Source organism: Xenopus laevis, chromosome 9_10S (genome assembly GCF_017654675.1).
Source record: "Xenopus laevis strain J_2021 chromosome 9_10S, Xenopus_laevis_v10.1, whole genome shotgun sequence".
NCBI lineage: Eukaryota > Metazoa > Chordata > Amphibia > Anura > Pipidae > Xenopus > Xenopus laevis.
The window spans coordinates 33604824-33749002 of record NC_054388.1 but is presented as its reverse complement, the minus strand read 5'-3'; the positions used below and the strand labels follow the sequence as shown (position 1 = coordinate 33749002).

General features: G+C 41.8%; 1 protein-coding gene across 1 annotated transcript; it reads left to right on the top strand.

Moving 5' to 3' along the window:
* The first annotated feature begins 35768 nt into the window (after positions 1-35768).
* LOC108702751 (disks large-associated protein 4) lies at positions 35769-133606 on the top strand. The gene is made up of 13 exons (XM_018238399.2): positions 35769-36114; positions 61637-61676; positions 62279-62338; positions 66818-67877; positions 68042-68253; positions 69910-70024; positions 72253-72862; positions 117994-118346; positions 122946-123034; positions 125319-125692; positions 126741-126832; positions 129286-129438; positions 132087-133606. The coding sequence occupies exons 4-13, from the start codon at positions 66876-66878 to the stop codon at positions 132309-132311; spliced, it is 3225 nt and encodes a 1074-aa protein (XP_018093888.1). The 5' UTR covers positions 35769-36114; positions 61637-61676; positions 62279-62338; positions 66818-66875; the 3' UTR covers positions 132312-133606.
* The last annotated feature ends 10573 nt before the right edge of the window (positions 133607-144179 follow it).

Here is a 144179-nt window from a genome sequence, read left to right as displayed (position 1 = left end):
TGAATCCAGTCACCATACTACAAGTATAAAAAGAATATATATATATATATACACACATACAGGTATGGGATCTGTTATGCGGTAACCCATTATCCAGAGAGCTCCAAATTATGGAAAGGCGTAATAGTCCCATAGAATTCATTGTAATCAAATAATCCAAATTTTGAAATATTATTTCTTTTTTCTCTGTAATAATGAAACAGTAGCTTGTACTTTTTCCAAACTAAGATATAATTAGTCCTTATTGGAAACAAAACAAGCCTATTGGGTTTATTTAATGTTTACATGATTTTCTAGCGGACTAGAACATCCAAATTAAGGAAAGATCCGTTATCTGGAAAACCCCAGGTCCCAAGCATTCAGGATAATAGGTCCCATACCTATATATATATATATATATATATATATATATATATATATAGTGATAACTTTGTAGGAGTGATCTAGGGTTGGTTGGAGCTGTATAGAGGCAAATCTTCTAAAAAAGCTCAATTCATCTTAAAAATCACCAGAAAACAAAAACTATTCCTCACTAACTATATTATTGCTTTATTGCTCTGTAAGTCAGACCAAAGTACATCTAGATGGAGAACAGACAGACTACCGTACATTCCACAGCATTCGCTTTCCTGTTCACAGCTAGGGTGATAGGATGGAATCCAGAGGCTCTCATGCTTCTATGGGTCTTCTGTGTTCCACCTCCAGAGCAAGTGCAATTTGAGGGGAAGTCCCTTTATATAACTCTCATTTTTACGGGCTTCATAGGAGATATATATATATATACATACATATACAATGATCATTAGCCTCATAGCTAGGCAGTGTCCCTTTTCCCCTGAGGTTCAGCCAAAGCTTTTCCCAGGGTTTCCTTGAGCAGTGGTCAGGGAGAGAAGGAGCCTGATAGCTTTGTGTCTTTGTGTCTGGGCACCAATGGGTTAACCGAAACCCAAAAATCCAAGTAAAAATACGCACAAAAAAGTGCAAAATGATATACAGGAGATGCAGTAATAAATATAAGAAATGTTGTACTAAGTATAAAATTGTGAGTGTGTAGAGCAGATAAAGCAAGTGGATTGGGATTGGTGGAGCCCTATCACTTTGTTTATTACAAAGATCTACAGACTCACACACAGAATTTTGAGTTATCTGTAAATAAGACTTTACAAGACACGTCGCCTGCAATAACCCTGTTCCCTTCACTGCCTCCCACCCCCGGTTGTCCAGCTGAGAGCTGCATTTAGATGATTAATGTCCTGGTTACCTCCCCCAGACTTGTTCACTCTCCATTAATTGCCTTCCGTGTCAGCTGCAGCTCAGCATAGAAAATGTACGGCAGCTCTCTGACATCACCTGAAGCCTCACTGTGACATCAAAGGTCACTATGGCTTTATATCTGGTGACATCACTGAGAGTTACTGCTGGAAATAGCAGGGATAAGAGGAGATTTGGTGCAGTGGTTGGCCTGGTAAAATGATATTAAAGAATTATTCTAAAATATGTCATATTTATACATGAAAAGGTTCCTTGATGAATTTGTGTTTATATAGAAATCATATAGTAGTCCTGGGGTCCCTAAAAGGCCACAGATACCCTGCTTGCAACCACTTATAAGTTTGTGTACACAATATGAGAGTTTGGCCCTTAATTTAATTGTGCACTGTCCTCTTAAAGGATTCTGTCATGATTTTTATGGTGTAGTTACTCCAGTCACTCCACCATATAGCTCACGGGCATATTCGGGGAATTTTAGTCGCCTGGCGACTAATCGCCTCTTCTTCTGGGCGACAATCTCCCCGAACTGCCTTCCCCCTGCCACCCGCCTGCTAAAATGAAAAATGCACTTGCGGCACTTCGATTTCTGAGGTCGCCCGAAGTTTCCTCGTGAGGCAACTTCGGACGACTTCGGAAATCGAAGTGCCGCGAATGCATTGCCGCAAGAGATTTTTCATTTAAGCAGGCAGAAGGCAGTTAGGGGAGATTGTCGCCCAGAAGAAGAGGTGATTAGTCGCAGGTGACTAAATCTCCCCGAATCTGCCCGTGTGCTTAAGCCCTAAAATGTTATTCCTGAACCAACAAGTGTATTTTTTAAGCTGCAATATTGGTGTGTCGGCAGCCATCTCAGGATATTGTCCCTGACCCTGTGCTTTTAGAAAGAGCCAGCACTTCACAATGGAATTGCTTTTAGATAACTGGAACCGGAGGAGGATTTTTACTACTAAGTGTGTTCTCATATCTACCAGGGGTTATCTTGTGTCAGGAAGCTGTTATTTGTTTTCCTTCCCATTGTTTTGCTTATAGGTTACTTGGGCTAAAGGGAGAAGAATGACATCTCTCTAATTTTGCAGTACAGCAGTAAAGAGTGACTAAAGTTTATCAGAGCAAAAGTCACATGACTGAAGGCACCTGGAAAACAAACATGTCTAGCCCAATGTTAGATTTAAAATTTTTCAGTGCAGGATTCTGCTGGAGAAGCCTTTGGAAAAAAACATGTTTTCCTGCAACAGAATCCCTTTAAGTTGAAAGCAGGTCCTGAACTAGATATAGGCAACATAGGCACATGCGTGACTAACTACAAATTCAGAAATGGGATGGTATCAAGAAGATTGCTGCCACTGCACTTTGGAAGTGAGGTATTTGCCTTGGGTGCATGGCAAGTGTAGTGTTTATCCACCAGCATATTTTAGCTAAATGAGAAACTCTCAATGACCCATGAATGGATGGAAATTCCAAAGGGTAATTGCACTCTCTGCACTAGAAGAGACAAAATTCTGTTCTAAAACATTGCCAGGAGTGGCTTTTTGTTACCTCTAACAACTTGCAGAGTGCTCATATCTAGGGTTGCCTTTGGATTGTATTATACTGGCCCAGACATAGGAGGCTATGTGAGGGGCTGGTCCATTATGTAAGGGGAAAGTTCATGATGCAAATGGAGGGGTTATGACATCATCAAGGGTGCTTAGTGAGTATGCAGGATGTTTGGGGGATAGCAGGGGATAACGGGGGATAGAGGGGGAGCTGGGAGACTGGATCAGAGTCAATTTGTAATACTGGCCCCAGCTGTGGCTCCTTAGATGGTATTTTACCACCTAGGCCAGTAACAATTCATCCATTTTACCCTTGCAATACCGTGATTCACTTTATTTTCTCTTTATAAGCAGATCCAAAATCACATCAGAGCCCTGGTGCACAAGCTTTTCCCCTCACACAGCCCTGATGCAGAAATGCCATGTTTAAGAGGGCACTCTTACACGGGACCCTTCCAAGAACCAGCTTGTTATAGAATATACATAAGGCCTGGATCATCCCCATTTCAACCAGCAGATGGAGCTACTCCATTTGCTACACATAGTTACTGAGGAACATTTGAAGGTTGGACACGAATTACAGATCAGAAATACTTGTTCTAATACAGGTGCGGTGTGACAGATCAGTGCTACATCTGTGCCTGTAGATTGCCCATATATTACATGGGGGTTACGCTGTCATGGAGCTTGCCAAAAAGTGGAAGTGCAATCCCCCTCTCTGAGCAAATCTTGTGTTTGCTCCTTGCCCACAGTACACACTCAACGCTTCTTATTGCTGCAGCTTTAATTATAACTGGTACAAGCAAAGGGTATAAGTTAATTAGCAGCTAATTATTAAGCAATGCCTTACTGATTGGAAGGAAAATTATTCCACCTGCCGAGCATCAAAATACAGAGAGAAGTGATAGATCATGAAGTCCATGGGGAGACCCGCACTCTCAGTGTATACACAGTGTTTGTATAGGAGAGTGCATATGTCACTGTGTGTGTGACAATCATAAAGGTGCCCAAACACAGGCTGATTAGGGATTATACAGAATCAAAGCCTTTTTCAGCAGGATTCGGCCTAATGGCTGCCATACCTCCCAACTGTCCCGTTTTTTGAAGGACAGTCCCTCTTTTGACAGCTCAACCCGCAGCCCCTCGTTTGTACTGGAAAGGTCCATTTTTCTCTGCACTGAACAGCCAGAAAAACAAACAAAGTTTCTAACTTAATTGGCTTTTGGCAGAGAGCCCAGAACAGCCAGAGCAGCAGATAAGATACTTTTGTAACAATTTCGAGATAAGCAAATACGTAATTGTAACAATATAAGATAACAGGTCCCTTGGGAAAAATTAGACTCACAGCTTAAAGGGCAATTCACCTTCATTAGCAAAACTGTAATTTTACGAATTTTGTAAAAAAAAACATGGTAATTAGGGGGTGTGGCCACAAAATGGGCATGGTCAATACAATTCCGATACTTTTAGTATGTTATAGAATAGCCTATTCTTAGCAACTTTTCAACTGATCCTCATTTTGTGTTTATAGTTTAAATTATTTTTCCACTTAATCTGGTATACCCTGATACTTTCCAGTATATATGGCAAATAAAATATAAAACATTTTCCCTTTAACTGAAGGTGGGGAAGTCGGATGTAGGTTAGATGCAATGTGAAACAGGTGAAATGGGATTGTTTTATGCTAAAGCTGGACTAAAATGGAACCACTGGATTCCAGGAATTATATCTTACATAATAAATCCATCTAGGCAGCTTAGTATTCTTTAGGATGTTAGTTTGAGCAGTAATTTGCATTTCTGGCCAGGAATGAAACTGCACACTATGTCGAAAAGTTCATTCATTAATAATAGCTGTGATATTAGAATAGCTCTGAACAAATCCACTTCCACTGGGAGCCCTTTTCCACACTTCAAGGCTGCGACTTTCAGGTCAGGGGATGCTGGGAGCTGTAGTTTCAAACCAGTCATATGTTGATGAACTCTTTTCAAGCCACTCAGTCCTCGGCAGGGAAGTGCTCTTTTTGCATATTTGCAGGAAAATGAAATATTGCATTATGCCTGACTTTAACCTATATGCAAAAGGTTCATGCAAATGTGCTGTGTTTCATCTTTATGCCTATATTTTAATATCTGTTTGTCCTGCAGTAGGGACAGATCTAATTTGTCCAATCCATGGTAAGGGTAATGATTAGTGAAAACCTTTAAATGCGATAGTTTGCAGACACACGTCCTCTTTCTGCACATTAACTGGTTTGTTTGCATATGTAGGGCAGTGATATTTGTACCTTCCTGGCATCCTTTGGGAACCTCTGCCAGTTTATTCTAGAATGTGCAGGTATACAGCAAAGCAGGGCAGAGAGGAACTGGGCTTTTTTCAAGCCTGCAGGGGATTCTGGGATGTTGTGTGTATCTTACAGAAGTATAAAGATTCCAAAATCATAACTTTGTTTTAGGAAAGGGGTATATCTGTTATAAATGTCCTCCGAGATATCCAGTTTGAAGGGTAGAATCACTAGGGTTTTTTTAGCACCCACCATCATTTAAATCACTTATCGCAGACCCTAGGTACTTTCCTTGTAAGTCCAGTGCTTCTATTCTGTTGCCTTAGCATCCTCTGTGCTACCCAAAGCAAGTGTATACACTGAACAGAAATGATTTGACAATTAATGTACTTGCATGTGAAAGCACAGGGGAGAAGAATAGAGCAGAAGAGTATGGCTACACGTAGCAGAAAAGTATGGAAAGAGAGGAATGCCAGCCACTACCGGGTGAGAACCCAGGCCGTCACCCCCTTGGGGCCCACCAGTGGTTTGTGCACATGCGAATCCACCATGGAAATCGTGTCAGGAGGGGGGGGGGCTTGGCTGCCCAGCCTGCACCGGGGCCCAGAAATGGATAGTTAAGTTACTGGCCCCATGTCTTAAAGTACAACTAAACCCTAAAAATTAAGATGTCTAAAAATGCCATATTTTAAATACTGAACTTATTGCATGAGCCTAAAGTTTCAGCTTCTCAATAGCCTTAAAACTTGTTACAGGGGGTCACCATCTTGGAAAGTCTCTGCGACACGCACATGCTCAGGGTTCCCACCTGGCCAGTATTTTACCGCCCTGGCCGGTAAAAATGATGCTTGATGCCAATGTTATTAATAGGAAAAAATTACAAGAATAAAGGAAGGCCGGTATTTGTTTTCCAAAAAAGGTGGCAAGCCTATTCTCAGTGGGCTCTGAGCAGCTGTTAAGAAGCTAAGCTCAGTGTCGGGCTGGGATGCCAGGGGCCCACCAGAAAACCTTAACCCATGGTCCATAAAACCTTAGACCGTGTGCCCACTTTCCAAATTATTATTCCTCCTCTCCTCCCCTCACTCAACCTTTTTATTTTTCTAGTCTTTTTTATCTACTTGCTATATTCTTCTATTATTCTTTCCCATAAAGAAATAGGGAATGACCATGAAATAGGCCAAATGATTAGAAGCAAGAGGGCCACTGACACCTGGGCAAACCGGGAGTTTTCCTGGTATCCTGGTGGGCCAGTCCGACACTGGCTAAGCTTAGGGGTCTTGAATAATAGGATATGAAGCACACTATCCTCAGGCTTTGCCTTTAAAACATTTTATTCCTGCGGAATTCACACACAGTAAGTGGTGTGCTGAAGAAAACTTTGTTTTTAAGCTTAGGGGTCGTCCCAAATTATCAAGCAGAAAATTAAGTTGGCCTGTAATATAAGTTGATGCTACAGGGCTGATTATTGCACTGGTTTCTGTACTGCCATGTAGTAATTATGTATCAAATACTAATCAGCCTTATATTTTGACATTTCTATTCGATGTGTACTATATATTGTGAGTCAGTCACTAAGCTCAGTAAGTGACAGCAGCACAGAGCATGTGCAGTGAATCAGCACAATAGAACATGGGGAGCTACTGGGGCATCTTTGTAGACACAAGCCCAAAACATAATGTATAACAATTCTAGCTACTTCTTTAGTTTAGCTTTAGGGCTTTTCCTTGTCCTTTAAAAACTATTGGCCTAAAATGTATGGTAAGATAACCTATACAGAGCCATATTTATAGGGAGTTGCGTATATGAGAAATTAAATTTTTTTCAACTAAAAATAAAAATCTTTCCAACCACCTCCAGAGACTTGCTGTGTAAATCCAGTTATGGAACTGGGGCATAAGGGGAACCTAGGTCATAGTTACACAGCCTTGGTGAAAGTGATGTCACATGCAACCAGGCATGACATCATGCACAGATCACATGCTCAGGGCACAATTAATGTGGCATGGGACCTAAATAAAACACTGAATTAAAGCATACTGAATTGAAATTAATTGTTTTGCCTTTGTTACAGACTGACCCCCCGTGTGTTACTAAGAGAGACTGATCCCTCTCTGTTACTGACTGGCTCCTCTTGTGTTAGGCTAATGTCATGCAAGAAGAAGTGGCGAAAATGCCAGCCTGCTCCAGTCCACCAAAAACATTAGCCTTACTGGACTTATCCCCCTGTGTATACACTTATTGAAGGGGCCCAATGACCCAGCTGGGAGCCATATCATTAAGGGGTTATTATAATGTTGCTCGGATCCTCAGGGAGCTCTTACTTTTACTTACCCAGGTCCAGTCGGACACAGATTTAAATGAGAGACTGGACAATGAATAGGAGAATGTTGTAATTGACAGATAATGCAGTTTTTCTGCATCTAAGGGTTTTGACTTCAGTAATCAAATAGCATTTCAGGTTAGAGGAAGAAGAAAAAGCAAAATCCAAGATAAAATAAGATTTTCTGTAAACTGTCTAAGACTATCATTGTCTGAATTAAAAAAATAATTCTAAGACTTTAAAGTGTGAATTAGTCACACAGCATAAGCATCACTGTGAGATCTGACATTTGGGCCACTAAAAACTGCTGGTTCTAACTCCTGTAACAATGAGCAGGAGTCAGCTGAGAACTGACTCCTGCTACAATGTTTCAAGAGTCATAATGAGAGGGTTCATAGACTGGTTTATCCTAGAATGGGATTAAAGGGGTGGTTCACCTTCAAACAAATAGTTGTTTTTAGATAGAGCACCAGAAATAATGACTTTTTCCGATGACATTCTATTTTTTATGTGTGACCATTTTTCTAATATTGAAGTGTCAAGTGTCCTTTTTCACCTTCTGAAGCATCTCTGGGAGGGGGGTCATCGACCCTGTAAACTGTTCTAAATGGATACATTTAGTTGATACATTTCTTATTTTTGTCGCTGCTAAACAGAATCTCTGGGTTACATTACAGGCAGCTGTTGAATAGAATTGATACAATAGTTGCTAATATTCCAGAGATGCTGCTGAGAAATGTATCAACTAATGTAGTAAAATTGTAACAGAATCTGCACCTGAATTACTGAGCTGCCAGACTAGAACACCAGAGACAGGGACATTCAACTTTAAACTTAGATTTTGGAAAAACAGTAAAAAAAATAAATAATGGAATGTAATTGGAAAAAGTCTTTATTTCTGGGGAACAATCTAAAAACAACTGAATTGAAAAAAAAAGTGTTTGGAAGGTGAACAACCCCTTTAACAAATACAGATTTTTCTTTCCAATAACTGAATTTCCCCTTAAACCCTGCACACAGCGGTATAAGAATCAATGTGCAAACCAATTTTAGTGCCTTTAAGGGTTTTTACTTTTTCCACCAGCTGATTAAGCTTCTCGGGCTTTTTTCAGATGGTGTGATTGATGTATTGATCCGCTAAAAATTTATCAAAGCCTCCACAATAGGATTGGGTTGATGAGGAATGTCACCGCTTCTTCAGGGAGAAAACAAAAATAGATTATAAAGGCAAAGTAATGCTGTGTAGGATTACTGCTCCTTAATTAACTTCCCCTTTGAACAGTAATGTCCTCCTGTCTATAGCAAACAGCCTGCAGCCTTTCATTCATAGTAAGAATAGAAAAGGAGGAAGTGCCAGATCAGTTTTATATTGGAGATTTCTTTATCCCTTCTATAGTCAATGACAATATAAAGTTTGAGTGCAATGCAGAATGATTCCTTTTGGGCCATATCTGTCTGGGAGATATATGATATATTTAGTCATGCAGGGAAATTCCGCTTTATTTCTTAGGGAAGGGATGAGTTACATGCTGTGGAGTCTTAAAGGGCCAATATACATTTTTTTTTATTGGAAGGATAAAGAGAGAGAGATAGACAGAAGATAGATAGATAGATAGATAGATAGTGTTTACAGAAACTGCAAACTGTGGCACAGAAAAGTAGAACTGTTTCTAAGTGACAACAGGATAAAATGTAATGTACAAGCAGATTTATAACAAGCGACAAGTTAATTATGAGAAAGTGAATGCAGCTGCAAAATGATATTACCAGGGGAAGGAGTGGTATTCAAATTAAGGCCAAGGGACACATGCGTCAAAAGAAAATGGGTTTAGCTGAGCTTAAAACAATTTATAATCTCCTACTCTTTTTCACTGTTACATGATTAATTTGGGTTGAAAAAGACCAAAGTCCATCCCCTCCAAACGAACCCCAGTGTACATATGTACACATACTTGTACTATTTATACACTCACATATAGAAACTATATATACCAATAGCTATACTAATCAAAAAAACGTAATGCCCTCGACAAGTCGACATCAAGAACCACCTACGCTGCTTCTGTTCTTCAAGTAATCTGGGAAAACTGATTACTGCCTTGCATTTCTGTCTACTTGTCTAAAAAATATTGGGTTGATGTTTTCCAGCTCCATAAAGCATTTTCCATTTGGGTGCCTTGCCCTCATTCTTTCTCCCTGCCATTCTCCCTGCCATTCTCCCTGCTCAACTGCTTTTTCAAGAGATGATTCTATGCATTTCAAGGGAGAAGGTGCTTTAGGTTTGGGTTCATATTACGGAAAGCAGGTGAATGACCAGTTAACTACAGGTGAGTAGGACTCACATCAGGGTGATATGTCTGATAAAGTTGTACTGCAAATTCTCTATAGCACAGACTGTTGCCTGTTACTCTTCTACTTTGTACCACAATACCTAGGAGACCTGTGGTTTCATAGCCAAGGAAAGTTGCTCCAGGGACAACGATATGGATAAGATGGCAGAGACCTTAGCCGCTATATTCAGGTTTAGGATCTATTATCCAGAATGTGTGGGACCTGGGGTGTTCTGGATAAGGGATAATTCTGTAATTTGGGCCATCATACTTTAAATTTGCTTTAAAAAACTTATTTAAATAGATTAAATCCCCAATAGGATTGTTTTGCCTCCAATATGGATTCATTCAGTTTAGTCACCACTAAGTACAAGGTACTGTTTTAATATTACAGAGAAAAAGGAAATCATTTTTAAAAAGAGGAGAATTATTTGCTTTAGATGGGCCCTATGGGAGATGGCCTTCCTGCAATTTGGAGCTTTCTGAATAATGGAAACCGATAAAAAATGTACCTGCTTGTTAGAGAAAGGTTTTTAGTTGATACAGTTATTGTCACTGGCCAGTCCTTTGGGGTGGGGGTTAAGTGATCATAGGAGCTAATATAAATGAGCCTAGACATCAAATCCACCCTGTCTTTTAATATAGCCATAGAATCTTGTCACTGGAGAAATACCAAAATCCTAATCAGCCAAATCTTGCAGTCCTGCAGCTACAGGGATGATCACTGGATTATCTGGAAGTTAATCTGCTATAAAAAAAAATTGTAAATTCTTTGCAACATCGATGATGTGTGTTTTGAATGTGAAAATCCCCCCCAGGAACTCAAGCTTCCCAACCCAGCATGAAGGTTGATTGAAATTTTGATTTTATTTTCTTAGTGCTCGGTCCTACTGATACAGTGTATTTTAGCTCCTGGATATTGGATCTTCTTCTATTGTTTATCAGTGTTTATTGGTTTGCTTTTGCCTGTGTCTCGGTCGCATGAATTCATTCATAATAGAAACAATTCAAGCCCATTGTCTTTTAATATAACCCCACTGAATAAATCGGAAGAACAAAGTGTGCTCTTATACAAGGCAGAAGAGGCAGCAGCTACATGGAAAGTGATAAGGAAAAGCACCAAACCATCAGAATAGATTAAATAAAAGGTAAAGAAAACATTTTAAAAAGCAACAAAACAAAAGTTTTTTTACATATCAGATATTTATATATGTACCAGTTCAGTGCATCAGTTTTGCCTCACCTAAGGGCCTTATATGTTAATGAGCCTTTTTAGTTAAGGGGTATTTGATCCTGTGTAGCTCTTAGGCTAATGGCAAACTGGTTGTTTTTTGGCACTGGCACAGGATCAGTGGTAAGCACATACATAAAGCAGATTTTGGTGCAGAAGCAATAAAACATGCATTCTCCCCAGGCCTGGATTTCTGCTGAGGGTGCCTGTAGGGTGGTGTCCTCCATTACCCCCCTTCCTTTCACGTGTTTGCATGCATACCCATTCTTTACTCGTACATCTGGAGCACATAGGACAGGGCGCACGTAGATTCAAATAATGGACAAAATTGGCTGCATGTCTTGTCCCTAGTGCTTTGGATGTAATCAAGCTATAGGTGTGGCTGGGCAGCATGCTGCCAATGAATTTGTGCCACCCTAGGCTGGGGCGTTTGTTGCAAATCCAGGCCTGATTCTCTCCCCTAGAGACTAGCAGGCTGATCCCTTGTCTCTCAATACACAGACATACAGTGACAGTGGCAGTGGCGTGACTAAGGGGGTCTGGGCTGACAGCAAACTTTTTTTTGCCTGGGCCCCCAGCAGAAAATTATAGGTGACCCACGACTAACAAAAAAAGAATCCCATACATTGTGTGTTGCCCAACGTAAAAGTCTATTCTATAGTTCCTGGGTGTGTTTTCAAAGTCTGATATTTCGTTCTTGACCCTTGCCTGTCCCTGACTTTGCCAATCTGTTGTCTGTACTGACTACTGCCTCTCCACTCTTTGGATCCTGATTTTGGTACCATGTTACTGTTTGGTGTTGGCCCCAGCCTGTGACCTCGATTCGCTTCTGCTCTCTGATTTGGTACTGCTTTCCCCATTTGGTTTTACCTGGCCTGTTCCACGTCTACGCTGCCTGCTCCCCCCGTCCTTTTTTTTTATATGTTGGGTTCCTTAGCCTGCCCAGAACTCTCTCCTCAGTCCTCTCACACTAAGTCCTGGCAGCATCTGAGCAGCGGAGGGCTCCACACAAAGCCAAAGGAAGTTAGGCAAAAGAGTGAGCTGTTACTGGGTCCTTGGAGTTAGTTCTGGGTTTGGGATACCCTACATTACACCAGGTTAAATAATTGAGTTAGGGCCGCTTCAGCCTGTTGATGTGTACCTCTATAGACAGGTCTTTATTGGCCTGCATTAAGGTTTGATCATTGGCCATGGAGCCAAACAAATGGACCAGCCTGAGAGGGTTTAACTAAAAATATTCGTTATTTTTCTATTGGGTAAAACAAACATTATAAAAGACTCTCTCTCTCTCTCTCTCTGCCCATACATCAGGCATTTGGAAAAGTTCACCCAAAGTTGTTATCGAAATGATTTCCAGTCGTTCTGATGAGTGTTCTTTTCTCTCCAATGGGGCAGTTGAGCAACAGCTGAGGAAGCTGCGGAAGCTGCGGAAGCTGCAGAAGCTGCGTGTTTGTAGGAAGCACACTTTATATTATTTGCCTGAAGATGGAATCTGCTGTCTTGAGAGCCAGTCTAATGTCAATACATCAATAAAGGTTTCACATAAACTGCAATCCTCTTAGTAAGAAAAGCTTAAGAATAAAAGGCATGTATTTGGAACATTTCCAGTTGAGGTTTATTGCGTGTGGAGTTCCTCAGGGTTCCGCTCTTCGTACAATTGCTTATAATTTATTCATCGCCTTAAAATTGGTGTGAAAGGCCGTTTTTCAGTGTTTGCAGACACAGCACAACTATGCACGGTAATAAAGCAACTTTAATCGATTATGGCATTTGTCTCTGTAGAGGTGTTTTAAGGAAATGGGGGGAATAGACAAGGAAATGTCAGATGAGGTGGAGTATAGATAACTCTGGCACATTCTGGGGAAAAATATATCCTTCAGTGTACAGAGTGAATGTTAGCCAAGTATATTATAGAAAAATGTTGAAGGTTGTAGACCCCAGCCATACCCAAACTTCTCCCTTGTTGAGCCTACCCCTGCCCATACTGGTAACTGTAATGCAATCAAAGCCAGGCCAAGTAGAATTAGCAGGCAAGGCAGCACTGCTTGGCTTGGTGCCCTGATTGCCACCCCCACAATCATTCATTCCACACCATCACCCTGCTCTGCATGCCACACCACCACTTGCTGCAACACTCCCTACCACAGATCACTCGCTCTCCAATTAAATCCCATACCAATTATGTCCGATGCATGTGCCTCTTCCCCTAATTCCCCTACCAGCAGGAGAGCCACAGGTTAAAATTCCCTGGTGAAGATAGCAGGCTCAGTAAAGAAGACAAATAGCAATCCTGGTTACAAAAAACACAATCTATTGCTGTGAGTATAAAGAACTTCTTATTGACCAAATGTCTTATCAAAGCATTTCAAAGAATAATAAAACAAGATCCCATATGTTTCTCATGTTCTGTGTTAAAATAAATCCTTGAAAGTATATAAGTGTCCTATTTCATAAAGGAACCAAGTATTATTTACCTTTTCAGGACCCCAAGGGCAATCAAGCCCACCACCCTTTAGCACAGGAGAGCCCATACTTTACTAATGTGAGGTCTACTTTTAGTGATGTTGTCCCATTATGATCTACATCCATAAAACATTGTTAGCATTCTGTTCCATGGAAAATATTACTTAAATGTTGCTTTATAAAAAACTATGCCCTTTCCTTCTCCATCCATGCATATTTATACACTTTGAAAAATAAAGTAAAATAATGTAAAAAGAGCAAAAAAGGCAGATGTAAGTTATCAAAACAGAGATAGTAGATAGGTGGGGGGAAGAGAGGTAGGTAGGGTGGGACGTAGGTAGGGTGGGACTCTCACCCAACATTATTATGCTACCATATTCCCAAACCATCTCAGCATCACATATTATAGATAGGCAACAAACAATAAGATCAACAGATAGATTTTATGTGTAATGATACATAGGGTGACCTGGGAGATAGCTGCGCAGGTGGACTCTAAACTGTTTAGGGTGGTTTTTACTCCATAAAGTCCATGGGGCCCAGATCTCATCATATTTATCAAATTTGTGATGTATTAATGCAGAGAGTTTGTCCATGGATGAAATACACCATATTTCCCCTTTAATTTCTGGAAGCTGTGACAGGCTCATTTTCCATTTTTTTGCAATGGCGCATCTGGAGGCAAGGCATATTTGAGAGACTTGCTTGAATTCCTTTTTGGAGAGGGTCCTCTCTAATAATAATAGTGATAATAGTGCTAGCCAGGGGCAAGACTTCCTACTTAAGCCTACTTATAAAGCCAACTATCTCCTTCCACAATGTGGATATCAGTGGACATGTCCAAACATATAATTCATCTCTTAATTCTCCACAGCTGCTAAAGAACATAGAGTAACAGCCCTAGATTTTGTTTATTTTTAGATTGGGTTAAGTACCAGCCATGTAGTAGCAGCTTATAGGTGTTTTCTTTAATAATGGTGTTTATAGATGCATTTTGATGTTGTCTACAATTAGCTGCTACTGATCAATGTCCAGTACTGTTTGTAGTCTCTGTCCCCATGTCTTTGCTTTTTAAATGACTGAAACTCTGGTGTATTCTGTACATGTGCTTCTTGACCCCTTGCAATTAGGGTTCTGCAAGAAATTCGCCACAAACAGCACTATTAGCAAAGTCCAAGGAACACTTTATTTTCATCCTTTATGTCCCTTCTGCTGTGTTTCACCGAATGTGCCATGTGCCTCTATAGGAAACACTATGTCCTTTCCTTCTCCATCCAACAGTCCTTTCTTGGTGGCTAATTCAATGCTAATATGACCTTGTGCAGAGGACTACCATCCCCAAAGGAAATCCATACTGGAACAATTATATTTTCTTATTATGTTGCTTTTGCTTGATAGCAGACCATTAAGCCTGGTATTATGAAGGACTTGCTCTGATTCATTATTAAAGGATAATTTTAATTTATGCAAATAAAGCTGGCCAAATTGGGTTTGCTTGTTTCTAAAAGTGATTATGGGAGGTATGATCATTATGTATAATTATAAGAAAGGGTCCCACAATAAATCTTCTTGTTCCTCATTCACCTGTATTCAAAGAACTCAGGTCCATCAGTGTATTAAAAGAATACTATTACAACATAATATCCCAATTTGCTCACCAGTTTTATAATTGTTTCACATTATAGATTTAGGTTCCATGTATTAAGATTTAAATGGGGTTATGTAATAAAAGGCACTAAGAATGCCCAGGTACAGTAACCCATGGCATGGTTGAGTAAGGAGAGGAAGAATAATAGCACTAAGAGTGGGCCCCTGGTCTAAATTTTCTTGGTGGGCCCCTGGTCTAAGGTTTTTGGGTGGGCCCCTGGTGTCCCAGTCCAACACTGTACAGTGCTCTAGAGGGATTAAACCAGTGCTACCTCAAGCTCAACTTGGCCAAAACTGAGCTCATGGTCTTTCCACCCAAACCTAGCCCATCTCTTCCTTTCACCATTACTATTGATGGCATGACAATTAACCCTGTTAACTGAGCACCCTGCTTGTCAAAACCTGTTGCTTCTTCCATCGCAATATAGCCAAGATACACCCCTTTCTTTCACAACCAACCACCAAAACACTAATCCATGCCCTTATCCTATCCCATTTAGACTAGTGAAATCTCCTACCAACTGGTCTTCCTGACTCCCATCTGTCTCCCCTCCAATCACTCTTAAACTCGACTACCAATTAAATAAATAAGTAAAAATTGCCCTTTTACATCTCTTGCCTTGAACCACCATTTCCTGATGGTCTGTGTGCTGCCTCAGAGATCACCTGACCAGAAATACTACAGCTCTAACTGTAACAGGAAGAAGTGTGGAAGCAAAAGACACAACTCCGTCTCTTAATTGGCTCATGTGACATAATATGTATGCTTTGTTTGGTTTGTTTGTGTGTACCGTGAATCCGAAGTTCTCAGGGGGCAGCCCTTATTTTTTAAAATGGCAATTTTACCCAATGGCACATACTACTAAAAAAGTATATTATTATGATAATGTTTTATGTACATGAAGCAGGGTTTTACACATGAGCTGTTTTATGCAATTTAATTTTATAGAGACTTACATTGTTTGGGGGGTATAGTTTTCCTTTAACCAAACGATAGAATATAAAATCCTTCTGCTAACATTCAAAGCCCTTCACTCCTCTGCTCCCCACTACATTTCTTCACTGACCTCACAGTACGTTTCTGGCTGTCTTCTCCGCTTCTCTCAGAGCTTCTTCTCACACCATCCACTGACACCTCTCACCTCAAACCCTTCTATCTTGCTGTTCCTTACCTCTGGAATTCAATCCCTGAATTCCTCAGTAAGAAGTGCTCTCTCAATATCTTCAAAAAAAAAAAACTACAAGTCTACCTTTTGGAGCACTAGAACATTAGCATACCTCCCAACATTCTAAAAAATAGAAAGAGGGACAAAAAGTTGTGCACGGCGGAAATGTTTTGTCTGTTTTATGACCACACCCCCTAATAACCATGTCTATTTCACAAAATTTGGCAGGTTAGGACATTTTTAACACATTTCTGGGAGTTTTGGTGCAATGTTTTGTGTATTATAATGAAAGTGAATTAGCCTTTACAGGGGTGGTTCACCTTTAGGTGAACTATTAGTATGTTATTGAATGGACAATTCTAAGCAAAATTTCAAATGTTCTTCATTATTTATTTTTTCAATAGTTTTTAAATATTTGCCTTCTTTTTTCTGACTTTCCAGTTTTCAAATGGGAGTCAGTGACTTTATCTAAAAACAAATGCTCTGTAAGGCTACACATGTATTGTTATTGTTTCTTTTAATTGGTTTTTCTAATCAGGTTCTCTCCTATTGATATTCCAGTCTCTAATTCAAATCAGTGCATAGTTGTTAGAGTCATTTTAACTCTAGCAACCAGATGACTGAAACTGCAAACTGGAGAGCTGCTGAATAAAAAGCTAAATAACTGAAAAACACAAGTAATAAAAATGAAAACCAATTGCAAATTGACTCAGAATATCACTCTCTACAACATACTAAGAGTTAGCTCAAAGTTGAACCCCTTTGAGCTGTGAGTAGTGAAGAGCAAACCCGTTTCGCGTTGTCATTGCTTTGCTATGGGTGACAATTTTTTTTTCACTGATGGTGTCTTTTTCGCAGAGAAACCTGGAGATATCCATTAGTCTAGTCCTGGTACCTACTGGGCAGTGTCTTTACCTTGTCACTTTTTCCACTCCAATTTGTACCTGTATATTAGCCACCCACCCAATTAGACTGTAAGCTCTCCAGGGAAGGGACTCCTTCCCAATGTGTCTCTTACCAAATAGCACTTAAGCTCTGTGTCCTTATATGAGCTCTTTGTACTGGGTATATTTATTTTATTTATTGTGTGACTTATCCTCCCTGTATGTACTTTTATATATTGTACTTTTATTTATATTGTATTTTTATGCATTGTATGGCACTGCAGCTCCTTAACAGCTCTTTACAAATAAAGTTATACATACATTGATCACCAGCCACATCTGTCCATGCCCAAGCGGAGTTTACAGTCTAAGACCCCTATCACTTTCACACACATTATGGCTCCATATGTGACAATCAGATTAACTGTAACGGGTCTTTTATATATATTAATCACTTTATTAGAAGCTACATTTTGCATGTCTGTTTATGGCTTTCTCAGCACACGAGTTTGCAAACAGCACCATTTGATAATAAACACTTTATCTATTTCCTAGGAAATATAGAGCTGTCTACTAGAAGACAATAAAATATATAAATATACTGTTTATATACATAAAATATTTCCATCCAGAAAACACTTACTTTCTAGTGCCTTTGATATATATATATATATCCATATATATATATATATCCATAGGAAGAAACCAGCAACTGCAGGGTATTCTTGAAAAATCTCAAGGCAACCACACCTTTCAATTAGTGTGCTATATATAGCCAATCAGACAATTACCATAAACAAGTGTTCACACATTCATGAAATAGCAACAAAGTGATTGGTGCACCATAGGCGTCATCAAATAATGGTGCAATTATGTAGATTAAAAGGTAAGTTAAGAATGTTTTTAAATATACAATATTAAAGTGACATGCTAATATCATAAGTACATATTAGGCGAGTGACTATAGAAATAGTAAAAATACTTTAAAATCAACAGATATATGTAACCATGTTAGCCATAACAATAATCTTTGGTGCTAATTCCGTTTCAGGGATCCCCCATACTAAATACATCTACCCCTTTATTAAGAATAATGGAAACGCATCTAGCAAAACCTAAAATTACCCCACATGCAATTAAGGGGCGAGCACAACTTCCAACAAGCAAATAACTTAACATCTATATATATATATATATATATATATATATATATATATATATATATATATATATATCTCCAAGATATGATATATCCAACACTCTCTACTGTATTTTCTTATGGGATACAAGCATGTGTGTATATATATTTAGGGTTGTATGGAAATAAAGTAGGGAGTTGTGGTTAGTGAGGAAGCTCCATAGGCATCCCGTCTGGTTAAATATAAGGCAACAGACCAGTATACTTAATTAGTTCAAGACTTATCAGTCCAAACCAGTTGTTGGTTAAAGGTGATGGGACTTGTAGTTTGCAGGCTTCCAGACTCCATGTTGGTTGGAGATTAATATATCACTGTACTGCGCTGCAACTGGCTGTGCTTAAGGATCAAAGGAAACCCATGGGCAATGAATAAATAATGAACAGATTCAATAAGAGGGAATTACAGGGTTGATGAATGGAATGGCTGAATGAGTGAGAGGCAGTGAGATGGGGGAATATAAGATGGGCTGGTGGGTGGCAGATTCATCTTGTTCATGAAGTAGGCACAGCTCTGTGTAAGGGAAGACTGTGTTTAGTTACCATGTCATACTAATTGCTTTACCTCCCTTTTGCACCAAAGTTCTATAGGGTGGTAATGGTTTAGTGTTAGTCTGGTACATAGAAATACACAGGAAGTGGAAGCCAATATATAACACATAGATACTTCAGTATATGAGTATGTGTGGGAGTATCTATTGCCTAACCCAATGCCCCATGCTCCTTATCTGGGGCTGTGGCACCCATTCCAAGGGATTCCATATTTTCATGGCAAAGCAAACCTGTTAGTCCTGTTTTCTGCACAAATTTCTGTACTCCCCTCAACAGTCAATTTGTTTTCTTAGCAGTAAGAAATATATATATATTATAAATGTGGAAGGTTGGCCAACTCTGATATAAAGTGTTAATGTTACCATCTTAGCCTACTATAGCAGCCACACATTTTATTTACAACTGCAATTCTACTATACTCATATTTTTCATATACTCACTGTGCATAGCGTGCCAGCTTTAGGGGGGCCTAAACAAAGAAAACAAAGCAGAAAACAAAGAGCTTGAAAAAAAATCTGGGGGTGAAGTTGAAGAGGCCACTCATCTCTTCTTACTGGAGCATGCACAAACTCTGCAGTGAGAGGATTGGGCATTGGTAGGTCTGGTGCCTCGGGCATCACTGGACCCAAATATACAGCTGAATAACCCGCTTTAGCAACAATATCCATGAAACTTCCTTGCTCCTACCTTGATCCCCAACCCTGTCTGACAGTGCAGCCTTGCTCATTTTTAAGTGTATTAATAATACACAAGGTCCATCAAACCCTTAATCTACTCCTGGTCCAAACTTGTAAATTACTTTGGCTACTAGGGGGGGGGGGTTGTTGGGAGATGTAGTTTACAAAAGCTGGAAAACCTCTGGTTCGATATTAGTGACCTACTTTATATATTTCTCAAGCCTGAAAGAATCCCCAGAGGCAAGCTGGGAAATTGAAAGCCCATTAGTTGAATGAATTGGTAAAAAAACCCAGAAATTCTCCATGTCCTATTTTTGCATATTTTGTATAAAAGAAGGGAGAGGGAAGGGGCTTCTCTGCACTGGAGGGCAATGGGGATCAGAGCTGGAAGCTGCTGAATGGATTTAATGAACTCGATCATTGCCTGCTGGAAGAATGGGAAAAATCCACTTAGCAGAAAATGCTAGAGACCTGAAAATAAAGGAATAAGTGGCTAAATACACACCCTGGAGCTTTATGGTTTTAAAGCCAGTTTAAGGGATTGCAAGAAGACTGGAATGAATGTTGTGAGTTGAGACATATATGATATTATATGCAGCCAGTGAGTAAGGAAAGAGATGGAAGGTCCGAGTGCCGAGGATCTTTAATGTTTCTTAAGGGCAACTAAACCTCAATATTTTCCTGTTGAACTCTCCTATGCATCTTTCATTCTGAGGTCCAAACAGCTTTCTGGTTGCTAGGACAATTAAGCCCAGCAACCAGAAAGCTGTTGGCATTCCAAGCATGAGAGCTACAGAACAAGCACTGTAAATATCTGGAGCAAGCACAGAAAATAAAAATGTAGACTAAATACACATTGTCCTGGAATACTGGTATATACTAAAGGTTTGTTTAAAGGCAAGATTACCAATATGTCAAGGTCTTCCCACAAGGATGACACATGAATGGATTCAAGCATCATTTTGCGTTATTACATTGTCTTTGAGCTATATATATACCGGTTAGATATATGTGATCCCAACCCATCCCAACCCATTGACGAGTCTCTCTCTCATTAGAGTCTCTCTGTCATTAGAAGTAAAGCATCCCTAAGGTAAAATATAAATCCCAGTGGAGTAGCTGCTGTAGGAGGCACCTGGGATCTCCCCATGGGGCCAAGTGGCAATGTACAATATCAGTAAGGAGATGGCGAGTGGTGAGCACTTGGCTAGGATGGGCTTGGATTTTGCATCCCTGCCTGTGGGCATTTAGCTTCACCACTGATAAAACGCAACACTTCACAGTTTTTGGGGCACCAGTGGTTCTTAATTATGGGCAATAACTTTACTGCTGAATAAAGTATTTAAAAGGCAATCAGGTACTATAATTGTTATACTTTTCATGTCAATGTTGATTAGTATTCACACCATAGGTGTCAAGCCCCAAGCAAACCAGAGTTATCTCAAAGTCATTCCACACTGCCCTGTAGGTTCCTACTCCCTGGAGGTGTCTGCTGGAGAACTACACCACACTACAACTCCTCATTGAAGCACAGGAGGGCTCTTACTAACCATAACCTTGAACATGCTAGTGCTAGTCTCCCACTAACTAAAAACCCTCTCCTGGACCACTGAGGTGTTCTCCATACCTTAGGGTCCAGTCTCCTTTTCTGATGCAACCTGCCTCAGGATTCCTAATACTAACCACCCTCCTCCACATGTGGAGGCTAAAGAGACAGAACTAAGGAAGCACTTGTATTTCATATGATAGATAATATCCTTACACCCCTAGGCCAACTTTGTACAACCTCCCACAGATACTCTCTTGGGGAATTCCCCAAATAGGGGAACATAAACAAGTACATTAGTTTAAAAAAATTACTACTGATTCTGTAGCCATCACCTTGAACATCATCTCTTGAGAGACCATCATAGAACTTCTCCACCCAAGGGATCATAAAACTGTGATCTGAGATCCTATCTGAATATATTTCATTAAACGAAAATATATTGAGATGACAGTATGCATTTAAATACATATTCTCTTGCCTCTGATTATGTCTTCCACGACTTCATTTTATTCATTTTCTGTCCCAGTTAATTCTAAGATTCTCAAGCAGGATCCTCTGTCCTATATAATCACGTTCCTCGCATTCTTCTTTATCTCGTGTTCCTCCTTTCAACTTACACCAATGTGTGCATATTGGGTATATAAATAGTGCTTGATATAAACCTCTAATCTTGTTTATGTTGCCTTATTACTATACAAACAGCAGATAATATTGCTCTTTGTATATAGGGTGATGCTTACACAGGAGCATTACAAATCAGGGTTAAGCTATAGGGGAGGGAGAAATGATTAAAGGATTTGCGTGTGAGAATTAGAATTTCTGAGTTTGATTTTGAAAGGGACGGGAAAAGCCAATGAAGGAATCTGCATTCTGTTTCTACAGTACTGACAGTTAGGTGCTGCCAGCTGCATTTCTATAAATTAGGCTAGCATGATGCACAATATTCCCACACCAGAGAAAACAATTGCGGTCTCATGGTAGGGCCCTTACTCTGAGGTTTCTCAGAATGCAGCAGTTTCCCCCACAATTCCAGCTCATTGCAGAAAATTGATCCCTAACATTTACTATATGTAATGATGCATGGAAACTTGTGTTTATAGTAAATATTAGCTACACCCAGTGTCAGAGTGGGGTATCTGAGCCCACCACAAGGACCTCACCACAAGGGACCCTCACCCTATCACCAAGAGACCCCCACTCCATCACAAGCCACCACTCACACACAAACTGCTCTCCGTGTCAGCAAGAAGTGGGTCAGGTGTGGTGGGGTCCATCGGGATTTCTCCCAGTTTCCCAGTGGGCCAATCTGACCCTTATTCTCCTTACTGGAATTAAACCAAGGACTCCAGTGCTGCAATGGCATTATGCTGTACTGTGTTGTGCTAAAACTACCTATACCTGCAGCACTGAATATATTGGTATATGGGATACTTTAGCACCATTCTCCAGTGCAACACTAGTGCTCCATTCTTAATTGAGCCCATCTGGTTCTGTCTTTCGTTTCCCTTATCAATCAGACAGTAGAACTTCAGGTTTGCCATATTGTACTGTCCCCACTGCCCAGTTCTTTCTTTGCAAGGTTCTTTGCATCTGATGACCAGTGCAATAACCACATTATCAGGAACCTTGTTCAGTGACTGTACCTGGCGGACCCACCCTGTGGGTTCTGGTGTTCACCGACGCCATTTTGGGGCTTTCTGCTGCGGATTCCAACAAGGAACTGCACAGCAAAACTGTTAGCGAGGTACTGGTAGGGTTGAAGAGAAGACATGGTCGAATTCAGACAAAATGTTCAAGGCAGGTGGCAAAAAATCGTAGTCAAGTGTCAGGCAAAAAAGTCAAAAACCAGGAATTCAATAACAAACAACGCTTCTGCAGGATCAGTAAAACTGGAACCAGCTTGGGCATCAATAAAATGGTGGACTGGCCTTATAAGCAGTCTTCAGCGACAAAATTTTATGCACACTGATGACATCATGACGCAGCGTAACGATGCAGGCATCAAGATGCTTGGCGTTGGATGCCAGCGTCACTTGGAAGAGGAACCTGGAAGTGCGCGCATGCCCTCCCCCATTTGGGGAGACACGTGCTGGGAGGATAATCTCCTGGCGGTCTTACAACCAGACTGCACTACATGTCCCTCTGATATTATTTGTGGGCAGGCCACAAAGGCCCGGGCCTAGGGTGGTAGAATTTTGGGGTTGGTGCGAGCAGACGGGGGTAGGGCAGGGGTGGGAGCAGCCAGATGGCCTAGGGGCACCATATTTTTAAATCCTGCCCTGTCTGTGGTTGACTAAACTGATGCTAGTTGGGAAGGGCCCCAAGGCTGCTCTGCAAAAAATCTAGTTAAACCACTGCAATTTTCTTTTAGATGTGTGTGCATACACACCTTGTCCTCTGCTAATACTAAAACCAGCTCTATTCTACATATGGTATGCATCTGTGCAAGGAGCAGGAATCATAGTACTAAAATACAAACAGATTACCGTCTTATTTCCTTATCCAAATCGTAATTATTTTTATTTTATATTGGTAGATGATGTTAAAATTAATTCAACAATAAGAGGCACACAGAAGGTTCTCTATTCCTTAGCATTAATAACTGTCACCTAACAGGTATGATCCTCAGCCAGGGAAATTAACATTTAGTGCCAATGCCAGCTCTGCACAATATGTTGGCGCTCTAAAAATAAATGTTAATAAGAATAATAATAATGCTAATAATAAGGGGGAAAAGATAACAGAGAAAAAGATTCCAGAAAAAGTGGTAACCCTACTGTGCATGCATGCTTTACCCTCTGTGTATGTTGGAATGGTGAGTGGAAAAGTTAATGATCTTCACAAAAACCTGAATTAATGCGGCCAGTGCTAAATTCCTGCCAGAGGTGAGAACTGGTGATATATTATATTGTCAGTGGAGAAATCTATAGAAAAGTGTCCAACCCTTAGCATGATTCCTAATGTCTTTTTATGGCTAAATGGTTTTTTAACCTAAATATATTTTAATGTGCAGAAAAAAAACGTTCTCCATATAATATTTTTTATTTTGCCTCCTGTAGGCCTATGGCACACTTAGGGGCAGATTAACTATTTTCCGGGGTGCTGGGTGGAGGGAGGGAAAGTGAGTGCCAACTAAAAAATGTGTCAGCTCACCAAACTTTTTTTTTCTCAAACACTAGCTAATTTAAGAAAAAAATGCAACAAAATATTCTTGTGCCTGGTTTTCAGCAGGGAAAAAATGTCACACACTGTTGATAATCAAATGTTTCCATTCATTTTCAATGGGGCTGAAAAATATCCCATGCTGTGTCGCTGGTCCATCCATTAGCAAAGTCTGTAAAGAGCAGTTTGACTTATAATAACACTTTTCCCCTTATTTCTGTTTCTTTATTCCAATTGACTTCTATACAAACTCGGCAGCTATTGCTTGGCAATTTTTTATTTTGGTGACTGTTGGCGGTATTTGCGTGTATTTTTCGCATGCGTGATTTTTTGCATCGAGAAAAAAATAAAAAATGGAATTTCGATAAATCAGTCTCTATTATGAAAGGTTGAATTTCGAATTGATGTGAATTTTTTTTTTACTCATATAAATTCGAATGTACTCAAAACTCGAATGGGAGGTTATTTATGAAAAAATTAGAACATTTAAAATACGATCGAATAGGAACGACCCAAAAATTCGATTCGAGCGAAGCACTAATTGTAAATGAATTCAGCAGGTTTTAGGTGGCGAATATTCAAAGTAGAACTGTTAACCATAGTCGAGGTGTGATAAATCTCACATTTGAACGTACATTCGAGTCGGTGCTCTTAAATTCGAATTTGTGAGTTTTGACACAAAACAAATTTTGAAAACTTGAATTTACTTTTGGAAACTTGCCCCTTAATGTTTCTCTTAATGTAGAAATGTATAAAATCTCTCTGTGCTACCTGTCACTCAGCTGAATGAAATCGGGAGTACCTATTTAGAGTTCAATATTCCTAAATTATCCAATCAGAATAAATAACTGGATTTTTTTGAAACAGCAGGAGTGTCCATTGTATTGAGCAAACAGCATATCTAGAAGGTAGTCAATGAGCCTTACCTTAGCTTTGGTTACTGTTTGCCAGACCCACACATTTATGTATAGTATATTATGTAAGAGCCAAGAATTTCCTGTAAATGATATCCTTAAAAATGGCTCTTAGTGAAGTCCCACAAAGTCAAAGGAGGGGATGCAGGTAGTTGGCACTGGCCTAGCCACACGCCAGTAATGTATCCAATATATGAAAAGACAGCCAATACCTGTTAATGCGGCAAACGGGGTGATCCCAAATTTATTGCCTGTTGCTATTAACATTTTACATTGATCAATCTTAGTGAAGTCATCAGTTATAATCAGTACTTAGTGATGTCCCTTCTGTTGCATGACTCACTTATGTATTATAATAAATAATGTACCCCCTGTTGTAAAATATAGGGATATTATAAGTCAACTCTAAGTTCCATGACCTGTATATAAGAACACGGCCTCCAGCTTTGTGCTTTTATATAGTCATAGAATTCCTAGGTGAGTTATAATATAATATTATAATACATAAAAGCCATGAATATTCTGTAAATTATATAGCGAATAAAGTACCCCCTCTTGTAAAATATAAGGATATTATAAATTACCGAGGAGTTTCATGACCATATAAAAATACGAGGCTGGAACTCCGAGAATATCCTCATATTTTGCAACTGGGGGTACATTATTTATTATAATACACAAGTTTCAGTGAGTCATGTGACAGAAATGGCATCAGAACTCACCGTTTATAACTGATGACATCAGAACTCACTGTTTATAAGGATATCATTTACAAGATATTCATGGCTTTTGTGTATTATATCCTTATAAAAGTATTTTTGTCACATGACTCACTAAAACTTGTGTATTATAATAAATAAAGTACCCCCAGTTGCAAAGTATGAGAATATTAGAAGTTACCTCAGAGTTCCATGACCTGTATAAAAACACTCGGCCTTTGGCCTTGTGCTTTTATATGGTCATGGAATTCCTCAGTAATTTATAATCTCCTCATATTTTACAAAATGGGTACTTTATTCACTATATATTATAATATAACTACTGTATATTTTACATAATTATTCACTATAGGTGTATATATATATATATAATACACAAAAGCCATGAATATCTTGTAAAATATATCCTTATAAACGGTGAGTAGTGATGTCATCAGTTATAAACGGTGAGTAGTGATGTAATTTCTGTCACATGACTCACTAAAATTTGTGTATTATAATAAATAAAGTACCCCCAGTTGTAAAATATGAGGATATTATAAGTTACCTCGGAGTTCCATGACCTGTATAAAAACACTCGGCCTTCGGCCTCGTGTTTTTATATGGTCATGAAACTCCTCGGTAACTTATAATATCCTTATATTTTACAAGAGGGGGTACTTTATTCATTATATTGTTAAAGGTTCTAGAAGGGAACTGAAACGTCGATCTGTTCTTTTAATTTATAACAATAAAAGTAATGTTTTTAAGTCTGTCACGATCGCCGCCCGGAGCAGGTCCAAGAGCTCCGGGCGGCGCGTCCCTCCTTGCCGGCGTCGCTTCCAAAATGGCGGCGCCCATGGCCGCCACGTGGGTAGCAGCGCCGGCGCGATGACGTCAGCGCGCCGACGTCGGCGCAAGGGCGTCAATGACGTCACAATGGCGCCAAATTCAAAATAAAAACGCAAACTAGACGCCAGAATGGCGCCCAAGTATAGGACTACTTTCCCTATAGTATCCTGGGTTTCCTGTGAAGCTTTATTGGTATATCTTGTTCCTGATTTATATTCTGACCCTTTGCCTGGACTTTGGACTTTGCTGATATCTGCCTGCCTGTGAACTTTTGCCTGGATCTCGACTACTCTTTTGATTAACCCTTTGGACACCGCGAACTTGCTCCCTCAAGAGGGCTTCCTCCTCGATCCTGTCAACCTCCCTGGTGGGAGCATCCCGGCTCCCTGACATTATACTTGGGCCATGGATCCTACTGAGGAAGCTACGCCTGATGTCGGACGAGCGCTCCGCGGACTGGCGTCCCGCATGCAGGAATATGAAGCCCAGCAGTACCACATAGGACAGGCACTCGATACCCTTCTCTCCCGAGTGCCTCCAGCGCCTCCTGCTTCCCAAGCGGCTGCAAATCCTCCCATGGCGGACGTCTCGTCTAGCACAGGTTTCTCGTCTGGTGAGCCTCGTATTCCGCCTCCTCCTCGCTTCAGTGGGGACCCACAGGCCTGCAGAGGTTTCGCTACACAGTGCCAGATCCAGTTCGAGTTTCAACCCTCGCACTTCCCCAATGAACGTTCCAAGGTGGGGTATGTGATGTCTCATTTGGTGGGCAAACCGCTTGAGTGGGCAACATCTCTTTGGGAGAAGAATTCTCCACTGACTTTTGATGCCAAGGCGTTTCTTCAAGCGTTTCGTACGGTGTTTGATGCCCCGGGTCGGGTCACAAATGCTCCTTCTCGCCTTCTGCAACTCCGTCAGGGAAACCGCAGTGTCAGTGACTATGCTATTGACTTTAGAACTTTGATGGCTGAGACTTCCTGGAATGACGATGCCTATAAGGCCGTATTCTATCAAGGTCTGTCTATTCGCATTAAAGATGATCTTGTCTCCAGGGAGTTCCCTGATCTGCTGGAAGACCTGATTGCACTATCCATTAAGGTGGACACTCGTCTTAGAGAGCATCAAGTAGAGAGGGAGCGTTGTAAACGATTTCAACCCGTGTTGGCAACTCGCTTCCAGAGACCTCTCTTGCAAACTCCAGCTGCTCAAGCCTCTCCTTCTCCTCCGGAGGAACCGATGCCAGTTGGAAGGGCTCGTCTCTCCGAACAAGAAAGACTCCGTAGACGAATGGCTGGCTTATGTCTGTATTGTGGCGGACAGTCTCATTTTGCAAACTCTTGTCCGGTGAAGCCCACGAGTTCTGTTCCCGAGGTATTTCCAGGGTAACTCATGTAGGCACTACTCCGAAGTCTCAAGAGAACTCTCACAGGTTTCTCCTTCCTTTACAGATTCGCCTAGCCACTAAGACCATTGTCAGCTCCGCTTTCATTGACTCTGGAGCTGCTGGGAACTTCATGGATGCTCTTTTCGCCAAACACATGGAAGTTCCCTTATTCCCATTGTCCACTCCGCTTCGTGTCACTGCCATTGACGACAGACCCCTGGTGGCTAAATTTATCTCCATGACGACTGGTGAATTGCCTGTGCAGGTTGGGACGCTGCATAAAGAAAGACTTTCGTTCCTAATTATTTCCTGTCCATCAGTTCCAGTCGTTTTGGGTCTCCCTTGGCTACGCCTGCATAATCCCACCATTGATTGGTCCGCAGGACAGAATTCCCGTTGGAGCCCATTTTGCCAGAAGCATTGTCTTCCTGCTGAACCCCTCCAGAGGGTGAATATCTCTATGTCTGATCTGAAGACTCTACCCTCCTTTTACAGGGAGTTCTCTGATGTATTCTGTAAGAAGTCTGCAGAATTCCTTCCTCCACATCGACAATACGATTGTCCTGTCGATCTTCTGCCTGGAACCATGCCCCCTAGAGGTCGTACTTATCCTCTCTCTCCAGCGGAAACCACTGCCATGAAGCAATATATCCAAGAGAATCTCCAGCGGGGGTTTATTCGCCCTTCTACTTCTCCTGCCGGTGCTGGATTCTTCTTCGTGGAAAAGAAGGATGGAGGTCTATGTCCCTGCATTGACTACCGGGGTCTTAATAAAATCACCGTTAAGAACCGGTATCCCTTGCCCCTGATTGCTGAACTCTTTGACCAACTGAAGGGGGCTAAAATCTTCACTAAGTTGGATCTCCGTGGGGCGTATAACCTTATCCGCATCCGGGAAGGTGACGAATGGAAGACAGCATTCAACACTCGGGATGGGCACTACGAGTACCTCGTAATGCCCTTTGGTCTCTACAATGCCCCCGCTGTCTTTCAAGAATTCGTGAACGACATTTTCCGGGATCTCTTGGGAAAATTTGTGGTCGTGTACCTAGATGACATCTTGATTTTCTCCAAGGACCTTGCAAGCCATCGCTCTCAGGTGAAGGAAGTACTCTCTCGTTTGAGGAAGAACTCTCTCTTTGCCAAACTGGAGAAATGTGTGTTTGAAGTGTCCAAGATCCCTTTTCTGGGCTATATCATCTCCCCAGAGGGTTTCGAGATGGATCCTGTGAAAGTGTCTGCAATCCAAGAGTGGCCTCTACCCCTAAGTACTAAGGCAATCCAGAGATTCATTGGTTTTGCTAACTACTATCGGCAATTCATTAAGGGATTCTCTTCTCGTATTGCTCCAATCCTTGGTCTCATCCGAAAAGGGGGTAAACCCAGCTCTTGGCCCCCACCTGCTGTTGAAGCTTTTCAATCCTTGAAGGATGCCTTCACTTCTGCTTCGGTTCTCCGCCATCCTGATCCAGAGTTACCTTTCTTCATCGAGGTGGATGCTTCTGAAGTTGGAGCCGGAGCTATCTTGTCCCAAAGACATCCCTCTGATGGGAAGCTGCATCCATGTGGGTATTTCTCTAAGAAGTTCTCTCCTGCGGAGCAAAATTATGATGTAGGAAATCGAGAACTCCTGGCGGTTAAGCTTGCCTTAGAAGAGTGGCGTCACCTCCTTGAAGGTTCCTTGATCCCAGTCACGATCTACACAGATCATAAGAATCTTGAATTCATCCAATCTCTCAAGAGGCTGAATCCCAGACAAGCAAGGTGGTCTCTCTTCTTCTCTCGATTTAACTTCGTCTTGACTTTTCGCCCTGGCTCCAAGAATCGGAAGGCCGATGCTCTGTCTCGAAGTTTCACTCCGGTGGATCGTACTCCTGAAAGACTAGAGCCTATTATTCCTCCTGTCAAGATCATCGCTTCCTTGTACCCTCAATTCGCTGATCAAATCCTGGCTGGTCAATCTTCTGCTCCTCCTGATACCCCCATTGGGATGGCGTTCGTCCCCTCCGAGTTACGTCTGCCCATTCTTCAACAGACTCACTGTTCCAAGCAAGCTGGACATCCCGGTCCAGAAAAGACTCTTGAACTCCTTCGACGTTTAGTCTGGTGGCCGACTATCCGAAAAGATGTCAAAGACTTTGTTTCTGCCTGTACTGTTTGTGCCACTTCCAAGTCCAGCCATTCTCGCCCCAGTGGGTTACTACAGCCGTTGCCTGTTCCCTCTCGTCCTTGGACGCATTTGGCAATGGACTTCATTGTTGAACTTCCTCCCTCCTGTGGGAACACCGTGATTTGGGTTGTCATTGACCGCTTCAGCAAGATGGCCCACTTCATCCCTCTACGGAAGCTTCCATCTGCAGTGGAGTTGTCACAGTTGTTCATCCAGTTCATTTTTCGCCTGCATGGCTTCCCAACTGAGATCGTTTCTGACAGAGGGTCTCAATTCACGGCTAAATTCTGGCGTTCCCTGTGCAAAGATCTAGGTATTAATCTTCAGTTCTCCTCAGCTTATCATCCCCAGACTAATGGAGCGGCTGAGCGAGTGAACCAAGCCTTGGAACAGTTCTTGAGGAACCACGTTTCCCTTTGTCAAGATGATTGGTCTGAGCTCCTCCCGTGGGCGGAATTTGCTCATAACAATGCCTGCCACGCTTCCACTGGAAGGTCCCCATTTATGTCTGTGTATGGTCTACATCCTCTAGCCTTCCCACAAGACTTTGTGTTGTCTGATGTTCCGGCCGCTGATGACCATGCAGCCCACGTCTGCTATTTGGGCTGCAACCAAGTCAAACCTGGAGAAGAGTGCTCTGGTTCACAAGTCGTTTGCAGATCGTAGACGTAGACCCTCTCCTCCCTACAAGGTCGGTGATAAAGTCTGGTTGTCTTCCAGGAACATTCGGTTGAAGGTACCATCTCCTAAGTTGGGTCCGAGGTTCGTAGATCCATTTCCCATTTTGGAGGTGATCAATCCTGTGGCTGTCAGACTTCAGCTTCCCCCTGAGATGCGAATTCCCAACGTGTTTCATGTCTCCTTGGTGAAACCCGCCACCTCCAACCGCTTTTCCGTGGTCCAGCCTTCCCCTCCTACTATCTCTGTGGATGGCCAACAAGAATATGAGGTGGAGAAGATCCTTGACTCCAGGATCTCCAGGGGCTCTCTTCAGTACCTCATCAAGTGGAAAGGCTTCGGCCCTGAAGAATGCTCCTGGGAAGGATGCTCTGATGTCCATGCTCCTCATCTGGTGAGGGAGTTCCACTCCAAATTTCCCCAGAAGCCAAGTCCTGGTGGTCCGGAGGCCCCCCGTGAGGGGGGGGGGTACTGTCACGATCGCCGCCCGGAGCAGGTCCAAGAGCTCCGGGCGGCGCGTCCCTCCTTGCCGGCGTCGCTTCCAAATTGGCGGCGCCCATGGCCGCCACGTGGGTAGCGGCGCCGGCGCGATGTCGTCAGCGCGCCGACGTCGGCGCAAGGGCGTCAATGACGTCACAATGGCGCCAAATTCAAAATAAAAACGCCAACTAGACGCCAGAATGGCGCCCAAGTATAGGACTACTTTCCCTATAGTATCCTGGGTTTCCTGTGAAGCTTTATTGCTATATCTTGTTCCTGATTTATATTCTGACCCTTTGCCTGGACTTTGGACTTTGCTGATATCTGCCTGCCTGTGAAATTTTGCCTGGATCTCGACTACTCTTTTGATTAACCCTTTGGACACCGCGAACTTGCTCCCTCAAGAGGGCTTCCTCCTCGATCCTGACAACCTCCCTGGTGGGAGCATCCCGGCTCCCTGACAAAGTCCCAGTGTGCATCTATGTTATATACAATTTTTTTATATATATATATTTAATACACAAAAGCCATGAATATCCTGTAAATTATATCCTTATAAACGGTGAGTTCTGATGTCATTTCTGTCACATGACTCACTGAAACTTGTGTATTATAATAAATAAAGTACCCCCAGTTGTAAAATATGAGGATATTAGAAGTTACCTCGGAGTTCCATGACCTGTATAAAAACACTCGGCCTTCGGCCTCGTGTTTTTATATGGTCATGAAACTCCTCGGTAACTTATAATATCCTTATATTTTACAAGAGGGGGTACTTTATTCACTATATAATAGACACAGATTAACCGCAATGGTCAGGATCAGACTGGGGTGTGCGAGGCTGACCCAGGATACTACCCCAGGGGCCCCTTCCATCGCCCGCTCACCTACCGCCAGCCTCTCCCTCCGTACCATTCTTAAACTTAAGTTTGTGGTAGGGAGGGCAGTGGGGGCTGGTCTGGATCAGGTGAGGGAATGCAATGGTGGAGAGTAGGATCGGGTCTGGATTGAGGTAGGGAGGGCAGCTGGAGAGACACGGGGGAAGGCAGGATCAGGCATGGAACAAGTGAGGGAGGGTAGCAAGGGAGCGACGGCAGAGGCAAGGATCGGGTCTGGATCAAAGGAGGGAGGGCAGAATCGGGTCAGTCTGACCATGAAAATGCCAGATTTCTCACATAATGAATTGGCCTATCAACCTGAAATAAATTCACAATTTATTTTTGCAAATTAATCCAAGGAAATGTATTTCCTGCAACAAATCATGACATTGTGAATTCATGGCAACCAATGATGAATCCATTTGTAATTCACAGTACACAGATCAATGCACGGCAATGAATCACAAAGTAGTTAGTTATTCATAGCAAACAAAGTGATTAATAGTGTTTTAACATGAATATTCAGAACTGCCAAAATCATTGCTACTGTTGAACATTTACCCATCTCAATGGCCTAAGCTGTGAAAATGACTTGTACATTGGCCTATAACAAAACTCATGCTAAAAAAAACCTTACATGAAGTTACTAACTCTTAAATACACATAAAAGAAAATGCTAAACACACACACAAGTTATTCTTACCCAGTACTCTCGGTTTCTTTATTAGTAGCCCTGGGGCAGATTTTTGTCCTTTTTGTCATATTGGCATAAACTCTCACCCAATACCAAAAATTGTTTTATGGAAGCATTAGATAATACAATTTTATAAACCAACCCAAAGTGACAAAAATAAAATCAATTGAAACCAAGGCATTTAGATTTTCATTAAACCCTAAATATATACCTGTCCACCCAGGAGTAAGTAAGTACAAGCCCCTCCAGTGATACCCAAGGCTTTTTATCTTATTACCTTCTGCTCATTTTTCTCCCAAGTGAGGGTGAGGGATTTGGACATGACCAGTAGGGCTGATCAGTGGTTTCACATTGCACTAATAACTATGAGTGTGCTTAGATTAGCCCTGTTGATAGGCAAGATTGACTACCACCATTATGCTTTACAAAGGTAAGGAGAAGGAGGGATCAGATGTTTGGGTTCCCAGAAGAGCTTGAAGACCAGCTTTTACTGTATCCATACCTTGTTAATAGGGAATGGAAGAGCCAAGGGTTTTAAAATTTATTAGGGGAGTTATAAGGAGGTGTGTATTGAGCAATATGAAGAGTGATGGTGGTTATATGAAGCAATAGATGGAGTTATTGTAAAGAGTAGTGTTATTGGACACAATAATTGGAGTTATAGGGAGGGTTATTTGAAACAATAGGAGGCGTTATACTGAATGTTATGTGAAGCAATAGGAGGAGTTATTGGGAGGGTTATATGGAGCAATATGAGGAGTTATAGGGAGGGTTATATGGAGCAATAGGAGGAGTTATAGGGAGGGTTATATGGAAGAATAGGACGAGTTATAGGAGGATTATATGGAGTAATAGAAGTTAGACGAAGGGTTATATGGAGCAATATGAGTTATAAGGAGGGTTATATGGAGCAATGGGAGGAGTTATAGGGAGGGTTATATGGAGCAATAGGAGGAGTTATAGGGAGGGTTATTTGTAGCAGTAGGAGGATATATAGTGAGGGTTAGATGAAGCAATAGGATGAGTTATTGGGAGGGTGATTTGGAGCAGTAGGAGGAGTTATAGGGAGGGTTATATGGAGCAATAGGATGAGTTATTGGGAGGGTGATTTGGAGCAGTAGGAGGAGGCATAGGGAGGGTTATATGGAGTATTTATTTATGCTGAGGTGCACTTCCAGGAGTTATTGTGACTGCATCTGGAGGCCCACCACAAAAGAAAATGACTGCGTTGCCTAATCCTACATGTAGAGGATGAGATAAATGGGATATTAATGATTTAGTATTAGAAGTCTGAAGGCTACTATGGTCTGAGTATATTAAGGCAAGAAGTAAACTGGCCATGAGTGAAATTTTGATTGGGGGCCCACAGGCCTCTAGTTACGCCACTGGGTATATGGAGCACTTAGAATAATTATGCAGTGGGATTATATGGAGCAATAGGAGGAGTTTCGAGACCAGTTATATGAGCAAAGTGCTGTTCAATAAGGAGAGTTGAATGACTCAATTGCATAGCGCAGATAATTATACGTTGTTGGGGACGTAATTGGGAAGTCGTTGTTTGTACCCGCTGACGTGTTGGAATCTCTCTTAGTCAAGCTTCCGAGGGGGCCCAGATGGGTGTTTTTTTCTCTTTTTTGTCCCTTTGGTGACTTTGGCATGGCAGAATTCTCATGCACACACACACACAGGCAATTATTTAAAGCAGTGAATGAAAAGAAAGGAATATGTGGAACGCGCAAAACAACTTCTATTCACCCATTCATCTGTTCTCTCATTCAGATTTAACTACAGGGGGAAATCTATGTGTATATATAAATATTTACCAAAACGTGTGATTGATGGTGCTTCATGCAAATTCCTTTTGTATACCTTTATTCATGTGTGCAATAATAAAAAAAATACTTATATTCACAGACGTTTAGGGAGTAACGTACTAAATAGTGTTAATAGCAAATAACGGAGCTATGTCTATTCAATGATCACATCTAGTATATCTCCCCTGCTCTTATTCTCTTACTGTATTAGATTAAACTTAAAACAGGGAGGCAGGGTATTTGCCTGGGGCTCTTACCAGGATAGGGGCCCCTTGGGGAAATTTTTATTTAATGCCTGATGAATGTAATTGAATGTGTAACATTTTTTAACCTGTAGGCAGCCTGTAAACCTCCAACTGTTTCTGTACTTCATTTCCCAGCATCACCTGGCAGCCAGAGCTGTGCTGCAAATATAGGAGGAGGTCAGCAGGTTGTTTATCCTTAAATGTGATCCAGCTCCTACAAGTGGAGTTCATCATAATTTGGCAACAGCTGGTGGGCTGCCACCCCAAAACTGGAATCTAATGCTACATTATCTGTTTGGGGATGCAGAAGATAACAGGCAGAATGGGGTTGTTATTCAAAGGATAGGCAACCTAAGGCCATACAGTTGTTGTTGAACTACACAGTTCTATCTGGTAGGGGATGCTGGGAGTTATAGTTCCTCCTAGATAAGTTGGCCATACCTGTGTGGGGAATGCAATCTCTATGTGGGTTTGTCCAATCTCCTACTTACATTCTCTCCTATAATCTTAATGATGACTAAACATTTGGTTGTAGGAATAAATGCATATGCATGATATATATATATATATATATTGTTGTGTATGTTTGTGCAGAGACAGCTCCAGATCCTCTGTCCTAGATCCCTCATCCCTGCAGGATTCCAGCCCTGCTATTGCACACCTCCCCCCCCCACACATCCCCCCTCTCCTCTGTGGGGAGGCAGAACACAGAGAGCCTGCATCAGCACCAGCTCCTAGCAGCTCCTAGCATCTCCGCTCTCATCATCTATCAGAGTGGGATACAGGGGGTGGGGGATTGAACGAAAGAGGACACCCTAATAGAACATATTGGAATGGGCTAAAGCAGGTGAAAGGGGGGGAAGACAGCCAGAGAAGAGAGGGACCTTTGTAACGCTGCAGAAGGAGGAGTTGGGGGGAGAGGAGGTGGTAGTGGCAACGGCTGGGGGGCTTAGGAGTGCAGCCGGTTTGCACCTAAAGGTTCAACAGAAAGAGGAACTGTAAATGGAGGAGAAGAACCTTGTTGCATCATCTCTATTGGAGTAGAGGTAAGATGTTTTTACCTGTCTATGTGGGGGTGTTCCATATTTATGATATTTTTTAGTTTGGGAGGCAGTGATTTCTAGTTGACTGTGGGGGGGGGGAATGGTACCTCTCACCTCCCATATTGGCTAAGGATGCGGCAAGTGTAATGGCAAAGGGATATTTGTCATTCATTACAGGTAGGGCAGTGTTTACCCATACCCGGCAGAGGCAGATCTGCGATTAAGGTTGGATTCAAAGCCTGAGTGTAAACCCTTTGCAGTCAGGCCAGCCTTGGCATAGATGAAGTCTCAGCAGTGGTCTCACTCTGCTATTCCTGTCATACATAAACATAAGTCTGTGACAGCAACGTGCTGGATCCCCTATCTCCCTGATATTCCAGACCACCCTCTGCTATTCCTGACCCCTTCTGTTCATGCATTAGTCTCCAAACCCCCTCTGCCCAGTCCTGTTTGAATGCAAAGTAGCAGACAGAGCTTTTCTCTGTATCACTGGATTGTAGAGTAGCAGAGACGTGTCCTGTCTAGGCCTGTTTACTTGCTCAGTCCTGTCAATTATCTGCCTGTCTATAAATAGCTGTCTACCTGTTGTCTACATACCTAGTCATCCACTAGTCTAATCTGTCAATCCATATACATTAAATGGCCTGTCTATGGCTCTTTATGTATATGACTGTATTTACCTTCTTTGTCACATGTCTCCATGACATCACTGCCTGTGTCACCGATGATGCCACAAAGGATTTCCTATATCAGGATGCACAGGCAGGTTTCATGTAAGATCTGAATATGACCTTATGTGAAGTTGGCACAATGAATACTGATCATGATTTTTCCCATATTATCACTTTCACATAGCGTATCTGTGTCACTAAGTTGACTCTGGGGCGAGGCACGCTAGACATCTAGTTCTGTAACCTATTATCCTTTATTCTGGCGTCATTATCTGCCCCATCATTCAATATCCTGCCAATGAGTTCCTGCTTTCTTCCCTACTCTCACCATGCTTCTCTATCATCATTTTGGTCCTGCACCGCAGAATCCATATTCCAATATTCTGACCTACCAAATTATCTCCTATGTTTGCTTCATCTTTATATTAGGCCTCTATTTTTATTCCCATTCCCTCACCTTTCCTAGACTATACCTTTTCTATCCATTTTCTGCAAGACCTCTTCCTACCCCTGCTTCTCCTTTCCTTTCTCCCAGGCTATTTCCATTGTTGTTTGCTTGCTTTTATTTTATCTACCCTTTTCTCTTTCAATATGCAATCTTCCTACACAAACTTTCTTAACCTTCCCCTCTAAGCTCTCCTGTTATGCCCCCTTTTTCTGTGTGCTCCCTTACCCCATCCCCTTTAAGATTGTAAGCTCTAAGGCACAGGGACCTGCTGTATCTCTAGGTATTTCTATGTAATATGTATGTTTGGCAGGAGGATGGACGTCATTAAAGGGGGCTACTGATCTGTGCCCTAAACACAGTAGGAAGGGCTGGAAAGTAAGATGGCAACAGTAGGCCAAGATTCTATTATATCAGAGGTTCTTTAATAAAGGGCAAAGTCTGTGGTGCTTTAAATCCAACCACCACCCTAAGGGAAAGGGGAGGTCAGGAACTGTAGTTTAACTGCTGGATGAATCTCTTACTGTTCATATAAAATTAATTATATTCTCAAAGATTTCTCACGCATTTAAAATGTAGAAACTATAATGTTCTGGAAGATTTTACCAAGTATCTATGACTTTATGTAATGCTTTGTAAAAAGTTGCAGATGTGTAGGCCATTCTTGGCCAATGACCAAGAACTAAGATGACCTACTGTATTTTTGAAACCTCACTGGTCCACATGTACTTTAGTCCTCCTTCATGCTGTGTCCTGTAGGTTACCCAGAAGCCCATAGGCCTTGGTATAGTCACTAGTTCCCTCCCTAGCTTCCATGCCCCCAATCAACAAGTGTCTCTTTATGCCCCCTGCCCGACCTTACTCCTTTCACTTTTGGTGTTTCATGACTCATCACAATGAATATTTGTTGTTTTCTGCTCAAGTCAGCACCTAGGCCTAGGAAATAGTCTCATTCTCTGCCATCTCTAGTGATTGTGTCCTTTCCTTGCCCTAACCTGATTTATGGTTAGAATCCTTAGGCCATTAATAGACGTCACATGGTACCTGACATTGCCAACGTTTACCCATCTTTTTCACTCTGGTGCTGCCACTCATGGCTGTATAATGAAACCTCCTTGTTTTTCTATATTTGTTCAAATAGGTCAGCAATCTCACTTCCCTGCCCTTCACCTCACTTGTCTCTTATACACCAGCTTCCCCCACCCTCTGATTCCTCATTTTCTTTCTCTGCTCCCCTGTGTAATCTTCACTGTGCTGTTCCCTCAGGTTAATCCTGCTCGCTATCATCTGCTGCTGTCCTGCCCCCTGCATCTGTCTCATTGCTGGCTTCAACCCAGGCTTACCCATCATCTCTTCAACTTTCCCTCTCTCAGCCACTCTTCTGGGACAGCAGGCTTTTTTTCCCTTCCAAATATAAAATGTTTTAATTCTCCAAAACAATTAAAAAAAATCTGTCGTATAAACAATGGACTTACTTATTTACTCACTTAGAGGTTAGCTGACCTTTAAAATACCCTTTATCCCCAGTAAAGAGCCATATATTAAAGTGTTTTAAATATTGAGCTGCAGAATAAAATAATACAGAAACTACAAAAATAAAATAAGATAAATTGCATTTAGAATGTTAGTCTCAAAGTCAGGGATCCCCCCAGTTGTAAAAAGATTTGGGGAGCAACACAAGTACGAAAAAGCCACTGGGGATGCCAAATAAGGGCTGTGATTGGCTATTTGGTAGCCCCTTTGTGGACTGGCTACGGTCTACGGGAGGCTCTGTTTGGCAATACACCTTTTTTTATGCAACCGAAACTTGCCTCCAAGCCTGAAATTCAAAAATAAGCATCTGCTTTGAGGCCACTGATAGCAACATCCAGGGGGTTGGTGAGCAGCAACATGTTGATCACCGCTCTAAGCTATACTAATAATTAAATGCAAAGTTCTTCTAAAAAGAGTACAAACAGCCTGATTCCATATGCAGAGATGTATTTAGGTTTGATGCCCTTGCAAAAGTGATGTCATGTGCTGACAACGTACCTGGTATCCAGATTTAAATAGAAAGACTCCACGGACATTTTTAATTTTTCTTATAACAAAAAATAATCTATTGTATAGGCATCCAAGGGCTGTCCCCTTAAAGCTGCTTCCCTAGGTACAAGCTTCTGTGTTCATATGTCACAAATGTATTGATTGGCTCTAGCCATCTGCTGTCAATGCACTTTAAAAGGGGGTGTGAAAAATTAGCATCCATATGGCTAGCGATCGCCAGCAATTTGACACCATTCAGAATGGAGTCCACCTACTAGTCGGATGGACACATGATCAGACATACATAATTGCCTTCAAACAGCAATAGCTGTATAACAAAAATGTAAAAAATTGTGAGATTTGGCTTACATTCTGCATATTTCTTAATAGACTTCCGATCATGGGATTTGGGGAGTTTTAGTTTAGCCATAGCTGTAGAGCCACAGGTTTGGCACTGCTGATCTTTGTCCTGTAATTTTGGGGTCCCATTTTGGTATCCCATGCCCCGTAGGGTTAGGTTAGATATTCAGACAGATCCCTCAAGGAGTATTCTGTAGCTGTTCAACTCCTAAAATGACAGATTTGGTGCATAGCCAATTGAAGGTCCCTAATGAACCTGCCTAATTATGCTTATTCACAGCTATGCTCACTGCTCTCCAATCACAGTGCCATGGTCATGTGAGAGAGGGAACAATGAGCATGCCTTAGCTGCAAATAGCATTTGAAATTCGAACTTATCACCTTTTCTGATTGCCTATATATAACATTACAGTGGCTTTCAAAGCTAAGGTCCTGTGTCTGATTCCAGCCAGGCCATTGTCTGTAAAGAATTTGTATGTTGTACCTGTGTTTATTTCCCCCACTTTCCAAAAATATACAGGAAACATAAATGAACAATAAAAAAATGAGTGTGTTTTAAAGGAACAATAATGTAGTGCACTGTACTGTACATAATGTTGATAATGTAGTTTCCGTGCACTGTAAATACTTGTGTTTGCTTCAGAAACAAGACTACAGTTTATATAAACAAGCTTCTGTATAGACACGGGGCAGCCATTCAAAAATGAAAAAGGAGAAAAGGCACAGGCTGCACAGCAGATAACGCATAACAGTTCTGATGAATCCTGTTTTATGCTACAGTGCTTATCTGTTATCTGCTCTGTATCCTGTGCCTTTTCTTCTTTTTTCAGCTTTGAATGGCTGCCCCCAGGGCTATACATCAGCTTGTTTATATAAACTATAGTAGAGTTTATGAAGCAAACACACCAGTTGTACCATTGCAGAGCAACTGTATATTATATTTTCATTACTTTAAAACATTTTCATTTTTTGGTGTTACTTTCCTTTAACGGAACCCTGAATGTGAATGTGATAGCGACCTTAGACTGTGGGCTCCACTGGGGTAGGGGCTGATATAAATGATGTTTACTCTCTGTAAAGTGCTACAGAATATGTCAGGGCTCTGTAAAGTATAATACTATCATACATATAATAACATACATATACCCAGATACAGGATGCCTTATCTAGAAATCTCCACATTACAGGAAGGCCATGGAGTCCATTTTAAGCAAATACAGGTATGGGATCCATTATCCAGGAAAATCCAAATTACAGGAAAACAATCTCCCATACACTCCATTTTAATCAAATTACTTAGATTTTTAAAAATCCTTTCTGGTATCTCTGTAATAATAAAACTGTACCTTCTACTTGAGCCAAACTAAGATATAATTAATCCTTATAAGGGGCAAACCAATCATATTGGGTTTATTAAGGGTTATAAAAACTATGGAAATAGGATAATAGCTCCTATACTTGTATAATATTTGTTATTGTCATGACGTTTGTACGTGCCAGTGGTCTAGACTTGTGTATATAAACATTGGTAGAGGACAAGTACAGTAGGTCAGGATGAATGACTGCATCTGACACTGCCTACTGTCCCATATATTACAGAGCTATGATACTCATCTAGTAGTTTATTGTAGTTCTGTGCCAGCCAGTGGGTGGCATGTTGGACCCCTGTGCAGAATAAGGCCCAAAGAAAAGCATTTCTCTCTCTTGCAATTCCCTGGCTTTGCCTCTCCAAATCTGTGCCTGACATCGGGTTCCTGTTCACTGAGATTTCTCCCCAGTCCACACCTATCATGCAGACTTTCCTGTACTCTGTGACTGTGTCAGCAGATTTCCCAAGTGCAGTTGCCTTCTCCTCATTTAGAAAGTGCCTCTCCATCCTGGCCTAGTAAAGCCGTTCCCCTCCCTTCCCTGTTCTGACTCCCTATACTCTCCTGGGAAGGTTTAACATTTCCATTTATTATTTTCACTGCTCTTACTTTAGATTTGTGAGGGAACTTTCTTTGCTGTGATGGTGCCATAACCTATACAGTCTTTTTATATCTGCCAGCCTAATGCTGACATAGGGTGTAAGGAAGTAAATGTTCCAGAATCAAATGTCCTCTCACTGTCTTGAACTGGATCTTTATGTTCATGTGCTGTATGGATTTCATATCCAGGGTCATTGTGAAGGGGAGCATTGGAGAACTGCTGTCCCGGGATTCTTCAGCACACTTATGGGGTTCTTTAAAGCAGTGTATTTAGGGAGAAGAAATATCCTTTTCTTTAACTCTAATTTACACCTTTTAATTTCAGATGGCTTGGTTTGATACTCTGTAGTGACTCTTGTATGCATTTGCCCTGCAACTGAGGGCCTTATGATCATTTATTCTCTCTGTGCCTTCAGAATCAGTGGAGTTATCTTTTGTTGGGTACAAAAGTCATGACCGCTGTGGGTCCCTTATAGCAGCAGTAGGAAAATAGTCTCTGGGAAGGGATTGTGGCTGTTGAATAGCAGGTATAGTAGGGAGAGATGGTGCCTATAGTAGTAGTGGGATAATAGTCTCTGGGAAGGGGCTGTGGGATAGCAGGTATAGTAGGGAGAGATGGTGCCTATAGTAACAGTGGATAATAGTCTCTAGGAAGGGAGTGTGACTGTGGGATAGCAGGTATAGTAGGGAGAGATGGTGCCTATAGTAACAGTGGGATAATAGTCTCTGGGAAGGGACTGTGTCTGTGGGATAGCAGGTATAGTAGGGAGAGATGGTGCCTATAGTAACAGAGGGATAATAGTCTCTGGGAAGGGACTGTGGGATAGCAGGTATAGCAGGGAGAGATGGTGCCTATAGTAGCAGTGGGATAATAGTATCTGGGAAGGGACTGTGTCTGTAGGATAGCAGGTATAGTAGGGAGAGATGGTGCCTATAGTAACAGTGGGATAATAGTCTCTGGGAAGGGACTGTGTCTGTGGGATAGCAGGTATAGTAGGGAGAGATGGTACCTATAGTAGCAGTGGGATAATAGTCTCTTGGAAGGGACTGTGGGATAGCAGGTATAGCAGGGAGAGATGGTGCCTATAGTAGCAGTGGGATAATAGTCTCTGGGAAGGGACTGTGTCTGTAGGATAGCAGGTATAGTAGGGAGAGATGGTGCCTATAGTAACAGTGGGATAATAGTCTCTGGGAAGGGACTGTGTCTGTGGGATAGCAGGTATAGTAGGGAGAGATGGTACCTATAGTAGCAGTGGGATAATAGTCTCTTGGAAGGGGCTGTGGCTGTGGGATAGCTGGTATCGTAGGGAGAGATGGTGCCTATAGTAACAGTGGGATAATAGTCTCTTGGAAGGGACTGTAGCTGTGAGATACTGGCACCTGAGGAAGGATCAGATAGATCCGAAACATGTAGTGCTACCAAATAAACGATCACTTGTTTGATGATATTGGTTCTCCAGAGTGGTGATTTGTCTGTGAGATAGCAGGTATAGTAGGGAGAGATGGTGCCTATAGTAACAGTAGGTTAATAGTCTCTGGGAAGGGAGTGTGACTGTGAGATAGCAGGTATAGTAGGGAGAGATGGTGCCTATAGTAACAGTGGGGATAACCAGGCCTCATTGCCTAAATAACTGTGTATAATTCAGAAGAAATCTCTCTATAAAAATGAAGATATTAATCATGAAATACACAGTTATATTAATTTTGTTTAGCAGTTATCAAGTGGACCCCAGTCCTGGTGGGTTTTCCAACTTCTCTACCTAACTAAAAGCCCCCTGTAGAGTTCACAGGGAAACATATTTAACTTGAGCCCTTTTAAATAAATTAGTTTGACAGTTTTTTTGTGCTTTCTAGGAAGTTTTTAGTCAGGGCCAGACATTAAACCTAGGAAGGAGAGTTGCCTGGTCTTTTTTTTTTTTGCTAAACAACATTAGGAAATATCAGAATACAGCTTTGCTTGGTTGCAGTTAAATAGAAACATGCAGGTTATTGGCACAAACATTTGGCAACTTTATGCTTTTTTTTAGCCAAGGCGAAAAAATGTAATTTTTTCTTTATTTGTATACTTTTATACCCTAATTTTTAAATATAATAATTAGTCCTCTTATGTGGACAGCTCTGCTGTACATCATTTGGATTCTGGATGCCCTAGGATTTTTAGGTGGCTGGCCCCTGTCCAGTAAGAGACTTTCAATCTCATACTAATACCATGCACACAAATATGCCGTGATTGTTACGCTCTAAATAGAGCTGGCCCTTTGACCCTTGCTACCTATTTTATTGCTACTAGTGCACTATGGATACTTTCTTGGGGCACAAAGAGTTAAGTGGCATATGGTAAGGTAATGGACATGCTGTGCTCTATGCGAAGGGCAAAAAGGCTCATGCCTTTTCAGTATGGCAAGGACATCACAAGGTCATCTGGATGCTTGCAGAATTTAAGACACTCTGGGAATTTTACAAAGAGAGAGCAAGGATTAAAGTGGAGCAGCATGTGCAGTTCTCTAGCTCTCAAGGGGTTAAGGAATCTTGACTTTCTGCCTTTCCAGGGGAGAGACAGGGAAGGAATGGGACTGCAGAGCAAAGGATAAAGAAGAGAGATTCATATAGAAAGGGGTGGGGGAAAACAGTGACAGATTGTGGGGAGATGTACTCTGTTTCAGAGAAATCAAACTGAAGCCCCTCAGCTGCTGGGGACTACAATGTCTACCATTAGCAAAGGCTGTTGGGAGATTCTGGGAGCTGCAGTTTATCCCATATATAATGTCTCTGTTCCTCTCTTGAACAGAGGGACGCCCCAACTTTCTCTCTCTGCCTATAGCTAAATCAGTTCTGGCCACGCACAATGCATGCTGGGTACTTCTCTTCTTGTTAAACCACCCACTCGGCCCTGAAGCCTGCCTCCAGCCTGTCTTTAGTAAACCACTGAGGGACTGGCCTAGACTGGTCTCTTAGTGTTGATCTGTCCTTGGTACTGAAATATCACTGATGCCCTTTCATGTTATTTTTTTCATTCCCCCAAAAAATAATCAGAGGGGAAAAAAAGAATAATACAAATCCTCACATCTTCCCCTTTTTAAATATTTTAAACCCTGGTATCTGGGGCAGCAAGATTTTGGGACAACGTAATTACTGTCAAAACACTGTTGGATGGACAGTTCTAGAATTCAAGAAGCTGCTATAGAACAAAGGAAAGTGAAATTTAGAACAGGAATGATTGTTAGCATTTGTTTCATAGCGCCAATGTATTCCACAGCAATTTACAGATCATTCCCTGTCCCAGTAGAGCTTACAATCTAAGGTCCCTACAAAATTTCTATGGTTGAATGTATCAGGAGCTAATTAACCTGCCTGGTTGGGATTTGACAGTATTCAAATATGAACTGGCAATGGCTGTATTTAGATCAGATGCCGCCCTAGGTATCGTACCTAATCACACCCCTATGTTTTGCACACTGATGTCACGCAACATATTCAGAGAAAGTGACGTCAGCGCCCGTGCATGTGACGTCACTTCCGCATTCTTCCTCGGCCCCCCTACCCCTCACCCCCTTAGCTCCGTCACCAGATTTCCTATGGAAATCCGTGGCAGGGAGGGTTTAAAAAAACAAAACAAATAGGCCCCCATAACCGTGCTGCCATAGACACAGACCCTCTGGGGCCTATATTTAAATACGGTTCTGGCAATGGCATGATGAGAGTTTTCATTCTCTACCATTTGGATTATTGAAATACAATTGAAAAATATATTAGGCATGCACTGAATCCTAGATTCGGCTTTTTACGGCAGGATTCAAATTTGGCCGAATCCAAGTGCATGACGGAACCAAATTTGAATCCAACAACAAAAATTGTCATCACACAAACAAGTAAAAAAAATGTTTGTTCTTTAGGATCTTCTGCACAGTGCAGATAAATAGAATCTATTATCCAGGGACTTGGGGTTTTCCGGACAACAGATCTTTCTGTAATTTGGATCTTCATACCTGAAGTCTACTAGAAAACCATGTAAACATTAAATAAACCCAATAGGCTGATTTTGCTTCCAATAAGGATTAATTATATCATAGTTTGGATCAAGTACAAGTTACTGTTTTATGTACAGAGAAAAAGAAAATAATTGAAAGAATTTAGATTATTTGGATATAATGGAGTCTATGGGAGATGGCCATTCCGTATTTTGGAGATTTCTGGATAATGGGTTTCCAGATACCAGATCCTATACCTGTACTGCCATGTAAAAGCTCACCTATTTATATATAAAAACCGATGTCATTCTGGTGATGTCATAATTACCAGTTAAGTAGACACGAGCCCCATGCTTACTTTAGATTAGCCTATTATTGAAGCGTCAAAACAGGCGTTGCATGATTATCATAGTAGCAGTAGAATGTTTGCAAAGGCATATCAGAAAGACTTCATGCAGTGTTGTAATAGTTTACTGAAGCCCACCTGAAGTCTTAAGTCAAGGGCAGACTGCCACACTATACATTACACTATACACCTACATTTCTCCCCCTGCCACCACTGATGATTACTTCCCAACTGCAATCCGGCCTCACCAAAGACCCAACAAGCCTGGGGACCATTTGATTTTCTCCCAGTGCCCTGGTGGGCCAGTTCAATAAATGCTCAAGCCATGGACATGCTTGGCAATCTACTCAGTAGCAAAGTGGCCTTGATTACTTGTAACAAGTACTGTAACTGGCTCTGGGAACAAAAAAAAAATGAACAAGTGACTTTTCAAATTAGTGTGCAAATTTTGACTTAGAAGTAGCTCTACCTATAAAAATAAATGAAGCCCAGTGCACCCCAGTAAAAGCTTTTAGGTTATTAGAACTGACACTACAGCTCCACAGCCTGCAGCCCCACTTCAGGGATATTAATGCAGTGGATAAATGTGCAGTCTAAAAGTAAATTTGGGCAAGCTTATGGGCAATTACTTGCTTACGACCTTGAATATCTGTAAATCTAAACAGAAGCGGATATTAAGCCCATGTTATGTCTTAAAGCAGTGATCCCCAACCAGTAACTCGTGAGCAACATCCATGTTGCTCTCCAACACCTTGGATGTTGCTCCCAGTGGCCTCAAAGCAGATGCCTAGTTTGGAATTCCTGTTTTGGAGGCAAGTTTTGGGAGCATAAACAGGTGTACTGCTATATAGAGCCTCCTGTAGTCTGCCAGTCCACAAAGGGGCCACCAAATAGGCAATCACAGCCCTTATTTGGCACCCAAGGAACTTTTTGCATGCCTGTGATGCTCCCCAACTGTTTTTAGTTTTGAATGTCGCTCACGGGTAAAAAAGGTTGGGGACCCCTGTCTTAAAGGGTCACAACTTCATAATTATGTATATGAGAATACCTTAAATGATAAGTGATAATTATTGTTATGATCAGTGGTGTACATTTGGGTAAAAGAATGTACCAAACAGGGTGATCGGTGACCTGTATGAAAACCAATTAAAAAGCATTGCCTGGAGAATAACAATATCAGCAGCAGACCCAGCAGTTCAGTGGCGGAACTACAGGGGGTATGGTGGGTGTCCGCACCCCTCAGGGGCCTGCCGGAAGCTGGCGCCAGCACAAGAGTTGCGTCAGGAGGGGGAGGGGGGCAGGTGCAAGGCCTGCGCCTGGGCCCAGGAACTATTAGTAGCTGCTAGGAAACCCTAAGAATATCAAGAGAACTGTGGGGGTTCTGACCTCCAATTTTTGGAGAGACCTATAAAGATTTTGCTGCAAGGTGCAGAAAGTGGGCATCACAGTTTGGCATTCTTGTACTGACCTCATTTTCAAAAACATGCCACGTTCAGGCTGAGAGCGCAGGCACAAGGCAGTACTGAAGAGAATCGTATCTAAAAAGATATACTGTACATACCATTTATACAGTGCAGTGCAGGCATAAATACTGCATCACTGTGCAGCTCTTGATGTTCAGAGTGTATACACCCTGCACATATACGCAGTATGCTTAGTCACTATTGGTCATTGCTCTACGGAGGATTGTATGTAATACAAAATTATCGTGAAAGCTTATTCTCGATATCATTGTGATGCCGGCATCACTATCCAGCTCTTGCATTATCAGTACACATCAACTGTTATAATATAGATTGCTGTATTGTACATGTAATGATGTCATGTAACCTTCTCATAAGAAGTATATGACAACCAATAATGTCCGGAGTGGGTCCATCAAGTTGTTATTATGCCTCTAAGCATTGGCTTTTTGGGATGATGGGATCTGTAGTTCAGCCACAGCATGGTAACTGCAGTTTGGATATTCCTTATAAAGAGAACCCATTTGCATGTGAGAATATTTATGTAATGCTATTTAGATGATGGGGTATTCGCTGGTACCTTGGACCTATCTTGCTACTAATACCTGCAAACTCCTGGTAGAACACATGGTACTCAGGTACAGGCACACAGAACTGTTCTCTCAATAATGAGGGCACCGTCGGTTCTTGCAACAAACAGTTAATAATGAATCTTACACAATCTCTGTGGGGGGCTGCTCAGATGGTACCATAAACATGCACTTCATAGATACTTTCCGCCACTTGATGATACAAAAGCATAGGGCAACAACCCAGAAGTAGTCAGGCCCAGATTTCTGGAAAGGCCATCAAGGCCCGGGCCTAGGGTGGCAGGATTTTAGGGGGTGGCATGCTGCCAACCACGTCCACATTGGTTCAAAAACATTGGGGATGCTCTGGAGATACAAACATTTTTTTAAATTTTCCATGCTCCAATTCACATTGCTCCGGTCCTGATGATGAAAAGTGCCGCGAATAAAGGGGAGGGGAAAGGGGCAATGAACAGCCTAGGGGCGCCTGCTATGTAAATCCGGCCCTGGAAGTAGTATTCACTTATATGCAAATTACTCCCTAGTACTAGAATGCAGGGTCTGACTGATAGGTGCAGGGCCTCCTACCCAGAGCACATGTAAGTTAAACATACCTTCAGCGCGTCGGGGGAGGGAGATCAGCGACCTGGGGAAGCACCGGTGGGGTTCGGGTCAGGGCTGGCCGGGCCCACTGGGTTTTTCCTGGTGTCCCACTTTCCAGTCCAACCCTGATAGAGAATGCTCATAGTAGGGCTTACTCCAGGAATCTCCTATTTCTGAGCCTAAACATTTAGGCCAGTATAGGTCCCTATACTGATGGGTGACACAGTTGGGTTTCTTACCCCTTCTGGTTTCCTCACTGGAGCATCAGGTTGCTCTAACTACCTACATTCATCCCACTGCTAGAGTGAACTACTGTATAATAGATCTTTCCTCTCACTACCTTCTCCAGCTGAGGCCTACCTCCACCAAAGGCACTCCAGCATTGACCACCCCAAAACTACAAGGAATAACCTGGAACCAGCAAAGGCAAACAGCTTCCCTGGGCAACCGCAAAACAGGGCAGATCTTTGGCAGGATTAACCCTTATAGGGACTAATTAAAATAAAGGTGAGCAAAACATTATAAGGGTTTACTATTCTATGTAGATGTTTGCAAGGGTGTTGCAAACATCTACATCTGGTTGCTGTTGGAAGCAGATTGTGGAGGAGGATACGTCATCAGAGCAATCATGGTTGTTCCGCTGATATGTCTAAACACTTATAGGCATATAAAAAAGGCTTTCTGTCAGAAATGTAGTAACTGCTACACAATTGCTGCCCTCTTACGCCATTTTATATTCCAAGCTTACGGGAGTCTTTTAGAAATAAATGCTATATCTGTTGGAATCTGTCCTTTGGGATAGTTGTGCTAGGGTTACCAGTGGTATGGCCTAAAGATGTGGATCATTTATAGAATCTCGCTCTTGTACCATTTTAAAAGCTGCGACAAACATCAAAAATGAATTGGGCATCACCTGGGGTGGAAGTGCCACAGAGATTTGTTGTGCTGTGAACAATCAAAGTTATTTGAAGATCTTTATTGAATGGGTTGGCTCAACCCCATTAAGGAGCACTCCTGTATGCAAGACAATGAGCAAATACAGGCAGCATTAGGTTCATAGAATTTCTGATGGAACTTAAGTATAGACAGCAAAGGCCTTGTGTATTTTACCGAGAACTAGAATATGTGCTAAAGAATGTGGAAAATATTGAAGAAATATGTTTAGTGGAGCTGGAAGATGTATAAGACAGGGATATGAAAGCCATCAGAACACATAAGAGTCATGTCTCACAAGTAAGGAGACTGTGTGGGTATGAGGGGCGGGAACCAGGGGTATACAGTAGAAGAGATACTCCCCCCCCCCACACTGTCATACCCTAGACACCTGCCTCTTCTGCCTTGTCCTAGTTCTGACCCTGGCACATACTAAGTAAAGAAAAAATTGTGTTCGTTAAGAAATGGCAAGCATTTGCTACATCATGGGAGGCACAAAGGTGGGTAATATGAAGGAACTCACCCTTCTTAGACCATGTAATTTTAATGGTTTAAAAAAAAGAACATGCTTGGCCACAGTGTGTAAATAAAGCCCCATGCTTAGAGAAAATGAAACCCTAACAATGAATATGGATAAAAATTCCATATTTTATATACTGAACTGATTGCAACAGCTTCTCAATATCGGCAAAGATTCAAACTTGTCACAGGGGGTCACCATCTTGGAAATTGTCTGTGACACTCGCATGCTCAGTGGGCTCTGAGCAGCTGTTGAGAAGCTTAGCTTAGGGGTTGTCACTAACTATCAACAGAAAATGAGTTTGGCCTGTAATATAAGCTGATGCTACAGGACTGATAAATTCTGATGCTAATTGCACTGATTTCTGTGCTGCCATGTAGTCATTTTCTGTAATAATTACTAATCAGCCTTATATTGTGACATTTATATTCTATGTGTACTGTATATTGTGAGTGGGTCCCTAAGCTCAGTGACAGCAGCACAGAGCATGTGTAGTGAATCAGCAGAAAAGAAGATGGGGAGCTACTGGGGCATCTTTGGAGGCACAGATCTTTACTGCTAAAGGGCTGTGGTTGCCTTGGGCTGGTACAGAAGCCCAAAACATAATTGACAACATTTCTAGCTATTTCTTTATTTAGGCTTTAGTTCTCCTTTGAAGCAGGTGTTTGTTGCAGGCCTCCCCTGGGCCTTGGAGCACTGTACACAAACACCATATTTATGGAGTTTTCTAACACTGCATGGTTAAATAATAAATGGGCACCATTATTTTGGTTACAATTTAAGAGTAAGTGGAAATTCAATCATGCCCAAGACTCGATTTCGGATTTACATGATGTAATTTTGGCTTTGGTTTTAGAATAGCAGAGGGATAATATAATTTGCAGGTTTGCACTAGTGTATATGTCATATTACTGCATGAACAACAAAAAAAAAAAAAAAAGCTCTGAAACACTTTCCTGAGCTGTCCTTGGTGGGCATACAAATAGGGAAGAATAGCCGGACACCACATGTAAAGGGGGACCCTCGAAGCAGCAGTAGAAGATAAGAAGGCAAAATAAGTATAGCAGGGCAAGAAGATTGGAGGTATTGGGCAAGAGAGAACATTTTTATATCAATGTTAAACAACAGCACTTCTGCTGGGGAATGAAAGCATTGCAGGAAACCAATCTGTAGATTCAGGCAACAGGGGGCTGTTATTAGATACCTTAGACAGTAATTAATGGACATGTGTGTGTGTGTGTGGGGGGGGCTGTTTGGCTCTACATCGCTAGCATTCTGTTAACTCCAATGTAGAATTTCCAGTTTATGAGGCACTGATTGGCTTGCAAAGTGCATAAAGATGGCTGCATTGGCTCAGAGTTATGAGTGTGGAGATGTTATGCTGCATGGCTTTCAGAAGCAGCAGATTTTAATGTGGCACATAGGTACCCTTCACCCCTAACTATTGGGTTTCAAACAAAACCATAGGTGCTCTTTACATCACTGTCAAAAATAAAGCAGCAATGTATAGAATTCAGCACAGCCTTTATTATGCCTGTTTTGGAAATATTCATTTTGAAAAAAGGGAGGTTGGTAATCTCCACTTTATTTTTCCTAAACTCCAATCCCAACCCCCTCTCCCCCTGACAATTTATTACATAATTTAATTTGCACAGCGTTTCTTTTTGCCATTACGCTATTTAAACCACTCTCTTTCAAGTGTATTAAAGCTCCCAGTCTCTTTCTTGCCCCAACTATAGTCATGACTTTCCCACCCCTCACCTCTCCTTCCCTTTTTTACACATTATACGTAGCTGTTTCCTCCTCCACTAGTCATAGCTATAAAAATCACATCAGCTGGATTAAAAGTAAAACTATACCTCAAAATGAATACTTAAGCAACAGGTAGTTTAGATCTTATCAAGTGGTATATTAAAGAATCTTACCAAACTGGAACATGTATTTAAAGGGACACTGTCATGGGAAAACATGTTTTTTTCAAAACGCATCAGTTAATAGTGCTGCCCTAGCAGAAATCTCCACTAAAATCCATTTCTCAAAAGAGAAAACAATTTTTTTATATTTATTTTTGAAATCTGACATGGGGCTAGACTTATTGTCAGTTTCCCAGCTGACCCAGTCATGTGACTTGTGCCTGCACTTTAGGATGGAACTACTTTCTGGCAGGCTATTTCTCCTACTTAATGTAACTAAATCAGTCTCAGAGGGACTTGGCTTTTACTATAAAGTGCTGTTCTACCAGGCAGCTGTTATCTTGTGTTAGGGAGCTGCTATCTGGTTACCTTCCCATTGTTCTTTTGTTAGGCTGCTGGGGGTGGAAAGGGAGGGGGTGATATCACTCCAATTTGCACAAGAGCACAAGTCACATGGCTGGGGGCAGCTGGGAAACTGACAATATGTCTAGCCCCATGTCAGATTTCAAAATTAAATATAACAAAATCTGTTTGCTCTATTGAAAAATGGATTTCAGTGCATAATTCTACTGGAGCAGCACTATTAATTGATGCGTTTTGAAAAAAACATGTTTTCCCATGACATTATACCTTTTTAAGTAAATATTGCCCTTTTGCATCTTTTTCACTTGAGCCCCCATTTTATGATAGTCTCTGTTCTGCCTCAGAGATCACCTGACCAGAAATACTGCAGCTCTACATGTAACAGGAAGAAGTGTGGAATCAAATGACAAAACTTGGTCCATTTCTTGACTCATGTGACCTAACATGTATAGTTTATTTTTTTTGTTTGGGTGATCCCTGGGGATTACCCAATCAGAGCCGTAACTAGAGGGGGGCGGGCCCTGGTGCGGGACGTGCAGCCGGGCCCCGCCCCCCTCCGTACGGCCAGAAACGGCCACATTAGAACAGTGGCGCGAGCTGCCGGGGGGGACCTGAGGGGGTGCGGGCCCTGGCCCAATCGCACCCCCTGCCCCACGGTAGTTACGCCACTGTACCCAATGGCACATACTGCTAAAAAGAATATTATTATGAAAATGGTGTATTTACATGAAGCAGGGTTTTACATACGAGCGGTTTCATGTGATATTATTTATAATAATTATAATATTTCCTTGTAACTAATGAAAGCCATTGACCTGTGTGCTCTTTCTCTGTTTCACAAAGAAGCATTACACTTGTCATGTATAGCTTTACAAATAAGCATGGCTTTATTTTGAAAGCTACAAAAACAGTCAAGCATTTAGCCACTTTTTTGGACGGCTAATTTGTCCACTTGAGAATGAATTTACCTTTTTAGAGCGATCCCACTGATATAAATAAACACAAATGCCTAAACAGATGAACTGTATGCACAAATGCATATCTGTATGAAAACATGTATGGGACCTAATATGCAGAATGCTTGGGATCTGGGACTTCCCAGATAAGGGGTATTTTTGTAATTTGGATCACCATACATTACATCTACTAAAAAATAGTTTAATTATTAAATAAACCAATGGGTTTGTTTTCTCTAATTATATCTCTCCAATAAGGGTTAATTATATCTTAGCAGAAGGTGCTGTCTTATACTTACAGAGAAAAATAAACCATTTTTAAAAATTATAATTATTTAATTAAAATGGAGTCTACGAGAGATGGCCTTCCCATAATTCAGAGCTTTCTGGATAACAGGTTTCCGGTTAATGGATCCCATACCTGTACATATAATCTTAGTAAACAGGCTATATCTCCCCTTTAGCTTTGGCTTGTGAAAGGAGTTTAATCTGAAGAACCATTACAGTATATTTCCCGACAGGGCTGAGGAACCATGGAGTAAGGTTACAGCATTAAAGCACCAATTTAGCACTGGAACGGAATTGATATGTGTTTGGGTTGCACAAAAGGCAGATATTACATTGTTATATATTGTGTTCAGGTTCTTTTTAGCGATGACAGGATTATTTGGTGTCAGCCTGTGTTTCGCCTTGGGGACGATTGTGTTAAATTGAGCGATTTACCTTGTTTTCATCTTAGACGCCACAGCAGTGCTTTTATGAATGAGAGATCAGCCAGCCAATAATAGGCTTCCATCTGTTCACAGGCATTCAGCTGCAGCCAATGAGACGGTGATTTACATTTCACTGTATCCTAGGCAAGAAATAATGCACAGTGACATCTTATTGTCTCGGAATTGTGACTTCTTATGGGGGGGGAGTCAGTGTCAACAGATACAGCCCCCAAATATGACAAATGACCAGTATAGGTGGAGAGGGTAGTGTAATGATATAAAATGCCTGTTAATGCAATGGACATAAATTCCTTTACTACATCAAAATCCAGCAGCAGTGAAGATGCATTTCAGATAATAAGAGGTGAGAGTAGTAGGAGAATGAATGCAGAAGGGAGTCCGGACCATAATAAGATACATTAAATAGTATACTTATGTCAAATGGCAATTGTCATTAGGCCTAGTAGCTTATTGGTGACCCAGGAAATTAAGAGTTACTTTGAGTCTTGTATTTTAATATGTGCAAAAGAAGCTTTTTAAATGGGGGGCAACAAATTTCCTGACACCATAGGGGCATTGATACTATAGCTTGACGCCATCCACCAAAATGAAATTATTTATCATTGGGTAAAAGTAGTCTGCTTAAAAAAATCCACAGACATGAATAGAGAGTGGCAGAATGTATTAAGTGTGAACATCCCCAATTTGGCCAGTTTTCCTCATAGCTAAGATTTTCCATACCTTTTAGCAGCTTAAGGTGGCCATACACGGGCAGATAAAGCTGACGATATCGGTGATTTAGACCAGTTTGACAGCTTATCTGCCTGTGTATGGGGCTTCCAACAGGTCTTCCCGATCGATATCGGCCACAATATCAATCGGGAAGGTTTGATTTTTAACCGATTTTTATTCAAAGTTCGAATTACCCCCGATATAGCCATGCCGTTAGTGGCATATCGGGAAAGATCTGCTCGTTTGGTGATGTCGCCAAACGAGCGGATCTTTGAGTCTATGGCCAGCTTTAGTTGCCCTTCTCTGCAACCTCTCTAATACAATAATGTCCTGTTTGAGTGATGGAGACCAAAACTGTACGGCATATTCTAGATGGGGCCTTACCAGTGCTCTATACAGTGGAAGAATGACAGCTTCCTGTCGTGAATCAATGCCCCTTTTAATACAGCTCAAGACCTTATTTGCCCTTGATGCTGCTGACTAGCATTGCTTGCTACAGCCAAGTTTATCATCTACAAGGACTCCAAGGTCCCTTTCCATAATGGATTTGCCAAGTGCAGTCCCATTAAGGGGATAAGTGGCTTGGATATTTTTACATCCCAGGTGCAGTGTCGGACTGGGACACCAGGGGCCCACCCAAAAACCTTGGACCAGGGGCCCACCAAAGACCAGGGGCCCACTCTCAGTACTATTATTATTATTCTCCTCACTCAACCTCTATTCTCCTTGTCTCTATTCTTTACATACTATAATCTATTATTCCATCTATTTGGCCTCTTTGTTCTCAAAGAAATAGAAATGGCCATGAAATATGCCAAATCTTTAGCAGCACAAGGGCCCCCTGACACCTGGGCCCACCGGGAGTTTTCTTGGATACCCCGGTGGGCCAGTCCGACACTGCCCAGGTGAATGACTTTTCATGTATCAACATAGAATCTCGTTTGCTGCCCAGATTGTCAGTTTGTCAAGATCTTGTTGCAAGGATGCTGCATCCTGAATGGAATTAATTGGGCTGGATAGTTTTGTGTCATCTGCAAACACTGATACATTACTTACAACACCCTCCCCTAAGTCATTAATGAACAAGTTAAATAAAAGTGGACCCAATACCAAGCCCTGAGGGACCCCCCTAGGAACCTAACTCCAAGTAGAGATTGTACCATTAACAACCACCCACTGTACCCGATCCTGTAGCCAGTTTCCTATCCATGTGCAAATGGTCAGGACCCTACAGGGACTACAGTGGGTGAGTTGAGGACCAGATAGGGTGCCAAGATAAAAGACACCAGGCTGAGGATCCCAACAGCACAGTCCTCTACTCCCAGGGAGGAGTTGCCCCAGGAGTATTATAACTTATACTTGTTTATTTTATATCTGGATCCTTGCTGCCTAGAGGAGCACACAAGGTACCGGGAGTTTCTGGGAATTACCCGAACACAAGGGGGTCAGTGGTGTAACACAAGCAGCTGAGTCCTATCCACACACACACTGATTCACACAGCCAAGGCCCAACCACGGGTGTGTGCTACATATTATTGTATAACTGAAGTGATTTTACCTTTAAATGTACTGTTGTGCCTGCCCATATTTCTCTATACACAGTGCTGTGTTATTCTTTATAGAGAAGATTGCTAGTTGTGTTTTTATAAACAGTAAGGAAATAAATCCAGTAACATGATTCCCGGAAAAGGAATAGAATAAAGGTCAAATTGAAATGTATGATATGACAACACAAGAGTTTTGGGTGATACTTGAAATCTGATTTGCTGTCAGAGGGGCAGATATACTATAAGTGCTACTCATCAATGGAGCTGGAAGGACAGACATGAATGTAGTTGCTTCCATCAAACATTAGTATAGAGCAATATTATAGAATGTTATGTTTTATTATTGATTATATCAGGGGTTGGACAACCATTTTGAATAATTATAGATAGAAAGTGATTAGAATGTACCAGTTTTTCAACAAAATGATTTGACAAGGCATTATAAATAGCTGCCATAAAACACCAATGACATAGAAAAGGTACAAATAGTAATGTAATACAGTGTACTAAATTACAGTAGCGCACTGCTGAAGGTGACTCACAGAATCACAGTCACTTTTTATGACGGCAAGACTGGCCAAAAATCTTAAATTTGACATGTAATTTTGCTTCTAGGTGACAAGATATTCTAAATAGGCTATGTATTGTTTTATTTGTCAGATTCAGGTCAAGTAGTACTGGCACCCAAGGCAATACTATTTGTCCCAGCACCCTATACACGTCACCCCCAGCTCAGCTGCCACAGACCCTTTTCCTGCTGCTTATTCACCACTGTCACTCTCAGCTCTTACCCCCTACAATAGTGACCCTTTCCAATTGCACCCAAAGCATGTGTCTCTGCTTCTTACTCTTAAATGCAGCCCTGTTATTTCTTCCTGCCACTTGTTTCCAAAGCATGTGTGACATAGACCTTTTTAAACAAGCAGAGGAAACACATATATATATGCTCATGTTGTACAGGTATGGGATCCGTTATCTGGAAACCTGTTATACAGAAAGCTCCAAATTACAAAAAGTCTGCCTCCCATAGACTCCATAATAATTAAATATTCCAAATTTTAAAATACGATTTCCTTTTTTTCTGTAATAATAAAACAGTACCTTGGACTTGATCCCAACTAAGGTATAATTAATCCTTATTGGAAGCAAAACCAGTCTATTGGGTTTATTTAATGTTTACATGATTTTGTAGTAGACTTAAGGTATGCAGATCCAAATTATGGAAAGATCCGTTACCTGGAAAACCCCAGGTCCTGAGCATTCAGGATAACAGGTCCCATACCTGTAGCAGAATTCACAGGCATAACATCTTCCAGTCTGCACATCAGGGTGGATATTGTGCAAATGTCTGCATTTTTACACTGACATCTGCCCCTTCAAGTGCACTGAGAGGCAGGTGTTATGTTTGTCAGTGCTTAAGTATATGGTGTGTTCTCCACTGGTGAATAATGTGTGCCATTATGCTTATACACTTGGATATGCTTTGTCTTGTAAGAGGGTCATCCACTACCTGTATTTAGTTTAATTGCCAGGACAATCAGAGTGTAGAATCTACAGTATGTCAGTGGGGATACCAGGCTGCACTGTATACAACACTTTCCATAAGCAGAATGGAGAACAGGTGTGGAAGCCAGGAATAGCCAACCATGCTGGAGTATAAGAAGATTTTTTTGGGGTGAAGACACAAAGAGCTACTAGTAGCAGTTACAAAATAGACAATAATGATAATTGGCTTTGCTAAGACAAAAAATGTTTGCAGAGGCCATTCGTATTTTACGACTAAATATTTAACAAAACTCCACTAATCTTTCTTTAGCAATCCAATATTTTCCAGCAAAGGACTTTACATTACATTCTAATTACATTTCCCCTTAAGTGTTTTTTTTTAGCAGAGGCAATTCTCGGTATTGTCTATGGCAGGGTATTTTTCTGCCGTTTTTAGCCACAACAAGTAGCTGCTACTAATAGCTCTGTGTGTCTTAATTATGGTTGCCACCTTTTCTGGAAAAAAATACCTATATTTTTATGGTTTTTCCCTATAAATAACATTTTTACCGTTCAGGCAGGTAAAATACCGACCTGGTGGCAACCCTAGTCTTCACCCTTAGGTGGAAGAATGAGCTCCAAACCTCTGATAGGTCTAGGGATAATAAATTAGGTAATGCAGGGTAGATTGTTTCACTATTCTGTCATTCCTGATTATGTAATGATCCACAGTCCTTTATGGAATCTCACTGACAAACCAAACTCACTTTAATTCTTTCGGGCCTTATGGTCTTGCAGTCATAATTTCCCACTTCTGCTGGTAGAGTTTTCAGTGCATCAGTCATACTGTGCATCAGCCATTAATATTTTTTTCTTATACCCTGGCTTCATCTCACATGGAGAAAAGTAGCAGTTATCAGGAAAGGGTACTGTAGTTCAGACAGGAATTAATCAAGTGTAGTAGGCACAGAATTAAAGAATTAGAATGCAGTAACTAAATAAAGCAAAAGGTGGGCGCAAAAGCATAACACTGTGATATGAGTAATGCTCTTTATCAGATCTGGGGTGCAGATTGTGGGAGGAGACAGAAGCACAATGGCGGGGGGGATGGGTGTATACAGTATAGGTAAAAGGGTAATGAATAGCGATAACACCAACAGGAATGTAGAGAGGAGAGGACAAGGTCACTATTAGAAAGTAATGGAGCATTAGTGCTAGTTAGAGTGTATATAGTAGGTGACAGGGCTCGTGGTGGTGGCAGAAGGTGCCAGTGCAAATATAAATGTATATGGGTAACAGGGCCGGCATTGATGGAAGGAGGGGCACTGCTGGTATAGATAACAGTGTTTGGTGGAGAAATAGTTTATAATATAGATATCACATAAATAGTTATTCCAGTCACTAGATGGTAGAGAGGGAAGCTACTTGAGTATGTTCTAGAGCAGGTTTTCCCTTGTGATACTTGACAAAGTCCTCCAGTTTATTTTCCTCTAAGTGTTTAAGTTCCCTCTGTTCTGCGAGCATGGTACACACCATAAACTTGCCCATACGGGGGCTGCTGTATGATAGTGAAATCACAGCACAGATCTGTATATTAAGTAACAGGGCCATCAGGAACTATAGAGGAAGCAGACCCCATGTCTAGATTGAGATTAAAAATAATTGCTGGCATTCCAAGTACACTGAGGCCCAAACAGTCCTCCACAAGTCCAATAGATAGTGGCTGCCCATAGCATTTTACAGAAATCCCTCTGGCTTTAGAGTGAATCTACAGATTGCCAATCTAGGCCAGACAGACCCTGTGGCTGAAGGGCTGCCCAGGAGTATAGAGGGTCCAATAATAACTAATTATAAAGAAATTGCAATGTACATTGGTAAAACAGGTCACTTTCTGGAAGCTTAGGAGGCCCTAAAATGTGTTTGCTGTGGGCCAATAACATCTAGTAATGTCACTGAATACCATGATTGAGCAAAGAAGGGTGGTGCTGGGGACACAGGACCAGAAGGTAGGGATAGAGAGAGCCGGGGCAGTGAATATATGTTAGAAGACAGGTATTTGGGGGTGGGTTGGAGTAGATATAGTGCCTGTGTATATCAGGGGCAGGATTTGAAGGTAGAAAGGCAAACTGTAGTTGACAGTGTTTAAGGTCACAGAGGCAATATATGTAGGATATGGGCTAATGGGTTGGGAGGTTGCTGAGAGCAGTGTGTATAGATAACATGTGGCCAGTACTGGAGTAAAGGAAAGGGTATTTCTGGTGGCAGTGTGCAATGAGTGCTAATATTAGAGTAGTGAGAGTGGTTGCTAGGAGCAGTATAACAGAATAAATATTAGAAGGTACGAAATTGTGTTTTGCTGGAGGCTATAAATATATAGGAAGCATAAGAAAATAAGAAGGTAGGATATTATACTACTAGTTTAATATACAGTAAAGTCAGTAAATGAATTGTCAGTTGTTGAGGGTGGACAGGACAGAAAGACAAGGCAAAAGCACCAGATACAGACACATTTAATCTGGTTACTGATGCTAATTAGGGTTCTGATTTCTGGAAAAAGCTGAGAAGACTGAATGAAGGAGGGAGATGGAGAGAGAAATGAAAGAGAGAGTATGGAAAGAAGAGCAGTAGAGCAGAAGGCAACTGCAGAGGAAGATCTTGAGCTAGCGATAAGGAAAAGCTGAGAATGATATGTGAGTGGGAGATACATAGCAGAGCTGGAGCTACGCAAGAGCAGGCAGATTAGCACTGTCACCATGTAGTGTACATATTTATTGGGTGAATCGAAAATGTCTTTAGGGTGTCCAAGGATAGGAAATTGTCACATAGCTAGAATACACAGTAATGCACTATTCATGCAGTGCAGTGCTGCCATTATTATTATGCCTATAATAGCAGTGGGGATAGTTTCTGGGATAGGTATAGTAGAGAGACATGGTGCCTGTTGTAGCAGTTAGATAATAGTCTCTGGGAAGGGATTGTAACTGTGGGATAGCAGGTATAGTAGAGAGACACCGTGTCTATAGTAACAGTGGGATAATAGTCTCTGGGAAAGGTGGCTATGGGATAGCAGCATGCCTGGACTGAGAGTCAAAATAGGCCCTGGCATTTCAGGTACACAGAGGCCCAATCAGCCCACACTGAGGCCCAAACAGCCCCCACCAGCCCATTAAATACTGACTTTCTATAGCAGCCCCCCTGGCATTTGCCAGAATCCACAGATTGCCAGTCCAGGCCTGGATAGCAGGTATAGTAGGGAGAGATGGTGCCTATAGTAGCAGTGGGGATAATAGCTTCTGGGAAGGGACTGTGGGATAGCAGGTATTGTAGGGAGAGATGGTGCCTATAGTAACAGTGGGATAATAGTCTCTTAGAAGGGGCTGTGGCTGTGGGATAGCTGGTATCATAGCGAGAGATGGTGCCTTTAGTAACAGTGGGATAATAGTCTCTGGGAAGGGAGTGTGACTGTGGGATAGCAGGTATAATAGGGAGAGATGGTGCCTATAGTAACAGTGGGATAATAACCTCTGGGAAGGGACTGTGGCAGTGAGATAGCAGGTATAGTAGGGAGAGATGGTGTCTATAGTAACAGTGGGATAATAGTCTCTGGGAAGGGAGTGTGACTGTGGGATAGCAGGTATAGTAGGGAGAGATGGTGCCTATAGTAACAGTGGGATAATAGTCTCTGGGAAGGGAGTGTGACTGTGGGATAGCAGGTATAGTAGGGAGAGATGGTGCCTATAGTAACAGTGGATAATAGTCTCTGGGAAGGGACTGTGACTGTGGGATAGCAGGTATAGTAGGGAGAGATGGTGCCTATAGTAACAGTGGGATAATAGTCTCTGGGAAGGGACTGTGACTGTGGGATAGCAGGTACAGTAGGGAGAGATGGTACCTATCTATCCATCCATCTAACATTTCTCTCCTTTGTTTTTCCCGCTCCAATGGTCAGTACTCCTCGAATGTCCCGTATCATGGTTCAAGTTACAAAGGTACTGAATAAGTGTTTTCACTATAATTCATTTCATTACTTGCTTTCCCCTCACTCATTGTATGTTACCCATGAAGATTAGACAATGTTGTTCCTTAGTGGTCTTACCCATGTCAGTCTAGTGAGATTTCATCTTTGGGCATGTAAGATTGAATGTAGAGTTGTTTAATCTGGGACCCTCCAGCAGCCTGGAATTTTAGTTTCTTACCCAGAAGTTGTCTACATCTGATTAAAAGGCTACACGCCACCCAAACAGACCGTCAAATGAGATTATCTAGTATATACATGGAAATGTATCTCTTTCCTCTTTATGTTAAGAAAAGATTGAGTAAAAGTTGGACTCCAACCCTCCTACATGAGGATAACAGGGGTAGCTGTTCTGTCTGCCAAAATAAACTACAAAGAGCACTGCACTGCTAAGGGGAGGCTTTTTCTGTAGGGATTCCATTGAACCACATACCACACTTTAAGTCCAAATTAAGAATTGGGTGAATGAAGGTGAGACTTTTTGATATTATTATATAGGCATCTTGCATTCCTTTTCTCTCTAATTATTTTTCCATTTGCCCCTACATGCATTTTTATTGCTTCCTCTTTTTTTAGGGTAATATATAAAGGTGGAGTCATTGTAAAGACCAGGATGGGACAATCCATCAGACAAAGGTAACAAAGCTTACATTTGATGGTTAACCATTCTTTTGCTTTTCGAGAACAATGCATATTTAATTTGTTATACATAAGGCAATATATAACAATTTGTGATATATATAATTTGTTATATAATAAGTTTTATATTTATATATATATATATATATATATATATATATATATATATATATATATATATATAATTTGTTATATATATATAAGGCAAATGTCCATCAAGTCCAATACAGAACTCCTGCTATCTCACTGCACCACCAATAGATTTTCCACTTGTATACATGATAATTGTTGAAAAAGTACACAAAATAAACTCAATCTTCTCTTTAAAAATACACTGGTGGGAAAAAAATCAAGAAATTTGCAAGCAAGGGATTACTACAAACCCTCTGCATGTTACTTGCTCCATCTTTATAGTTTTGCCCTGTGCCCCCGTCACAACCAAATATGCCCTGGGAGGGGAATAAAGTATTCTTTGCAGAACAAACACCACCAATATGTTTTACTGAACGTAATGATTCTATAAAAGTGCTTGCATACCCTAATTCACACATCTGATATTGCGCCCTTTATAGTAGTGGAACAAGGAGTAATGGTAAACAGGAACGGTTTCAGACTTGAAGGTGGATAGTGGATTCAGCAGATACTTCATGTCATACATTCAGTTTTAGCTACAGATTCTGAGACGGAAGTAGAGGTACACAAGGTGCTAATTAGGACAAGGTTCTATCCCCTGACACGCTCATCTAGAGCATAATCCAAAATTAAATGTTAGCAGTGATTTTATGTTTTTCATTAATAACTAATAATTATTTTAATTTGCAGAAGCCAGTCTACAACCAAGGCCATCCTTGGTTGAGAGGGGGGATAGTGAGAGACAGCTGGGTATCATACAGTGAGAGGGGAGAGAGAGATAGCTGTGTATCTTATCGAGAGAGGGGGAGTGTGAGAGACAGTTGTGTATCTTATAGAGAGAGAGGGAAGAGTGAGAGACAGCAGTGTATCTTATATAGGGAGGGGGGAGTGAGAGACAGTTGTGTATCTTATATAGAGAGGGGAGGGAGACAGTTGTGTATTTTATATAGAGAGGGGGAGAGTGAGAGACAGTTGTGTTATGTATCTTACAAAGAGAGAGCGAGAGAGGGGAGGGAGACAGATGTGTATCTTATATATATTGAGAGAGGGGAGTGGGAGACAGATGTGTATCTTATAGAGAGATAGGGGAGCATGTGAGACAGATGTGTATCTTATAGCAAGAGAGAGAGGAGAGATAGGAAGATGTTTATCATATAGAGAGATAGAATGGAGAGTGGGAGACAGATGTGTATCTTATAGAGAGAGAGAGAATGGAGAGTGGGAGATAGATATGTATTTTATAGAGAGAGGGGAGAGTGAGAGACAGATGTATAACTTATAGAGAGAGAGAGGGAAGAGTGGGAGACAGATGTGTATCTTATAGAGAGAGAGAATGGAGAGTGTCAGATGTGTATCTTATAGAGAGAGAAGAGGGAGAGTGGGAGACAGATGTGTATCTTATAGAGAGAGGGAAGAGTGGGAGACAGATGTGTATCTTATAGAGAGAGAGAATGAAGAGTGTCAGATGTGTATCTTATAGAGAGAGAAGAGGGAGAGTGGGAGACAGATGTGTATCTTATAGAGAGAGGGAAGAGTGGGATATAGGGAGATACGTTTGTCATGCATTAGGCACAGCAGGATTAAGGTTTGATATAGCTAAGATTTCTTAGCTTTCTTCTTTATCTTTAATCCTGGGATGGAGGAAAGATATGGTGACAAGTTATTAGGGCTCACGGCAAATGTGGCATTTGTTTTTCTATTTTGTCATGCAGCCTCTCATTGACTGTAATGGAAATCAGCCTGTCAGTGGTGGTACTGCAGACTTTGGGAACATAAGCCTTCTGTACCAGGATTTGCATTATAAATCAATGACAAGCAGCATATTTGGTTTTGGGCGTTTTGCACCAGCAGGGAAATATTGGAGAAATGACTACATGAGCCTTCAGCTTAAGAGGAAGACTTTTGCCCCAGTCTGCACACGGCCATTCTCTCTCTCCATGCTGAGGGGAATCAGAGCAACTCCTTCTCAGACTTTTATACAATAGGGTTTAATCTGACCTGCTGGTCCCAAATCCTCACCCTCCAACAGATTCATTCCTGAATACCTGGTAGAGCAGTCCAAAGCTATCCTAAGATTGACAAAGGTCCGGGGCCAGATGGTATTCATCCCATGGTACTTAGGGAGCTCAGCTCTGTGATTGCCAAACCTCTTTACTACATTTTTCAGGATTCATTGAGGTCTGGCATAGTGCTGACAGACTGGCGAATTGCTAATGTGGTGCCTCTATTCAAAAAAGGATCCCGTTCTCAACCTCAAAACTATAGGCCAGTTATTCTGGCGTCAGTGGTAAGAAAGCTTTCGAAGGGTTAATAAAGGATGATACTGGACTTTATAGCAAATCATACTATGAGTGTGTGCCAGCATTGTTTTATGCAAAATAGATCTTGCCAGACTTACTTAATTTTTTTTGTATGAGAAGGTAAGCAGGGCCTTGATTCTGGGATGGCAGCGGATGTGATTTACTTAGACTTTGCTAAAGCATTTGATACAATGCCACACAAAAGGTTACTGGTTAAATTAAGGAATGTTGGCCTGGAACATAGTATTTGTACCTGGATAGAGAACTGGCTAAAAGATAGACTACAAAGAGTGGTGGTAAATGGAACATTTTCTAATTGGACCAGTGTTGTTAGTGGAGTACCGCAGGGCTCTGTACTAGGTCCCTTGCTTTTCAACTTGTTTATTAATGACCTGGAGGTGGGCATTGAAAGTACTGTTTCTATTTTTGTAGATGATACTAAATTGTGCAGAACTATAGGTTCCATGCAGGATGCTGCCACTTTGCAGAGTGATTTGTCTAAACTGGAAAACTGGGCAACAAACTGGAAAATGAGGTTCAATGTTGATAAATGCAGGTTATGCACTTTGGCAAAAATAATATAAATGCAAGTTATACACTAAATGGCAGTGTGTTGGGAGTTTCCTTAAAGGGATCCTGTCATTGGAAAACATGTTTTTTTCAAATGCATCAGTTAATAGTGCTGCTCCAGCAGAATTCTGCACTGAAATCCATTTCTCAAAAGAGCAAACAGTTTTTTTTATATTCAATTTTGAAATCTGACATGGGGCTAGACATTTTGTCAATTTCCCAGCTGCCCCTGGTCATGTGACTTGTGCCTGCACTTTAGGAGAGAAATGCTTTCTGACAGGCTGCTGTTTTTCCTTCTCAATGTAACTGAATGTTTCTCAGTGAGACATGGGTTTTTACTATTGAGTGTTGTTCTTAGATCTACCAGGCAGCTGTTATCTTGTGTTAGGGAGCTGTTATCTGGTAACCTTCCCATTGTTCTTTTGTTTGGCTGCTGGGGGGGAAAAGGGAGGGGGGTGATATCACTCCAACTTGCAGTACCGCTGTAAAGAGTGATTGAAGTTTATCAGAGCACAAGAGGGATATAAATGAGCGGTAGAGAGTGCAGAGATGTGCAACTAAACTGGTTAGAGGGATGGAAGACTTAAATTATGAGGGTAGACTGTCAAGGTTGGGGTTGTTTTCTCTGGAAAAAAACTGCTTGCGAGGGGACATGATTACACCTTACATTTTACTTTACAGTACATTAGAGGACATTATAGACAAATAGCAGGGGACCTTTTTACCCATAAAGTGTATCACTGTACCAGAGGCCACCCCTTTAGACTAGAAGAAAAGAACGTTCATTTGAAGCAATGTCACAGACAGGCAGGGTCGGACTGGGGGGCCCGGGGCCCACCAGGACTGCTGTCGGCCCAGCAACACCGCCGCTTGGCGCGCATGCGCAACAGCGCCGTTCTGTGCGCATGTGCGACAGCGTCGTTCGGCGCGCATGCGCAACAGCGTCGTTCTAAATATCTAGAGAAGGGTTCTGGCCCGGCGGGGGCCCACGAGGGTCGGGGCCCACCGGGTTTTTTCCCGGTTTCCCGCCGGGCCAGTCCGACACTGCAGACAGGACAGTGAGGTTGTGGAATGCACTGCCGGGTGATGTTGTGATGGCTGATTCAGTTAATGCCTTTAAGAATGGCTTGGATGATTTTTTGGACAGACATAATATCAAAGGCTATTGTGATACTAAACTCTATAGTTAGTATAGGTATGGGTATATAGAATTTATGTGAAGGTAGGGAGGGGTGTGTGTGTATGGATGCTGGGTTTTTATTTGATGGGGTTGAACTTGATGGACTTTTGTCTTATTTCAACCCAATTTAGCTATGTAACTATATTTATAAATAGGCCCCTAAATGTTAAAGGTGAACTTCCCTTTAAAGCTTGGGACACATCTATCCATCTTTCCTACTTCTTGCTTAATATGGCATAATGTATAACCTATTTTCTATATGAACGGTAATGTTTATTTTTGCCTTTCTATCAGGGCTTATGAAAACCATATCCCAAAGCTGTGACGAGATGCTTAACAGGTGCCGACTGCAATGAAGGGTTTGGGGGACGCCCGTGTACGGCACCTCTCAGGAACCCTGGATTCCCATCCAGACTCCCTGTACATCCCACAGGAAAGGACACCATATCTAATCAGCTCCTCAGAGTCCTACCCCCCAGAGCCTCGGTATACACCTGACAATTCCTTGCATCCAGACTGCCTATATCCACTCAACAATCAGCTCTCCAACAGCAGCACCTTTCCACGGATCCACTTTAATTCTCAATATGAATCACCAGAGGACACCCCACCCTACCCAGCACCCCATATTCCACCTGCTAAAATCAATAGGCTTCCTGCTAGCCTCCTGGACCAGTTTGAGAAACAACTGCCTAGCCACAAGGATGGTTTCAGCACCTTGCAGTTCCAGCGAGGAGCACCAGAGGGCAAGGACCGAAGTGAGAGCCCTGGACGTATACGCCATCTGGTCAACTCTGTGCAGAAGCTATTCAACAAGTCTCAGTCCCTGGAAGGTGGAGGCAGAGCCAGCGTGAATGGCAAAAAGGGATCATCAGAGGACTCTAAGGGGACAAGAAGAAGCAAAAGTAAAGAGCGTGGCAAAGGGGATGGAAAGGGGCAAACAAGGGGGAGTGGGGTATCTGGGTGGTGGAGTTCAGATGACAATTTAGACAGTGACACAGGGGGTTACCGCAACCCAGCAGGGATGATGACTTTGGGAAGAAGACCAGAGCATGCAGCTCGACATTTCATTAGTGGATACAACACGATCAGTGAGAGCATGCTGAAGGCATCCAAAAGCAATAATGACCTCAAGTTCACACCCTTCCAGCCTCCATCACTTACATTGTCTCCTCTGCCAACCACACAAGAGGTGCTCCCTGCCAGCTCAACGTCAACGTTAAAGAGAGGGTCTTGGTCCACGCTGACACTGAGCCATGCCCGTGAGGTGTGCCAAAAGGCTTCAGCTACTATAGACAAAGCTTTTCTGAAGTCTAAGTCCTGTCATCAGGACCTCAGCTGTCAGTATTTGCAGGTAGGTGGTTTAATAAAAACCATGACAGATTACAAATGCTTCCCTTACGTCCTTATGTCTTATTCAAGTTAGACGATGAGTTCTGACTGTTATGTAGTGCTTTCGTTTCTTGAGTTGTCCACCGTTTTGGTCAAAGAAATTTATATTGTTTGTTTGTTTTGCAGGTTCCAAGCGGGGACTGGAGCGGACCCCAAGTTAAGGATGATGATATCCCGTGCAGGAGGATGCGGAGCGGCAGCTATATCAAGGCCATGGGGGATGTAGATAGTGATGAGTCAGAGGGCAGCCCTCAACCTTCCCCCAAAACTGCAGCGAGGAGGCAGAGCTACCTCAAGGCCACACAGCTGTCGCTCAGTGAGCAGAGCACCACCCAGAGGTAAAACTAAATAAATATTAGGTACAACACAAACATATCAAATTAAGCAGTGTGATGGCAACTGATAAAGCCCTTAGCTTTACCAAATACTTCTTTGGTGCCAGAGGTTTACAAGCAATAACGAAATTCTACTGAAATGACTGTGCAATTAATACCATAGAAGAAATTAACTGCCCAGTCAGTTCATGTCAGAGTACTGAGAGAAATCTATTATTATTGCCTCTGTTCTCACAGACACTCCATCTATGAGTTTAGGCACACAGGGAGATTTGTCATCCACTGGAAATCTGCACTAGGAACAAATTACCTTAAAAACCAAGGCAACTTTGTGTGATGAATCGAGTGATGTGATTTACTGTATCAACAAAGGAAACACATTTCTGTGTGTGCCATCACCCTTACAGTGTTATTATAATCAGCTACTTTTTTATCATGTTGGAGGAGAAGAAAAGTCTTTTTTTGGCTTGGGGTGGCAAAAATTAGGCACCCCAAAGTGATTGTATTTACTTACCTGACAACCCAGGCCAGTGCTCCTATTAGGAGAAAACTGCACCGGCCCGGGATTCTTCTAGGGAGCACCATGAAGCAATCCTCTTCCTGTTTCTTCTTTCTGACCATGCGAACGTTAGCTAAAAAGATGCATATTTAATTTTACTGCACATGCATCTGCCCAGGGAAATTAGAAGAAGACTTTCCTTCTCATTTAAAGGGTTTTAAACCTCTATTTCTTATTCACTCTAGCAACTGTGCAGGTGGGTATCCACAGGTACAGACACTGAGAAAGCAAAAACCATAAATAATGTGCAGCAGCTAAATTGTAGAAGATTCATTGAATTAATTGCAGTCATTCCTAATACTTCATATTGTTCCCCATAACCCACCCTATATCTCCTCCTACTGATCCATATAAACCTCCCTATAACCCCTCCCATTGCTCCATGTAACCCTCCCTTAACTCCTCCTATTGCTCCATAGAACCCTCCCTATAACTCCTCTTATTGCTCCATATAACCCTCCCTATAACCTCTTCTATTGCTCCATATAACCCTCCCTATTACTCCTTCTATTGGTCCATATAACCCTCCCTTTAACTCCTGCTATTGCTTCATATAACCCTCCCTATAACTCCTCCTATTGCTTCATGTAACCCTTCCCATAACTCCTCCTATTGCTCCATATAACTCTCCCTATAACTCCTCCTATTGCTCCATATAACCCTCCCTATAACTCCTCCTATAGCTTCATGTAACCCTTCCCATAACTCCTCCTATTGCGCTATATAACCCTCCCTATAAATCCTCTTGTTGCTTAATATAACCCCTATAAGTCATGATATTGCTCAGTATAATTTCTTCCTGTAAACCGTGGCATACGTTTCTGGGCCAACTGTAGAAATACATTTGGGGCCTCTTTCATATCACATTATTGTGATCCCAGTTCCTCCCATGCCACTGAGCAATGGTTCTGACAGCATGGTTGCAGGCAGGAGGGGTTTCAGGTGGCAGTGCAGGTCGTTCTAGCCCCCTTGTGGTGACTATTGGTCTACTGACCATTGCTTATATCCTGCTTTCACTCTTTACCTTTGTCTACAACTACGTCATGTTTCTCTGTGAAAGGATTTTAACTTTTTCTCTTTGTTTTGGGGTATGTTCCTAGAAGCCTGGACCGTATGGATTCTCTGGATATTCTCCCCCCTCCAAAGTTTCAAAGCTGGGAAGAGGACTATAATCAGATGACTGAGACTGTGGTAGAAGAGAACAGTATGTGCCAGGTGAGCAGAGCAGGGACACAAATGTTCATCACTTAGTTTGGGCAATCCTCCCAATGTGCAAGTCTGAGCTTTTTGGAGATTCTTGATCCAGGCCTGTCGTTCAGAAATAATTACCATTATTAAGTCTGAATTAGTGGTATAGCAAGAGAAAAGCCTCTGAAAAGAACAAGGTATTACAGAGATGACCTAGTGGGAATAAAGCAGCATCTTTTTCACAAAAAAACCTCACATGATCCCTGTAGACATGCCCCATAGTGGCCTACAAACCTAGCAGTTCTACGCTGCTAATACCAGGCTCTTGCCTTTCCGAAAGTCAGAGTATAAGTAGTTAACTGAATATACAGGAATGTGCATAGAAAGCTTAGTATTACAAGTCTAAAACTGTATATAGCTGTGTATCTCAGAAAACACTAGAAATATAAAAATTGTATATAAAATATAAAGTGCTCAGAGAACCACTTTGTGTAGGTTGGCATCAATTGCATTTTTGGGTTTAGATCCTGTTCCAGATCCTGTTGGAAACCAACACAGTGGGATATATGGACTTTATAGATGGTACTTTGATGCAAAGGATTAAGGCATTTAGAAATTTGAGTTCAAGAGTAATGGAAGGGACCCTTAAAACACTATAGTAGTCTGGTTTTCCTGTACCAGGGGTATTATGCAAAAATACTAATTGCAATTAGTTTTAGTCTATTACACGTTAGAAAATGGAAGCAAATGTTTTGCCAAGGGCACCGGTGAGATGCTGCTTAAGAAATAGCCCTAAAAATGGAAAGCTAAGCCCTTGGCTTTACAAGTTACAGGTTGCAGATCTAGCTCAGTTCCAGCACAGCTGTACACTCTCTTACATTTTACAATTATACAATGACAGGTGGGTAGAATATCCCGATGTTTCACAACTACTCACCCAGTTATTGACCCACATGTGCTCCTGGAGGATATCAGTAGAACAGGCTGTATTGAGGGGAAAGATGGGGAAAGGGCTGCTGCACAGCACCTGCTGGCCCTGGCAGAAGATTCTGCCTGTTTTCTCTATCACCATATGGTTACAGGAAAGTGCACTCAACTGCACTCATTCACTAAGTTGCCTCCTTCACTGTGATTCCTGGGGGCATATCAATCACAGCAGATGGAGCAAATACACTGCAAGGTAACTGTGCCATATGCATTAATAAATACTTTCTAAGGTTTAAAGGGAAATATATCCTAGTTATCTCCTGCTTGTCCACAGCTGTCATCTGTTTGCTTGTAGTGGCTGAATAATTATGGGGCATTGTCCTTTTCAGTGAAGCAGCAGTTGATACAGTTCTATTGAGATTTAATGAATTAGTCAAGGCGAGCAGTCTGCGCACACATCTCTGAAAAGTGTATTCTCATAATAATATGAACGAAAAAAACCATACAGGTATGGGATCCATTATTTGGAACACAACGATTCCCATAGGGAGGAAGCACACCAAACATATAATTTTGCCTTTAAGGACATTTATTCAGCAGTGTTGGCACAAGCTTTCGGGGTCAACCCCTTCCTCAGGTGCAGGGGTTGACCCCGAAAGCTTGTGCCAACACTGCTGAATAAATGTCCTAAAAGGCAAAATTATATGTTTGGTGTGCTTCCTCCCTATGGGAATCGTTGTATGAAAACCAGGCTTGGAAGTAGCTGGATGAGTTGAATGCACCCTAAAGAAAAAAGGAAAAGTAAGTGGTGTGCCGAAGAATATGTATGCTGGTATCCATTATTTGGAAACCTTTCATCCAGAAAGCTCAGACTTACGGAAAGGATGTCTCCCATATAACCTATCATAATCAAATAATCCCAATTAATTAAAAACGATTTCCTTTTTCTCTGTAAAAATAAAAAAGTATCTTAGACTTGATCCAAACTAAGATAGAATTAATCTTTTTTTGGAAGCAAAACCAGCTTATTGGGCTTATTCACTATTTCCATGATTTTCTAGTAATTTTAAGGTATGAAGATTCAAATTACTGAAAGATCTGTTATCTGGAAAACCCCTGGTTCTGAGCATTTTAGATAACAGGTTTCATACCTATACCTATAATAGGAAAAATATATTTTGCCTCATAATTTTTGCTGGTGTTTATGATCTTTTTGGCAACAGTTCAAAGACCAGATTGGTGCATTATTATTAGCCCACAGATAGTTGTATGTGACCATCGTAAGTTTTCCTCCATACCAAAGTAATTTCTCTTCCATTGCTGCACAGGATAGTGTACCTCGCTGCCTGATACAGTACCAGATTCCAGAAGTAGACGATCAAAGGGATAGGTACCACCTAAACCAGGCAATGGAGGAACACAGAGAGAGGTACCAACTGAGCCAGACAATAGAGGAACAGAGGGATCGTTTTCAGTTGTGCCAAGTTCAAGAGGAGCAGATAGAGAGGTTCACCCTTTGCCAAGTCCCCGAAGAGCAGAACAGGTTCCAACTGTGCCAGGTGGTGGAGGAACAGATAGAACGATACTCGCCTGAAGATCCCAGGGAAAGATTTCCTTTAAATCAGGTCCCCGAAGAACAGAGAGAACGATACCCACTGTGTACAGTGCCGGAGGAGCAGAGAGAGCTCTATCCAATGTGCCAGGAAGAAGAAGACGAGGAAAGCGACAGGTTCCCAATGGTTACAGCAGTTTTTGAAGAATCTAGTACCGTCCAAAATGAGGTATTTGACCTCAATCTGCCCAACTACTTCCGCTCACGCAGCCACAGCTACCTCCGTGCCATCCAGGCTGGCTGCTCAGAGGACGACGACACTACATCCCTGCAGTCCATGTCCCCCCCACTGCCAGTCATCAGCCGAACCCTACCCAGGCATATTGGTGAGTGTGAACACAGTCATTGCTTAGAGAAGAGACTGGCTCAGAGATAATGTTGAACCATCTGGCCCTTCCAGTGTTTATGGAATCCCTTAAAGGGATGCTGTCATGGGAAAAAAAAAAATTCAAAATGAATCAGTTAATAGTGTTGCTCCAGCAGAATTCTGCACTGAAATCCATTTCTCAAAATACAAACAGATTTTGTTATATTCAGTTTTGAAATCTGACATGGGGCTAGACATATTGTCAATTTCCCAGCTGCCCCAAGTCATGTGACTTGTGCTCTGATAAACCTCAATCACTCTTTACTGCTGTACTGCAAGTTGGAGTGATATCACCCCCCTCCCCTTTTCCCCCAGCAGCCAAACAAAAGAACAATAGGAAGTTAACCAGATAACAGCTCCCTAACACAAGATAACAGCTGTCTGGTAGATCTAAGAACAACACTCAATAGTAAAAACCTATGTCCCACTGACGCACATTCAGTTACATTGAGAAGGAAAAACAGCAGCCTGCCAGAAAGCATTTCTATCCTAAAATGCAGGCACAAGTCACATGACTGGGGGCAGCTGGGAAATTGACAAAATGTCTAGCCCCATGTCAGATTTCAAAATTGAATATAAAAAAATCTGTTTGCTCTTTTGAGAAATGGATTTCAGTGCAGAATTCTGCTGGAGCAGCACTATTAACAGATGCATTTTGAAAAAAACATGTTTTCCGATGACAGTATCCCTTTAAAGCCAGTGTCAGACCAGTGCAGCTTGAAGTACAGCTGGGGCAAGCTATGAATCAGACTCCATCTGCAGATTAATTCTGCCCTTGTTGCTTCTTCATTGGCTGATCAGGCATCATACTCTGCAATCATAGAGATGCTAGATAGATAGATAGATAGATAGATAGATAGATAGATAGATAGATAGATAGATAGATAGATAGATAGATAGTACATACATAATGTGGGGCTGTGAATAAATGCAAAGTCCATGGTTTGCAGGCGTACAAACGGCTGCATCGTGTATTTTTCTTTAAAGCAGATACATACAAAGGTGGTCACTTTTTGTGTTCTCAATATATACCAGCGGGTATACACATTAAATATATCTTTTGAATGGGTTAAGGTACATCACTTGTGGAGTTTCATGATAAATGCACTTTATTACAGGATTGAAGCTTTAGTCCAGTGAGAGCTAAAACCATTGATCTTTTAATAAAGTCCATTTATCTTGCCTTCCTAAAAGAGCACTGAGCATCTGCTTTACTAATTTTACATTCACTTTTGGATAGCTGCAAGGCCTAAACCCTTAACACCAAACCACAGTTCCATCACAGTTTTCAAAATGCAAAATTGTGGTTACAATTAGCAGTAGCATTGCTGGCTCCCCCCCCCAAATGTCTCTGATAATTAGGGATGCAGGTCTGGACTGGGAATGAAAGAGGCCCTGGCATTCCAATTAGAGAGAGGCCCAAACAGCCCCCCACCAGCCCACTAAATAGAGACTTTCAATGGCATCTTACAGCAGCCCCTCTGGCATTTGCCAGAACCCACAGATTGCCAGTCCAGGCCTGTAGGGATGCACCGAATCCAGGATTCTGTTCGGTATTCTGCATTTTTCGGGTTCGGCTGAATCCTTCTGCCCGGCCAAACCAAATCCGAAAACCTATTTTGCATATGCAAATTAGAGACAGGGAGGGAAATCGCTTGACTTTGTCACAAAACAAGGAAGTAAAAATGTTTCCTCCCTTTGCATATGCAAATTAGAATGCGGTTCGGTATTCGGCCGAATCTTTTAATAAGGATTCGGGTGTTTGGCCGAATCCAAAATAATGAATTCGGTGCAGCCCTAGTCACAATATATGCCTTGTCTGCAAAGTTAGCCATGCAATGCATGAACTCTGATCAGGCAACATGTGGTGTGGCCATCTTGTTATTGTTCAGAACAGCAGGACGTTAAGTTAAGCCACTTGCACATCTAACAATGCACTGGCCAATATGGTGCATCAGCAGGCCCTATCTCTGGACTGACCAGGACCCATTGTACATAGATATTAATACATACAGCATACAGATTATATCAGTCTATGACTATCTTAAATACACTTATTTCACTAGACACCAAATTCTAAAAGACAAACACAAGATAAAGTATCACCACCCACAGGCACGATGTTGACCCCTCTGTTGCCCTGAGTCAGCTTACTTGCTCCCCCCCATGCACCCTGTTTCAACTCTAGAAGGGGTCCAGGGGGACCATGTTGCAAGTGCTGAGATTACATTAGAATAGCTGAATTTCTAGATTGATAACTGTAAATATGTCTCTTAAAGGAGAATTCAACCTGTAATAAAAAAAAGCCCTCTTCCTACCCTGGGTAGACCCCCCTCCCGCTTCCCCCCAGCCTACCAGAGGTTTGCTAAAGGCAATGGCATTTGGGTTTACAGTTTTTGTTTTCTTCAATGGAGCTTTCTCAGATTCCATATATTCTTCACTCTTTGTAGTTATAACCTAAAAACCAACTGCCATACTAGAGAGCATATTTTATATGCACCTGCTGTTACACCTTCAAACCAACTATATACAGAATAGCATCTTCTTCATCCCCTATAGTCACATCCTAAAACAAACTAGAGGTTGGTGGTTTGTAAATAGCCAACCAAATCTTTGTAATATTTTCGTCCATAGACTACAGATTTTTAAACAACCGTTCTAAATTCCATTCATTCCGCTGTACTGTAAGGTTCACTGCATATAGCTGTATGTTATCACTGCAGTCATTTCAAGGTCAGCTGTCACGGTTCATGAGGGGAAGACCACAGTGATCAAAAAAGCACATGTTCCATAAGCCCAAAGGATATACACAGTATCTGGGACATAAAAATCTGGAGTGTATTGCACATTTATGAGCCTTGTCCCTGAGCCAGACTGTTCTCTGCCTTTTATATTCTGTCATATTAAATAGTTCCTTGTATGTCCTGTGTTATTATGCCTGTAATCTTTGGTGTTACTAGTCCCAAGTACGCATGCAATTTTGGATAATGTTTGTCAACAACAAATATTACAGTTTTATCCATGCATTGATAACACTTTATTGATGTCGATAGTAAAAGACAAGAAGTTTCATTGAAAAAACATTCAACTAATTAATTTAGTTAAAAAGCAATACATATTTTACCTGGGTTTCTTGATGAGGAGCACCCTCCAAGCCTGAGAGAAAATTAGAGCAAGCGCTGGGATGTGTTTCTTCCTTCTGGAGGCAACTTAGATTATAATAGAGTCCTTGAACGTGGTGCTCTCATGAGAACAATCATGGCTGCTTTCCCCTTATATTAACAGATACAAACACACAAATAAATAAGGTTGTGCAGAATTACAATATATGAATGTATATACTGTATGTATACTTTATATGAAGATAACTCATGACACATTGATGTAATAGACTGTAGAATAACTTAACTGCTGTGTGTCGTCTTCTTTTTAGATGGCAATGACTCCAAAAAAGCATTTATTTGCCAGATTTGGCCACCAATGTGCTCAGTCAAATTAAGCTGATCCCGGGGCCAAAAATCGAATAAGTTTAGTCTATTGTCTATTTTTTTATAAACAAAATAGCAGCTAAAAGGATCTTGTCTAGTTATTCTCTGACCGCCTGCCTCAGACTGCTGAAACGATATTGCAAGCCAGAATAGGGAAAAGGACACACACTGGCATCAACTGTAATATTGTAACTCTTTCACTATGCAAAAATTATATTTTTATTTATAGTCATAGTTTTATTGTTCTAAAAAACCTTTTACCAGAAAACCTATGTTACTTTCTTTGCTGTTTTATAACCTGTAAGTGTGGTTTGCACATTTAAAAAAACATTGATCCAGATCAAATATTAATTAAAGTGATTCGGTGGTTTTAGGTTTAAAGCACAATATTATGCCGACAGAAAAAAGATGGTGATCTCTTGTACAGGGGCGTAACTACAGAGGAAGCAGACCCTGCGGCTGCAGGGGGGCCCAGGAGGTATAGGGGCCCCATGAGGCCCTAATTCATATACAATTTTAATGAATATTGGTAAAACAGGTCAACCTCTAGACATTTGGGGGCCTGAAAAATAATTTGCTGTGGGGCCCAGTAATATCTAGTTACGCCACTGCTCTTGTACAAAATAATACCAATTAATTTAGCTTCAGGATCATTTCAATGAAAGCTTTTGCTAGAGCCAAAGAACCCTATAGAGTAAAATAAAGCTGTGTTTTAAAGGGATTGTTCATCTTTGAGTTAACTTTTAGTATGACGTAGAGAGTGATATTTGCGACAATTTGCAATTGGTCTTCATTTTTTATTATTTGTGGGTTTGAGTTAATTAGCTTTTTATTCAGCAGCTCTCCACTTTGCAATTTTAGCAATCTATAAATTACCCTAGCAACCATGCATTGATTTGAATAAGAGACTGGAATATGAATAGGAGAGGCCTGACTAGAAAGATGAGTAATAAAAAGTAGCAATAACAATACATTTGTAGCCTTACATTTGTTTGTACAGGTATGGAATCTGTTATCCAGAAAGCTCCGAATTACAGAAAGACCATTTCCCATAGACTCCCTTTTATCCAATAATCCAATTTTTTAAAATTGATTTCCTTTTTCTCTGTAATAATAAAACAGTACCTTGTACTTGATCCAAACTAAGATATAATTAATCCTTATTGGAAGCAAAACCAGCCTATTGGGTTTATTTAATGTTTACATGATTTTCTAGTAGATTTAGGGTCAGGGCACACAGGCAGATTCAGATAGATTAGTCGCCCAGCCTTCCCAACGGCGATTTACAATTTAGCTGGCGCGATTCGTTTTCAGAAGTCACCCAAAATTGCCTCACAAGGAAACTTCAGAAACCGATTTACATTTTAGCCGGCGGGAAGGCAGGGGAGGCAGTTCGGGGAGATTAATTGCCCCGAAGAAAAGGAGATTTGTCGCCGGGGCGACTAATCTCCCCGAATCTGCCTGTGTGCCCTGACCCTTAAGGTTTGAAGATCCAAATTACGGGAAGATCCCTTATCCGGAAAACCCCAGGTCCCGAGCATTCCGGATACCAAGTACATTTTTAAGTTTTACATTGGTTTGTAGATTTACTTTTAGCATCTGTCAGTACCTTAGATTTCCTCTATAAGTAGCAGCAACCACAGATTGCTTTCCACCTACAAAAAAGGCAAAATCTATAGAATAGTTTGATATCTACATGCGTCCCTAGTGCAAGTTTTTAAGGGAATAATTGCAGTTCCCAAACTACTATGTGTATCTGCAGGTGTATCAGAGGGTAGGGGTTAGCAGTAACACATTGTGGAGGGGGCTACAAATATATTTTTACGGGAGGGGACAGCAAAAATCAAGTTATGTTACTGGCAGGTCTTATAAAAAAGTTTTGTATTCCATAGCCCTTAAACTAAAGCTTAACAAAGAAGAAGGCTAGATATGCTGTACATTATGTTTTTGGGTTCTGTACAAGCAGGGGCGCCCCTGACACGAGGCAAGATGAGAACTAGTTAGAAAGTGTGGCAAAAAGCTGCCTCTTGTAACTTTAAGAGCCACATTTCTGGATTTTAACTCAGAAATTCCACTCCACTGGTGTAGAGAGCGCTATTGGGCTTTTTGCACAAGCAATGCGACCCCCTGCCTCAGGTAGTCCCATGCCCCACAATCCTTTGTCTCTGAAAGTGCCCCAGTAGCTCTGCACATGCTCCGTGCTGTTGTCACTTACTAAGCATAGGACTCAGAATATACTGTATATGTGGAATATAAAAGTCATGATACAAAGCTGTTTAGTAATTAATGCGTATTATCATTATCATTATAGATAATCAATCCAAATTTAATAATCACCTCTGTAGCATCAACGTCTATAAAATATCAGCTTCTTTTCTGCTACATGATTCGCAACAACCCCTAAGCTGAGCTTCTCAGCAGCTGCCGAGGGCACACTGAGCATGTGCAGTGTCACTGACACCCCTAATAAAATACAAGATAGGGAGCTTCTGCAACCTTATAGGCCTGGAGCATTAATGTTATAGAGATGCCAACCCTCTGGCTGGTGCAGTAAGTTCAGTACATAAAATATAGCACTTCTACCCATATTTAGTTTAAAAAAAGGTTTAGTTCTCCTTTAAAGCATAGCTATTGCTACTGCTTATAGGACATTTCAATAATTCCATCTAGAGATGTCTGTTTTCAATACTAGGTCATCACAGGTCTGGGGGCAAGGAGGTGACAATATAAGAAGATGGCAACAGTAGCACTTTATCAGCGGCATTTCAGTTGAAGCACATTTCTCAGCCATAGATTGGACGCATTTATAAAACAAATTGTGCATGGCTTTGCCTGTTTTACCCCAGTCCTTTTCATTACTATTAACCAGGGTGAACATAGCACATATGAACAATATCCTATTTAAGTATGTGTGATTAGATCCATAGTGTAACAGCCCTGTAATTATTATGCTGCAAGTAGAGCCTGAATGATGTGTTGCTACAATAACAGACAGATGGTAAGGTAATTTTATTAATGAAACAGAAACGTGGCTTTCCCGTGATTACTTTGTGGAATTTGTGAATTGAACTGATTGCAGCAATGATTGGGATTTTCTAGATGTCAGCTGTCAAACTGCTTTCATTTCAGTGAAAATAGCTTCATCCTTGAAGACTGGAAGTGCTTTATATGTGCCTTCCAGTGCATAGGAAACCTGTGTCACTCGATATGTGTCCCCTTGTATAACAACTCACAATACGTATACCAACTACAGAGTCTAATGCTGAAAAAGGGGTTCAATAAAACGTGGATATTACTATCTGCAACAAGTCTGTCCATATGTTTGTGAGGAAAATGTAAGAAACTCATAAACATATCTTATATTTAAATTTGATGTGGGTTGAGGAACATGATCCTCCCAGAGCAGCCCATTCACAAACACATCCCAATCTGCTCTCACCCTTTCTAGTCCCCTGGGGCCTGTATTGTCCTGGGGTTTATTGTGGCGTAGTCTGGACTGAGAATTAAAATAGGCCCTGGCATTTCAGGTACACAGAGGCCCAATCAGCCCACATAGAGGCCCAAACAGTCCCCACCAGCCCACTAAATACTGACTTTCTATGGGACCTTATAGCAGCCCCTCTGGCATTTTCCAGAACCCACAGATTGCCAGTCCGGGCCTGCATAAGTGATGCAGGTGTATACTATGTATTGAGCAGGGGAGTTGCTGCCATGAGGCCAGTTGAGAAACTTAAATGGAAGAACAAATACCGGCACTTGGGACCAATCGTTACGTTGTAATAAACACGCAGGGCTTGGCACGCTGGCATGGAGTCCCGATCATCGGTATCTGTTCTTCCATTTATGATAAATGGAGGGTGCCGATCCCTTCTACTGAGCACCGGACCAACTTCGTTCTGAGAGGCCTTGGTGTTCTGGTGGGTTTTGACTTGGAGTTGAGAAACTTGCCTGCAAGTTACTGTAACAATACCTGTGCGGCAGGGTCGCCCGCCGCGCAATCGGCAGGGACACCCGCCGCATGGTCCATCTTCCCCGCAGCCACCTTAGGCTGCGCCATCGTGTTTTCGCTGGTGCCGGCTCTCTAGGGCGCGCGCGGCGCACCTCCTTTCTATTTAAAGGCGCGCTGGTGTAGTGACACCAGCACGCAAAGGCACGAATTTCAAACTGTACAAATAGCTGCCCAGCATAGCTAATGGTTGCCCGTGATAGAATCTTGATTCTAGTGGTTCCTGAAGCCTTGTGCTGTCTGTTCCTGAGAGCTTTTATCTGTTATTCCGGTTTTGATCCCTGCCTGTTCCTGACAATTCTGATATCCGAACCCTGACATTTGCCTGCATCTCGACTACTCTTTTTGCCTGATCCCATCTGTTTGATTACCCGGTTTTGACCCTTGCCTGCCTGACGATTCTTGATATCTGTCTGCCTCGACCCAGCCTGTCTGACGATTCTCTCGCCTGCTCCATTTGTACCGTGACCTTCTGCCCAAAAGACTCTGCTAACAGCCGTGCCCCTTTGCCAGCCAGAACATCTCGCCTTGTACCCCTCATTAAGTCCAGCTGAGGGCTCCTCCCGAAGCCCAACGGTGGTCACACTACTGGTGAAGCCGAGCCGTGACCAGGGTGCTTGGCACTTGTTCTGGTATTGGGTGCCGGCCGTGACAGTTACCTTAGGCAGGAAGAATCCACTCCTGCTGGTAACTTTAAGAGCTGAAAGTCCATTTGTTAAATACTGTTTTTAAATCAGAATTTCATCTCTTATAGTGCAGAGAATGCAATTGTGCTCTCTACACTGACAACGCCACTTCAGGACTGGCAATATGCAAATGCCAGAGGGGTTGCTGAAAGATACTACCATACACAGTCAATATCTAATGGGCTGGTGGGGGTTGTTTGGTCCTCTGTGTACCTGAAATGCTAGGGACGATTTTGGTTCTCAGTCCAGACATGGGTGTGGTCTCCCCCCCCCCGACCTATGCAGAAGCACTGAATGTTAAAGGATCAGTAACATCATTTTTTTAAAATAAAAAAACACAAAGATATATTAAACTTTTAAATCGCTAGAAATTTAGAAATAACTTACCGTAAACTCCGCTTGCACTCCTCTTCAGAAAAGTCAACACGGCTATGATCCATCATGCGGTTCCTGATTTCTCCTCCCTGGCTATCATCTATAAGGAAAGCAGGGAGGAGAAATTGAGTGGCGCACAATGGATTGCCTCCTGAAGAGGAGCGCAAGCAGAGTTTGGTAAGTTATTTCTTTTAAGACTTAAAACGTTTCAAGACTTAAAAGTTTAATATGTCTTTGTTTTTTTTTTTGCTCTACACTAACAAATTTTTTAATAAAAAAATTGATGTTACTGGTCCTTTAAGCGAGAGGGGTGGCATTGTATAGTCTGTTTGAGACAGCCAGGGGCAACGAATTGTCTGTGGTGTTAAAGTCAACCTGAAAACTACCTAGTTTACTGCCCTCCCAGATATACAGTATTTCTACCTCAGATTTTGACAGAAAGAATCCGGTGCCCATGCGGGGTGTGTGTGTGTGGTGATATTTTAATGCAAACTTTTAATTTACCAATTTAACACTGAAGGGCCAGCCACCTAAAGCTGTAACCCTAGACATGGTCACTTGAGTACCTATATGGTAAATATGGCACTGCCTCCTAGAGTGAAGGCGGTATGGACTCAATGGTCGAGAAGACTGTATGATAATGGTGTTGATAACTTTGGCAAATGCCAAAAAGAACCACCCCAGCTCTGAGCTAGTCAGTCTAATAGCAAAGAGGCAACAATATTTCCAAAATGGCTGTGAGTGTAGTGCCTTTTCTATTTACCATATATCCCAGGCTAAGAATCTGGTCACTAAGAGTCTCTGGGAAACATGTTCAGTTGTGGTGTTGTCACTGGTAGCTGGTATACAGTGTCAGATTGAGTCAGCAGGGTTCCAGGGAGAAAACCTAGCGGGCACTACCAGCCCAGGGGCCGCTCCCCACCTGGATTGTCAAGAGGAAAGTTAAGGACAAGGGAGGTAAAGGGTATGGGCAGGGGGATGTTGGAGGCTGTGACAAGGGCCTTTGAGTTGACTAGGAGGGCCCTTGAAGTCACAGTCCTGGTGGGCCCTGGATGTCCCAGTTCAACCCTGCTTGTTATACATTACACAAAAGAGCCATGAATATCCTGTAAATGATATCCTCATAAAGTCTGCTTTTAGTCTACTGCCTTTATATGGTATTGAAACTCCTTATTGAGTTATAATATAAAATTGGGGGTACAGATTCACTATACTCTTTTCCCAATAGTGCTTCTGAACGTAGGCTGTGTGGTTGACAATGGATCGTTGTTTCTAATATAAAGTGATAGCTTGTTGCTGAATTATTGACCAGTGGAGTCCTTTATATATTGGAATTTTTGCTTTGTAGACCAGGAAGGTTTGTTTCTGTGTCACTATTCATTTTCTATGGATATACTCTTTCTGTCGCCTTTAACAACTTTTAACAACCTGGTACCTTAGAGCATATTTCTGTGCTGTCAAACCGTTTAATGTTTCTCTTTAGAGCTTTTACAGTCATATTGATTCCTTGTATAAAGTGTTGAATTCTACCATGAATGCTAAGCCCAAACAACTGCCATTATTAATGGCAGATTCCTATAATCTATGAATGTATTGTTTCTTGTGGTGCTCAAAGCTATTTTAATACATATACTATATATATATATATATATATATTGCATATATATCTTATCATTCAGTGCACCACTGGGTCCCCCAGCAGGGCAGCAATCTTTTGACATGTTCAGGAAGATATAAGCATGAATTTAGAACAGGGGTCATTGTGCGTAGAGCAGGTCTATCCTTTTCAAGGACCTGTGCACTGTAAAGTCCAAAACCAGTACTTATGACTTCCTCCTTCTTGGTCATATCTCCTCTACTAATATGGACATACAGTGGGGAAAATTAGTATTGAACATGTCAACGTTTTTCTCAGTAATTATTACTCTGCAACAATAAGGTTGCAAAGGTCTGGAGAGAGCTCTTTGCTTTTACACCTCATGAGTTGCTTCTTGTGTGACACCTTGGTAATGAGAAACCTTTTTATAGGCCATGAATTAGGACTGAACTAGCTGAATATACTATTATACCCTGTGTCATCCATTTTACTACGCATAATTTATGTACTTATTTGTTTTGAGTTCTTTCTATGTGTGGATTACTTGGGTTGTTACCGACATCTGGGGGTTATTTATCAAAGGTCGAATTCATGTGAATTTTTTTTTTACCCTAATATTTGAATGTACTCACAACTCGAATGGGAGGTTAGTTATGAAAAAACTCAAATGTCTAATATGACTAGGGATGCACCGAATCCAGGATTCGGTGCGGGATTCGGCCAGGATTCGGCATATGCAAATTAGGGGCAGGGAGGGGAATTGCGTGACTTTTTGTCAGAAAACAAGGAAGTAAAAAATGTTTTCCCCTTCCCACCCCTAACTTGCATATGCAAATTAGGGTTCGGATTCGGTTTGGTATTCGGCCGAATCCTTCGTGAAGGATTCGGGGGTTCGGCCGAATCCAAAAAAGTGGATTCGGTGCATCCCTAAATATGAAGATTGGTTAGAAACTGCTTAGGTTTTTTTCTTGACCACACATAAGCAGTGCCAAACTGTCATGATCATGATCTAACTTGCCAGAGTTTTACCCTTAAGAACGATACTTAAAAACTGGCAGCTAAATGATGGAGTCAGTTTTAAAAATGGAGCAGCCTGAATGTTATGGCACATTTTTCGTCCTCCTTTTCAAAATATGCATTTCCCTTGATTGCTAGGAGAGTTTGTGTATGAGGCACACATTCTACCTTTCTGGCATGGTCCCTGAAAAGATGAGAGCTCCCCCTCATCACGTAGCTTAGATTGGCCTGTAACCAGACACACAAGAACAAAGGAAAGCTGCAATATATCAGGTATGAGCATGGAAGTCATGTAGAATCTATCAGGCTTTCTAGAAATACTGAAGGTTATTTGTGCCTGGGATTAAATTCTCTCGGCAGGTCACCGCTCATCACCTGAGCCTGTAATTGTGGTTTGAGGCCTCCCAGACAGATTTAAATGCATCAGCCTCTGTCTCTCCTGAAAACCTGCTGCTTTCACTTATCAAAGCTGCTAGGAGCCCAGGCCAGCTTGCCAATTCACTTTAACTTTATCATTAAAAAAAGGGACTGTGCTCAGGGAAACTGTACAGAGCCCATAATTTGCCACTAGAATGATTTCCCATATGGAAAAATAATCATTGGGAGAAGGACGTTGCCTAAAAGTTCCAAGATAACATCTTTCACTTTTTTTCAGTTTTTGGCAAAATAGGTCATCCAAATAGGTCATTATTGTGGGGGCCCTGTTATTGGCTGGCCTAGATATTCCTGGAAGGCAAGGCCAATTGCTACTGCATTTGCAGTAACATTCCTGCCCTGGATTTAGAACCATGTTGATGGATACAGCTTTTGAAACTTTTATAATTGGGGGGGCTGAGCCTTTGCATTCAGCTTCTTTAGTTTGCACATGTGCAGTGATGTCACTTCCGGTGACAGATATGCTCTGTGACCTCACTTCTGGCGACAGCACAGACCACACCTTTCACGTGTCGCAGATCCCCCAAGGTTGACATCTTTACAGTAGAGTCCTCCGCTGAACCAACTTGTTAAACCCGAACCCGACCCACAACAGGAAGTGCTGTCATTGTAAACAGGAAGTGACTTCATAGGAAGTGGGTGAGATCAGAAAAAAAGGAGTAAAACTCGCTATTGAGAAGACCCGCGACCTGACCTGTGACCCGCAAATCCGGAGAACCACGACCTGTGTCTATACCCGCTCCAGAAACTTCTACCAGCAACCCACAGGGTACCGCAGGTACCCAACCTGCTGCAGGACTCTACTTTGCAGAGCTATATTTAGTTTTGGCTCCCTCAGGCACCAGACCAGGCTATCCCCTCCCCTGGTGCATGGCTAGGACAGTCTGCACAAACGCTGATCTACAAAACAAGGGGTACCTAACAATGGCATGCTAGAGGGAAACATTTTCAAAGCATTTAATAATATAAAGGTATTCCTATAAAACGGCAAAATTATTTGGTGTCTTGGGTGCAGGGCACTGCTGCTTTGAGGCAAGTCGAGAATTTTGCTGCAATATCAATGTGCCACCCACTCTGCCTCCAAGGGTGGTGGCATCGGGAAGGCCCAGAATCGCTCCCTGCTTGGGTGCCTAGATAGAAGATATGGCTCTGCTGTTAGGGACAGACTGATTACAATAAAACTCTTTGAAGAGACAAATTTTAGCTTTAGGAAACTACCCTCAAGCAGAAAGTTGTGGGGGTTCCATAGCCCTAAGATTCTATCTACCCATCTGTCTCCAGGAAGGCAGAATCAACACCAGTACCCCAGTTCTGACAGACAGGGCTGGATTTACATAACAGACGACCCTAGGCCCGTTGCCGTTCATCACCCTTGTCCTCTCCCCTTTATTCACAAAATTTCAGGGACCGGAGCAATGGGGATTTGTGCACAGGAAATTTAAATATCTATTGAATCTCTTGTGCATCCCCAGTGTTTTTGAACCAATATGGGTGTGGTTGGACAGCATGCCACCCCCTAAAATCCTGCCACCCTAGGCCCAGGCCTTGGTGACCTTTCCACAAATCCTGGCCTGCTGACAGAAAATACTAATGACACATAATGGTCCCTGTGCAGAATGCCTCATGTCTTTGTAGATGTTTAGTAAAATATAAAGTACAAAACATAGATGCTCTGCACGATCACATGGAAACATTCCGCACAGGAACTGCAGACAGAAGACGATCCTCTTTCCAAGTGTTCTAATTTTGCAGATATTTTTAGCAAGTGCCTGAATAACATATAAAGCCAGTAAGAGCAGACTTCTTTCTCGCACAACAGGGTGTTAATATGGACCTGTATAAAAGCAGCAGCAGTGCACCCTGCAAAGTTATGGCTTCAGCAGCTAATATTTCTGGCATGGCATTCAAGGAAGAGAATGTTGAAAGCATTAATGCAACCCCTCACCCTTGGACATTTTAATGTAAGGAAATGGGACACCAACCACTGTTATTGCTATAGGTCTGTCATTGGGAATTAGTCCAGGGGAGTTTAATGGCTTAGGCCATTGTTTTGTAAGGATTCACTGAGACAGCTACAGCCTGTAGATATATTTCCTGCACTGCCATATGTTCTGAAATGGAATTTTACAATTCTCAGAGACAGATTGACTAACCTAGATGTTAAAACCAGTTTATTTGCCCCTAGCAACCAATCAGCAACGGGTTACCACTAGGATTGACATCTGCCAGGTATTTTACTAAGATAAAAATATATTAAGGCCGCTGGCAATTGTACTAACTACTAGTCAGCAAGAGTTATTAAAAAAGCAAAAAGTATTAAGCAAATGTACTTGTGTGTTCATATGTGGCAGGTGAGCAATGAGCATTATATGTCTGGATCTACCACAGCAAATATGCTCCTTGTCATTCTACATAGATCAGCTAGAGGGCAGCATAGTTGCAGATTTGGGACTGGTAATTCTGTGGATTTAGTGTGTCTGTACAGGATCTAATATTTATCTATGGGTTCGCTTATTATTGCACTATTCCATTGCCTGGCCATGATAATGCAGCACAAACGAGATCAGGGTAATAGTTAATGATCCATCTAATACAACAAGACTGCTGTGAAGGATACTTAGGTCTTATGCATTAATATCCTTTAAACCCCTATAGCCAAGGCAGTCACTCGAAGATTAAAGGGACAGAGGGGAAAGATTTGCAAGTCTTCACCAATAATTGCTCAATTGCTCAAGTTATGTCTTAATTTTGTGGTTTTGTGCGAAAATCTTAGCAAGAGAATTGGAATTGCTTTTTTTTGTCACTTGTTATTATTCAGCAGAGAGCATTTTGGTCCTTTTTAGTCCTTTTTTTCAGGAGGTACACCTATACTAGTCCATCTTATTTTCAGCCCACTGAAAAGCAATAAATAGTACTGTGGGGAATACGTTATTCTACTTTTGTGAAGGTCAGGTTAGCATCACAGGACCCTCTGATGATACCCTAAACCGTTTGATTTAAGGCATTTTTGAAACCCAATTTTAGCCATCAGTTGCGTAAATAGATGTTAATGGGCCCCAAAGCAAATCATTTTCCAGACCCCTAAAATGTTTAAAGTTTGACCAATGTTTATTTTATTGTATATGAATTAGGTCCTTATAAGGCCCCTGTACCTGATGGGCCCCCTGCAGCCACAGGGTCTGCTTCCTATGTAGTTACGCTCCAGTTAGCCATGACTGCAACCATCAGTTAGCTTCCCTATCTTCATTATTGAGATACACAAACTCTAATATAGAACTCTGTAGGTATACAGGAATCAAGCCTTGTACTTTATCAGACTTACTTTTGGTCTACTAAAAGGATTTAAAAACATTATCAGGGGCATCCAGGGCCAAACTGGGAATGGCCCTCTTCTAGGTGCCTGTTGTCATACATACCTCCACCTCTATCGGGTCCAGTTAGGAGTGAGCCTACATTCTGGGCAGGGGAGCGGCTGGGTTCCCCGGTGTCCCAGTCCAACACTGATGGGGTGGTGGGGGGGGGACATAGTTTACTCCTCTTCTGACACAGAGCCATTTGGACATTATCTGAAAACAGTCCATTAGAATTTTTCCTCTTGGGGAAAATACACAAAAGGACATATTTATGGAAATCTACAAAAAGGCTATATATGCAACTGTTGCTCCACTTCTCTAAGCCTTTACCCTCTATGTGTAGTTTCTCCCATTTTCCTTACCATTCTTGTCTCTCCATATATAATTGCCTACCTGCAACCCACATGCTCCATCTTCCCCTACATTCCATTTTTTTCTTATGTGCCTTCTTCCCCCAGTCTACTGTGTCCCAATCTTCCCAAGTTCCATTCTATTGTCCATTTTTATGGTAGTCATGGGACTTTCTCCCAAGTACCTACTCTTGCTTTCCTCCCCAGTCTTTGCCTTGCATTCTATATTGAACAGAACTTTGGAATAGTACAACAAGGCAAATGCAGGAGAGTAAAACAAAAGGGCATTGCTTACATTTTAAACAATAACCCTATTATCATACACCAGAGGTAGAAAACTGGTGAGTTTACCCCTTTTGTCACCTCCTTCTTTCACAGCTCCCAAAAAATCAGCAGATCACATTACTTGTTAAAACAGACCAGCTACAACAATGACAAAATCAGACAAACCCCAACTGCCCAAGCATACAGTATGTGTCATTTCTTACAGACTATATTGTTAATCCTCTTTTACTTTCTGTTCAGAGAAACGTTGTCCTACTTACTGCAAAACCTGGAAAGGGAAATTAACTGTCAGCTAGGTAGCAATTAGTCATATCTAAAACACTGTAATTGCATATATAATGCCCCCAGATAAGTGATGGTGAGCTAAAAATAAGACATCATAAGCTGCTGGAAGAGCTGTTTTTATCCTCATAAATATACCTACAAATGTACAAGATCAAAACAAGACCTGAAAAGGAAAATTATAACACTATGGGGACCATTCTGAGCAGAGGAGGTGACACTGGGAATACAAAGATAAAATGCTTTGTTTGCTACTAAATCTTAACTCTTCGTTCTCCCAAGCTAAGCACAAACGGCAGCCTCTATGCACTGTTATAGCAGCACTTCAATGAATTGTTTATATCCCATTAATGTCTTTCTGGAAATGACATCTTCTGAACACAACATTCTTGTTGGAAACTAGGCAGAACGCTACCCCAGCCTCTGTCTTCCTTCTATAAATATGTCTTCCAATATAAACTGATATCCTGCTGCTGGCTTTCCAAAACAGCTTTTGTCACATCGATTTTCTAACTTTGCCACCCAAAACAATATGTCTCTTTGTATATGATGTAAATTACACTGCCAGTAGTATGTCCTGGTTTCTACTTTTATTACTCAGGAGCACAAATATAGTAGTTCCCAACTCTTGACCTATGTTCTGCCGTAGGGGGGGATTACAAAACACATTAAGCCGTGCCCTCCGCTGCCCGTTTCTACTGTATGTGTGCTTTTAAATCGCTCAATAAAGGTTGTGTTTTATCAAGACACACACACATCGAGAGGCAAGCCCTTTGTGATCCGTATGTGCGATTTCATTGTGTTTTGGATGCCTATTCCTGCAACCAGAGCGGAAGTTAATCGATCGACTGGCAGCAGGTGGTTGATTGTCCATCTCTTCCTCTTCTATGTCACACGTTTCTCTGTTCTCCAGAACTAGGGGTAGGCAGAAGAGGCATGTGCCTAGGGCACAAAGTGCGTTGACGTGGGGGCAGGGGGTGATGTAGCCAGCCAGGTTGCTGGGGCACCCAGCAGATTCTCGGCCTGCAACCTCCCTTATGCTAGTGCAACAGAGGGGCTAAAATCAGCCTGCTGAAATACACAGGCCGAAAACCAGCCCAACCAGCCTGAAAACCACGTGTTTAGGGCACAACATAGGGAACATAGTATTTGTACCTGGATAGAGAACTGGCTAAAATATAGACTACAAAGAGTGTGGTAAATGGAACATTTTCTAATTGGACCAGTGTTGTCAGTGGAGTACCGCAGGGCTCTGTACTAGGTCCCTTGCTTTTCAACTTGTTTATTAATGACCTGGAGGTGGGCATTGAAAGTACTGTTTCTATTTTTGCAGATGATACTAAATTGTGCAGAACTATAGGTTCCATGCAGGATGCTGCCACTTTGCAGAGTGATTTGTCTAAACTGGAAAACTGGGCAGCAAACTGGAAAATGAGGTTCAATGTTGATAAATGCAAGGTTATGCACTTTGGCAAAAATAATATAAATGCAAGTTATACACTAAATGGCAGTGTGTTGGGAGTTTCCTTAAATGAGAAGGATCTAGGGGTCTTTGTAGATAACAAGTTGTCTAATTCTGGGCAGTGTCATTCTGTGGCTACTAAAGCAAATAAAGTTCTGTCTTGCATAAAAAAGGGCATTAACTCAAGGGATGAAAACATAATTATGCCTTTTTTTTAGGTCCCTGGTGAGGCCTCATCTGGAGTATGCAGTGCAGTTTTGGACTCCAGTCCTTAAGAGGGATATAAATGAGCTGGAGAGAGTGCAGAGACTAAGTGCAACTAAACTGGTTAGAGGGACGGAAGACTTAAATTATGAGGGTAGACTGTCAAGGTTGGGGTTGTTTTCTCTGGAAAAAAGGGGACATGTGAGGGGACATGATTACACTTTACAAGTACATTATAGGACATTATAGACAAATGGCAGGGGACCTTTTTACCCATAAAGTGGATCACCGTACCAGAGGCCACCCCTTTAGACTAGAAGAAAAGAACTTTCATTTGAAGCAACGTAGGGGGTTCTTCACAGTCAGGACAGTGAGGTTGTGGAATGCACTGCCGGGTGATGTTGTGATGGCTGATTCAGTTAATGCAGACATAATATCAAAGGCTATTGTGATACTAAGCTCTATAGTTAGTATAGGTATGGGTATATAGAATTTAATTAAAAGTAGGGAGGGGTGTGTGTATGGATGCTGGGTTTTCATTTGGAGGGGTTGAACTTGATGGACTTTGTCTTTTTTCAACACAATTTAACTATGTAACTAACTATGTAACAACGGTGGGGGTGCACCGGACATGTATCTCTTCTATAGCCTACCCCTAGCCAGGACCTTGCTTCCACTTATTTGAAGCAATCCCCTAGTCCCCTAGGTAGCAAGATCGCTTGTTCACGTGTGCACACCACTGGAAGCACGTTCGTTTGCACGTTCGCACAACGGAGGGGCTTCATTTCGATGAAGAAATGCAAAGATTTTGCATCTTTACACCGAAATCAGCGAGGTTGTGCCAGAGCCACAATGGTTCCATATGGGAACAGTAGAGAAGGACATGTGCCCGCGAGGGCTGATTTTCAGTCTGATTGCACTCCGAAAAGTTTCTCGATGTGCCTGCAACTGGAGCAATGGCATTGGTCTGTGTGCAGGCAGATGAAGTGCATTTGAATGCTGAAATGGGTTAGTATGTATTTTGGTGTTGCCTGCATTTAGACCGACACAAAGGCTCCAGGTGCAGGCACATCAAGAAACTTTTAGGAGCAGAGCCTGCTCCCATGGCTTTACAGACGTCTATGATTTAAACCCCCATTCACAATATAATAAAAGGAAAGTTTACTATACTGCATACTGCATGTATGAATGTGGTCCCAGACAACCGCAAGGGCTGTTGGGACGTTATATGGAAATTAACAAGGTCAGCATTCAACAACTGTATTCACTGGGGGGGGGGGGGTACAACCTACCTTCCTGATGGATAAATATGGCAATTCTATCTACCCACAGGATGAACAGATGGTAGTAAAAGATGGGTTATACATGTGTGTGGCTACTCACTATTGTTTTGATCATTAGGGCAGACCAAATTCTTTTACAATCCAGAGCTGTCAACTTTTGCAATTTACTACACGGAGACAATGCGGTGCGCTCAAAATTTCTGGATTTGTGGCATCACTGGACACATATCTCCCAACATTTTGGAATTAAAAAGAGGGACAAAAAAAAGTTGCTGCTCGTAGTGTGGCGTTTTTTTGAACATGCCCATTTTGTGGCCACACCCCATAATTGCCATGTTCATTTTACATAATTTGGCAGATTATGAAAGTTTGTGGTTTTTTTTCAGTTATTACAGTTTTGCTAATGAAGGTGAATTGCCCTTTAAGCTGTTAGTCTAACTTTTCCCAAGGGACCTGCTATCTTATATTGTTACAATTCTTTGCATATCTCGAAACAAAAGTATCTGATCTGCTGCTGTGGCTGTTCTGGGCTCTCTGCCAGAAGCCAATTAAGTTAGAATCTTTGTTTCTTTTTCTGGCTGTTCAGTGCAGAGGAAAACAGGACTTTACAGTACAAACGAGGGACTGCAGGTTGAGCTGTCAAAAGAGTGACTGTCCCTCTAAAAACGGGATAGTTGGGAGATATGTATGATGTTACGTCATGTGCAAAACCTCTCCTGAAGCTGTCACCACACTGAGCATATAAACTTTGCTCCACTGATATCACTGAAATGTTCCATGCACACACTCGATTTTTTGCTGCAAATCATTAGAAATTGTCAGGGATCATCAGAATTTAGGAGAATGCATCCGAGTAATGGGAAACCGGGGAACAGAGATGAAAATCTGGTAAATCCCCAATAAAATTGGAGGTGTTGACAGCTCTGCATGTCTGATCCCCCAGTGTTTCTCTATGAGGGGCTGTCATATTTGTGCAGCAGTAGTCTGTCAACTGAAGGGTTGAGGAGGTATAATCAGTTCAAAAACCTCAAGTAAAAATTAAAAGCAGAGCTATTAGTGAAAAATGATCAACAGCGCTATAGGTAACTTAAAGGGATCCTGTCATCGGAAAACATGTTTTTTTCAAAACACATCAGTTAATAGTGCTACTCCGGCAGAATTCTGCACTGAAATCCATTTCTCAAAAGAGCAAACAGATTTTTTTATATTCAATTTTGAAATCTGACATGGGGGTAGACATTTTGTCAATTTCCCAGCTGCCCCTGGTCATGTGATGTGTGCCTGCACTTTAGGAGAGAAATGCTTTCTGGCAGGCTGCTGTTTTTCCTTCTCAATGTAACTGAATGTGTCTCAGTGGGACATGGGTTTTTACTATTGAGTGTTGTTCTTAGATCTACCAGGCAGCTGTTATCTTGTGTTAGGGAGCTGCTATCTGGTTACCTTCCCATTGTTCTTTTGTTTGGCTGCTGGGGGGGAAGGGAGGGGGGTGATATCACTCTAACTTGCAGTACAGCAGTAAAGAGTGATTGAAGTTTATCAGAGCACAAGTCACATGACTTGGGGCAGCTGGGAAATTGACAAAATGTCTAGCCCCATGTCAGATTTCAAAATTGAATATAAAAAAATCTGTCTGTTCTTTTGAGAAATGGATTTCAGTGCAGAATTCTGCTGGAGCAGCACTATTAACTGATTCATTTAGATAAAAAAATTTTTTCCCATGACAGTATCCCTTTAATGTACATTAATATTTTGAAGAGTAGTTTTATTTAGTTTCAGTATCATTTTAAGAGGGGCCACGTATGGCCATCTTAAGTGCTACCATGGTTTGATCGAACTACATTTAGAGCCACTGGACAACAATGATGTAAACAGCGCTTAGTTCTACACTAATCAGTGATAGCTAACCAACACAATGTTTCAGAGGGTGAGTGCCACTGGAGAATGGCCCCTAGGTGTGCTTAGTGATTCCAGGATTTTTGGAATTGAAGGTGTATTTTGACATTGATATTGGTTTCCTATCAGACAGATTGGAAAATTCTTATCGAGCACCTTTAAAGGCTCTTGAACATTTCCAGAGCTGTCTACTCTCTCGACTTTCCCCAAAGTTACCAAATTTTCCAGATAAGTCCCCCCATCTCCTGTAACTCAAATGCATTTCCCCAAATTTTTGACAACTGCTGTAGATTTTCAGGCAAAATCAAGTGTATGTATGTGCAAGCATTGTGGTTTTGGTGGCTTTCAGGAGAGGTTCTGCACATGCGAGTTACATAACTTCCTTCACGTCCACTGACTTCACAACCTGGAAAGATATTTAGCGGGAAGCTTGCGCACACCACATGTCTTCCTGATACCAATAGGGGAAAGTTGATAGCTTTGCCTCTGCAAAATATTAATGCTGAATTGTCACATAGAGGAAGAGTTCTTTTGTTTCTACCTGCATATCTGACAATTCAGCTCTTAATGTTAGTAGAGAAAACAAACAATATTTTGTGAGAATTGTAATGTGTATGGCCACCATTATTGTCCAAAAGCAATCAATCAATGGATCTGTCGGTGTCCCACCAGCTGTTACAGAATTGCTCACATCCTTGACTAAAAGTAGGAAAGCTGTCAACCTATTAGATGGTGCTGCCGGCTGATATGACATTTTTTCCAGGTCTGTAAAATAAGTGAAAGTGATGTCAGTGGAAGGGATATCACACACGTGTGCATATCTCCCAACATTTGAAAAATGTAAAGAGGGACAAAAATATCTGCCACACATAGTCGGCGAACTACATCCGTTTTATGTCCACACTCCCTAATTACCATGTCGATTTTACAAAATTTGGCTGGTTATAAAGGTTTGAACACATTTCTGAGAGTTTTAGGGCCATGGTTTGTGTTGTTTTGCTAATGAAGCTGAAATTGCCCTTTACAGTTTACAGCATATCGTTCTACTGATGTCACTGAAATGTTCTGCACATGAGTTTTTGCAGCAATTTCTGTTAAATCTCCAGAAATCAGGGGAATTCTTAAGAGTTATGGGAGACTGGGGGAAAGACTGTAAAATCTGGTAACTCCAGAAAATGGGGGGAAAGGGTTTGACAGCTCTAAAGTAGTAGTAGTAGTAGTGTGACAGCTGGAGGGCCAGCTAGTCACAGTAGTTAATACGGATGTAGCCTTCTGGCCATGACAACATCGCAGTTTGCTCAGTTTAAAGGTGGCCATACACGCATCAACATTATTGCACATAACAAGGTTTCATGCAATATTTGATGCATATATGGTGGGAGGCGACTGATATCAGCAAAAGCCTTGGATTAGAGTCCTGCGCAGGTCCATTTTTTGGAATCTGTACCCGACCGTACCCGCAACCTGCAATCCGCAACCCAGACCCGCTACCTGCATTCTTAAACGCTTGGACCCGCAAGTACCTTATCCGCAACTCGGACCCGCTGACCATCAAGAAGGAAGTGTTGTCATTGTAAACCAGAACTGACATCATCGTAAGTAAGCATGATCAGAAAAAAGGAGTAAAAATCGCAATTGAGAAGACCTGCGGCCTGACCTGCGACCCACAAACCCGCAGAACTGCCGACCCACGTCTGTACCCCCCCAGGAACTTCTACCTGCAACCCACAGAGTACCACAGGTTTTTGCGGGTAACCCGCGGGTACCCGGCCCGCTGCAGGACTCTACCTTGGATATTGTTTTTCTAACCGGTCGGATAGGATGCAAAATTTTTATCGGGCACCTTTGATGGCGCCCAAACATCGGCAAAGCAATAATGTTGAATCATAGAATTCTTTAGTTTCTACCTGCATTTTTGACGGTCATAATGGTAACATGTATGGCGACCTTAAAGGGGTGGTTGACCTTTAAGGCAACTCTTATGGTAAAGAATGGCCAAAGCTAAGCGACTTTTCAATTGGTTTTCATTATTTATTTTTTATAGTTATATATCTGTGGTAGGCAAATTATTTGAAGGCTTGTTAAGGGATCACATTCAAAATTTTGTCCTAATGAATGGCATTATGAGCAACAATCAGCATGGCTTTATGAAGGATAGGTCATGTCAGACTAATTTGATTGCATTTTATGATGTGGTAAGTAAAATTCTGGACAGTGGGGGGGCAGTAGATGTGATCTATTTGGATTTTGCCAAAGCGTTTGATACTGTGCCCCACAAACGACTGCTTTCTAAACTAAGGTCTGTTGGGCTTAATGAAGTTGTTTGCACTTGGATAGGAAATTGGCTACAGGATCGGGTACAGAGGGTGGTTGTTAATGGGACATTCTCTACTTGGAGTAAGGTTCTTAGTGGGGTCCCCCAGGGCTCAGTATTGGGTCCACTTTTATTTAACTTGTTCATTAATGACTTAGGGGAGGGTGTTGTAAATCACTGTTTGCAGATGACACAAAACTATCCAGCCCAATTAATTCCATCCAGGATGTGGCATCCTTGCAACATGATCTTGACAAACTGGCAATCTGGGCAGCAAAGTGGCAAATGAGATTCAATGTTGATAAATGTAAAGTCATGCACCTGGGATGTAAAAATATCCAAGCCACTTATACCCTTAATGGGACTGCACTAGGCAAATCCATTATGGAAAAGGACCTTGGAGTCCTTGTAGATGATAAACTTGGCTGTAGCAAGCAATGCCAGTCAGCAGCATCAAGGGCCAGGGTCGGACTGGGGGGCCCGGGGCCCACCGGGACTCCAGTCCAGGGCCCCCCTACAGACCCCCGTCCCCCTGCTGCAACGCGTCGTCCTCACACGATGGCCCCCTCTGTGTGCGCACCGCGCTCCGTCTGCACGCATGCGCGCACGGCGCTGCGTCTGCACGCATGCGCGCACGGCGCTGCGTCTGCACGCATGCGCACACTGCGCATCCACGAAGATACTTTTTTTTTTTTTTTCAAAAAACAAGCATCGGGGGAGGGGGCCTGGCCCGGCGGGGGCCCACGAGGGTCGGGGCCCACCGGGTTTTTTCCCGGTGTCCCGCCGGGCCAGTCCGACACTGTCAAGGGCAAATAAGGTCTTGAGTTGTATTAAAAGGGGCATAGAGTCAATGGAGGAGGGGGTCATTCTTCCACTGTATAGAGCACTTGTAAGGTCCCATCTAGAATATGCCGTACAGTTTTGGTCTCCATCACTCAAACAGGACATTATTGTATTAGAGAGGGTACAGAGAAGGGCAACTAAGCTGGTAAAAGGTATTAAAAATCTTAGCTATGAGGAAAGACTGGCCAAATTGGGGATGTTCACGCTGGAGAAGAGGCGCTTAAGGGGTGATATGATAACTATGTATAAATATATAAGGGGATCATATAATAATCTCTCTAATGCTTTATTTACCAGTTGGTCTTTCCATCTGACACGAGGTCACCCATTCCATTAGAAGAAAAGAGGTTCCGCATAAATATTCGGAAGGGGTTTTTTACAGTGAGAGCTGTGAAGATGTGGAATTCTCTCCCTGAATCAGTTTTACAGGCTGATAAATTAGATAGCTTTAAGAAGGGGTTGGATGGCTTTTTAGCAAGTAAGGGAATACAGGGTTATGGAAGATAGCTCATAGTACAAGTTGATCCAGGGACTAGTCCGATTGCAATTTTGGAGTCAGGAAGGAATTTTTCCCCCTCTAAGGCAAATTGGAGAGGCTTCAGATGGGTTTTTTGCCTTCCTCTGGATCAACTGGCAGATAGGTAGTTAATAAAAAAAAAAAAAGTTGAACTCGATGGACATGTGTCTTTTTTCAGCCTTGCTTACTATGTTACTATGTATATATATATATATATATATATATATATATATATATATATATATATATATATATATATATATATATATATATATATATATAGTGTTATTTGCCTTTTTCGTCTGACTCTTTGCAGCTTTCAAATGGGCATCGCTGACTCCCTTCTAAAAAGCAAATGCTCTTTAAGGCTACAAATGTATTCAGCTCCTCTCTTATTCAAATAAGCGCATGGTTGCTAGGGGTATTTGCACCCTAGCAACCAGACTGCTTAAAATGCAAATTGAAGAATAATGCTGAATTTAGCTGAATAAAAAGCTAAATAACTCAAAAAACACAAATAATAAAAAAATTAAAACCAATTGCAAATTGTCTCATCATACTTTAAATATCTCAAAAGTGAATAACCCCAGGGGTGTTGTGGCTATCTGACAGTGACAGCTGAAGGGCCACAGCTGCTGATATAATGGAGGGGGCCACCTGGTGGATATTTCACAAGCCTAACCTGTAAAATACCAGACAAGGTCAGGGTGAGCATTGCAAATACCCAGTTTCCTTTCGAGAACAATGGACACAATAAGACTTTGCTATTGAGGGCGAAGCAGCAGCTCATGAGCAAGAACACAGGCGAGCATCAGGCTTGGAGCTGAGAGACGGGGGTGGGACCTGGGCTGCCATTGCACAGCTTTGACTGTCAATCACAGCTAAAGAAAAAAGAAAAAAAAGCCATTTTCTTTGTGGTAATGTGATTCTGTTATGACCACTTCCTGTGGGAGACTGAAAGGACACGCCCAGTCCTCATTTCAGCCTAGACACTGAGCAGAAAGGATCTCTCTGCAGCTCTGATATACTGACACTTTCACAAGGTAAAGACGCTATTTAAACCATTTCTATTTTTATTCTGGGGCAGTATACAGTTAAAAAAGAGGGATATTTAATACTAGGAGATGCCGCCTTTAATCCTGTAAATGTGTGTGTAGTGCTGGCAACAGCTACCAGGCTTTATGCCACCGCTCCCTTTCTTGAGCTGTGATTTTATATTTAAGAATAATAGTTGAATCCAAACAGCTTCAGGCAGTAATTTTAAACTGCAATGTGTTTATTAAGCAGTGTAGGCAGTGCTGCTAATAGCACCACAAGCTGTGGGCACCTGGGATAAGGGTGGTTTAAGGGCATGAAATGGGCACAGGCTTTCAGCATTCAACTAGTTAACCTGGGGTCAGACTCAGAGGCTTTGCTTTCGGCTGTCCTGCATGGAATGGGTGTGCACCCTGCTGCCAGCTGGCACCCGTCTATATCGGCACATGGAGCCTGGGCTGGCACTTTCATTAATGAGTCTGGGCATTGATAAGCCTCCTGAGTTACTTTGCTGGCACAATAAAGAGGATGAGGCATGTGATACTATTATGGTTGTAAGCGGCTGGTTACAGTGGCACGAACAGAATTTATCCTTCTGAATAGCACTCTGCATGTTCAGTTGCCCACGTTATATCCCCGGGATTTTATATCTGTCGCATGGGTGTCAGGCTTCCTTTTACCAGTCGAGCTCTTTGAATAGCCGGCTAGGAAGCGAGTGTGATGCCCTGCAGGAATGCAAGCATCTGTTCCTTTCTTTGCTCTGATGCTCTGCCATGTTTACCGGTAGTCAATATAACAGCATTGTTCTGTTCAGTGGGGATGCCATATGATCCTGGGGGGGGAGATGCTGGATTGAGGTTTGGTGCTGATGCAATGCTCTGCAGTTGCCTGAAGTTTTTTTTTCTTATTGGGCAGCGGCAACGTGGCGTTTTGTATTGTCAAAGTCCATATAATATTAGGAATAATAATGGGAATATCTGAGTTTATGCCCCCCCACTGTGGCATAGGGATTGAAGTTTTCTAATGATAGTGTGAGCAGCCACGTGTTTTGTTACCCTAAAACTCTATTTTCACACAAACGCTGTAGCTTTGTGATGCCTTGAGGAAAGATGCCATTTCACAGGTCAGGTGCAGTAGCCACTAATTTAACCCATGAATGGCTATCACAGTGGTGATATGACTGTAGTTTGCCTATGCAGCGTATTTTATGGGACCTGTCTATAACTCTGGGTGTAAGGGGACAGTGGCTTCATATTCCAGATGTGGTGACACATTATATTTGATAGTGGATTTTAACCACTGTTTGTTGCACCCTCTACTGATCTCCCTAGATGTTTATTAGATGTGGGGTGCTTATAAGGTCAAAATGTGGTGTCTGGCCAAGGATTATTGACATTTGTACTCTTAGATTGTAAGCTCTAGGCACAGGGAGCTCCTCACTCTTGTGTCTCTTTATATGTGGCATTTAATCTTTGTATATTTGTTTTTATTTATTGCCCTGTTTGATCCACATGATTTTACTTTTTAATAGTAGCACTATATAATTAAAGATATATGTACATATATTATCTTCATGGCCAGGAACCCACGATGGAGTGGAGTATACAGCTCTTAACTGGTGACCAAATCAGTGTGCTTACTACATTGTATCTCTAAATTTGTCCCATGGATTTTTGTATTTCTTCACAATTATCAGTTTCTGCCATATCTGCAGGGTGGCTGTTCCAGGTATCTACCCCTCCTTGTCACCATTAACGATTCCCCCATTCCTATGATGTTACCTAGAAATACGTAGTCTATTGGCTTATGATGATGGATGGATTTGTATGTCCCTATGACTTGTGTGCTGTTCCTAATCTCCACATTTGGTATTGTGGCCTTATGTCACCAGCAGCACTGAAATGGAGTGAGCCAGGAGTCGGAAAAAATGCATAATGCATTCCTGATTTGGAACAAGGCCAAAATGCATCTTTTAGTAAAGGCAAATTATATCCTTTAGGAGTATTTTTCCTTTAAAAAACAAAACAGCAATAAAGTGTTTACCGGTTGTAGGGACAGAGAGACCATTGCATCTGTAAGAGCTGCCATGTAGCTAGAGAAAATGTAAAATATCTAGAATATGAATTCTCTGTATATCTTAAATAAAAAAAAAAAGGGAAAACCTTGATTTATTTACGATGTCTCTTTAAATATACACAAATCTGCTGGCATGTTCTAAGCATATAAGGAATTCTTTCTCCCGTTTATGTGTGTGAAATGTGGATATCCAGTTAATAAACAGATTAGTTGCAACCAATTAATGACAGCCATGGCATTTGTCTTCCTCACTCAGTCCCACATCATACAAACAGAGTATGTGTCCTGCTGATGAATGGCTATTGGGGACATAAAGAGAGGCTGGGGGCTGTTTTCATGGTGACTGTGTAGGCCGACTCTGCTGCCCTAGTGACATAAGCAACATAGTGAAGTAACACACACACCCATGAGGCTTGTGTGCAAAGTAGAGTCCTGAGCGGGTCCATTTTTTGTAAACCCGAAATCCGGACCCGCATTCTTACCGGCTTGGACCCACTAGCCGACCTGCAAGTACCTTATCCGCAACCCACGAGCCGCTGACCATCAAGAATCAGGAAGTGTTGTCATTGTAAACCAGAAGTGATATCATCGGAAGTAGGCGTGATTAGAAAAAAGGAGTAAGAAGACCTGCGGCCCGACCCGCAAACCCGCAGAACCGCGTCTGCACCCGGAACTTCTACCCGCAGGTTTTTGCGGGTAACCCGCGGATACCTGACCCCCTGCAGGACTCTAGTGCAAAGTTCTGTTTGCTGTGCTAATATAAATCCCATAGACATGATATAAGCCCTGTGTATTTGTCTTTCTTGTTCTTATAAATCTGTAGCACAGGCTCCGCGTTTCCTATAGATGTATTCATTGCAAGAGGATGGAAATAAGTGCATACTAATTAGCATTGTCGCTTAAAAAAAAAAAAAAATAGGCAAACGTTTTTTTAATCGCTCACATGAAGGAGATTTGGATTCCTTTGCTGTATTTAAGGAGGGACTAAGCAGTTTGGGCCCCAAACACAAATAAGTGCCCTGTGGAAGAGCAGTAAAGCACCATGTATTGAAGAAATAGCTATTTTTTTTATTGTTTTTTTAGTTAAAATATAACTTTGAAGTACTATAACAGTTGCACCTGTACACTGTCTGAAGGCCCATCAGGTGCATAGTCTTAACACCTAAATGAATTGGGGCCCACCAAAGCCAAAAGCAACCCTTTAAAATCAACGAGCATGCGGGGAGGAACCCTTTCTCTGCAGAATATAATGGGCATGCTAAAGTTTACTTTTATAAAGGGCAATGCCTCTGCCACAATGAGGCTTATTTTACAACTCCAGGTAAATTTGCACAAGGGCAGTACCCCATTTTAAGGGACTAAGCAGGTTGGGCCCCCAAACACAAATAAGTGCCCTGTGGAAGAGCAGTAAAGCACCATGTATTGAAGAAATAGCTATTTTTTATCGTTTTTTTAGTTAAAATATAACTTTGAAGTACTATAACAGTTGCACCTGTACACTGTCTGAAGGCCCATCAGGTGCATAGTCTTAACACCTAAATGAATTGGGGCCCACCAAAGCCAAAAGCAACCCTTTAAAATAATATTATAATAATTATAATTCAATTTTTTTTTTATAAAGAACAGAGTATGATTTCCCCTAGCTCCTTTAACCCAGAGTAACCAACCAGGAGTGTGGCCAGGAGGTCATACAGTGCCATCCATGTGTGGCTAAAGGTCATATTTTCCCTTGACCCCTGTAACCCATAGCAACCAAACAGGACCATGGCCAGGTGAATGTATAGGGCCCTGCTGTTCAATTCAGCAACTGTGCTTATTCATATGCTGTATGTGTTTTTTTGATTGGATTGGACATATATGTAAACACAACAGGGCCAGTGCAAATTTTGTATGCCCAGTTTTGCAACCAATAAATTGTTTGCTTTCACTGTTCTACCTGAAGCTGACAAAAAAAAGCTTTTCAGTGATTGGTTAAAATGGGGTACTGACCTTGTGCAAATTTACCTGGAATTGGAAAATAAGCCCCATTGTGGCAGAGGCATTGCCCTTTATAAAAGTAAACTTTAGCATGCCCATTATATTCTGCAGAGAAAGGGTTCCTCCCCGCATGCTCGTTGACTGATCAGTTCAGATGCATGCTATTGGTTTGCATGGAAACCAGCACAGTTCTCATCTAAGACTAGTGTCTGGTCAAGGGCAAATTTCTCTCTGCTTGGTCACAGTCTCTGTTCCTGCAGTGATCAGAACAGCAATGAAGTATTTGATCTTTAAACAATTTGTTCACCTTTGAGATAACTTTTAGTATGATGTAGAGAGTGATATTCTGAGATAATTTGCAATTTGTTTTCATTTTTTATTATTTGTATTATTTTTATTATTGGTTTTTGAGTTATTTAGCTTTTTATTAAATTTTTATTCAAAATTGATTTTAATCAATTTGCATTTTAAGCAATCAGGTAACTAGGGCCCAAATGACCCTAGCAACCATGCATTGATTTGAATAAGAGACTGCAGTATGAATAGGAGAGAGTCTGAATAGAAGGATCTGTAATAAAAAGTAGCAATTACAATACATTTGTAGCCTTACAGAGCATTTGTTTTTTGAGAAGGGGACAGTGACACCCATTTGCAAGCTGCAAAAAATCTGAAGAAAAAGACAAATAACTATAAAAAATAAATAATGAAAACCAAATGAAAGGTTGCTTAGAATTGGGCGTTCTATAATAGGGATGCACCGAATCCAGGATTCGGTTCGGGATTCAGCCTTTTTCAGCAGGATTCGGTCCAAACCCTAGTCGCATCTGCAAATTACAGCACATAAAATATTTTCTCCCCTTAATCAAGTAACCTAAAGTTTAGTTCAGCTGAATCCTGAGCTAAATCCAGGATTTGGTGAATCCCTGGAAAGAGATGTTTCGTTTTTGAGGGTATAAGCATAAAGTAAAGTGATAGCAAAGTGATGTTAGTCAAAAGGGACCAGTAATTGGCCTAGGAAGAGCCTTGATTGGGTCAGAACTTCACTAAGGACCAGTTGACATTAGGGTTGCAATTTCCCTCCTGTAATAAAGGCATGGGATCTGTTATCTGGAAACCAGTTATCCAGAAAGTTAAGAATTACAGAAAGGTAGTCTCTCGTATACTCCATTTTATCCAAATAATCCCAATTTTTAAAAATGATTTCCTTTTTCTCAGTAATAAAACTGTACCCTGTACTTGATCCAAACTAAGATATAAATGATCCTTATTGGAAGCAAAATCAGTCTGTCGGGTTTATTTAATGTTTATATGATTTTCTAGTAGACTTAAGGTATGAAGATCTGAATTATGGAAAGATCTGTTCTCTGGAAAACCCCAGGTCCCGTGCATTCTGGATAACAGGTCCCATACCTGTACTGGGTACACGTGAGATCTCTAGTCAGTGGTTGAATTAGTCATTCATTTTATGCAAACTGTAGCATGTGGATTTAATACAGGTTTGGCTTTAAATGGGTGGGGGTGCAACCCTTGTAGACATCAGCACTAATGACTACACCCAGCAATAAAACCCTTCTGTACATAAACTCATCATATTGTCACTATCACACAGGCAGCTGTCCCACACCTGTCCCATCGCTCGCTAGTCGGAACAGCCGGTTGGACATGAAGGTATTATGTTTTTCTCTCTCGATCTCTCACGCTCTGTCAATACCAGTCCTGCTGTGTAAAAGCTGCAGCCGCAGGGTTTGTGACTAACAGTCACTTCCTGGAAATGGTGTGAGGTACAACAAGCTCACTGAGCATTCTCTAAACTCCTTCCCGTTTCCCATTTGCATTCACTTAAAAAGGTCCAGACAGGATAAAGGGGGAGGGGGAGGAGGGGAATGAATGAATGGAGAGTAAGATACAATAGGGCAGTATGCTGCCTGGACAAAAATGAATGCACATAATGCATAACCAAGCACACACACACACACACACACACACACACACACATAGACTTACATACACACACACACACACACAACAAAGACTGGGTGTGTGTGATGATGCAGTTCTGACTCAGGGCAAAGATTTCATTTAGATGATGCGGTCTCTTTAAAATAAAAAAGGAATGAGACTGTATGGTGCAACAGTGCTTCACTTAACCCATTAGCTCCACAGAATGTGTATTTTTCTTTAAATGTTTTCTGGTTCGATGGTTGTATTTGCCTATTCTGTGCAAGTTAATGGTGCAAGGGTGAGGCAACTCGTGATATGATTTCACTCTTAAGCTGGTCATACATGAAGAGATCCGCTCGTCTGGCATCATCGCCAAATGAGCGGATCTTTCACTGATATGCCCACCGACGGCAGGGCAATATCGGGCCTCAGGGCCGAACTATCAGATTACAACGTGGAGCGATGGGCTCAGACGAGTCGGCGGAAAATTAAACCTTCCCGATTGATATCATGACCAGATATCAATCGGGAAGACGCGTCGGAAGCCCCAATACACAGGCATATAAATTGCTGAAAAGGGCCGATATCTGCCCGTGTATGGCCACCTTTAGTAATGTATGACACAGTTGGGTGGTACCCTGTATACACCCATTCCAACATCCCACAAAACGTGACACCACTTTGTGTAGGGAACCACAATAACATTTTATTGCATATAGAGTAAAATTTATATCTATACACAGGGATGGGACAACCGGCGAGCCCCAATGTGTCCACAACTGCTTCAGTGATAGGTGCCAAGTTGTGATTCAGCAGTTGGTGGACTTTCTTTACTTGATATGGGGCTATTTTAACTTATTCTGTACTATACATGACATATTGGGGGGATTTAACCTGTGCTATGCCGTAGAAGTTTTTATTTGGGGGCAAGGGGATGAGGTTTTGCTATATCTTGTAAACTCTTTTGGGCATGGCCCTCTTCACCTTTTGTATTGATTACTGGTTGTTCTGTATTTCTGTATGTTCTTGGTGATTATGACTTATGTATTGTGACCATTTCATTTATTAGGTTTAAACGAGCGTAGGAATGAATGCTTCTTTCTGATTGTATTTGGAGAACGAGACAAGTAGTCCCATTAGCAACACCTGGTAGTAAGTTATGCAAGGCACACCTCCCTTATAGCTCATTCAGTTAGTTGACATGTAAATGGACTAACATAGGCAGCAAGTTAGGTGAGGTGGCCAAAGTGCTTGGCCAAATTAGTCTGATCCAATCAATGGCCTACAATCAGATTATATGAAAAGGCCTAGAGTGACCTGCTAGATGAGGACCAATGAGATCTGACAGGACTTTCAAAACTGCCCAGTTTATTAGATCTGGCCATTTTTCAGCCTGATATTGGGCTGGCAGGTCTGTTGGTAGGGCCCATAAACGGGTAATTAGTTGTAGACTAGGTCTGAAGGGATGCTGTGAGCTTATTATTGTGCACTGATACTTGACCATCACTGCTTTCTGTACTGCGTTCTGACTGCTCAGTATTTTTACACATAGTAACCTAGTGTATTCACCGATGCATTTATTGGAGCAAATTCACTAAAGGGCGAATTGTCTCCAGTGAACACTTCGCCAGATGAAAATTCGTTACCACTACGCTAATTCACTAAAATGCATATTGGGCACCGATCGCTGGTAACTTTTATGACACTAGCGATCGCTTCTGCCTAGCGAAACTTTATTAGTCCTCTTACGCTTAGGTCAATTTGAAAAGGCGTAAAAAGTCGTATTGATGTCTTTATTAGAGATGTTGGTGCAAATGCTTGAAATGGCCACTTTTTAATTACAAATGTCCGAGGAACCTGGATAAAGACAAAATAGATCCTCTAATGCCCTACACATGAGCCCTAAAACGAATGTTCTATGCCCCTCAAATGTCTGGAAAAATGAAAAAAGGAAAATTTGCACTAGAAGTTATAAACTATAATCATGGAATTTAATTAATAGTTTTAACTAAATGAAATTCGCATTTGCACTTTAATTGAGGAGTATAAATGCAGTGGTTGTGAATATAGATTCATTTAATGAGCATATTGAAGATTGATTGTTGAAGTTGGGAATTGATCAATTACAAAAGACCATTAGGGTATTTGATAGAAGAGGGATTCTTTTCTCATAAAGTTATACTTTTTCATAAAGTTATACTGATTCAATGAGACCTCGTCTTCTATTGTGTGGATAAATAATAATTAAGGGTATCTTCTCATTTATCATGTCTGGAAAAATGTTAAAACAAATAAGTTTAATAGTTAGGACTTTTGCAGGCAAATCCCGCTTTAAGGTACAAGTCGCACGCGTCTTTAATGCATTTCCGGCAAATAGGATATGATGTAACTGACGTAAGATTGAGGAAGGCGTAGCTTCATCTTATCAGTTCGCCTGGTCTCTCATCAGGAAACTGATGAAAGAGGTAACGTTCAGTAAAATTCGCATCTTTGTGAATTTGCAGAGTTACACCCGTTTGCTAGAGCAAAAAAATTTCTGGCGAAATGTCACTAGCGTTAGCCACTTTGACCTTTACTGATTCTGCCCCATTGTGTGACATTACACAACCAGGCTTGTTCAGGATCAGCAATGTGGCATAACATTGTAAAGTGAATTCAGTGTCAATTCTTTGTACTCCTCATCACAGCGGCATTCATAGCCAGAGAATAGACACATTCATTGTGGTTACACAGCGACGTATGTTAATTACCACTTTTACATATACATAACATGTTCATTATGATCTGTTACATACGGATATTGTTATATCTGTGTACTGATGCCTTCCCCGATGATGTACATTAACAGTACAGGAGATGTGAATATTCCTAAAATATGAGTATTATGGGGCCTTTGCTTGTCTGGACAAACCCTATGAGTAGTGTGGTTACATTGCACCCCACAATACTGCTTACTACATCCATAAAATCTGTGTCAGTTTAATACCCCTGTGTACATGGCCATATAAGTGTCTGTTTTTCTACATGTTGGTTGGCAAGGCTTCACTTGTACTTCACCTTCATATCATTCAGAAACAGGGGCCATCTTGGCTAGCTCAGAAAAGAGCCACATTTCTGGTTCGAAAAATGGAAATTCGGCTCTTGAAGTTATCAGGAGTAGCATATTTGCCGCCCCTCGTAACCAGTGGGGCGCTTCTACCTGAGGCAAGCTTCTCAACTCGCCTCATTAGTGCAGTGTCCTTGTTCAAAAATATAGTTCATAAAAAAAAATTCATTAAAAATGGAGTCTTATTGGCAGGGCTGCAATGCTCTCATACATAATACATAAATGATTCCCAAGAAATAAGTGACCCCATGTTGCTACTAATATCTGTGGGGCCATAGATGTGCCTCTTTTTCTGCTTTACAGACAGATAGAGCCCTATGATTGGAAGGGTAAGGGGAATATTGGTAAGTATACCAAAAAATCCAAAAAAAACTACCGATACGTGGGTCAACTATAAGCTACACAGTATTTTATCTGATCTTGCCATGAAACACTATGCAATAGCACAAAATGTTGTTGGAGCATACAAAATATGATCCCCATAGCTATAATATAAAGTTGGATGGTGTAGTTTGTTCATGCATCTACATCCTACAAGTTGGTTGCAATCACATTGGTGAAAATATAATGGGACTGAATTAAAAATCTGATGTGTAAAGCTGGCCATAGACCCAAAGATCCGATCTTACGAATCATCGTACGATCGGACTTTCCCATCTCCCGACCTGCCACTAACCATTCCGATCAAATAAAGTACAAAAGAATAGATCAGCCAATGTTCTGCCCCTGACAGCAATCGTACGAAAGTTATGTCCAACCAAAGCTGGTGACAGTCTCTCACTGAAAATCATATGATCAGCAATACACGCAGAGATATTATCGGCAGCCGACAGAAATCTTTTAACCTGTCCGATCGACCAAATGACCGATCTCCGTCGGTCGAAAAATGTCGGTACTCTCAACACACGGTCCGAAAATCGTACGAATCCTTGATTCTTACGATGAGATCTTTGCGTCTATGGCCAGCTTAAACTACATGGAAGATTTGTCATCCGACACAACATGATATGACTGCTGCATGCTGTGTCTTTACTCAACAAGACAAGTGCCTGACTGTCTTTTTTTTTCTCTCATTGAAATACATAAAGGGACAGATTTATCAAAGTTTGAGATTAGAACTCACCACAGAAAAACTCGCCCACTTTCTAGTCATTCCTATAGGATTTTTAAAAGCATATTTATCAAATGGTGAACTCCATTGATAAACAAGATTCTAAAAATCCCATTGTAATTCATCGAAATCTGCCCCTGAATGTATTTCAACGAGAAAAAAAAGACAGTCCGGCACTTGCCTTGTTAGATGTGACTGGCGCGTCTTCATCCGACAGGAATGTTGTATGGGATGGCAAATCTTATATGTAGTTTACATATCAGATTTCTGATTCAGTCCCATTATATTTTGAGCCATGTGTCTGCAGCCGACTTGTAGGATGCGTTTTGTCATTCAAATCCTACAAAATCTCCCATGTAGTGTAGCCCTAATTGGTGACCAGTGTTAACCCACTTAGTTATAAGTAGTTGCCAACCACAACCTGCTTGACCCATGGGTCTCATACTAGCACACACTCAAAAAAAAACAAAAACCTTATCCCTCTGTATTATGTTTGCATGTTATTCAAACATGGTCCATATTATTACCAGATGTATGTTTTGACTAGGACAGTCTGTACAATAATAATGAGCTTTGTTGAATGGTTTTTCCCTTCTACAGAATGGTCTGCTTGTTGCTAATAACAGGCATCTTGGCAATATCAGTTTTTAGCAGAACATTTTCCCTACTCATTGGTTAAAGGTTGTTTAAATGACCTTTTAGTATGATGTAGAGAGTGATATTCTGAGACAATTTGCAATGGATTTATTTTATTTCAGAGGAAAAAGGCAACTAATTCAAAAAAGTTAACCTTAAAGATGAACCACTGGAGCTGGTGTCATGTTTATACCAATCTTTAATTAATGGCATAAGCCAGTCAGGCTCACAGACAGAAAAGCATGTAGCTATAAATACCATTGCACATTTTAGTAGAAATGTATCAATCAGCAGCATCTAACTCTGTGTCTGGTGCTGGATTTTGTTTCACAGGGAGAGACAAAATAATTATGTCAACAGTTTACTCTCCTAACGGTCAGCAGGACACGTGGATGTGGTGACAACAGGGAGCGGCGTCCACCCTCAGTTGGTTCCTTAGCTCTGCTTGCACACACTTGCATCAGTTATTATTGAGCACAATGAAAAGGGAGGGTGGATACTAAACTCTTTTAGGAGACCAAGTACATTTTTATGGTACCACATTGCACAGCAGGATTCAGGAGCCAGCAATCTCAGCTCATGTAAACAAGCATGAGAGCCAGGCTAGGGAGAGAGACAGGAGTCGGACTTGTATATTGTACAGTGATAGTGTGGCGACATATACATATCTTGCCTCATTGTGATAATAAGCAGATGTTTTCCAAGAGGGCCGACTGCTCTGGGTATTGTAGGGAGAGATGGTGCCTATTGTGGGATAATAGTCTCTGGAAAGGAACTGTGGGATAGCAGGTATAGTAGGGAGAGATGGGGCCTATAGTAGCAGTGGGATAATAGTCTCTGGGAAGGGAGTGTGACTGTGGGATAGCAGGTATAGTAGGCAGAGATGGGGCCTATAGTAGCAGTTGGTATAATAGTCTCTGGGAAGGGATTGTGTCTGTGGTATAGTAGAGAGAGATGGGGCCTATAGTAGCAGTAGGATAATAGTCTCTGGGAAGGGACTGTGTCTGTGGCATAGCAGGTATAGTAGGCACAGATGGGGCCTATAGTAGCAGTGGGATAATAGTCTCTGGGAAGGGATTGTGGCTGTGGGATAGCAGGTATAGTAGGAAGAGATGGTACATATAGTAACAGTGGGATAATAGTTTCTGGGAAGGAACTTTGGCTGTGGGATACACGTATAGTAGGGCGAGATGGTGCCTATAGTAGCAGTGGGATAATAGTCTCTGGAAAGAAACTGTGACTGTGGCATAGCAGGTATAGTAGGGAGAGATGGTGGCTATAGTAGCAATGGGATAATAGTTTATGGGAAGGGACTGTGGCTGTGGGATAGCAGGTATAGTAGGGAGAGGTGGTACCTATAGTAACAGTGGGATAATAGTTTATGGGAAGGGACTGTGGCTATGAGATAGCAGGTATAGTAGGGAGAGATGGTGCCTATAGTAGCAATGGGAAAATAGTTTATGGGAAAGGACTGTGGCTGTGGGATAGTAGGGAGAGATGGTGCCTATAGTAGCAATGGGAAAATAGTTTATGGGAAGGGACTGTAGGCTAGTAGGGAGAGATTGTGTTTCTAGGTGGTGTGCTTCCTAACAAATAAAATGGAACTCCAGTTGAAAAAATGCCCAATTATGCCAGCTTTCCAAGTCATGCCCACCCCAAACATCCCACCCCTTTTACAACAAAAGAATCTCTCTTTTCCATCATGGGACTATGTAGTATAACCATTATGACAGCCCTGCCTACCCAGCCCAGTGGCATGTACAAGCCCTAGCTCTAGTTCAGTCATTCGCTCTGGACTGGGGACAGCAGGATCTTTCAGTAGGATGAAACGATGGCTCATCCCCAGTGTGAATACGGAGGTCTGGCCATGTAACAATGGCTGAGCTGTCTGGTGGCTTCAATATAGAATTTTAGATAACGTATTATGTCGCCCTCAATTACGTATGACACGTTAAACAATTACACAGTGAAAATGTATCCAGACAGGCTTCTGGGCCTAATTTAGTTGCCACAGTCACTGAGGGGTTAACAGGGGGGCGCTTGAAAGGGCGTCACCTTGGCAACGATGAGAAGGAAAATGGGCCGTTGCCTAGTAACTGCTATCTGAGGCCTGGCGGCCATTTCCTGGAAAGTGAGGAAGACAGGAGATCCAGGCACATCATATTATATGCTGGGAAGAATGCAGGGTGTGGCAATACACAAATAATGCTTTTTTTAGTAGGAAATTATATACAATACACCATGTATGTGTGTGTGTGTGTATATATATATATATATATATATATATATATATATATATATATATATATATATATATATATATATATATATATAGAGATATATATATATATATATATATATATATATATATATATATATATATATAGAGATATATATATATATATATATATATATATATATATATATATATATATATATATATATATATATATATATATATATATATATATATATATATATATATATATATATATATATATAAAATAACACCAACTTTCCATCCATTCAAGCTTCTTATTGGTTTCAACGCTTCACTGATCTACCTTGGTGTGAGCCAAATAAAAACACAATGACACAGATTTGAATTAACAATCGTGTGCGTGCTGCAGTTTATTGGACTTCATGTATGATTTTGGACCCACAGCAGGTGGTTATTATACTGTTCAGCACCTGATCTAAGTGGATAAAGCACAGTGGTTGAGCACTCCATCATTGCGTGGAACGCTGGTTGTTACAACCAAATAGGATGCACATGGTTTCTTACCACATGAGCCTCAGCACAACATGTTACACAATTGACACCACTAAGCATTATTATATTTTACTTGTTATTAATTGCCCTAGTACATTAGGATTTTATCATTTATGCTACTGTTAGTTCTTGAGGAAAAGTCTAATGTACAGCCCACAGCAATGCTTGTCTATCCTGCAGGCCACACGCACCCATGCTGCCGGCCAGTGACAGCTTGCATCAGGCAGCAGCTCTCAAATCATCCTCTTGACTCAGCTGCAATATGTAATAAGGGCTCTGTCTAAATATAATCTACCCCCCCACACACCATTCACACGTCACGCAGTGATGGCTGGAATTAATCACCTCCCTGTTAACACCTACATCTCTTCTTGTATCCGTTCCTCTCACGATCCTGCATTATTACATCCTTGTAATGTTCAAGGGCTGATAATGATAGAGACAGAACTTCTGTGCTATGTACAGCCAGCATTTATGTATTACAAGGAATACTCTTCAACACAACATTGGAACTGACGTTCCATAATCTGTTCTTGCCACAGTGACAAGATTAGGACATTTAGAATGCTCCGTGTTTCCCAGCCCTTAAGCTCTAAGGAAAACACTATTATATCTACAAGTAAGTGTAATAGTTATTTGTATTTTTTCAGATTGTTTTTTTTTCTAGAGTTACTTTCCCTTTAAGAGCAGGCTTCCATAACATGAATAATATTGTCTCCTCATCCTTCACTAATTTCCATACAGTAGTAACAGTATGGAGTGCTGCTTGTGTAGTGTGCACGTATGCTGTAGTGTAACTACATGTAACTGGGCCCCAGATCAAATCAAATTTAGGGCCCCAACATATCCAGAGTGCCTTTTTTTACTAATATATGTTAAAATTGCTCATTAATTACCTCCTGGGCTTCCCATTGCCTATTTAAAGGCCATGCTCCAAGGTTTAGAAAGCTTGGTACCTTGGATTTTCCATATAATTATAATTTGCATCTCCAACCTTAAGGGTGAGGACACACTGGACGATTTTTCACCAACGTTTGTAAAAAGCAAATCGCGGCGACATATCGCTCGTTTTGTCTCTGAACAAAACCAAATGAAAGACGCCAGCTCCTGTGCCCACAGCGCGTTTGTGAATCGCCTGTAGCTCCAAAACACACTGAGACCCTTTTCCGAGCGATTTATCAGAAATAGCATGTACTTAGAAAAGCACTGAAATCTCCTAGACACGCACACACATACAGATAAGTAGCAGCAATTGTATTCAAATTACAATGCGAACGCAATGACGCAAGCACGTAAAGACGCCAGGTTACAAGCACAAACCGTTTCCGGTTTGGGTGGAGCACGTACCGCACAGAGTAATGGGATACAAATCGCTCTGTGCCAATAGTCGCTGTGAATCGTCTATTCAAAAAAGACGAATCGTCTTGTCGTCGCGATTTACTTTTTAAAAACGTTGGCGACAAATCGTCCAGTGTGTCCTTATCCTAAGTCTACTAAAAATTAATTCAAACATTAAATAAGCTCATCCCCATTGTTTTGCTTCCTAAAAGGAAATAGTTTTTCAAAATGTGAATTATTTTCTTAAAATAGAGTCTATAGGAGAGGGCCTTCCAATAACTTGAAGCTTTCTGGAAAAAGGATCGAATACGATTTAGCTCTGCACATGTGTAGTGAAACTACCTTTCTTGGAAAGATTGTAATTGTTATGGCCACCCTAAAGGTCCCCATAGACGCAAAGATTTTTCGTTGGTGAACGACCGATTTCCGTGCAATCCGACCAATTCATCAAATTATCGTGAGGTTAGTGGGAATCGAACGATGCGCATCTTACGATTTTTCGTCCAACATCTGTCAGAAAATTGATCGGCCAGGTTAAAAAAAAAATTATAAGCCCCAGTGCCATCTATATGTTTGCAGGTCCAAGCAGGCAGCTACCCTCCGTTTTCCTGGCAATATCGCTTGAAATGGTCTTTTTAGTTGATGGACAAATCGTGCATTTAAATGATCGTTTCAAGATAATTGTGGTCTCAAGATAATGAAAAGATCTTTTAAAAATCTTTACATCTATGGCCTGCTTAAGAGTACATCCATTAGTGCTCATTTAGACAGTGCTTATTCCCCTGGCCTGTCCGTTTGCTCTACATCTCGTATTGGTAAAATTAAAAATTCGGTGCTAGGCTAGGCAGCATTGGGACGCAGGTTTGCAACGGTTGACTAGCCATAGTAGAGCCTTAACCTAGTGGGATAGAAGACAGGCCTGATGGGGACTGTTAGGACATGCCCACCCCTCATTTGAAACACAGACAGGGACCAGAGAACATCTATAGGGAGCTCCAATAAAGGGGCTATTTTTAAAGATATTCATTTTTAGCACCATGTAAAAGCAACACCATATATTACTACAATTGCCTACAAAATTAGGGTGTTTTCATTTATCCTATATGTCTCCTTTAAAATTGAATGTTCCTGTCTCTGGTGTTCCAGACTGGCAGCGCAGTAATTCAAGTGCAGATTCTGAACTGTTTTGCAACATTTAGTTGATACATTTCTCAGCAGTATCTTTGGAGTATTGGCAACTATTGTATCAATTCTGCCTGTAATGAAAGCCAGAGGTTCTGCTCAGCAAGGACAAAGATAAGAAATGTATCGACTAAATGTATCAATTTAGAACAGGTTACAGGGTCGGTGACCGGCTAGAATGTAAATGCCACACGAGGAAACTTCGGGCAACTTCGGAAAACGAAGCGCTCCGAGTGCCATCACGCCAGCGATTAACATTCTAGCCGGCGGGAGGCAGTTTGGGGAGATTAGTCGCCCCAAAGAAGAGGCGATTTATCGTTGGCAACTATATCTCCTAGAAAGCATGTGCCCTAAGGGCCATGCAGATGTTGGGTCTGTACATTTTTAATTCTATAGTTCAAGGCTTCATGTTGATCCCAGTCATATATTTAAAACAAATGCAATTGTACTTTGTCCAAGGACATTTTTAGCTGAGGGGCTGGAAGCAATTCTGGCCTTCCCCTAAACCAGCCCTGAATGTACACACTTGTACTTATAGGGTTGTGTGTGAGCAGGGAGCAGCGGGATGAGTCAGGCAGTATAAGCAGCAGTAAATGTAGGTCATACATCAAGGCAAGTTATCAGGAGGCACAGACAGGCAGTAATCCCTCTAAGTGTGTGTGCAGGGTATGTGTATGTGTGTTATGCAGAATATGGAGTGGAATGCAGCGTGTATATCTACAGAGAGCCCTTGTTGTGAGGATGTCTGACCTGCCGAGAGCACTTGGGATTCTAATGATGAGTGTAAGTTGTTTGGATGTAAGGTTTGTAGCTAGTATACGGACAGGGAGTTAGTGAGCTGTGTGTGTGTGTTCCTATAATAACAGGCTGGTCTGAAATTCCAAGGAGTAATTTGCAAGAGTTTGATCATCTCCACCACCCCACCCCTTCCTTTCCTTTCTTCATATTTTCCACTAATGCATTTTCTGCCTCTTCCTATTATATAACCTCCCTGGAGCTGCCTGATTGGCCCGACATCTCCCTGATCCTTACAGCAGTAAATTCAATGACTCCTCTACAACCTTGATCTCTGGCTGGATTTAGTTGTGGCAGGGCCTGGGGCCCAATGACATATATAAAGTAGGACTGTTTAAAGGCCAGTAGTAGTGCTGCTTGGGTACGGAGTTCAATTCTGACAAGGACATTGTCAGAAAGGCTAATTTTTGGACTCTTATACCCTGCTCTTCATTATAGATGCAAGTTTTTCATGAATAGAACACTGCCAGTGGGTGCAATGAAGCCCGCATTGGAGGCCTGTGCTGTCTTGTTAGGAGAGGGCTGCCTCAATGGCTCAGTACAGTCCTGGCCAAATAGATATCTGCTGGAGGGTCCATCAGAAATGGCCAATGCATGGGCAGAGATCTGCAGACTTTGGGGTATATTTATCAAAGAGTGAAGTTAGAGATCGCCACAGTCCTCTAGAGTGAAATTCTGCATTCATTTCTATGGGATTTTAAAAGAGTATTTATCAATGGGTGAAAGTGAAAGTTCATCCTTTGATAAATACACCTTTCAAAATCCCATAGAAATGAATGGAGAGTGGCGGAATTTCACTCTAGAGGACTGTGGCAATCTCAAATTTCACTATCTGATAAATATACCCCATGGTCTGAAGGAAGTGGAATCTGCAGCTTAAATCTGCCCTTGTATGGCCAGTTTTACTCTTTCAAAAAACCATCAAGTGGGCTAATGAAACTGCACATGCATAGCTGCAACATGAACTACCTTAGCATGAGAGATACAGCACAGGTATTTCCCTGGGATAATAATGTAAGTGCATAGTGGCCCTAACATAAGCCAGAAAATACAAATCATTGCCATTAAAATGTGTGTATACATCATTTGTACTACTGTGTATAACCACATTAAGTGTTTATCATTATGTCAACACGACTTCAAAGTACAAATGTAAAAAAGTCTCCCTGTGTTTAAACAACGCTGTGCAAACAATATCACTTGGTTTTATCCAGTATGGGAAAGGAATTGCCATTTAGTTTTTCATACAGTATGTCTGTGCATTCATTTAGCACTTATGTCCCTAAATAAGACATGAAAAGGCAAAAATCACGTTAGAAAGAATTAATGTAGAAAATATGACATTTTGGTGGCTGTCAGATTTGAAACATTGGTTGAAGTCACAATGCAGACACTGGCAGCTAATCTTTGTTTATTCTGAGTCTGTTTAGGAGTAGGATTTCATGTGCAGCGTTGTTGCAGGAGACGGTTAAATGCCTATTTTGGGTGGAATGAATATCCCAGAAACACATGCACAAGACACACAGTGCCCCATTATTTTCCAATTTAGCTTTCAAGGCAGATCTGTTTTTCTGATAATAATATAAATTGTATGGAAGCCCATGGATACCCAAAACCAGCTGCTTAGGGGCCATGTTTGTACACAGCCTTGTCCTGTCTCATAGCAGCTCTCAATGTAAGCAAGGTTTGTATGTGATTCTTAAAGAGAAATCTACTTGAGCTTTCCTGGACCCCTGTAAAGTTTCCAAGCCCTATGGTTAGTTAATAATGACAGAACCCAAATCATCCTACCAAATCGGTGTATGCACAGCCACCTTTGGGCTGAGAGTGGCACAATAAATGCACCCTATGTGTTATACCCATATAAAACGATCTTCTTCACTCAGGTGAGGCACAAACTAGTCTTTCCTCTACTTTATAAGTGTAAAGCTGGCCATAGATGTTGAGATCTTTAAAAGATCCAATCGTCATCGTGAGACCACGATTATCTCGGAAGGATCGTACGAATTGTCCATCAACTTAAAAAAGACCCAATTTGCTAGGAAAATTATGATTAGCTGCCTGCTTGGCCCTGCAAACATAGATAGATTGCAGGCCGGTAAAGATTTTTTAACCTGGCCGATCAATTTTCTGACAGATATCGGCCGAAAAATCGTAAGATGTACGATCGTTCGAATCCCACTAACTTCACAATAATTTGGAAGGATTGGTCGGACTTCGGTAAAATCGGTCATTCGGCAAGAAAAATCTTTGCGTCTATGGGGAGCTTTACACAGTAGTTTCTAGTGCAAATAATGTGCATGCCAGTTTCCCTTTAAATGAGCTAGGTTCATGGGATGTGCAGGTTAATATTTGCCCACAGATTGTTTTGTTGATTTGTCCATAATCTGTCTGAGCTTTTCTACCCTGTCCCTAGTATCCCTGTTGAAATATGACAGTACACTTAGGGTGACTTCTCCTTGCACTTGAGTGGGTGCTATTTAGTCAGCGCTTCTGTAGAATGAAAAGCATTCTTTGTGTGATTTTATGAACTTTTACCATTTTGAATCACAGTGGCCAGTAATGCCTACAGCTAGAATGTGGATTGTACAGAATGCAGGAATTGACTTAAATGTACTAGTGTAATGTGGTTATTCGTAATTTGACATGGTTTGACTGAATCAGAAATATCAGTTCTTATGCTCCAAGCTGTGGGATGTGCTGACTTGTCTCCTTTTCTGCATTCTACAGGTTCCTCGTGTCTGGTGGGCTACAAGAAGACCCCTCCACCAGTGCCCCCTCGTACCACCTCCAAACCTTTCATATCGGTAACTGTACAGAGTAGTACTGAATCTGCCCAGGACTCCTACCTGGATGCACAGGAGGGGCAGAGTGAGACCAACAGCCAATCAGGGCTCAGCACTTCCACCGAGAGCCTGGAGAGCACCCGTGCACCCAGCGTGACACGCATTGGACCCCCCACCCCTATCAGACAGGTCCCCCCTGAGATACCCCCTAAAAATGCATCTGTGAAAATCAACAAGGAAGAGCCACGTGCCCCAGTGCCCCTCCCCAAACGCAAGCTGTCATCCATCGGCATCCAGGTGAGAGCGCAGCAGAAATCTCCGCTGAGTATCACCTGATGCTCCCAGAAATCCATGCACTTTGCGGTCTAATGATGTTGAATATCCGCATGCAGATAACGAACCACACTGGCTCTGATTAACGATACTTCATATCTATACCCTGACTTAAAACACATAACACTATATGGTGAAACACACAGCAAAATCACAGATTACACAGGGGAAAGGTCTTGTATTTCAGCTGTTACTGAACTACAAATTCCAGCATTACCATATGGGTAGGAGGCCGCTGGAGTATGTTGCCTAACCCTGCTCTATTTAATATCTACACACTCCAGAGCCTCCTCTAACCATTAATATGAGTAAGGTAAGTCTAGTGTATTAGTTCAGCCATGGGACTTCTTCATGTCCTTGGCATGGGTTCCTTAGTTTTTGCATGGGTGCTACTTTCAAGGTACAGTTTTAGACTGTATATGATTAAATGATATAGATAAAGCACATACTCTAGCCCCTCAAATCTACATTTCATCGCCACTGCTTGAATTTGAGGAGTTCATATTGCTAATAAACACACTGCATCAAATAGTGATGTATAGATAATAGATACAAATAATAAGGCAGAAAATAGGCACCCAGCCCTAAGATAACCTCTGCACGCTAACAATGAACATGCTATACTGTATGAAATTGCTAAATATTAATGACAACACTGTACTGTGTTATGACGTGATCTCTAGACAAACCGCATTGTGCTGTATATTGATGATGTAAAGCCATTCATGGATAATAAACACTCTGCTCAGTGTGAGGTGTAATGTGTACAACTGCTTATGCTTGTGTTTAAATGCTGTGTATTGAAAATAAATGCCTTGTCCTGTGTAGTAATGTGGAGTAGAATAGTGTGCAATGTATCAGGTGCTGAAATGGAAAGCTGAAATGGAAAGCCGCAATGGAAAGCCGCAATGCAAAAAATATTCTGTGCGGTGGGGGTCCATTACCTGTAGCCGTAGTAATGACAAATGCAGCAGTCCCTCCATAAGAGTTTCGAAAGGCAGTCAGTGGAATAGTTTGACAAGACTCATAGCTATATTGGTATACCTCTGTGTGAAGGTTAAGTGTTCCCATTTTTTAACAGGCTGCAGCGTATGTTTGCTCTTAAAGTGGCCATAGACGTGCCAAACGAGTGGATCTCTTCCCGATATGCCCACATTGAAGTGGCCCAACGATCGGATCATAATGGATCCGTTACGGGCGGTTGGGTTGCGGGACTGCATACACGTGATCCGACGGGATTTTTTAACCTGCCCGATCGAGATCTGGCTGACATTCAGCCAGATATCAATTGGGGAACCCCTTCGGATGGCCCCACACATGGGCCAATAAGGTGCCGACTCTGTCTGTTGGCAGCTTTTATCGGCCCATGTAAGGGGGCCTTTAGTGGTGCTGTGTTTGGCCTTCTTTTAGCTGTTGTCTGATGCCACTTATGGTCTAATGCATTAATTATAGTAAAATGACCATACGCATGGTTAAAATTGTATGAAACAATTGAAAGTACAGCCCGACAGTCAGGACCATTACATATGTATTATGGATTATGTTTGAAAATGTCATTGGCCAATGCACCATGGCAGCCAGATGAGGAAGTGGCTGTGGTAAGTGCATTAAATTGCTAGTGATTTAAGCGATTGATGCTAGGATTTGGAGCGTAAATTCATTATTTACAGGCTACATCTATGATTAGGAGCAATATACAGTATACCTGTATTTGCACCTAAAAAGCTCAGGACATGTACTGAAAATGAGTTCTGTATAAACCAATCCGCCACCCCCCCCATCTGCAGTCTTTGTAAAGCCGTGATATAAGGAGGAGCTCATTATACACAGTGCTTAACTGTGAACGTATAATTTGTTTTACTATGTACTCCTCCACAAACTCTGACTCAATAGAACCAGGAAGTTAGAAAGTGAAAGCAGCTACAACTTCTCAGTTAGTTCAAGACATAGCAAAAACCATAGATATTTCTTAATTAAAACATAACGCAAAATATTTGTCCTGTCCAAGCCCTATTCATTGCGTTCATGTTGAAAGGGGCGTGCTCCAACTTTAATAGATTCTAGGTGAAGATACAGTGCAAGATATGAGCAAATAAAACCTGTAACTGCTCATTTATCAACACTAGGCAAATGTGCATGTGGGAAATATCCCGTGGCAACCAATGGAATTTGTGCTTTAAGCGTTCTACTTGCAGCTGGCTGCAGAAAGCTAATCACTGACTGGTTACCCAAAGTTAATGTATATATATATATATATATATATATATATATATATATATATATATATATATATATTAATATGCAAGGATAGTATCTATTGTTTTGTTTCCTGTAAGCAGTATTCCTTTAATTGTATGTTTAAAGGGGAACTTCAGCTTCCAAACCAAAATTTAATAAAGAGGCCAACATAACACAGAAACGCCCAATATACACATCATAGTTACCCATTTCTTCAAAAAGTATGAATAATTGCCATTTTCTATGCTGAAATCCAGCTGTTTAACAGTTCTTCTCTTTCTGCATCATTTGAAATCCTGTCAGGGAAGGAGGGACTAAACACTGATGTTACAAATTGTAACAACTTCTCCACAGCATACAGGCAGCATGCAGGAACTACATAACCCACAATGCATTGCACTGTGTTCTGTTCCTTATTGAATTCACATGTGCAGGGAACTGTGGGGTTTGGAGGATGCAGGCTAAGGATACAAAGTAACAGTAGTCCACCAGCTCAGCAAAGTAGTCAGACAGATCAGCAGGAGAGCAGAGGGCTAGGCTTAGGGAACTTTTCCAAACCATTAAAAATAATGAAAAGTCTGCGTATTTTTGTTTTTTAACTCAGGCAAGTTTATTGAAAAATCAGCACATAGAAGTCACAGCAATTGGTAAGCACATCATATACAGTGTTTAAACCAAGATTTACCAAGGAACAAGCAAGGTAGATATACAGTGTAGAAGGACATCTCCAAGCATAATTAACATGTTTTGAAATCCTATAGCACTCAGACAAAGTCATACGAGTCCCGTAATCCCCTTAGTAACTCAGCATAGCAAAGCTAGGGGGCATCCAGTTATTCCAACCATTGGTCCCAAATTTTTTGGGTGAGCCTCTAGACTTATACATTAGTTTTTCTATTGTATATAATTGGTTTACCTAAGAAAGCCATTGCCCATAGGTGGGGGGTAGTCTGCATATTTTTTAATTGTATATTGCAAAGTTGCTTGAAATTAGGTTTACTTTTCAAAAAGCTTAAGTTATGTTTGTGTGGAGTTCCCCTTTCATAAGTGATGATCCATCCGCCACCTCTATATTGTTCCCCTCTAACCTTTCTGCCATTTAATGGCCGGAATTTTTACTACCTGGGTAATTTCCACCTTTTATTCCTTGTCAGAATGTCGCCTGCTGTCAGACAGGTGTTTATGGCTGGCGTAGTCCTTGGCAGTAGTACAGAACCAGGTGTGTTCCTACAGGGACAATGTGCCTGCCCAATTATGACATGTTCATTTAATATTAGCAGCAGGACACTGACACAGCAGTGCATTCTACTAAGCTTTTAACTCAGAAGGATTCCAGCTGCCCAGCATTGCACTGGGCAACTGAAATTGAGCAGAAGAGGGAGCAGACTGTAGGATCCACATGGGAGGTAAGAGAGAGACTAAGTGTATGTGCGGCAGTATGTCTGTGCACAGTGCCGTGCATGTTACACTGTGCGTGTTGCATGTATGTGGCCCCCAATATGTGCCTCTCTGGCGGTTTCTGATGTTTATCGCAACCACAGATGGGCCAATTATGACTATGCCGCTTGCCCATTGGATAAGGCTGGTATACTGTTGTACAATATCCGATTGGCCCACTGGGGAGCCCAGAAATCTCCCAATGAGCCTAGCTGTCAGCGGGTCCTTCAGTTAACCCAACCATTTGATTTTAACGCCTATGCCATGGCCCTTCCCCATTACAAAGAGAAGAAACAGAGGGAGGATTGATTAAGAGGTTGTGGAGAAGGGATTTGTGGTGGGCCCCTGACAACCCAGTCTCAAGGGTGTTAAGCGCTGTGCATGTGTTGAGATTTGTGTCTGGAATGTGTGTGTCGCTCTGCACGCAACTGTGTGTTTCTGTTAAGCATGGGTGTCTGTTTCTGTGGCAGTGCCGCTATGTTTGTATGGCCCTGTGTGTTTGTGTCTGCGTCCATGCAAGCTTGTGATATTCACTGCATTGTGTGTGCCTATACTGCATTGTATATACTTGTCCCTCTCTCACTCTGTGCTTGTGGTTTGTCTGCCCTCCCCACAAGAAATGATCTGATTCTCTATTTAGGCTGATGCTTACAATACTGGATAAGTCAGATGAAACACTGTATATATTTGTTATCTACCGATCTATAGACTCATGCTTCGTCTGATACATGAATACACTGATGAGGAGTATCTTTGTATGGATATTGGACACTTACTACAAATCTTTATGATTAGATTATATACCTGCTGCTCTGTACAGCAATGATGTGTGTAAACTCCATCAAGGGACATGCTCTGCTGTATAATAATAAGTATCTCTTTCCACAGGTGGACAGTATACAGCCAGTGCCTATTCCTGAGCTGCCCCCACCTGCCAAATTCCAGTCCATTGGAGTCCAAGTGGAGGAGGAGTGGAGGTAAAATAAACTTCTGTGTGGTTGGGCTTATATAAAACTATGGATGATATGTAACAGTAGGAACTGATATAAGGCTTGTTATATAAATAAATAAATGAATAAATAAAGGGGGGTTATGGAGCAGGGTTATATGAAGAAAGATTCAAAGGTGGGGTTTTTAGAGCAATGAGAAGAGTTATAGGAAGGGTTAGGGGGACACAGGGAACAATGTGGTTAAGCTCCACCCTACAACCCAGCCATCAGATGACATTCTTAGGGCTAGAATTCAATACCATGACACAGATAGTATGTCTTCCACAAGTTAAACAAACCAAGATCAGAAATCAGGTTCACTCATTACTTTCCAAACCGAGGATAACTGTCCACATGGCAATGAAGGTACAGGGACTAATGGTGTCGGCCATCGAAAAGTTCCAAGGTTTTTTACTCGTTACAGAGACATACTGGCAACTCCTGTCATGACGCCATGACACAGGTCTCGAGGTTCGACCTGGCCTACGTCTTTCCTCCTCTTCCCATGCTTCCTCGAGTCCTCAAAAGATCACACAGTCTTCTACCACAGTAATAGTAGTGGCCCCATACTGGCCTCAGAGGACCTGGTTCTCAGATCTTCAGAAACTGTCAGTGGCGCAACCAGTCTGCCTGGATTGTAGGCCGGATCTTCTTCGACAAGGACCAATAGTTAATTCCAACCCAGGTCTCTTCACTTTGATGGAACGGCTGTTGAGGCATCCATCTGGCGAAGTCATGGACTAGCAGAGGAAGTGATTTCAACAATGTGTGGCAAACATTCAAATTGGTGTGAAGAGTCCGATCTGCCCATCCTCAAGCTCAACATACCGCAAATTCTATTATTCTTGCAACGGGGCTTACAGCTAGGCCTAAAGCTCAGTTCTTTAAAGGTGCAAGTTTGAGCCCTATCTAAACTATTTCAACATTGACTAGCGATACAATATGAACATTTTTCCAGGGGGTGGTACACATGGTTCCCCCTTTCATCCACCAGTTGCGTGTTGGGACCTTAATCTGGTGCTTGAGGCGCTGCTGGATCCTCTGTTTGAACCATTGAGCTCTATAGCAGATACTTGGCTCACAAGTTGGTATTTCTAGTGGTGATCTCATCAACCAGAAGAGTTGAGTGCACTATCCTGCGATCCATCATTCCTGGTCTTCCACAAGGATAAGGCTACCTTCCACAAGGTAGTGTCATCCTTCCACATAAATCAGGAGATTGTAGTACCGTCACTGTGCTCAGATCCTAAGGACTACAGAGAGAGGTGACTCCACAACCTAGATGTAGTCAGAGTGCTTCAGTGGTATCTGAAACAGTCAAAATCCTTCCGCCACTCTCAATCCCTATTCATCCTGCCAGCTGGACCTCGTAGAGGACAGGCAGCCTCCATGGCCACCATCACTAGGTGGATCAGACTGACCATCAGACAAGCCAACCTGTCAAAAGAAAAGATACCACCAGACGACGTCTGAACCCACTAGACAAGGGCAATGGGAGTCTCATGGGCAAGTGGTAACGCAGCCTTGTGGGACCAGATCTGCAGAGCGGCTACCTGATCATCCACGCACACATTCTCCAAATTTTACAGACTCAACACCTTTTCTTCTGCCGATGCTTCACTCAGGCATAAGTTGTTACAGTCAGTACTCAAATAGTGAAATTATAGCAACTAGGCTCGTACCCGCCCGGCTGTAAGGGGCTGCTTTGTTAAGTCCCCATCGTTCCCTGTGTCCCCCTAAGATGACAGAGAAAACAAGATTTTTGATACTCACTGTTAAATCTCTGTAGTCGACACAGGACTTCCCGCCCTCAGGAGGAGCCTTGACCAGTTGGTCGTGTCCAGGATCCCCCTGGATTATCAATCTGCCTAATAGTTATATTGTTATTGTTTGTTATTAAAGTTTTTTTGGGACAAACTGATTGGTGATTACAGTGTAGGGGTTAAGCCTAGTTGGCACACCGCTTAATTATTCCAAGTGTCCTTCCTCCTGGAGGGAAGAGCTTAACCCTGTGTCCCCTTTTGACTACAGAGAAACAGATTTAACGGTGAGTATCAAAAATCTTGTTATATGAAGCAATAGGAGAAGATATAGAAAAGGTTATATGGAGCAATAGGGACGGTTATATGGAGCAATAGGAGGAGTAATAGGAAGGGTTACATGGAGCAATAGGAGGAGATAAGGGTAAATTCATTTTTATAAAGTATAGTGATAAGAATGTTACATTGGTTTTGATGTTACTAGCTCTGTGCCATATCTATATTTTCTGCAGAAACAGCCGCTCCAGCAGCATGACGTCCAAGCAGGAGACAGACTCGGACACACAAGAGCCGAGTAATTCCTCCGACAAAATTGTCACAGATTGCCCCACAGCTTGTCAGACCACCTCATGCCCTCCTGTTCCCCTCCCTAAGAAGCACCTCTCCTATGGAGATGGGGGGGAAACAGAAGCTTCTGCCCTTCCACCACCTGATCCATGGCTGGATTCTGCAGCCTCTCCTCCTTCCTCTGAGCCAGCCCAGGCAGCCGCATGCCGCAGGGATGGCCACTGGTTTCTAAAGCTGCTACAAGCTGAGACAGAGCGACTTGAGGGCTGGTGCAAACAGATGCAGAAAGAGACAGCCAATAACAACCTCTGTGAAGAAGGTAAGCCTATATTGTTGTTAAACTTTTAAGGTGGCCATAGACGTACCAATAATGTCACACTTCGTTTTGTACAATATTCGCTGCGTGTATGGCGGGAGATGAGCTGACCGTTATCAGCAGAAGACTTGGATATTGCTTGACTTGTTGATCAGACTGGTCTTTAAAAGGCACCCAAACATTGCCCACTGTTACTGCTGAATCATCAGATACAGGTAGAATTCTATTGTTTCTACCTGTAGATCTGACAATTCAGCTCTACCATGTCTGTATTAAAACAAAAGATCTTTCCTACGACCAATGGTCCACTATACGCCCACCCTGTCCCTGCTACCCGACCCTACCTGCACCTTTAACCCAACCAGGGGTCTTGCCTAACCAGAAGTGATGTCACTCTGCAGGGGGATTAACCAGGTCAGGGGGAAAAATACCTTTTAACTTGGGGAAGTGGGAGAAATGTTAACCTGCAACCAGGGTACCCATGGACAGCCCTCATGGTCAGGGAACCAGGGACTTAATGGGGGAAAACCTGAGTGTTTTGCTGGTATTGTCTAGGTACCTGACCCCATGCAGGACTTCGGAGACCTCCCTCACCCCTCCTGAACTGCACTGCTGACAACTCACAAAGCAGCAGCTATCATTTTATCCAGGAAAAGTGATAGCTGCTGTTTTAGGAGTCCCTAATGGAACGGTTTGGGGGAGAGAAGCCTCTATTGGGCCTTCGGTTTCAATCTCCTTTAAGCAGTTAAACATATTAACATGACATTGCCTCATATGAATAACTCTGTTATTGTATCTGTGCATACAATTTGCATAACATTCTTATTAATAAATACACCCATTGTTATAAGTAATCTTTCTTTTTGTTAATAGATAGTATGTTGCAAGGGATAACTTACTGCCTGCCCTGAACATTGAATATCCTATATTGCTTGTCCCTGTTTTTTGAGTAATTATTAGAGTAGAGTAGTGCCATCTATTTATGCTGACAAGAAGGGAGGGATACTGACACAAATGCAATACATTTATTAACATTTCTTTCTGCTTTCAGTGATTGGGAAGGTTCTTAGTGCAGTTGGAAGTGGCCAGCTTTTAGTGTCACAGAAATTCCAGCAGTTCCGCGGCTTGTGTGAGCAAAACCTGGTAAGTTGTGATTGCATATGCAGGGATAGGCAATGCATGGATTGTATCTGTGCAGGAAAGATAGAAGACACTGTGATGCCGACAACTAAATAAGGTGTTGGGTTTGGCTCATTACATTTGTTGAGAAGCAGTGCAGAAACATGGCCACAAAGATGCATTGCAAGTGCCTAGCATTAATCAATAATCAACCTATGAACCTTACATACATTGCCGTTCTCAGCTGTTTGTAAAGCATTTCAGGGCAGTTATTGATAGATTAGTGTACCAAGCATTTGCTTTCTGATGCACTGGCTGTATTTGTGTAATGTGAAGTATTTGTCTCCATTCATGAGACAGCTGCTTTGCATGAATTTATGATATGGTGGATAGCCTCACCCCTGGGTTGTAAGACCTTACTGACTGGTTCGACTGACTTTTTTGTTCCAAGACATACTTTCCCTTTAAATAACTGTACACAAGCCATTGTTCCTGATGCGATATACTGTGTCCCAGATCATCCCTTACCTGCACTTTGTTGGTTACATCATGGTTTAATATAACACAAGCTGAAAAAGGAAGAACAATAAAAGTAGTATATGATTTTCCCCAGAAGAGAAAACAAGAACTTTTTTATTTCCTTGGCTCCTTGACAGGCGCTTAGTCATGTTATGGGCAGTGCCAAAGCTTTCTGCTGAAAGTTTAGAACTATTAAACAATCCCTGTATATAGTCTATTGTTTGTTATATTTTGTTACTATAATTATTGTATTCCTGTTATGTTGTCTTTTTGTGTTCTTCCTACAGTTGTTAGAAATTAATATCTGATGCAGGATATCTGTATCTGAACTCAAACCAAATCTCTACAAATAGGGTAGGGCATCAGGGCCAGATCAAGGGGTGGGCAAAAAAGGTCACTGCCTAGAGTAAGGGTGCAGGGCGGCACAAACAACCCTCCCCCTAGGAATATATGAATTGATATTACGCTTTATACTTTTTATAAGAGGGGCAACTCCATTTTAGAGAGAGACCCTGTCTGTTCCAGGTATTAGGCCCAATTTAGCTGGAAAGTTGAAAGGTATGGTGTCCCTTTAAATTGCACTGCTGCTTCCAGATATCGGCCATTAGTACCCAGGGTTGCTGCAATTTGATCATATTGTAGAAAAGTGAAACTACAAAAGGAGATGGTGCATCCAACTTCTATAAGCACTACTGAAATAAATACCAGTTAAAAAAAAAAGTGAAATTTGGGAGGACATACTCAGAGGTAACCCCTGTCCAAGGGAGTGTATACATAACAACAAAGCCGAAAGTGTGAGTTCCTCCAAAAATAGGTCAAGCAGCAAGTAAAAAAAAAATACAAAAAGTTTATTAAGACATTAGGACATGGCCTAACAGGTTTTGTGCCTGTTGGGGCACTTACTCATAGGCTGTGAGTACTCATAGGGCTATGAGAAAGTGCCCCAACAGGCACGAAACCCGTTTCGGTCTTAAACTTTTTGTATTTTTTTTACTTGCTGCTTGATTTATTTTTGGAGGAACTTAAACTTTCGGCTTTGTTGTTATATATTATAGAAAAGGTTATTTGGAGGTAGTATGTAATTGTTTTTAGTTTCTGTTATTTATGGGAGTTATATATTTTGCTGGGTATCACAGTGCCTGGGCAGCTGATTCATTCTGAGGCTGGTTTTTAGTTATCTTTCTTTCTTTAGTCTGCCATTTAACCCGCTGCTTGGTTGCCAAACAACCAAGTAACAGTTGTAAATTCCAAACTTGAGAACTGCCGAAGAAAACATGAATATATAGCTAGACCTAAAAGCCCAGGCAATTTGTCAATGAATGTGAGATTTGGTATATTCTTGGAACTATGGCTGAGTGACTTGATATAGCAATGCTTTCTTCCATCTGTAATGTTTAGTAGTTAAGATGGTTCTTGCCCAAATATTGGCCCTCAAGGACTTCACCAAGAACCTCTGGTGTGTGAGGCGTGTTTAGAAACTCTGGGTATGGATTCACATCTTTGGTATACACCTACCGTCTGTATTATGTGTATTAAATAGAAATATTTCTCTATGCATGTAGGAGGAAATTAGTCAGCGTGAAGCATTTGTTCATGTCCTAATCAGCCATGACTCATACACTGCTGTGCCAGGGCAGTTTAAATATATTTCTGTGTATTCAGACATTCAAAGTGTTCGGACGTGATGCTCACAGAGCTGAGAGGCAGGGAATACCCACATACTGTATGTAGGCCCTAATTGGACAGGGGCCTCAGGCATTGGGGGCCAACAAATGAGGCCAGCAGCTAATACGGTTCATTTTTTCTATCAGAAAAAAGTGACTTAGAGAACAAACCTGTGAACGATCACATAAACTGACAAAATAATCCAAACTAAGTAGAGTAGCTGTCAGTGAGTAATACTGTACATGGCCTAATCAAAAAATATTTACACGTTTTTTTTTCTCTCTTTTCTGCAGAACCCTAATTCCAACCCACGCACCACTGCACAGGATTTGGCTGGTTTCTGGGACCTGCTGCAGCTTTCCATAGAGGATATCAGTATGAAGTTCGATGAACTCTTCCAACTCAAGGCTAACGGATGGGTACTGAGCGAAACGCCAGACAGAAATGTAAGTGCCATCTTGCTGTTTGAAATTATGCATAGTTAAGTTAGGTTGAAAAAAAAAAAAAAAGAACCATTTCCATCAAGTTCTACCATTTAAAAAACCCCTACTGGAGCCTCTACAGTTTGCCTCAGGAAATTCCCCCCTGACTCCAAAATGGCCAGTTCCTGGATCAGCTTGTACTATAAGCTACAGTTAGGTCCATAAATATTTGGACAGACCACTTTTTTCTAATTTTGTTTTTTTTTCTTATTTTGGTTCAATGAATTTTAGAAACAAGTCAGATGCAGTTGAACTGCAGACTTTCAGCTTTAATTCAGTGGGTTGAACAAAAAGATTGCATAAAAATGTGAGGCACTAAAGCCAATCACTTCATTTCAGGGGCTCAAAAGTAATTCGACCAGGGGTTCAAAAGTAATTGGACAATTGAGTCAAAGGCTATTTCATGGGCAGATGTGGGCAATTCCTTTGTTATGTCATTATCAATGAAGCAGATAAAAGCCCTGGAGTTGATTTGAGGGGGGGGTGATTTTATGTGGAAGATTTTGCTGTGAACAGACAACATGCGGTCAACGGAGCTCTCCATGCAGGTGAAACAAGCCATCCTTAAGCTGCAAAAACAGAAAAAAACCATCCAAGAAATTGCTACAATATTAGGAGTGGCAAAATCTACAGTTTGGTACATCCTGAGAAAGAAAGAAAGCACTGGTGAACTCAGCAACGCAAAAAGACCTGAACGTCCATGGAAGATAACAGTGGTGGATGATCACAGAATCATTTCCATGATGAAGGGAAACCCCTTCACAACAGCCAAACAAGTGAACAACACTCTCTAGGAGGTAGGCGTATCGATATACACGTCTACCATAAAGAGAAGACTGCATGAAAGTAAATACAGAAGGTGCACTGCAAGGTGCAAGACACTCATGAGCCTCAAGAATAGAAAGGCTAGATTGGACTTTGCTAAAAAAGCCAGCACAGTTTTGGAAAAACATTCTTTGGACAGATGAAACCAAGATCAACCTCTAGCAGAATGATGGCAAGAAAAAAGTATGGAGAAGGCGTGGAACAGCTCATGATCCAAAGCATACCACATCATCTATAAAACATGGCGGAGGCAGTGTGATGGCTTGGGCGTGCATGGCTGCCAGTGGCACTGGGACACTAGTGTTTATCCATGATGTGAGACAGGACAGAAGCAGCCGAATGAATTCTGAGGTGTTCAGAGACACTGTCTGCTCAAATCCAGCTAAATGCAGTCAAATTGATTGGGAGGCGTTTCATAATACAGATGGACAATGACCCAAAACATACAGCCAAAGCAACCCAGGAGTTTATTAAAGCAAAGAAGTGAAATATTCTTGAATGGCCAAGTCAGTCACCTGATCTGAACCCAAACTGAGCTGCATTTCACTTGTTGAAGACTAAACTTAGGACAGAAAGGCCCACAAACAAACAGCAACTGAAAGCCGCTGCAGTAAAGGCCTGGCAGAGCATTAAAAAGGAGGAAACCCAGAATCTGGTGATGTCCATGAGTTCAAGACTTCAGGCTGTCATTGCCAGCAAAGGGTTTTCATCCAAGTATTAGAAATGAACATTTTATTTTCAGTTTTTTTAATTTGTCCAATTACTTTTGAGCCCCTGAAATGAAGTGATTGTGTTAAAAAAAAAAAGGCTTTATTTCCTCACATTTTTAGGCAATCTTTTTATTCAACCCACTGAATTAAAGCTGAAAGTCTGCAGTTCAACTGCATCTGAGTGGTTTCATTTAAAATTCATTGTGGTAATGTACAAAACCAAAATTAGAAAAAAAAGTTGTCTGTCCAAATTGACCTAACTGTATCTTCCATAACCATGTATCTTTCATTGCTTAATTGATAAAAACCCTTACTTAAAGCTATCTAATGTTATGAGCCAGTACAACTGAATCGGTGAGAGAATTCCTTTAACAACTTCATGCATGAATCTAGTGTTCATAATAGTGATATGACAGTTTAGAACAGGTTTGCTATCTGCTGAAGACTGAAGGAAGGCATTGTACCCAGGCATGGCCAGGTAGATGAGATATCGATCATTGCAACTTTATAATTAAAATCTTCTGTCTCCTGTTAAAGGTCACTATTGGCAGTGAGAGGCATAGCTAACCCCAAAATATTGATTTTGCAGACATGCTCAGAGAGCTTCCATGAGGGCTTTTGGGGTTTACATTCATTTTATATTGTTAGCAGTTTCTTTGCCTTTTTAGATAGCTCAACTGAGATTCAGCAAATTGTAGATTAACTGAATATAGTAACGCAAAGACGATTAAGGTCACTGACATCAGCCATTTTCGGTGCAACAGCTATCTTTGAAGGCCAGAATATCAGCAGTCTAAAAGTGCAAATGTCTCAGAAACCACTAAAAATAGAAAATGAATGTAAATGCAGAAATGTTAAAAATATCACTGAATATGTCAACATTTTGGGGGGTTTATCACCTTGATCAGATGCTACTAGAAGGCAGATTCATCAGAAATTAATGCTAAAAGCTTATTTCAATGTAAGTGCATATAATAAGTATTTTTTTCTTAGCCTGGAGTCCCCCTTCAATAAAAATGTGCATTCTAGAATTTTGTAGTCTCCAAGTAAAATCCTTTCCTTTCTATTCTACCACAGGAGATAAAGAGGGCCCCTCCCCCAGTGCCAAAGAAGCCAGCCCGGCCCAAGCCCCCTCTGAGCCGTGACAAAGCGCCAGGCCCATCCAACAGTGACAAGCAGAGACAAGAAGCACGGAAGAGGCTAATGGCAGCCAAACGAGCTGCCTCCGTTCGCCAGAACTCTGCTACTGAGAGTTCGGACAGCATCGAGATCTATGTGCCCGAGGCACAGACGCGACTCTGAGTGTACGAGCTTTGGTTGTGCTGCGGGAGACTAACAAAGAGGCCGTGGTATTCAACCAGAAACCGACAGACTCAAATGGAAGACACACGGAGTTGGGCGCAAGAGCACTCAAGTTTAGGCCAATAGTGCTTGGCAGTCTGAAAGTGCTGACCACAGAGCTCTGGAGAGCAAGCCAGGACTATTTCTTATCTAATTATTCTCATTAATATTAAGGAGCTTATCAGGTGTTTGTGGGGAAGAGATCTCTGAAGAAAGTGTGCAGGAGGCAAAATCATGTGATCTAGCCTCCTGACACTCAGCTCTATTCCCAGAGCAATGGCAATAAGGCACCAGTAAGTCTCATCAATACAAAGAGTCCCTTAACGCTTCCCAGTATTGGACTGTACCCCGTATTTTTTAAGCACTCGTCTGTGTTAGTAGCACCCATTGCAATAATGAAACTCTCCCCACCCTTTCCTATTGGAGCAGGAGCATGTGGCTTTATTAATTGGTACTGGGCAATGCACTGCTCGTCTTGTCCTAAGTGTTCCATTTTGGAACCATTCACCTATAGGCAGAGTGACCTGTTGTGTTCTGCACTTACACATAACCATTGCTCTGTGCAGCACCAAGATGAGCGAGATGGAGCCATCCTGCTCTGCATAGGTTCCTGGCCCTACTGGCAGATAATGATTATTTATTTTTGACATAGATACGAGTTTTATACTGATTTTGGTGGCTTAGGATCGACTGGGTTCTATCCTTGGAATTAAAGGAATGGGCCAGCCCCTTTCTATTTGATTGTAATATGTTAGCATATTGGTGATTTTAGGTAATTTTAAACCCTTATCTGCTAGACAGGCTGGCAACAAATTGGTATATAAAAGCACACTGCACTATATAGTAAAGCAGAGCACCACTAGACTCTATGGATGAACCCACCAAGCTCCTTAATGATGCTACATGTTGCTATACACTGATAATGAACAGGCCGTGCAATTTCTACACAACTAATATGCACACTGACGTCACTGTAACATGACGTGGAGTATCTCTGTACACTAGCTCTGTATAAAGATATGGAGTGTCCTTATACGCTGAGCAGGAACTCTTCATGCTGTATATTGATGCTGAGTATCTGTATACATTGATGACATCATGAGCTCCCTTGCCCCCCGCTGATCGATGACATCACTAAGGTTCGCTGGTTTCTTCCCCACATGACAATGAACAGGACTGAAGTTCACGTATTACACACGTGGAAACAGCATTTTTAGGACAAAAAACAAAATAAATTAAAAAAAAAAAAAAAAAAAGCAAAACATGTTTTAATGAATTTTGGAGGGAAAAAAAGGATTCCTAGGGATGCAACCAATAAAAGCAATAGAGTCTGTGATGGGGAAATTAATACATTCATATTAGCCTTAGAGTTCTCGTTAACTCATAGCACACAAATCAGAACGCTGCATTTATTATTTTGTACTGCATTAAAGCAGTGCAAGCTGAATCCTGGCTGGTTGCTGTGGTTACTGGACCAGATACACATTTCCAGTCTTCATGCCTGACCTTAGACTATTACTCTACAGAAGTACCCAAGTGTATTTATTAACAGTGGAGACAAATGTCACCGGTGATGTTGCACATAGCAACCAAACAGCAATTCGATTTGAACAGTCACCTACAAATTAAAAAATAAAAGCAAAGATCCACATGAGGTCCTTTATCTGACCTGCCCAATCAACATCTGACTGTTTTTGGCCAGATATCAGTGAAAGGGCCCCCAAACACAGGCAGGCAAGGTGCCAGATTGATCTAAAGGATTTAAATTAGTATCTTAAATCTGTCTCCTTTTGGTGTCCAAGAAAAACAACAAATCCCGTCATTTATGTGGTCCCGCAATCTGACCGCCCGTTTATCCTCCATTCTGATCCGATTGTTTGGCCCTAAGGCCCACGATCAGATCAGCCCAATATCGCCCACCTCAATGTGGGCATATCAGGTAGAGATCCGCTCGTTTGTCGACATCGCCAAACGAGCAGATCTCTTTGTGTATGGCCACCTTTAAGGTGGCCATACACAAATGATCTTTCCCCGATATGCCCACTAATGGAAGGACGATATCTGGTTAATCCCAATGTTCGGCCCTTGGGCCAAATAATCATATTACAACAAAGAGAATGGGTGCCGATGGGTCGTAGGACTGCATCAACTAGACAATGCGGTCCTTGATCGCCAGAAAATTCGAACCAATTTTTGGCCAGATATCAATCGGGGAGACCCGTCTAAAGGACCAATGTCGGCAGCTTTAATCTGCCTGTGTATGGCCACCTTAAACCAGTGCCTCAGTAATGGTGGCTATACACCATAAGATCCGCTCCCACCAAAGGCAGGGCAATATCAGGCCAAACGATCGGATTACAACTATGAGAATGGGTGCCAAGGGGACTAGGACCACATCAACTAGCCAATGTGGTCCTTGATCATTGGTAAAATCAAACCTGCCAATCTATACCTGGATGATTTCTGGCCGAATCGGTCTAAAGGACCAGAATTGGCAGCTTAAATCTGCCCGTGCAGACCTTAAAGGAGAACTAAACCCTAAAAATAAATATGGCTCAATAGCAGCAATAATCACCATCTTGGAAAGTGTCTGCAACACTGACATGCTCAGTGGGCTCTGAGCAGCTGTTGAGAAGCTAAACTTAGGGGTTGTTGCAAATTATCAAGCAGAAAATTAGTTTGGTCTGTAATATAAGATGATGCTATAAGGCTGATCATTACAGTACATTCTAATGCTAGTTGCACTGGTGTATGTGTTGCCATGAAGTAATTATCTGTATTAATTATTAATCAACCTTATATTGTGACATTTCCATTCTATATGTACTGTATATTGTGAGTGGATCCCTAAGCTTAGTAAGTGACAGCAGCACAGAGCATGTGCAGTGAATCAGCAGCAAAGAAGATGGGGAGCTACTGGGGCATCTTCAGAGACGCCAATTGTTGTGCCTTGTGCTGGTACAGAATCCCAAAACAATGTACAAAATTTCTATCCTACTTCTTTGGTTATGATTTAGGTCTCATTTCAGTACTTGTTGCTAGACATGCCCTTGACAGATAGGATCTTTAATGGGGCAGTTTTTGTACAAATAATAGTCTGAGCAGTGGTGTATAGCAGGAGCACCCCCTACTGGACAAGGAAACTGTCTGCAGCAACAAAGCTACACATGAGCCTGTGAATAACAAGGTAAGTAATACACAGCATATTTAGGGCTACTGGTAAGTGGTGTACTGTTATTTTAAAAGAACGAAAACCTAACCTACAAACAATATAAGAAGCTTCCAAGACCATTAAAATTGGTACTGGAGCTGATCAGCATTAAAATGCCTGCTTTGACCTTGCATGAAGCAATATTACATGTTCACATCAGCCTTAGCCTATTGGTGGGACACAGGGGAATTGGATAGGCTGATTCTTTAATCTAGAATGACATGAAAGCTTTGTTTTCAGTGGTTGCCTTGGTGTTTCTCCCATGGGGCAGCAAAAAGTGCCTTTCTCCCTGATCACTGCAAAGGAACTTAAAAGAGGATTCTGGCAGGACTAGGACCCGAGTTAGTGCATTTTTCTGCAGACAGAAGCACTGGCACAAGGCCTGAATTTTTCATAATCACAGACAGTGCCTACACAGCAGCTTGTTTATATGAACTATAGTAGTGTTTCTGAAGCAAACAGATCAGTTGTACCAGTTCAGTACGTGATATTTCCATTACTCTGAAACACTTTCATTTTCTGTTGTTACTGTTCCTTTAATGCAGAAGACCCTATTTGCACTGTCTTTACATAGCTGAAGTTCCTAACCCCTCTGAATACATGACAGGGAAGCATTGGGGTTGCTTCATTGGAAAGCAAAATGCCAAGAAGTGCCTCTGCCTGGTTGGTTCTATAGAGTCACAATGGAAAGGGTTGTATTTCCAAAGTTGCTCTATGTTACTATCCAGAATTGGGTGCTACAATAATCTGGTTTCTAAGTAGCACTGCTTCTTAGCCTACTCTAAAGGGGCTTTTGAAGATCCAAGACTAGACTCAACCATGGGTACAGCCAAAGTTACCATGCTACAAGAACAGATGTGCCCACATATCCCTAGTTGCCCAATGTATTGAAGTCCTTGCTGCCGACATTGTAACCCTCAGAACAAAATGTTTACATGTTACTTTAACGTGATTGCCTTAGAATATCTTGAATGAAAACGCTGGCAGTATGACAGAGCATAATGTAGCACCTATACCATGCTTAAGGAAATCCTAGTACACGCAGTTTTGAGACCAAGCTGACACTAATGGTACTATGTCTTGGGAAAGATGGAGGAATGACTCTTTAAGCATTCGATATTGTTTCTTAGATATATACTGAAACCACTTATCAGTCGTTGCTCTGTTGGCCCCTATACCTCTGGGCCCTCCAGCCTTTACAGGGGCTGTTTGTTCTATAGTTGTGTCCCTGCTGCAGCCCCGCCCCTCGCCCACAAAAATCGGTTTGTTAAAACACATACCATTAGATCCCTCCATACAGAGCCATGTGAGTGCATTTTCTAGTAGATTCCTGCAGCAGATTGGGTACCTGCGGGTTACTCGCAAAATAGCGTTTAACCTGTGGGTACAACTTTCAGGTGCAGGTACAGACGTGGGCCAGTGGTTCTGCGGGTTTGAAGGTCATGGGTCGGGTGCGGGTCTTCTCAGTAGTGAGTTTTACTCCTTTACCTATGTTTTAAAAACTTTTCCCCTGGATGTACTCCATATCAGTACTCTCCGGGATATCCCCGCCCCCCATGCCCCATCAGAAGGACCCTTCCCAAAGCTTTAAAAGCCACTCCAACCCCCACCATGGCGTAATTTTCTTCTGTTTTCCTTGCTCCATTGGAAGCAATATTTTTTTGGGGTCACTCTTGCTGTGAGTTTCCTTGTGTAGGACTAGGTCCTAGCAGGATTTTCTTCTCCAGAGTATCATTGTTCATTACTCTCTTCCTCTAGGTTGCAGTTGAGATCAGCTAATCCTATAATGTCGCCTGTACATTACTAGGTTCTGCACCTGGAGCAGATAGTATGACAAGTTACTGTACTCCAAAACAGTAAGTTATTACAATATTATCCAAGAGGCTGTTAGAGCCTAGTTCCCTCCCAACTGGGCATTAAGCTTGCTATGTCCCAGAGAGTACGGTTATGGAGTATGTCCAGGGAAAAGTGTATCATACTTACAGTGATTTTCCGTTCCTGGACGTACTCCATATCAGCACGTTCCCATCCCTTCTACAATGGTTGTCTTAAAGCTTGGTACAAAGACGCCATGTTGGGGTGGGAGTGGCTTTTAAAGCTTTGGGGAGGGTCCTTCTGATGGGGGGTGGGGATATCCCGGAGAGTACCGATATGGAGTACGTCAAGGAAAGGAAAATCACGGTAAGTATGATACAATTTTCCCTTTTATGATCACGCCTACATCTAATGATGTCACTTCTAATTTATGACAGCACTTCCTTTCTCTTGATGGTCAGCAGATCGCATTGTGGATAAAGTACTAGCGGGTCCAAGCGGGTAAGAATGCGGGTTGTGGGTCGGGTTTCAAAAATTGGTTCAGCGCAGGACTATTTTCTGAGACTACAATGTATCAACTCGATCATAGAGAAAACAGCAGAGTGGCCGAAGCTCAATCAGAACTTCCTGCTTCTACTTTATGCTGTGTGGTGCCTGTTCTACGGTAAGGATGCACTGTATTGCTCTAATAAAGGAGCTGAGCATCACTTTTAACTCAATTATACATTGGGCAGACATGTCAACTCTTCCAAGAGTCACTAGTTTTGGTAAACCTCTCCAGCTGCCCATAATCTGCATCCAAATGAATGAACTGAGAAGACCTATAAACCCTCTCACATTCCGATATGGGTGGAAGTGCCCTGGGTCGTAGCAGAGCATAACAGTGTTGTAAGACATTTGCTGACAGCAAATGCATATCCATTTGCAGCTTCTTATCTGGTACACAACATAAGATGCCATTTACTATGACACTGGTCTGTCAGGTGTCTGGCTGCCTTGAAGACCTTGCTGCAGAATGCAACGTCAGCAGGCACAAGTCCAGGTCTTACAGCGGATGATAAGGACAGGAGTCCATTGTGGCCGGCATCTGCCAGTGCTCTCAAACGTCTGTGCCAGAACAACGCACAAGTTAGGGTAGCAGGAGGTGGGATGCCTAAGTGCCCCCATACCTCATGAATACAGCACTACCAAGCAAAATTAGTGCTGTATTCACTGGGGGAATACAGGCCTCTGTGCTTTATTATATGCAGCTTACAAAGTGCCAAAAACATGTCAGATCTCAAGCTAACCAAGCAAAGTGTATGAAGAGTGTTTTAGGTACTGATAAGTCAGTAAGAACTGAATTTAACCAGTGCGATCACAATCAACAGGCTGTGTGGAACAAGGTTAGCAATGTCCTGTAATGCTCACGTGCCTCATTTAATCCTATTATAATGGGAATTGGGGAATATAATAAAGATAATGATTTAATGCACCTGCAACTGATAAAGCTCAATACAGAGCAAATCCAACAAGGTAGCACATGTAATGAAAGGAGCCAGTAGTGAGAAACGGTGAGTAATATTACAGTCACCTTACTAATTATTGCCCTCAGTAATGTAAAAGATCTCCATAGAAACCCCATCTTGCCAAGCCGATTGTTTCCCCAGGCAGCTAGTCATGCTTGTACTGTATTTAGCATTACCTTCCTGTGTTGGAAAACGTATGCAGCGATACGGCGTAACAAAGGCACGGATCATTGTCTTTTTTTTGGCTTAAACCAGGGGAAGGCAAACAAAGGAGGCATGAGCCCCCAGTCTGACATTGACAGAATGAATACCCTAAAGCCTCTCTGTGTGTTTACAAAATAAAACCAGCAAGATTGGGTTCACAGCTGATACAAGGGATGTAGGTGTTAAAGGCGTCTTGCTATGTGACTCAATTGTAACCCACCTTCTGTTGCTCTAGCCCAGGGGTCCCCAACCTTTTTTTTTCAGTGAGCCACATTCAAATGTAAAAAGAGTTGGGGAGCTACAAGCATGAAAAAAAGTCCCTGGGGTTTACTCGCAAGCCACTGGTGGGGGATCACTGCTCTAGCCTGTTGAGTTGTCTACAATAGCTAAAGACTGATAGTAGTTAACACATTCCTGAAATTGACACATTTCTTTTAGGCTAATGCCACAATGGACAGACTCTCTGCATATAAGTGCAGGCCGATAAAGAAACCCTCTGGCCATTGACCTGGGTGCAGACACATGGAGCGGACTTTGGCAATGAAATGTACAAGTATGCACTTCTCCACAGAAATCCATTACTCCATGTGTCTGGCCTGATGCATTGGCTCCTGGTGCAGACACAGAAAACTGCAGACATGAGCGAAGGGGCTGCTTTTCAGTCTGTGTTACTCTTTCTGGAATGCACATTGTTAACACCTGCCTGCTAGAGCATAATTCTAAAGATTCACTGTATAATGTGCTTGGGTTCCTGTGTTCACTGCTTCTCAGTGAATGTAGTATGCTTGGGGTGCCAGTACCCAATGCCTCACTCAGTCATTACACACATTGTGTTTCAGTAATCGTGCACAGGGTCAGACTGACCCGGCGGGACACCGGGAAAAACCCAGTGGGCCCACGACCAGACCCCCTCTACCGTTTAATGCTCTTGGAGTGCCAGTAACCTCTGGAATGAAGTGCTGCTGGCCAGCCTGTCATAAAATGCTGGTGCTACATCTGTGTTCTGAAATACTAGGGCCACATTGTGTCTGTCATGAAACGCTGGACCCACACTGTGTCATTGTGCTATGAAAATCTAAGTGCCACAGGGTGTCTGTTATATAATATTGGTGTCATGAAATTCTGAGGTCACACTTTTCCAGTGTATTGTGCCTGTGCGAGGGAAATATATAAAGGAAAAATAAATGTGGCTGTGGTTGAATGGATATGTGATACACAAATGTGTGTGCTGCACAGGGTTGCCACCTTTTATAATTTTTTTTACCGGCTGTTGGGGGGGCGGGACCTCAAAAAGGGCGGGCGTGACGTCAAAAGGGGTGGGGTGTGATGTCAAAAAGGGCTGGGCCACGCGATGGAGACCCGCGGTCGCTAGAAGAGGCAAAGAAAAAGGTAAATTGCAGGGGATTGGGAGCAGGCGAGGGCTCCTTTTGATCTTATTACAAATTTACCGGCAGCTACATTGCCGGTAAATTTGTAATACCGGCCCCGGCAGGTATTTTACTGGCTAGGCCGGTAAAATACCGGCTGGGTGGCAACCCTAGTGCTGCATCTTGACATCTGTCCCCAGATTTCAATCTCAAAATCTGGTAATTGTAGCATATAGGCATAGAGTTGCTGCTTAAAGGAGAACCAAAGCTTAACTAAAGAAGTAGTCTAGAGTTGCTGTACATTATGTTTTAGACTTCTGTACCAACCAAAGGCAACCCCAGCCCTTTAGCAGGGAAGATCTGTGCCTCCAAAGATGCCCCAGTAGCTCCCCATCTTCTTTTCTGCTGAATCACTGCACATGCTCTGTGCTGCTGTCACTTACTGAGCTTAGGGACTGAGCTCACAATAAACAGTACACATACAATATTAATGTCACAATATAAGGCTAATTAATTATCAATATAGATAATTACTACTTGGCAGCTTAGAAACCAGTGCAACTAGTATAGGGATTTAATAATCAGCCTTGTAGCTTCAGTTTATATTACAGGCCAACCTAATTTTCTGTTTAATAATCTAATAACAACACCTAAGCTTATCTTCTCAACAGCAGCTCAGAGCCCACTGAGCATGTGAGTGTTGCAGACACTTACCAAGATGGTGACCCCCTGTGACAGGTTTGAAGTCCTGGATCATTGCTGCTATTGACAAGCTGAAACTTTACACTTCTGCAATCAATCAGTATATAAAATATGGAATTTTTAGCCATTCGTTTTTAGGCTTTAGTTCTTTAAAGGATTTGATGTAAATGCAGACCTCTTTTTAGCTTTTTTTATGAAAGGTTGGGTGCACTTTGCACTGTAAACAGCAGGAAATCACACTACCATGTATATTGCAAGGCCACCAGCCCAACTCCCATAGATCTAAATGCACTTTAACTGAACCGGATCAGTGATCGTATAGTGGATACAATTTTTGAATACAATATAATATACAAAATAAAAATAAAGGAAATGGCGTACTTGTAAAACAGCAAGGAAACATATTGTCACACACACTGAAAATCCGCCAGCCCACCTAAATTACAACAGATAGTTATTACTATATACAGGACATTAAAGGATTTTTAGTAGGGATGCACTGAATCCAGGATTCGGTTTGGGATTTGGCCTTTTTCAGCTGGATTCGGATTCGGCCAAATCCTTCTGCCCAGCCGAAACAAATCCTAATTTGCATATGCAAATTAGGGACGGGGAGGAAATTAACGTGACTTTTTGTCACAAAACAAGGAAGTAAAAAATGTTTCCCCCTCCAACCCTTATTTTGCATATGCAAATTAGGATTCGGTTCGGTATTAGCCCGAATATTTCGTAAAGGATTCGGGGGTTCAGCCTAATCCAAAATAGTGGATTCAGTGCATCCCTAATTTTTAGAACCTAAAATTATGCAATAAAAGCTAAAATACATAAAAAATCAATTAATAACAAAATCTTCCTGAAGTAGAATGGTTGTTGCTCAGCCTGTGGAGGTTACAGCAGCCATCTTGGAAAGCACCATGTGCCCTGCAGGACTTCACTATTATTATGCAATGCAAACTCAGTAAAGTTGCTGCACAGCAAACAATGACTATAGCAGTGGATACACAACTTATTGCTGAGGAGAAATTTATGCTTAGACCAAACACTAGACACTTTTTAATGGACAGAACATTGACTTTGCTCTTACCTTTCTCATAGATCTGAATGCACTGGGGAGGAACCAGCCCATTTGATAACATTTGGGGCTTAAGAGAAGACCCATTACAGCGAAAAAGCCTGGTAAATACTCTCCACTGGTTTAGTCCATGATATGAAACAAGTGTTAACTGATGTCAGAAATCATTTAAGACCCGGTTTGGTCCTAATAAACAGTAACATGAAGATGTTTACGCGTTGCAAGCTAGGTAAGAACGTTGGTACGTGCCATAGGCTTTCCTTTTTCACCAGAAATATACGGTGAAGATCCATATGTATAAATTCTCTGTGTTACAAAAAGTGATCCTATTTGTCTCCTCCTACACACATTTGCCTCTCCCCCAAGCAGCTCTTCTTTGGGAGAGGAACCCCTGGCATCTGTCATGTGACCAGCAGCTGAGGGCTCTTACACATAATCTGCACTCCTCTGCGTTATGTTTCAATCCATTCAGCTACAGGGGAGTGCAGGCCCAGATGCAGGCAATTCTTCTCTATGGTGCTCTCCTCGTGATGACACTAGAAAATGCTGAATGCAGGTGGAAAGCAACACACTGTATTCGGCACTTACAAGCGCCTGTGTGAGTATGGGCTGATTTAAATGAATAGAATGCATTTCTTGCTGCACTCCCCTGCGGTTGAACACGTTAAAATTTACTGCAGGATAATGCAGCAAAAAACTGCCCTTGTATAGGAGCCCTAAAGTTGTGAAAGGCGGAATATGTTTCCAATATGCATATTCCAAAGGGATCATTGGACAAGTTGATTTAATTAGGAACCAGGCCATCTGACCCGATACAGAACCCTAGTGCAGGTTGATATGGCTGCTCCACAATAAAAATATACTATATATGACTTGATGTACTATCCCACAGTTATAGCTCCTTCCCTTGCCGCCATCTTGCCTCACACACACACAGGATCTGACCAGGAAAAAACCCAGACCCTCTCTGCATGAAGCTATTGCCATGGCAGTGAGTCTTCCAACCTCCCTCCCTGGCCCCCAGCACGACTGCAAAAAGAAGAAGGTAGGCGTTGGGGGGGCCAGAGAGGGGTTGTGGCTTGGGAAGGGCATTCGCAATTCTGCCTCCCCCTGCCCATCGCGCTTACCTCAAAATAGCTGACGGGGGTCCGGGGGTGGAGCGCATCGCTAGCGCAGATAGCGAAATTGCACTCTTTGCGCTAGAAAAGCCGAATTTCCGGTTTCATAACAGGAAATTCGGCTCTTAAAGTTACCAGGAGCATCTTTTTGCCGACCATGGTAACCAAAGTGAGCTTTGTGGTTGGGGTGGGAGACTGGGGGGTTGTGGTGGACCTTGAGGCAGCAGCCCCAGGGGGCCCTGGGCCCCCCTGTCCAACGCTATACACACTGCTGTACACACCGCCCCAAAGACAGGTGGGATTAGCAGTAGGTAAATACAGCACATGTATGTTCGTACCCTGGATTCTGTAGCAGCAAGTATGACAGAACTTTTTTTTACACTTGGTATTTTGGAAAGCGGCGGAGAATGCTGGGATTTGTAGTTCCTTCTAATCCACTTGGGTTTGGTGTATATCTTTAATTCCACACAGACGCCCCAGGTTTTGTGCAGCTCGATTCTCAGCTCATTTCAGCTGCCATACCCTCTGACAGATCTGTGTCGGATCACCCTGGTTTCCCGCAGCATCATTAGGATCATACATTTTAATTGGCTTTCAAGCGGCAGGTGCACTGCTGAGTTTGATGTATTCTTTCTTGCTCCGCGTGATTCTTTTATCTTGGGGTGACGAGAATGGCAGCCACTGCATCTTTCATGCCTTTTATTCATGTTAAATTCTCATTTCTTCTTCTATAAGCAGAGAAATTAAAGTGGAAATTGCCAGCAGATGCCAAGCAGTCTTCCAATAAAGCCACTTCTTCATCAGGCATCAAACAGGACATAATACCAGACCT

Coding starts and splice junctions, on each gene's coding strand:
- LOC108702751 (XM_018238399.2), top strand. CDS start 66,876: ATGAAGGGTTTGGGGGACGCCCGTGTACGGCACCTCTCAGGAACCCTG. Junction 67,878..68,041: donor TCAGCTGTCAGTATTTGCAG/GTAGGTGGTTTA, acceptor TTTGTTTTGCAG/GTTCCAAGCGGGGACTGGAG. Junction 68,254..69,909: donor GAGCAGAGCACCACCCAGAG/GTAAAACTAAAT, acceptor GTATGTTCCTAG/AAGCCTGGACCGTATGGATT.